This window comes from Lycorma delicatula, chromosome 4 (assembly GCF_047948215.1).
Source record: "Lycorma delicatula isolate Av1 chromosome 4, ASM4794821v1, whole genome shotgun sequence".
NCBI classification, from domain to species: Eukaryota; Metazoa; Arthropoda; class Insecta; order Hemiptera; family Fulgoridae; genus Lycorma; species Lycorma delicatula.
In genome coordinates, this window is record NC_134458.1 from 37,048,659 (window position 1) to 37,192,837 (window position 144,179).

The following is a 144,179-nucleotide window of genomic DNA, read 5'->3' on the forward strand; positions in this document are numbered from 1 at the left end:
AACTTTTCTGGTATCAGCATTTTCGGTCGACCACTTTTGGCTGCATCTGTCACATTCTCTGTCTCTTGGAACTTGTCGTACAGCCGCTTGTTGGATGACTTGTTTGGTGCATCCACACCATACTTTTCTGTGAAGGCATTCTGGGTCTGGGCATAACTGGTATATCCAATGTATTGGAAGACAAAACATATTCTCTGCTGCATTTTTAACCCATTTTTCCTCAATTTAACCTGCAAAAAAAGAAGGAAACTATTTTCCATAAGGTTGTTTCACTTTTTGAACACCCGTGAGATTCTTATGCCATTCGGGTGTCTCTTAATTGCAGAATATATTTAAGCTGTTCAACGAAAAGTCGTTAATCAGTATTGTGTTGCTCCCATATAGTAAAAAATACTCTTATATTTCGAGTGATTTTATGAGAGATGAATGCCCCATGCCAGATACGGTGGGCCGTTAGCTTTTCTCTTGGTGAATTAGTTTGTTTTATTTACGGTCCCTCTGATAAATAGATTCTTTCTCACTACCCTTCTCTTTCCAAAACCAAAAGAAAAAGATTCTTTTTTTGCCATTTTCAGTTTTGGGAATGTTAAATCTGTTAGGTCCAAGTTGAAGATGATGGAAAGTGTAGAAGCCTGCACAACTTTGGTGTACTCTGATAGACAAAGTGAGGGATTCTGTCTCCTTTAGATGGTTGCGTAATATCCTTAACTATCCGGTTAATAAAACAGGAACTCCTTCCTTATATTTCCTCAGTATCTAAATAAATATCACTATCTAGTCAAAATTAAGTCAGAAATTAAATATTTAGGGGGATAATTGAAACACCTTTTTCTTCATTGTGTTTGCGTAACTTTTTAAAAACCTTCAAATCAAACTGAAAAAAAGATACATTAAACATAATTGTATTTTTAAGTCTAAAAAGGACTTTTTAGTTAGGATTTGTGAAGTAATGCAATTTAGAAACGTGTTAATAAAACATGGTTAAAATGTTTAAATCTAATGAAAGTTAAAAGTTGAGCTGTATATTTAGTACCCCCTAAGGAAAAAGTGTTTACATTATGTAAAATGGGGGTCAGTATATCGCCACTTTATATCTTGCACGAGTACATACATTCTTAGTTTTATTTACTGGATATATTTATCAACAAATCTTGTATATTCTTGGGAAAAGTTATTAAACAATATAATATGAACTTATTTCCAAATAGAAAGGTCCTGAAAATGGCTCAAAATCGATGAGACGTGTGCACTGATGGGTCTTTTAAAATATTTAAAGCTTAAAATTTTAAATAGAAAACACATACTGAATGTTTTGCAAATACTCGGTGACTTTCATTATTTTTTGTATCATTTATCGTTGCTCTAAATACGAGTAACATAATCGGTCATGTTTTAGTTTTCAGTTTAAATTCATAAGGAATTTTTATATCTGGAATAAAAATTTGCAACATTCAGCGGATATATTGAGTTATCTTGCAGAAACAGGCAGTTTCATAAGTTTTACCCTTAAAAAGAGTTTGGTTCTTCATCCTCACATATATAGGTTAGTTTTTACGTAATTACCAGTGTTTATTCTATTTTCATGCTAGAACAGTTGCTCCAAAATACCTTAGAAATCTAAAGTTAGGGCGATATATTTCAGAACAAATATAATAGGAATATCCTCAGATTTTCTAATGATTGAAACTGAATTTTTTTGAGGTTTTAAAATTTAAAATTCGATATATATTTTTAAGTAATGAGTTTATCCAAGATGTAGCTCAATATTTTTCGTTTTAAAAAAAAAAATAATATTCCAAATGCAAGTTTTTAAATGTTGCATTGTTCTTACATACGATGAAAAAATTATTTACGAGTAATAAGAATCCTCCTATTCTTTAAGTGATTTATTTGAAATTGTTTTTTATTATTTTCTACTTTTTATAAAAATCCTTATTGAGTATGTTTCTATGTAGCAAGATTAAAAACATTTTTTTTTAATCCCTAAAGAAAGTATTACACGAGTCTTCAGCTAACAATTTTACTTAGGCTAAGTAGGAAAAATATAATGTAAACGAGATATGTACCAATATTAAATGAAAATTCCATATATTATATAAAAAACGCACACCAGCAGACTAAAACGGAATGTAAATAATTTACATAGTTACTAACATGTGGTGCTCAATCCTTACCGATACACTGATGTTGGAAAAATCGATAGAATTGTTGAAACTAAATAAAACTGAAACTAAAACTGACAGCAGATTCACCATAAAATAAAATATATAATAAAAGTAACGTAGCAGAAAATTTATTTAAAGAAATGGAAAATGGATTTACGTATTTTGTGTAAGTTCCGTCGCCCGAATAAATTATTGTAGCTGTAGGAAAAAAAGCGTTTACGTGGAATTTAATTTTTAATTCTATTTGATATTGAATATATTATTTAGCTTTGGGGCATAATTCTCTTCCAGAATTTAAATAATGGATCACAAGAGCAAGTATATAAATACATAGATTTTGCATTGCATAAACGAGTTATGGGTTTTGGTTGGTTTCTCAATTCGTATCATACAGCTAAATTGATTACCCCATCTACTACGTCTAAAAGTAGTATAGTTAAATAAATATATATGTATAGGGTATATCGTAATCTCCGACAAACTATATTTTACTAATATTGTTTCTTTTTTAATAGTCAGTGTAATTCTTTGTTCTTAAATAAGATCGACATATTTGTTAAAGTAACATATTATTTATAGATTTTCAGTAGGATTTAAACGAAGTTGGAGCTGATCGATTGAGTCCGTGTAGACTTTTTCCATATGCGAGTTTAAATTTTATTATTCACCAAACGGATCAATTTTGACGACTTTTTATTTTATATAAGACGTTCTTCGACTGATCCAGTTGGATGTTTAGTTATTTTTTTATTACGGCTCAAAATTTGTGTTGTCTATATTTTTATGATTGTTAATTTTGTGGTCATCGACATTGTTTAATGATGAATTTTGAGTAGTAATATATTGCCTGATTATTTTGGTATTGAAATTGAAAAGGGATATTTTTCCGGAAAAATGAAAAACTAACATATTTTAGTAAAATAAAAACATTATATTGTCACATTCAAAAAATCCTTAGTTCGTGTAACATAATAGTATTTACGTCTGAAATCAAAAATAAAAACATCCAGTAAAATAAAATAAAAAATTACCGATAATTTTTTCAAATAAATCATTAAATTTAGACTTTTTGAATCGAGCGGAAAATTAACAGTTCGTAATTTGCGGGAAATCTTTTTTGCATAGACTTCTAGAAGTAGAAATTTAAAGAACTTATGATGCTGTTATTGAAATATAGTAATGGAATGAAATGTAATAGAAATAATGAAGATGGACCACTGGATTTAAAAATAGGAAGAGAAAAGATTACGAGGTAGAAGAATTTTGTTATTTGTGAAGTAGAATTACTAAAGATGGACGAAGCAGAAGCAATATAAAATGCCGAATAGCATAGGCGAAACGAGCCTTCAGTAAGAAATATAATTTGTTTACATCAAAAATTAACTTAAACCTCAGGAAAACATTTTTGAAAGTATATGTTTGGGGCGTAGCTTTATATGGAAGTGAAACTTGGACGATCGGAGTACCTGAGAAGAAAAGATTAGAAGCTTTTGAAATGTGGTGCCTTAGGTGTTAAAAATCAGATGGATGGATAAAGAGACAAATGAAGAGGTGTTGCAGCAAATCCATGAAGAAAGAAGCATATGGAAAAATATAGTTAAAAGAAGAGACAGACTTTTAGGCCACATATTAAGGCATCCTGTAATAGTCGCTTTAATATTTGAGGGACAGGTAGAAGGGAAAGATTGTGCAGGCAGGCAACGTTTGAAATATGTAAAACAAATTGTTAGGGATCTAGGATGTAGGGGGTATACCGTAAAAAACGACTAGCCCTAGATAGGGAATCTTGGAGAGATGCATCAAACCAGTCAAATTACTGAAGACAAAAAAATGTTACTATTTTTTTTCTTTAATTAATTTTTTTGAAAGGAGAAGGTTATGTATTCGACCCATATATTTCTACTTTTTTAACGTTTGTTCGCGCATATATTTTTTCCTATTAATGCGATTGAAATAAATCTTGTTGCAATCAACGTAGCTACTTTTTTCGATGGTAGGATGATGTTGAAAAATCTATTATACACAAAAAATCGGACTGAAAATTGACAAAAAATGTTTTTTTTCGCCGTCCGGCGGATAGGTAGGGACAGTGGGAATCCTGATATTCTATATCAATGTTTCTCAACACACTTCCTTGTACGAAGTAAAAAAAGTATTGTAATCCCAAAACATTTCGGTTTTTAGATTTCAACGGAAATATCCGTTTTGACCATCCCTGAATCCATTTTGACTAGTTTCGGCGTGACGTCTGTACATACGTATGTATGTATCTCGCATAACTCAAAAACGATTAGCCGTAGAATGTTATATTTAGGATTACTGTAACATCTAGTTCTTCAACTCCCTTTTGATTGCAATCGACTGGACCAAAAATGTGTATACAGTCAGACCTCTAAATAAAGTGGGGTTTCAATTTTGAAACATCTGGATTTTGGACTTTTCTTAGGTGCAGTAATAAGCCCTCGTTGAGAGCTTTTCAACGATGTTTAAAGACGATTGGTTAAAGAGTAAGAGCCAACTAAAATTTTAATTAATTAAATATTTGGATCTTACAAGGGGAAGGCACATCGATCGGTTCGAATCCGACTTCATATACATATATTGTTTTTAAACTTTTTTTTTAGTTTTAATATATTGATTTATTAATAATTATTAACCTCTGATTGTAAAAAAAAATTAATAATAACTAATAATTCAATAATAATAACAATAAAAGAAATATGAAAAAAATCTGTAGTTATTAGTGAAATAAAATTTTATGTAATTGTCATTTTAATTCAAAATTTTTTACAATTAGCGGTTAATAACTATTAATAAATCAATATATTTAAATTAAAAAATTAAAAATAAATATGATATATATGAAGTCGGATTAGAACCGATATGTGCATGGTTACGGATCCGATACGTTCTCACACCACATATCTATTTAAGCGACGTGAAAAAAAAAAATTAATATATAAACTCGTATAAAATGCATATTATATAAATATAATATGACTGGTTTGATGCATCTCTCCAAGATTCCATATCGAGTGCTAGTCGTTTCATTTTGGTGTACCCCCTACATCCGACATCCATAATAATTTTTTTTACATATTTCAACCGTTGCCTGCCTGCACAATTTTTCCCTTCTACATATCCCTCCAATATTAAAGCGACTATTACCGGATGCCTTAATATGTGGCCTATAAGTCTGTCTCTTCTTTTTAATGCTACGTTAAAAAAAATAAAAACATACGGGTCGAATACATAACCTCCTTATTTAAAAAAAGTGCTTAATATAAATTGCTATGCGATTTTTGAGTATAATTGTATATTGCGTGTGATGAAGACACGTAAACAGTGTGCTATTCACACACGCAATACGGTTCAAATCGGTGTCCCGAAACCCGTGCCTTCCCCTTATTAGCTGCAGTAATATGGATCTACTGTAATATCGTATCTTACTTTCAAGTGAAGTAAGTTTAAATGAAGTGCAGAATAAAAGGTATATATGTAATTTAATAGGCGTATAAGGAAGTCATGTGTCCATATCAGTTATTTATTTATGGTAAAATTGTAAAAAAATATACAGGGACCGGCAGACCCTCAGCTTAGATTTTTTGACGAGCAAAAAAAATACTTATAATCATATTTTTGTTTTATGAGTAATTAAATTTACATATACATATTATTAATTAAAATCATTTCTATTATCTATAAATAGCAAAACAATGTATAAATGAAAATCAGAAAATAAATGTAGGTTGTTTTATTTAAAAATAGGAACTGCAAACAAATCATGTTACAAACTAGTTGTAAATAATGAAAGTTAGTGAGAAATTTGTTGTTCCTCATTTTGCACAATTGTTCCACTGTCTGGTTGTAAATTAGTTAAACCTAATCGATGAGATGAATTTATTGATAAACGATTTCTTGTTTTGGTTTTAATAAGTATCATTGCTGAGAATCCAGCTTCACACAAATGTGGTTGAAAAGGGAAGTAGCATTTTCATGGCTTTGTTATGTAAATTTGGATATGTATTTTATATCGCAATCCTAAATTTAATTAAATTAATAGTTGAAATTTGTTTTTTAATGTTATGTCTGAACTCGGTACCAAGAGACGTTCGTGGTCTTCGTTATTTAAACATATATCATTGCAATTATTCACAATAAAAGGATTAGTTAGCCATAAATTCATCTCCTGCAAGTTTATGTTTGCAGGGAAATATTTTTCAAATCCATCATATAATGTCTAAATGTTGACTTATTATTACATTCAGATTATCATCAACTATTATTTCTTTTTGTATAGTAATAAGAATAAGAATACTTTATTATTATTTTCTTCAATTTTTTTTTAAATGTAAATTTTGTTAAATTAAATGTGTCATACTTCCCTGCAAACTTAAATTTAAGTCGTTTATGTAAGAAAATATGTCAGTTAAAGTTTCCCAAATCAATACATTGGAAAACATTTTGATTATGGAGACTGTTTTCTACCAGAAATATCTCCATTTCCGTCCTTATCGTAAAGCTTGGTAAGCAGTTTTCCTCTCGAGTGCCATTTTACTTCTGCATGAAGTAAGAGACGTTGGTATTCTGATCTTATCTCTTAACAAAGAATGGCAAATAATCGAGAGTTAAGATCGCTTTTCTTTACGAAATTAGCAATTTTTGTCGATTCCAACAGAACATCGCTTAATTCAGGTTACATATTTCTGGCTGCTAACTGCTGGCGATGTATTATACAGTGTGTTAGTAATATGTCGGAGAAGCGATTTTTTGAATCCTTTTTGTTACTTAGTCTTATTTGCTGCTCCGTCGGTATACAGACCGATACAATTTATCCAGTTTAAGAAATGGTTATTAATATACGAATTCAATGAATCAAAAATTTTGGAACCTGTCGTGTGAAATCTTTGTAAAATAATAATTAATCTTTAATTTCTTCAGAAGAATAGTCAATGTACCATACATAGCAGAGCAAAATAACTTTTTTAGAAATGTCACATGATTTGTCGATCTAGATAGCAAATATTGTCGATCTAGATTCTTTAATACTTTTTATTAACTGATATTTAATATTTTCAGTTCGATGACTAATCGTATCATTTGAAAGAGGAATTGTTCTATACTGCAACTACAGCTGAGGGTCCTAATATTTCATTGCAAACATCAATTAACACCGGTTTAATTAAATTTTCTCCGGTTGTGAACGATTTTTTTGTTTTGGTTATACGTAGTGCAACTAAATATGAACATTTCAATTGCGATTTATTTTGAACAAAAGTCTCTTTAATTTTTTTAGGAGATTCAATTCTTGTTTTTGTCGTTCAAAATATTCCATTGGTTTCTGTTCTAGTTCGGGACGTCTTCATTTTAAATGTCGTAACATTTTGGACGGTTTCACGGTATCATTATTCTTAACTTCCATATTAAGCACATTGGACGTACATCGTCTTCCGTAAAATGCGGTCGAAGTATAAAACCAAATTTCAAGTACTCATTATTGTAGCTGTTGTGAAAGAAGATTTATTTTTCTTTTTTTTTTTGTGGACACTAATTTTTTGTTTCACTCAATTTATCTATATTTCCATTTCACGAAGTAGAACTTTCAGTGCGGAGTAAATTATGTAAAGTTCCTTGCTTTTTTTTTGTTAAGAGAAATAAAATTTGTGTTTTTGCAATAATTAAAAGTTAACCCCTTCACTATAACACTAGTAGTCGACTGGGTAAAGTAAAAGAATGTAATTGTAAATTTAGTGTTTTGAAAATGCGCACAGCTAAGTCATAAAACAAAGGTACCGCCAAAGCCGCACTCTTTAGTGCGGCGTTGTTTTGATATCTTTCGTTATTTCACTTCATGCGTCACGGGACAGTTTATTTTTGCCGATTGTGCAAAGAATACAATGTATTCCAAAAATTAAACATGTACCTGTGTTCGCTAAAGTATATGTATAAAACATTATTAAATGATTATAATATATATATATTTTATTTTATAACGGGCGGCTTATTGATGAGCACATTGGCTGACGGCTGGCATAACGCGCTATTAACTACCCTGAAAATATCTTATACTAACTTAACTGCTGTTTTTTAAATTTAAACAACACAACTGCTGTTTTTGCAATTTATAAATGTAATTATTATTACTAATCTATTACTAATAATTATTACTAATTATTACTAATGTAATTAATAATTACTAACATAAATAGCTTATTACCGTTACTTTAATCTAATTACCTTGAACGTATGAGACATCCGACAGATTTTTTCAAAAGCACTTAATGATTCGTCACTACCAAATATATAAATGTCACTATCACTGTCTCTAATTTTAAAGCATTGACTATTAAAGGCTGTCGCATCGATATTCATTTTCGTTGTCTATCACGTGACTGCATTTCAGTATGCAGTCTTCAGGTCCCATTAAATTTGTTTGCTCCTCAAACAGACTTTTCACTCTTTCAATATTAAATTCCGTATTTCCATTGCGAATGAATTGTTTTACTTCTGCCCATATTATTTCTATTGGGTTTAAATCTGGGTGATATGGAGGCAGACGTACATACATTATGGCCTTCTTTTTCTAACATGTCATCCAAAAGGTAGAGCGCGAATGTCTGTTTGTTTGACTTTATTATTTCATATAATTGTGGTTTAAGAAAGCTCTCACAAAATCTTATTTCTTTTTGTTTAAGCTTATTTTTTGTGTTATTAGATGTCGGTGCCTTTTCATTTAAAACGTTTTGGTAAGAAGCATTAACAGTTACGAGAACACTTTTTGGTTCTTTAGGAAGTTTAGATAATAATTTTTCACTGATCAATTTCATATAATTACTCATGTTCATTTGGTTGTGGTAATATCCGAAACTGTGACTAGCCTGCCACATGGTGAGAACATTAAGAACAAATCCTTTTTCTCCTCCGGCTTGGATAACGATCAAACGCTCTCTCTTAGAAATCGGTTGTCGAAGGACTTTTCCTGAGCAGTCTCTCCAGGACTTGCCAGAAACATCTTTGCTAAGGACTTAAGTTTCGTCCGTGTAAACTATGTTATGACCGGATTCTCTGTAATATTTTATGGCCTGCAAGTACTTTATCCTTTTGTCCCGTATATCATTCCTTTCCACCAATACAGAACGATTACCTTGGATCTTTCGCCACTTAAATCCGACATATTTCAATAACTCGTAGAATCGAAATTGGAAACGGTCATTTTTTCAGATTCATTTTTAATTTTCGTGATCAGTCTGATAGAAAAGCCGCCAGTGGCTTCAGCAGCCCGATCTCGAGCTTTAGTTAATGGGATCATTGGGTAATTGTTGACGCCTATTTTTCCATAAAGTTATATACTATCAAAACGATTTCACTACTCTGACTATGAAGTACTTTACCTCCAAGTTTTGATACAAAGTGAACGTCCTCCATGATTATTGGATGATAACAAACAAATACCGTAATTTAATTTTAAAGAATATTCAAGTTTAAATTAAACACTCGCAACAAATACCAAATATAACTTATTCACTACGCCTGTACATTCACTATATGATTTAAACAAATCAGGAACATGAAATTATTGCGGAAGTGTGATGAATGCACTCTCAAGACTGAACTGTATTTGCCATTATGAAAAGTATAATGCCATTACACTTCAAATACATGACATGATCATGTCATAAATATTCAGCAATTCGCATATAAAATTTGTCATGATTAATAGCTCTATAAATAAAATTAATAACCGATTCATTCTGTTATCAAATAATACTTAAAATTTGTCATGCGTAGAATAATCTTATTTTATTGCATTGAATGTATAACGTATTAGGATATATTTAGATTACGTGCAGTAATCGTTCATAAAAATAAAATTATTTATAATTCGTATTTTTAAATAAATAAAAGATATAAATTTATTAGTTATATAAGTTGTAACAACTGACAATGTACTTTTTCCTGTTAAGCCTCCACGAATTACCGTTCAGTTATTACTTCACAGGGTGATATGTAACTACCTGTGATATATAACTAGTGATATATAACTACCTGCACAAAATAGGCAAGAGAGAAGAGCCAATTTGCAACTACTGCAACGAGATAGATGATGCTGAGCACACCTTTTTTGAGTGCAATAGGTGGGACACACTTAGACATAGTAAGGCACTCACAGGGATAACTCCAGAGACAACAATAGACTACATGCTAAGAAGCGAGTCAAACTGGAATAATTTTGCTAGTTTTGTTAGACAAGTTGTTCTACAGAAATACTCCGATGAGAGAAGAAAAGGTGTTGGCTAGAATAGGACTGGGTGGACAGCCTTGCTGGTGAGGTCCAGCATGCTGCGGTGTGTTGGCACTGATGAGCCACCAAGGACTCCACGGGTAACAGTCAGGCAACAGCACACTGAATACTGAAGGGACCCGGTACCGCGTCGCGGCGAACTGGGTCTGGCGTGGTGTAATAATGTGGTGTATTAGTATTGTCCTTTCGGGTCCCCAGGGGGGCAATATTGATAAAGAACTCAAAAAGAGCTAACCGGTAGGCCGACCTGCCTTGCCGGTATATAGCCGGTAGGTGGGGAGGCCTATTTGAGTTTAAAGACACTCCCCTGGGCGGCGTAATACCAACAAGTCGGTCCGGCCCAGGGGAGCTGAGAGAAAAAAAAAAGGGTGATATGTATGAGTGTAAATGAAGTATAGTCTTGTACAGTCTCAGTTCGATCATTTCTGAGATGAGTGACTAATTGAAACCCACCAAAGAAAACCGGTTTTCACGATCTAGTATTGAAATCCGTATAAAGGAACAGCCTTTACTAGGACTTGAGAACGCTGTAACTCTCGACTTCTAAATCGGCTGATTTGGGAAGACGCGTTCATCACTAGACCAACCCGGTGGGTTTCTGACAATGTACTGCATACTATGTAACTATACGGAGCTATACGAGATGTTATCATAAAGGAATGACTATATAACTGTTACACCCGTCCTGTAAGACTATTTGTCACGCGATGTTCAAATCTATCCGCCTCCCGCTATACCGTTATATGAAATTTTTTGATGTTCATTTTTTTCTCATATTTTTAAAGTTTAGTTTTTTTGTGGGCCAATTTGCACTGGACGGGCCTAATTATCTCGTATACGTCACATTAGATGATATATGGTATTGTGTAGGACAGGTAATGTGAGTTGATTCACAAGATGGGTAGCACCATTAATAAAATCATTAAAAATCGAGATATCTCGTCTTAAACCTTTCAGACGCAATATACATTAAATATAATATACAGTATCGGTATGGACAGTGGAAACCTTATAATTCTATATACGTGCATCACATTACATGATCTTGATGTCGGTTCCATTTTTTTATTATTTTTTTTATAACTATTCTTATACATACATTCAACCAGTAAAATTGTCTGCTAGACTAAAAAGGACCCTTTTAAATGTTTTAGCAGCTATTGGCCTAAATAAGGACAGAAATTAGAAAAAATTAATAATTTTCTTCAGATCTAAATCTTGTAAGACTAGAATTACGTACCTTTTTCTAAATAAAAAAAATCATTTATCATCAATTTTATTTAGTGATACAAATCGTTTTAATTTATATTTACTTTTATTTCTAATTAATTTATTATACTAGAAAAAATAAATAAATAAATAGAAACCGAGTGTAGTATAAAATTTAAAAAATCAACAAAAATATTCGGAATAGTGTATTTTCAAAGCTTAATTATTTATCAAAATGAACGTTGCCACTAAATATTCATAATTTTCTACTCGATAAAATTATACGTTTAAGAAGACGTCTACACAAACATATTATTATTTAATTACTATGTAAACGATCTGACATGATTTACAATGGTCTATTTGTGAAAGATGACAACTTGGCCACGTTCAATGCTGATATTGTGACATCTTTATGTTTAAATACGTGTAATCATGCAGATAAACGCATGAAACTCGTGATATTATATATTAATAGGCCTTTATATCATTGCTTCTCGTGACGCTGATGTTCGTTTAAAATGAATCGGTTAGCTTTACAATAATCATCCTGGACTAAAATCAACATGTCCTAGTTCGAACCGTTTTATCGTGATTGAATTCCAACAGAAGGTCTGCTGTATCAGTAATGAAACGGAACCTGAAGTAATTTTATTTTATTTTCCGTATATTCTTGTTTTTATATTTTTGTTAGGGTTTTTTTATTTTATTTGTAATAAGGTAGTGCTCATAATATATGAGCTCGGTTCTTTAACTTTCTTTGTAATATATATAATGTATTTGGCTAAATAGAGTCAAAGAATAATTTAAAATATTTCATTCTTCAATAAAAAAAAACTTTACATTTAAATTCAGAACATATACAGATTAAATTTTTTTTGAAATGTAAAAGGTATCGCATTATAAATTCTTTCCAAGTTAAAGTTATTAGACATTTTACAAGCATTACTTCATACTTTCCAGTTATTTTATACCTGTTACGTTACGTTCCCACACAACTATGTTCAACAGAGAGAAAACATCTACATCTGATATAATTACATATAACTCCCATTTATTATTTGTACAATAGAACAGATATAATTAGTTTTAGTACGTACTTAACATAATTACCTTTAGTAAGGTGGGAAAACATCTGACAATGTCTGAAAATTTGTTCGAAATTTCACTCCGGTACCTGTACATAAATTTACTTAGTAAAGTCCCGGAAACCTCTATTTATTTCGCATTCTGTTTTTCTTCGTCTTTTAATAACACTTCAATACTTTGCACTAATATTACCATATAGTAGTCGAAAATAGTTCCGCTATAGTCATGATCGACAACGGTGTAGAAAAATATTTGTTTAGCTTCCTTGTAGATGCCTACAAAAAACTAATAATATTGTAGACATGGCTGACGTAGGCCTTTCTTACATTTTCCTGTTTAGCCTCCGGTAATTACATTACAGATAATACTTCAGAGGATGATATATATTAGTGTAAATAAAGTGTAGTCTTGTACAGTCTCGGTTCGATCACTTCTGAGATGTGTGGTTAATTGAATCCCGACCGCCAAAGAACACCGGTATCCACGATCTACTATTCAAATCCGTGTAAAAATAACTGACTTTACTAGGACCTGAACGCTGGAACTCTCGACTTCCAAAATCAGCTGATTTGGGAAGACGCGTTAACCACTAGACCAACCCGGTGGGTTGGCTGACGTAGGCCTACTTTTGCCAAAAGAAACAAGATTCATCGATTTTAATGGTTAGTCTTTTTGGATAGATTTTGATTGGTATCTTTACGTATCGTCTCTTAAATAAACGCTGATTAATTTACCGATTCAGTTCGGATGAATACAGACTATTCGCCCTGCGGCTTTTAAAACTTGATTTGGGTACTCCATTAAAAATTAGGGGGGACATATTTAGGGGAATTTCGAGTGAAAGAGAGGGAGGAGAGGATGAAACTGAGTTAGTGAGAGATACAAAAATACACCCTTCTGAACTGGTAGATTAACTTCATCACTTATTCACTTGATATAATCTACAAAATTCATATTCATGGGTGCCAGTTAATGATCTGATAGTCCCTTTTTGTATCTTAATATATTGTTCTGACTTTTTGATGAAGTCCCATGGAAATGTACGAGTACTTTCTTTTTAAGAGAAAAATGTGGGCGTATAATAGATATTTAATAATAACAACCTTAGCGTTTTATTAAGGCACTTAAGAAAAAAATCATTACGGCTTAATTTTGTTACAAACGAATTGAATGTGATCATTCTACGAGAAGTTATCATCTAATAAATCACAGAAAATTCGCTTTGTGAGCTACAGAAGTAATATTTTTATCATTAATAGGAATTTTATCCACGCTGTCAGAAATGTTAATTATATATAATTAAGAATACTTACTATTCTTAAATAATATAAGTAATTACTCTTGTAATTGTAAAATTACTTAAAAGCCTTTCTACTTAAATTTAGTATGACAAAAATTTTAAGCTTATTTAAAATAACTAATTTCATCGTGGTGAAAATTCTATACTAACTCGGTTATTTGTCTACAGATATCCAAAAAGAAAGTGTCATTTTGTTTATCATGAAAATCCTAAAATTTTAGTCAATAAAAACGTATTTTGATAAAAATAACAACTACCGATACATGTATATATATATATATATATATATATTAGAGATTAAAAAATTTGATGTGGCCGAGATTTTAGAATTTGTGAAACTGTTTACATTGTACTTTTTTTATTTATTGGAGAAAGTTGGTGTAAAAATGTACATAAAATATTATTATGATTTCATAATCTGATATATATATATATATATATATATATATATATATGGCGGCTAGAAGAAAAAAACAAACTAAAATTTCCTCTTTTACATAGAACATTTTTTTGTTCGTTATGACTCGAGAATTTTAAAATTAGTCAGAGTAACTTTCTGTTTTGCTCTTTTATATAATAATAATATAAAAAAAATAATAGTAATAACACACAGACATACACAAAGAACATTTTTTGAGTAATAAGAATTACATCAGTATTCGTATATGTTCGGAGCCCAGAAAGATATTTATTCTATTAAAACAAAGTAGCAGTTAAAATAAAAGACAAACGTAGTTACGAGTGTATGTAATAATTTTTCAAGGACAAACGACAGACGAATTGTAAAGGAACACCCTTGTACGTGACCAACGTTCATCAATGTACGGAAGAGAGTGACAGAGATTAAACAAAAAAATCAGTTGGCCATATTGGTTTTTTTTTTAACCAATAACGCTCTCTATGATGTTTCAGCACTCAGTTAGCAACCATCATTTACATTGTAATGTTATTTGTATTATTGTTTCATTTATTTATTGAGGAATTTTTTGGAAAGTTCAATTGTTGGAATAAGATTACTTATCAGATTGTTATTGAATTAAACGTTTTAATTATATTATTTTATTTTAATGAGGTGAATTATTTTATTTCTATCAGTGAAATTCATTTATTAACATAAGATTTATATGTTTATAACATTTAACCTCCAAACATTTATAAACGGATAAAGTGCATAAACGTTAAACAATACAGGTAAGTAAAACATAATATAAATTATGATTATTATGGTAATTATAACATGTTTATTGTTCTTACAATGACCATATAAATTGTTTGATTGATTGGTATGATTTTCTGAAAGATATCATATGCTGCTTTCTTGGCAATATGTCAAATCTGTAATTGTACCACGAAATATCTGTAATACCATTTTACAATCTGAAGTAATCTAACGAAGGAATAAATGAATACAATCATTTTATTAAGAGGAATTTGACTTATTATCTTTCTTGCTTCTACTTCTCTACGAGATGGTGCTTTATTACAACCCTCCACTTTGTACGTGGACATTAAATTCAACTTCATTACCTGTCCAGAATCACAAACTCTTTATGCAGCGCACTGGGTTGTTGTAAGTGTTGAATAGCTTTTTCTGGAATATCCACTTCACGTGTTAAAAGAAATATCGGTATTTTTATTTGAACAAGCCTACCGCTATAATAATCAATAAGAATAGATAATCTACTGTAATAATAACGATAACATACTACTGTAACTAAGACAAGAAACGGAACGTAAAAGTTAACGATAGTGGTAAATATAAATCAGAAAAAATATCAAATGATGACGAACATGTTTGGTAAAAATTAATGACTGTTACGTATTTCGTTTTCATTAATGAAACGAGTAATCTGAAAAAATAAAAAGCAACCAGTGTTCATGCTTAAAATTCAAACTTAACGAAATAGGGAAATGCGGGGTTATAATGCAGAAGAAATCGTTTTTTTTTTTAAGATAAAATTTGTTGCTTTAGAGAAAAAAACATGACAGAATCTTATGTCTTAATATTTTATTACGCTTAAAAAGTCATTTAGTTATAACAGTTCAGAATTTTTCGTACAAATGAAATATTTTATTATTTTAAATGCATGGTTATATAAATCTAAAATACATTAATAGATTTAAAAAAAAAAAAAAATTATTTGTTTACTATCTTTTTATTGTTTGCTTACAGACTTTCTTTTCTTATTACGTACAATACGTTTCATAAAACTATAAACTTTGCTAAATTCAGCTAATGCTGTGATAGGTGTTGAAGGTATATACAGATTTATATAGAAAATTTACTATTACAAACATACCAGTTAACAAATAATTTAATACATTTATACGATCACTTACATCATTAAATCTAATTATAAACTTACCATTATTTATAAAAATAATTTAAATTTAATATTTTATTTACTTTTTTGTTTGTGCATGTCTCACTACAATTCATTGCTCTTCCACTCTTTCCTGTCCATATTTAATGTTTTCCACTTTTCCATGTCACACTTCCACACATCTTCTTCATCACTTGATTCCACTTTGTTTTTCCCTATTCAATCTAATACACTAGTTCATTATAATATTTTGAACGTAAAACATTGCCGGTCGGTCAATCTTTACTTTCCCCGACCAGCACTCTTCCTAAATTTTCATTTCCTGTTTTTTCATCCGCTCGTTCTTCTTCCTTTCTGTTCCTTTATTCTTCAATATTCTTCACACCGTCATCTAAGCTTCATATGGTTAGGTGAAGTCAGATCTCACTACTGTTTCACCAGCTTTTCTTTTCACATATCCCTATCTTCAATCTGATTAATTTTCATTATGCTTATTAGCTCTTCGGTTTAAGCTCATCCTTCGACAGATTTCATTCGTTGTACTATCTTCCTTAGACAATATTTTACCCAAATTGACGAATTTTTTAATTTTTTATACGCTTTTCTCTATCTGGTGTTATTAGCCACTGTTCTTTACTAATTGTGATTATTTTGTCTTATTTAGTCCAAATTCTCAAATTTTTGTTAAATCTCTAATGGTTACTAATTTTTTTCTTGGTTGTTCCTTTCAAAACCATATCATCCGCAGATTTTAACCTTTACATGATCCCTATTTGTATGCATATCATATTTATGTCCGTAATAATTTGTAAAAGTTTCCTTGAGGATACCTCCGAATAATTTGATTAAACAGATATTTTCGTGCTTTAGACCTCTTTTAAATAAACAATTTTTGATTTATTATCCAATATTATCTTTATTCCCGGATTTTTATCATATACAAACAGGTCAATATATTCCTGCGGGATTATATAACCTACACAATTTTAAATTTAATAAAAATTGGAATAGTACCATTTACGTTTCAGTAAATTTTATGAAATCAGATTTTGTTCCATTTTAGATTGATTTTATTTAATTTTCTATAAAATGTGAATAAACCTAAAAACATTCCCTCCCGTATGTAAAATAGCCGTTCACTAGAAATGTAAAACAGTTGATAACTATGTTACACTAAACTGTGCGACGTAATAAGGGTATGAACTAAAGTGTATTTCTGCTTAAGTTTTTTCATTTATTTTCTTGTAGTTATATGCGAAAATATTTTGAATAGCAGCATATATTATCTTAAATATTATTACGGTAATCCGGTATAACGAAATATTAAAAAAAATCTACGAATCGTCTGTGTTACCATGTAATTGTTCAGTATAAATCTTACTGATGCTGTCGTGGAATCACTAGATCAAGTTCAAAAAAAAAGAAAACACATCTAAATCGATGCGTTTATTTGTGATTAATAACTGGACGTATATTATGTAAAAATATTCATAGGAGTCCAATTGCAAACCTCCACACTTTTTCAAGCGAGTAAGAATATAATAAAAAAGGTCAATTTTTTTTACCCTTTCTTTTATTACTTTACCAGTTTTTGTCTTATCAAACAATCTCACTATACACACATGTAAGTTTTGTGTGTTTGTCTAAATATATATGTAGATATAAATTTATAGAACATACCTAAAAGAATTAAATGTAACAGTAAAAGTTAAATAAATTTAGGAATGTGAACACGTATTTTATTGTAAGATATACTTTCCGAAATCTAGAAAGGTCAAGTCTACGTGACCACGCAATTATTAACTCGTTTATTTAAGCTTTCAGTGTAACTAGTACCCCGATCAACACAGAATCTGTCAGTGATTTTCCACTAATTCAGATGGTGGGTGGTCATTTCTTTAGTATAAGTTCTTTTTTTAGCCAGTAAATACGAGTGTCTATTTACACGCTTTCAATTCGTTTTTTTGTAAAATCGTTTAAAGCAAACCGATATAGAAAAATCTAGTTTCTCTCAGTAAATTTTATACTTTTCCGATAAGAATAAAAGTGAATCTACAAATTAAACAGTGTAATTTATAATTACAGTAACTTTTATCTAGTTTTCGTTTAAATTAAAATGTTTATTTTTTACTTGAAGTCTAATCAATTATGGTTTACAGAAAAACTAAAAATGCAGAAATTGGTTAATTTATTTTAATGAAAAAATAAAAAATACAGAATTTAGCAAAGAAAATGTTACCAATTAAAATTAGAGGTATATTTTATTTTAAATAACTTTTTTGAAAATAATCGTATGATTCCTTCCGTACTGATTTAAATTCTACTTTTGCCTTATATGTCCAACTATATCCACCAATATTAACTGAAAAATATATTTTATCTCTAGCATCTGAAATGGTCTTTTCCGTATCTGTGTATGGTGAGCGCTGGATCTTATTTTATTTTTCACTTGAACGTCATAAAAAACATAATTATCGAAAACTTACGACAAATGCTATCTGCTCGAAACGAAACGATTTCCTCCGGGTTACATTTATGGATAGTGGAATTTACACGTTGTAGTTTAAAATAAAATAACATCATACGGAAACCGTGCTTAATTGTATTTAATAAATTCTGGTTAGGTAACTGTTAAATTGATACAGAACAAAATTAATATAGGATAGTATATATATATATATATATATATCCGATTTCTCCGCTAATGATTGTTTTTTTCAAAAACTATTTGAGAATCTCGAGCCCTATAATATAAAAATTTTGTTCTCAGAAACTGTAAAATTTACAATCTAAACATTTTTTGGATAGCACCTTTATTATATTAAAACTTGGTCACATTTCACTTTTGATAAAATCAGATGATAGATGGAGAAATTTTGGGAAACTATTGCATTAAAAGGAGTTGTACATGAATATTTTACTTTTTCGCGTTACTTCATGAAAGTATTACTTTTTACGTACCTGTTAAAATTATCAAAAAGTAGTATCGGAAAAATATAAATTTTAACAATAATTGAAATATTGCTTAAAAAAAATTCATAAAAGCGCCTTTTTAGTATTATTTTTTAAATAAAATTTTAAAGTTTTTGATTATATTAATAACATCCATTGACTTGAAATCTCTTTAAATATATGTCTAGAAAAAAAAGTGTTAGTATTAAAAAAATGGGTTTCAGCACATATGGATACAGTTAAAAGTAATAAATCTTGTCCCTAAAAATAAGTTTTAAAAATTCTCAGTCGTTTTACTTAAATAAAATTTGTATCATTAATGTTTCGTTTTAAGTGAATATAAAACTGTATATATAGACATATATATGTATATTTATACACATTTATTTATGATGGAAATAGTAGCATAACTTTATCCCAAGTGTAAATTTTTTATTTAATAATTTGTTATCCAACCTGACAAATAATTGTCATTTGAGTAATACTTTTAAATACCATAATCATAATATTTAATTTTTATGAGCTTAACTTTTATGGGTTTAATTTTTATGGGTCACTAGAACATTCTTTTAATGTTTTTAATTATTAATATTTTTTTTTAAATTTTTATACTACTGCCCAAAAAGGAGTGTAATATATTTCGGCTGTATGTATGCATGTTTGTTTGTTCCGCTGTAGCAGGAGCTCAACGGCTAAGCTGATTTAGATGTATAACCCCGCGTTGGAATTCTTCCGTTACCAGAAGGGTTATAGGCTATATAAATAAGTTTAAATAAATTTAAAGAATTTTGAAAAAAAATTGTACTCTATACAAAGTTGTCTCCCGCACGCTCTTTAATTATCCTATATTAAAGAGCAATGTTTGTCCCTCGAACGCCTAACGTACTCAGAATGCACTCATTTGAGAATCAAATACGAATTTCAAAAACCGTGCCCAGAAGTTTCCGATTTTGACTGCTAGGCGGCGAACTCTATTTGCGTCTATGCTATTAAAATAAAAAAGGCCCTTGAATGGCTCTTGCATAACAATAACTTGTAAGTTATTGCACAAGTTGATTTCGGAATGAACAGTGACGGTTAAACGAAGCAATTTTGCAATCGGTCATCGCGTAGAAAAGCTAATTGGGCGAACGAAATGAACAATGTCTTTTCCAAAATATAGGCAACGCGAAGTTTATAATACATTTTAATCAAGGTAATCGTGTTTATCAATTTGGAGAGAATCACGAGGTCGCTAATATACGGCAAATTCTGCAACCGTCATTGCATATTCAGAATTAACGCCTATATCCGAATGGTCGTCATCAGAATTGAACAGAGGTTTGCTAGCTGGTGACGGTTACTTCTCGCAATACTTGGTGCACTTGGTAGATATGCACTTGGTAGATAGATATTCAGGTAGTCTGCTACCTGAATTCTGAAGAATTATTGCTCCGTATGACTATCGATGAACAAGCAATTGACATGCAAGTTCAACTGTATGTAGTCGATGTATTGATCAAACCTACTGCACCTGAAGAATTACCAGAGAGCTATTCTAACAATATGGAATCGGGTTTCAAGCATATCCAGAGCCATGAACGCGGGATCGTGATCTGTCAAAACCAGTACTCAGTCGCTATATTTAAGCATAATGTTCATTTTTAAATCTTTGAATGTTACTCGAGGAAGCCAAAGTGTAGTACAAAACTTTTTAAGAAATTATAAATCCTTCAACTACTATGTCATTGTGAACGAATTATTAGTCATACAAACATATGGGGGTGTTATTATACTATTTAGTAATTATCCTATAAGAGCAATGATTTCTTTAAAAAGAAATGATTGTTTTCTTTAAAGAGCAGTGATTTCTTTTGACCGTAGTGTTTTTTAATTTTTAATATGTAACTCTTGTTTATTAAATAAATAACAGTAAATTTTCAGGGACATCATTGCAAACTAATGTTTATTTTAATAACTCCATACTTACTTAAATTTATTTACTAGATAATAAAACTACTAGATATTATTTAATATGACTATATTGCAATCTCGTTGCTACAATGTTAGTGTCTCAGCCTTTATCTGATTAATACCGGGCTGACCTGCATTTTTCACACGCGAAAAAACGTCCACGTTCCTACGCACAGTCTCTAAGCTTATGGGATGAATTAATTAATTATCTTAAGAAATAAAAAGAAAAAAATCAATCCAGTTCGTAATTTTTTGGTTATTTATCGACCATTCTGTCATCAAAATTTAAAATTTTTAGAACTTAGCTTGAAAATTTTACAAATTATAAATTCAAGGAAGATTTTATCTAATGTTAAACGCTGAAGAATATTTCCTAAACTTGATAAGATCCTTTTTATCGTACTAGAAAGTCCTCTGTCCAGCTTGTCTTTTACGAACAGAAGAGTTTAAAATTTGATCATTATGTAATTTCATTCAAGCAGCTTTTATAAACGTGGAAAAGTTTTTGATTGAAATACCATGTGTACTATTACCGTGAAAAATCGTGCTCGAGTACGAAGCCTTGAAAGTTAAAAGATACGTTATCTATAAGATAGATTTTTTTAAAGAACAATTTACCAACTCATTCATTAACCTATTGGATCTAGTTAGATAGCATTGTACTAAAATAGAGAGAGTAATGAGATTGCGGTAAAAACCTTTGTGGCTGGGATACGTAGGGTTTATTCCGTTCTCAATTAGAATGTAATTAAATCTAATTTACTACAGTAGCTTGGATTATCCGTGGACGTTTTAAAGACTTTTCAAAACATAAAAATTATACTATATCCCGGAAGTTTCAGATTTGTATTTTATCTTTAAATATGTATTTTTAATCTAAAAACATTTATATATTAATTTTAAAATATTTTATTTCTATTCCATAAAAATATAAAAATTATAGTAAAAAAAAGGTTTGTTTTTTATAAATTCTGAAAGTAATATTTTCTTTCATACGTTTTATTAATCATCTTCTCACAGTTTATGTAAAATATATGATAGGAAACGAATTTTTTTCTGGCAAATTCCTGTAATAAATTTATTCATTTTTATGAACATTAATAGTATTGTTATTATTGATACCCATAGCGTATTCAACACAACGTACGTTTTAATGGTGTGCAGTTCTGAACCGTTATTTTTCTAGAACACATCTCATTTAGTATGAAAAACAGACCCAGCCGTTAATATAAACTCATTTTTATGTCAGATTGTGTGAAACATGTACGTTTTTGTGTGTTTGTGTGCATGCGTGAGTACGAATGTACGTTATTTCGGGCGAGCGTGCTTCTGTTATAAATTGAGATCGTTTTTATTTCTTATTTGAGATGTGTTTGTTCCATATTGAAGCCGTATTTTTATTGTTATGTACATCTATTTATATGTTATAAATAATTCTAATATTTATCGAGTGGCATAACACAAAACCGCAAAAAGAGTTCCTTCTTTGATTTATGTAATGATTATATATAATTTATATACACGTGGTATTTATTTAAAAATATTATTATTTTCAAGAGTTATGTGTTTCATATTATAGGAGATTATATGAATTTCACAAACAGTATGTTGTATTCATTCTTGATTTCTTATCAGAAGTCAAATTTTCTTAATAATTATAAAAAAATGTTAGAAATTTTCTCAATTACCTTTGAATTTTTACTCATAAAAAGAAATTAATAAAAAATGAAAAATAACGTTCTCATAAAGAAAATAAGCAACATGTACTAAATATTGTATTGTAGCATCGTGACCCCCGTAAGGAAAGAAACCCGCTCAGTGGCGATTCCGATCGCCACAACATCCCCTCCGTTTCTAGCCCTGAAGGGCTTTACCTATCAGGTCTAAAAAACAGTGTCTTTCGACCTTCAAAACTTGATAAACACAACACAGCCATCAGTTTGGCCTCTTGTCAGGATGCCACCTACGCAAATGCCTCGGCAGACATCCATCAGTGTATTTACACAACCGACTATCGCCTTCGTATGTCCTCTTCCAACCACGATCGCCTACCATAACTTACAACCCTCAACTATGAAATTAACTGATTCGCGGAAACCGATCTCCGCGCTTTCCTCTAACACCGAAGGTTTTACACAAAACTCTTTTCCTATATCTAACTTAAGTTGGATTACGCACTCAGATCATTACTTGATTGAGTCTTTAAACACTAAAAAATAAGATTTTCATACCAACAAAACAAGTGTTGAATGCAACAACGATTTTTTCCTACAATTCAATTTACTCAAAGTCCTCTTGATGTACTTAAAAATCGAGAAACAGATTTAGTTGTATTAGAGCAACTAATATTTCAAATTTAATCCAAAATTTTCTACATTCTATAGTGTGTACACCCGTTATATATATATATATATATATATATATATATATATATATATATATATATATATATATTACAGCGGGTGCTGTAAGATAATATGACGATTTTGGTCTATAATTGGAGTGGGAAAACTGAAGCACAGTCCCTATGTCTTTTCTATGCATGTATATCTATGTCTTTTACATTGCATTCATGCAGTGTGATTGTCAGTGGTCATAGTGCATCAGGCTACACTACGACATGCATTCAGCTGTTACAGCATTCTCTGAGGTGCTCATTAGCTGTAAATGTTTAGAAAAAAATATGTTAGAACTTTATTGTGACGCCACGTATATTTTTTAAAGTAAAAAAGTTAAAGTTTAAAAATGTCAAACTACTTGAAGTATATTTATGGACTTATGAAAAGGGTAACTTTAAGACAAACTATTTTACCGATCTTTTCCAGATACTTAGGGTCAATAAACGGCATTACATCATCATGATATTTCTTTTCATCCTTAGAAAATTAAAATTTTACAAATTATTCTGGACAAATATTTATAATCTAACGAATCACTTTGAATTTAGTAGCAATTGTTTCTTGTTACATATAAACTCCCTAGTCTCACGTAATTTATTTACGATGAAAAATCGCACTGTTTTATAAAAGATTAAGTAAAGAAAATACTTTATTACCAATAAAAAAAATTGATCTCATTTTCCCATCACGCGGCAAAAGCCGCGTTCCGGGAAAGTCCTACAACACGGGTTGTTTGTGATGCGCTACTTACATACACTCTTACGGGACTGCATCATAATACGTTGTAGACAGAATATTCTATGCTGGAAAAGTTCCAACGTACAATTTGGGCTAAAGTATAATTACCATGTCGAATAATTCTATTGCTACAATGCCTTCCCCTCTATGATATAGACTGTAATCCATGTTGCCGGCGACTCTTCTGATAGCCACATTTCCATTTCTATCAGGTACCCAATGAGCTCTGGCTGCTGAATATACATTTGGTTCAGTAGCTACCAGGAAGTTGAAGCTGCCCCTTGTGGCAATCTCTTCTGACAAGTCGTTTGATAGTAAACTTCTGTTATTATTAATTAGAAGTGTCTTAATCATGGCTCTTACTGCAAATCACACTATCTGTCCTATGTTCAGTAATTCTGCAGTCTAAACATTTTGAGGCTTCCCTACAGTCTTTGATCATATGACCTGGTCTCCCACAATTGAAACATAAATTAGACCTGTCTGGTCCTCTGCAATCTCTTCTACCATGCCTTACCCCCTAGCACCGGTAAATTTTTCACTTTCCGTTCTGATGTAGTCCTACAATTTATCCATCCAACCTTTAATCTTGAGGCTATCAATTTCATCGCTCCTCTATAGGTGGTGATCACTGTGGCATTTTTGGTGTCAGCGTATGCCTCTCTAAGTGATGTGACTTGATAACTCTCTCCTGTTCCGAGCACCCTCGCAACAGCCTCTTTCACCTCCTGTTCGGTGGTATCACATAGTAGGTCTTTCACGTGTACCACAGTTCAACGGTCTCCTCTAGTTCTGACATCGACCTGTAGTTCCGCTGCTCTGTCTTTTAATAACGAAGAGAATTCGCATGCCTTCTGTGCCCCCTGGATTCTTACTTCCAGTTCTTGATTTCTTCCTTTTCTGATCGAAAGTACATCGCCGGCCTCTTCCACGTTGACCTTGTCTTTCATAGTTTTAAGTAGGTCAGCATATGACCTACCTAGAGCTTTAACCACTATTGTCTTACTTTCTGTTACAGGCGGCGTGTCTCTTCTTGCCGATGCCGACCTAGACCTGGCACGCGTCTGTTCTCCCAAGTTAGGCAGGACCATTCTCGGAAGGGTTTTCCTTTCCTCATCAGATATATGTCTATTTTACTTGTCAGTGTACCAGCCGAACCGGAGGGTATTACAAAAACCGAAGACTCGGACTTACCGACGACCCTCCTAGGTGCTTTAACAACGTGAGACGCCAAGATCTTGTCTCCGCTGTCAGAATCGTATAGAACAGTGTATCTTGTGCCTCATGTAGTAATCTTATTATCCTCAAGAATTGTGGAGTCTTGTAGTACTATAGTTCCCGGACTCGCTCCTATGTATTGACTGCTAGGCCTCAAGGCGGCCAAATCCACAAAGTGACAGCTGTCATCTCCTTGTTTCACGGCACTCACCTGGGTCAGCCGGTTCATGACCCAGGTGGACCATCTAGCTGGTAGTCTATCTATGAGCTGTTCGTCTGTTAGAACCATGTCTAATATGTCTGACATCTCGTTTCTATAGTTTCCCTCAGTTTGTGTACTTTGATTTGCTGTGTCCGGTGTCTCTTCGTTGAGTCGCTGTAACTCCTTGTATATGTCCGTTAGCTCGCGTTCGTGGGCTTTTATTGCCATAACGCTTGCCTTACCCGTTATCTGTCTTAGCTGAGCCAACGCGTTCCCTAATTTGTGTGTTACTTCTTTCAAGGATAGAGGGGCCTCCTCCTCTTCTGACGAGCCGGCTCTAACCCTTTTGGCCGCTCTACCTTCAACTGGCTTCCAGTTCTTCTTATCCTGTTTAGATATAGTTCTACCAATACTGGTATCCATCCCCTCTGATTCCTCTGTTGTATTCTCCTTCTTTCCTCCGGTCCCTCTTGACGGTCCAACCACTTGCGAGGCTGAATATTCAATAGGCAAAGATCCTCGTCGTCGCATGTCTTGTTTTTGGACTCAGGAAGGAATTCCACATCCAATGATACCCCACACGGGCGGTTGCCTCCCCCAAAATTGTTTTTGGTAGGAGAGGTAAAATGTATCTATCCAAAAATGGGGTCGAAAAAAATGGCGGGGGGGGGCAAAGGGTAGGAAAATTTATGGATCGGATAGATCTTGAGGAAGTTTTGGGATATTGCAAATACTATTGAAAATATGAAGGAAAAGGATTTGCCCGTATAAAAGTATGTCTAACACTTAGAAAAAATTCCGTCGTATAAAATTGACGATAAATATTCCAAGTCCTTGTTTACAACTATTGAGTGTAACGTAATCGGCAAGCCTAGACTTGCCGATCAACTTAGAACATTTTCACTCAATACTATATTATAGGTATAACCTCAAAGTTATAAAAAACTAACTCAAAATTATTTTTAACTCACTCTGTTATTTTGAGAAGTCTTGTTCTATCACTTAATGTTGAATATAACACTTACAGCACCATCATAACTCTCAAAATGCCAAAGAAATCAACAAAATCACTTCACTTGTACTCAGAATTTATTAGTTTTAAAAAAAGACTAATAACTTTTTAAGTCCGTCACCAAAACTTACGAAATTTTGTACTTTAGTCCATTATCCGTACCTCGAAAATGTTCAATGTCCAGTTCCAATAAATTAGCAAAAAACCCACCAAAAAAAAACCTGCAAAAACGCAGAGCGAACAAAACCAGTGCGACCACTAGGAAATCTCCAACTCGACTCTGGTCGGCACTAACTAAAGTAATGTAATTTCACAACTTGAATAGAACAAATTTGGCTACTACGGTTGGCAGACTGGTGTTGCCGGAGACGTAATGCAACGTCAACCGGGCGATCGAGTTCGAGACCCAGCCAGACCAAGCTACTTTTTTACACTTTAAATATTATTCATTTATTTTATCTATACCGCTCACCTGTGAAGTCACAACGTAGCAGTAGTTAGTGCATTTTTTGGGTCGGCATGCGATTTTGTAAAAATATTTTTTTTTTTAAATATTGTTATTTTTTTATCTCTTAACAAATGCGGCTAAGAAAAATATGATCTTAATTAGGCGAAATGTCGAGATACTGAGGGTGACCTTGCCCTACAGCCTTACCTCCTTGACCTTTTAAGTTGAAACTCTAACGGCATCAATACCCCATATATAGAAATAATATGATCAACTTTGGTCAAAATCTGTTCAGTTGTTCTAGAGAATTAAGGTGATTACAGGCCAACACCGAACACACATATGAATATTAACATTCGGAAAATTTCCATCCGCTTATTTGGTTTTTTAGGTGTCAAAACATTAAGATCCGATGAAAGCCGCATATGCTCAAATTGGACCTATTGCAATACTTTCCCTTCTAAAGCTATAGCTCTGCTACAGCCCTAGACGGAAATCAAAAGTCTAAACACATTTCTTCCGAACAACATTGTATTGTGCATGAATATCCAATGGACTGCGTTAAGATGTTGAGTGAGGGGAGACAAGGTTTAGAAATATTTATACATATTTCTTGTAATCAACAAATTCTTATAGCTCAACGATGTACTATCATGCTTAAAAATGTTTTCACTCGCAATTCTACTTGGTGGTAAATCACGCACTGACAGATTGACAACTGATATTTTATGAACATCTTTTTCTGGTAGATTGATTTCTCGGAATGAAGGAAATTTTCTAATTGTTATCAAGATTACCAGATTTATGTATGTAAGACATTACTTTTTGTGGAGTCATTTAAAAGTAGAAGTTAATGGAATTAGATCAAGCTTATTTCAAGAATTGTAAAACTACATCGATGGGAAATTTAATATTAAAAACAATCTTGTATTGTATCCTATTATATATTTTTCCTGATTTATTTGAATTTCTTGTTCTTAATCCCTAAATATTCACTCGGTATAAAAATATGTTAAAAACAACAAAATTTTTGTATAGAAGCGAAATGAATTGAAAAAAAATATTTTTGAAATAAAAGGACAAAAACTTTTTCTCAAAATGTAATTAAGATGAGATTAATACCGAATTTATGTAAAAAAAGGTTGGCTATCATCCAAATAGTGGAGTACTATGGATTAACACGAATTAATTTTATCATTTCTTGATTTTCATAATAAGCGTCACAAGTTTTGAAAAGAAATCTTCACATTCAATTGATTATTATTTTATTAATGTATAACCACGGTACCGATATTAATTATATAGATATTTAAATAACGCAAAATAAGAGATAAATATTAAAAATTAAGAAACACGACTGCCAAAAAAAGTTTTGCTGACAAACATTACTCTTTAATATAAGATAATTAAAGTACGTGCGGATGACAATTTTGTATGTAAAATAATTTTGTTTTAACAATTTAAATTTTTTAACATTATTTTAAACATATATGTAGCCTATAGCCTACGGCACTTCCGGTAACGTAAGAGTTCCAACGCGGGGTCCATATATCTATATCGGTTCAGCCGTTCAGCTGGTATGGCGGAATAAAAATACATAACTACATACACCTTAAATACATTAAACTCCTTTCTGGGAGTCGTGTAATAAGGTCCACTTCTGAATATATCGGTTAATTTTTGTTCTCTTCTTGTTCCATCATCATTTTTTATTATATTAGCAAATATTCCGTTTGAATTTTGAAAATCGAAAGATCTGTTGCGAATATATAACAACATGTCTGAATTACAGTGATCTGTTAGATCGTTAGTGTACCTAGTAGTGCATAGTGATCTATGCAAACGTTAGCTAGTCTTCAACCTACTAACAAATACCCCGTTTGAATTTTGAAAATCGGACGATCGCTTGCAGACATATTATAAGTGCATCCAATTGCCCCTCCAAAACAGCGCCCCAGAGGTAAACTGATTGTTAGCAATTGTTGGTGTTGATTGGTTTATCCTCGCGGGAGGTGCTTGAATCGCCTCACCTCTCTAGTCTTTCACGCAGTCCCCTCGAAATACCCGTTACTATTAAATCGAATTTTTTTAATTTATTTATAATTTTTTTAAAATGTTATTTAACGTAAGTTTAATTCTATTATTATTATAATATTATTTATTCGATTAATTCGAATCATTCAGTTTAAACTCAGTTTACACAATGATAGAGGCTCACAGTTCAGTAATTCAATTTATTAAAATTTGTGCTTCAACCGGCACATATACATATTTACTATAGTCATATACATATGCATACCATATATACACTATACTATACTACTATGTGCGTGAAAATATATATATATATACATACATACATACTATATACATATTCATAGAGTCTATGACACTCCCGGTAACGTAATGATTCCAACGCGGGGTCATACATCTGAATCGGTTCAGCAGTTGAGAACAGATTTACCGAGGAAAAAACAAACATACATACAATTATACACTCTAAATACATTACATTCCTTTTTGTGCAGTTGTGTAATAAATATAATTTATAATATATAACATGTAATATAAAAAAAAATTTTTAAACGATTCCTAATATTTTTCTTTTAATTTTAATCGAGAAAAACATAAAATGGACTACTGCAGTAATTTGTATTGTGGCACAAATTATTGTAGGAAAGGATAATTGTCTTTAGACTACTGATCGATGCCGTTAATATATTCTTGAGAACTATTAAAATAGAAAGACAGAGACGACAAATTTGAACGGTTATAAAATAATCGAGGTTGTAACAGGGATTAAAATTGAAGGGTAGCTAGATCGTTGTCTCGATCAGTACCCACAACTACAAAAGAAATGAGTTCTGAGCAGTGTGTAAACAAAAATAAAGCCCGTTTTATTGTACTGTTTAGTTAAAGTACTCAGCAATTATTTCTACCGTATCTGCTGAAAATACTAACTATAAAACGTGTTTCATAATGGATTATTACGCTAATTTTACGGTATATAAGAATCTTATATGTTTATTAATTCTGAAAAAGAAGATAATCACCGAAACATTATTTACAGATCGTTCTAACGCACTTTTGCTGTAATAATATTAAGAGAACTAATAATAATAGTTTGCATTCGAGTAGATTTCACTCATTAAGAAGACGTGGTGTCACGGTTAAGACAAAGAAAGACGGGGTAAACTACAGTGGGGAAAGGATGAGTAGGCAATTTAAGTCCCAGTCACTCTTGCCCATTTCATGATAACATTGCCCCAACAGAATTAAATCGAGCGTTAACTAAAATGTTAGACAAAGCGCACAACTGTTTTCTCTTGGCACTATTTAACGCTTAACTACAGTATTGCGCACGAAACATAAAGTAGTCGGCTTTAGTAACAATTTCTTATACGTATATATATTTATATATAAAGAAAAAACACCTCTTTTTAATCTTTGAAATGGATTACTTGAAATTTCAAGCGACCCGAAATTAAATCAAATAGAAAGTTGATTTACGTGAAGTATATTGTAATATAACTACACACTCGATTAGTGTGACTTAATCGGTAAAGTGATATATTAAAAAACGCTACAAAATTATGGCACTTCAGTTTTGGACAGTATTACAAGCCACCACTTTCACCTGAAAATGCGGTCAAACTGTCAATTGACGTACTTTAAAGTGTTCATAAAACCCCAATTACGATACTCAACACCGTGCTTGACAACTGAAATTTCCGTAAAATTGGTTAATGTTTTATTAATTTATATTATTTATTTCATTTCTGATTTAACTGTCTGTCACTAAACAAGGTTATTTATTGCATGAATAAATAAAAATTTAATTTTTTATTTTTTTATTTTTATATTAAAAAATAATAATGTTGATATTTTTAGATTTATTATTTTATGTGTGTATTAGTAAAAAAATACGGATTTTTATTTAAATCTAAATTCTGACGACAAATATAACAAAAAATACAATTGAATTTAACGCGTAACTTAAAGGGACCTGCTCAAAATATTATTTCTGTTTGTTCAGCACCTATTTCTTGCCAAGTACACCGATCTTAATTTTTACTTTTTTACTTTGTACAGAGAATTCCTTTGGTATACTTCTAATAACTTTTTTTACATTTTGCAATGAAATCAAATCATCGATGCAAAATCAAAACAATGGATGCTTTAAAACTATATTTGAACCGTAAATTTATACAATTGATTTAAAACACGATTTGAAGGTATATTTTGCTTTTGTGTAATTCATAAATTTAATAAATCTTTGTTACATATCGTAAAAGTTACATCATTAACGAACACATTGATCAGAGATTTAGGACGCCAAATTTTGATTATAACAACTTGATGCCTAGTTTGCAATACAGTATTTTTTTCATCGACTGTTTAGTTTTGTAGTTTCGGCTGTTACTTACCGTACAGCAATCCATACATAATAAATACCCTACAATTGGAACGAATATTGCTCTACAGACTGTTAATAATCTCATACATCCCGCAAGGTACGGAAACTTCGTTAACGATTCTGTATTAAATTGAGCCGATGTTATTTGAGATGTATCTCTAGCTAACTTGAAATTTACATACTCTTGCAAATTTCAAAGTATATCGGCTTAAAACTTCTTGGTAGCGTTTTTATGTTTCCACCAAATTCTTTATTAATTTTTAATATAGAAATAAATTTCTGACCTTTTGGGTTTCTTGAAAACAATTCCTTTTAAAAAAGCATGTTTTATTGTATAATTTTATCTATGTTTTAGATGAAATTTAAAATATAATTAATTTTTCAAAATAATAAAATTAAATGCGAGAAGTATTAAAGAGTAACAGTTAATTTGTATTATTTAAAGTTGGCATTAATTTAAAAAAAATATTTTTTAAAAATTCATTCATAGTGTGCTTAAATTTGCCATTGAAATCCAGATATAAAAAAGTGAAAAAATATTGTATACGTTTTCTTTTTTTTCGGTTTTACATCATTTATCAAAAAAATTGAATAATAATCCTATTAAAAGAAACATAAATTAGAAGGTCTATTTTGTACTTTATCATTTTTATTTAACAACTGTGTAAATGATTTTAATACAATTTCTACTTACTCCAGAACGAAAAAACAGAAACCAAATTTTTTCAATGTTAAAAATATTTTTAGCTGAAAACGTACCATATCAGATGTATCTCAAATATTATCTTAATGATCCTTGGTTTTACACGATTGCCCAAAAAGGAGTGTTAATGTATTTAGGGTGCGTTTATGTATGTGTGTTTGTTCCACCGTAGCAACTCAACGGCCGAAACGATTTAGATGTATGACTCCGCGTTAGAATTCTTACGTTACCAGAAATGTCGTAGGCTATATATATACATACACACACACACATATATAGCAGTGGATATTTGCCGGTTGAAGCAAAAACTTGAATGAATTGTCAATAGTGAGAGTGTATTACTGTGTTAGCTGGGTTTGAACTGAATGAATCGATCGACTGAATAATATTACGAAAATAATAGAATGAAATTTACGTCCAATAAAATAAAGTAATATTAAACAATTTAAAAAAATGACTGTTTAATAAAAATTTTTGTGTAATGATAATGGGCTTCCCGTGGGGATACGTGTGAAGCTAGAGGTGGTGAGGTGATGCGAGCTCCTCGTGCGAGGCTAGGCCATCGTCACGATCAACTGGGTACAAACAAATTACCCCTTGGGCGCTGTTTTAGGAGGTACAATGGGATGGTTTTATAATATCACTGCCAACAATCGTCCGATTTTCAAAATTCAAACGAGGTATTTCTTAATAGGTTGAAGGCTAACATTTGCACGCATCAGGTACACTCTCGATGTAACAGTTCACGGTTATTCGGAAATGTTGTTATATCTTTGCAACCGATCTTCCGATTTTCAAAATTCGAACAGAGTATTTCCTAGTAAAATACAAAATCACGATGAAACCAAACCAGAACAAAAATTAACTGATTTATTCAGAAACATCGAATGGCCTGCGCTACGCCGAGACCAACTTGAGCTCCGCGACCTCCCATAAACGGTCTTCGTAGAGTTTGATGATCGTAAAATAACTATCATCGTAATGCTGTAATGCTGTCGGCATCGTAATGCTGTAATGCTGTCGGTAATGCTGTTGGCATCGGATTTAGGATCGGGCCAACTATTGTCAAATTTGATGCTTTAGGGGTGAGAGCATAGTGGAACGGCGTATGCTGTTTTCTGCTAAATTCTAAATTGGCTGCTTGGCTGTGAGTGCACAATTAAAAAAAATCAAATGATTTTTTGACGGACAGTATGTTCGATCATGTAAGTATGTTCTTTCTTCTTGCTCTTATTGTTTGTTCGCGTTGCTTCTCCTTATTACATAAAATCTCAACAACAGCTGTAGAAAAATATCAATAAAATATGGTTATGGCTGTCACTTATTTTTCAATTTTTTTCTTTCTTTCAGTAACAAAGATACTTTAGTGTTGTCTCATTTTTCATGGTAAGCTGTATAACTTCACTCTTCTTAATGGTTCACCTTTCTCTTATTCTGAATCTTTTCTATTTTCTTCAGGACCAAGAATATAATCATTATCTGCATCCATATCCTATAACTCATAATAGTATAAAGTAATAATTATCTTCGTTACGTAATCCACATCTACCTCCAGATATTTCACAATAAATTCATTATTTATTTTTTTAAATTTTATTTATAAAATGAGATTGGAGATTCAGTTTACAATGAATGCAATAAAGTGAAAGTAATAAAGAAGAATGAATCACTAATAGGGTACTTATAAAATAATTTAGTAAAATAGTAGTAGAGAGTAAATATTACTTACATACAGGATACAATTGATTCTGCCTGATGCAAGTTCAAGAAGAAATCCACTTTTGATCTTCACGGTATGCCATCGAATATCTGAGTTCTGAGAGCGGAATAAATAACTTTTATTCTGAACGGTACGTAATAATATATTGTATAAATCACGTCAGGAACAAGTAGATATCCAACCTATCGAATAAAATAAAAGGACCTACCCTAGCATTTGTCTGAATAGATCAAGGAAAACCTTAATCAGAGCGCAATAAAGATGGTGGAGTATCATGGCTTGGAGTATAAATGATGTCCTTTACCGGTCAGAAATCATTGCAGAACAAGAGGTTAGTGCGTAAAAATTATGTAGGTTAGAGATTCACCGGCAAACATAACGTATAAATCTCGGAATTTTTACGAAAAAACATCTCAAATTAATATACACGTGTGACTGTGGCGGATATAAAGTTTGATACTTGGGTAATATTTAAAACCGAAAAGGCGCATATTTATTTTTCTTCCTAAAAAATAATATGCCTTAGTTTTACAAAATAAACGAAAAAAAATATGTTAAATGTTTTAAAAATGTTAAAAACATACTTCATTCTTTGAAGGATTTTCGCTGAATAAAAAAAAAAGTAATCGAAAATACTTCAAGTCTCACTCTTACAAGGAATGGATAGTTTTGAAAATACATAGGATTTCCTCGGAATTACTAAAATAATATCCGTAATGACCAGTTTTTAAATAATATTAAATGAATAAAGTTGATTTTTATCCAAACTTATTTAACGTGTATGTAGATAATGTTTCTTTTTGTTTATTATGTATATTTTTTTTTTAAATGATGGCTGCAAAGTTTGTTGTTTTATTCTCTATGGAATGTAGATGTTTAAAATCTTCACTTATTTGTATCATTGTTATTACAAATATAATTATTTTTAATGTAGTAATATATGATGCAATTATATTTTATATTTATTGTATTTTTGTTTCAAGATTTTACATTTTATGATAGTTTACCTGTGGTTATTCTTGATACTTTTATTATGAATACAGACAACTTCCTTAGAAATAATCTGATGTGAAAAAACACTTTTATTTATAATATTGAAATTTATGCTCAATATATATTATAAAAACATATCTTTAATAGATATGTTATATTCCCCTTTTGAAGTTATAACTAGTGTGTAATTTGTCCTATATACATAAACAATTGTGCCATTTTTACACAATGTTTTTTTTGGGTTTACACACAATGTTGACCTACATAACAAGAAAAATAATATAACAAGATCATTTCAAACGTTACAGAATGTTTTGATGTGCTCCTACGGAATAAAACGATAGGAATACGAATTACCAAGTAAGACCTCTTTTTTGACAATAAACTCTTATTTTATAGACGCAAGTGTTTACAGGAACTTTAAGTAGAACATTGGAGTACAAGTGATGTCCCTTACCGGTGAGGAATCATTGGAAAAATAAGAGATTGGTGAAATAAAAGTTACGTAGGTTAGAGATTAACACGGTATATAAATCTCGAAATCTTCACGACTAGACATCTCAACTTGACGAAGAACCACGCGTGATAATGATTGTGGCAATTAAACCAAGAATTTTAAAGGAAAACGTGGGCAACTCTCTTCGAAAGTAGTATCTTTCTTCCAGTATTTCTTGTTAACTCTTTTTTTTATACACATAAAAAAACAAATTAGAATAGCTGACTGATTAAAAGTCAAAACCGCGGAAGAGCATATATTTAAGGTTCATGCGGCTGAGCTGTGTGAGAGGTAGTTGATTCGCGTTTGGTCACCGACAAAGGTTTCTGGTATTATGGGTGGCTGTTAGTCTTTTTAGTATGGAAACAATATTAAAGTAATGACTGAGATTCCATGTATTGGAATTACAGATGTAATTTGTAAGTACAGATGAAAATTCCGGTGAAGCCTCGCTAAATACAATGCTATGAAATTAACGCCTTTTTCAGACAATAAAGAAGGCTTTATCGGCCTTTGATCTCCATCAGGAATACCGGTAAATGGATATCACTGAATGTTGTTCTCTACCCCACGACGAAGTGTGAATCGCAGGTGGATAGTCTGTGGTCTGTTAAGGTGTGATAACTGATTCTTTATATCAGGTTTCATGCTCCCCTGGAACAAATTTATATCGGAACAGATAAATTGCTGTTGTGATTGACGATTTGGTTGAAACAGGAGTGAGGAGTTGAAGAGAAAAGGTAAAGAATAGAGATGAATGGGAGTTGATTGTTCTGGAGGTCAATGCTTATCACCGGTTGTAGAGTCGCAAAAGAAAAATTATTAATTGTTTGTATTTGATGAGCAGTAAAAATTTTAATTAATCACAATTGTAAAAACCATTTAAATTAAAAAAATAATTAATTACGAAATTTAAATTTAATTACATCATTAAAAGTTTCATTTGTCTAAAAGATTGATGAAAAACGTTAAAATCCCCAAGGGTGGTTAAAAACCATGATATCATTGTGGTTTTTCTGTTACGACCTTTTCGTGTTTATATATTTACACGTTCTTAAGATACTTTCTATGATTTTTATTTATTTTTGCAATTTTGTTTAGTTTGATTCAAACAATGTGATAATTAATTCATGGCCGATATGGAAAAATTGTTATTTTATTGTAATATTCAATATCAGTTCATATGTAGAAATATAACATAGTCAAAATGAATAATATATACAATAAATATTTTTTATATGTGATAAAAGAAAAGCAGATTCCATTTTTTATTATTTAATTCGAGAAATTTTATATTCTGAACAAAAAAATGAAGATGACAAAAAGAGGGAACTGTTGATTTAATACAATAAATAAGATGAGAGGGTATAAGATTAAATTCCGTAAAAATTTCGTAAAACGTTATTAATACCAGGGTTACTTCACTAAAAATTAACTCCAAGGCTTTTATGGAGCTTCTTAATTAACTTTAAAATTGAAGACAAAAGAGTCTACGAGAGAAAAACCTTATCAAATTAAAGAATAATAATTTTAGGTATATATACTCGTATTTTTTAACTCCACATTAATATCTTTTTATAAAGACCTCTTATTTCTTTTTATTGATTTTCAATGAAGTGAAAATTTTTTAATACAAGCAATTTATTTCTGAAGACCATATTAAGCATTAAGCTTTATTTTAGGAAGAAATATTCTGTTAAATTGAGCTAACGTGAATATATTATCGTAGTCTTGGAAATACTTAATGCACAAAGTCGATAACTATGTACACATATCCACATATATCGAATTATATAACAGAGATTTTGTTGTTTTTGAAATTACAACACCTTAAAAATGACCAAACGTTGGAAACCGTTGGAACCATATAATTATTGATATAAATATTTTGCAATAAATTGACAGTTGGCTTGGATAGTAGTTGACAGTAACCTTAGTGTCAACAGTACTTGCAGTTTCATGACATAATGAAGTAAGCAATTTGTTTTTGAGATGATGAGAACGTTGACTGCTTTATTCATTTTGCCCTGTGAGAATTTGTAGCGTAAAAAATATCACGCCTGACCGGGATTCGAATCCAGGACCTCCGAATGAAAGGTGAAATACTACCACTCCGTCACGGAGATCGGAAATATTTTTTTTGCTTTATATTGTCTGTTCTAATCATTTATCTTTTTGTAACGCATATAAATAAATTGTAATTTTATACGTGCAAATTAGAATCGTTTCCTTTGGGAACTATAATGCTCACTGTACAACTAATTCCTGTAATGAACTTATAAATGTTCCGCGAGGGATGAGTGAGAAAAAAAATTGGGTTTATTGATAAATGTCACCTAAATATCATTTGATTTATTAAGGTTACAGGATTTAGTCCTAGTGCTCAAAGCTTATACTGTTCAACTATTAGTGATAACCAAATTAATTAAGTGATTAAATTTTGGTTTTGATTTGCCTTAACCGACCGGGATGGTCTAGTGGTGAACGTGTCTTCCCAATTCAGCTGATTTGGAAGTCGAGAGTTCCAGCGTTAAAGTCCTAGTAAAGTCAGTTATTTTTACACGGATTTGAATATTATATCGTGGATACCGGTGTTCTTTGGTGGTTGAGTTCTAATTAACCACACATCTCAGGAATGGTCGAACTGAGACCGTAAAAGATTACACTTCATTTACACTCATACATATCATCCTCAATCATCCTTTGAAGTATTATCTGAAAGGTAATTACCGGAGGATAAATTGGATAAAGAAAGGTTTTGATTTGCCTTAAATTTAATACAAATTTATCACTCAAGGAATCGCTGGAATCATAATATGGAGCTGTTTTTATCGCCATACTTTGACCACTTTATCATATTTTCACCAACGATTTTCTCTTATTTTAGTGAAAATTTTATGCAGTTTATAGTTTAAATTTACGTGGTTCGTATGTGCAAATAAGTTCATTCCGTAACTATGACTGTATGTGTATACTAAAATTTGGAGTTATATTTATCATGGCCTTGAAAGCAGTTTTCATAAAAAGGAAATGCATGGTTGTTAGAAGCATAATTTGATCAATAAGTATGGAGAAAAGAATAAAGATAGGTATAAAACATCTTTTCCTATGTAATGAAAGGTTTAGTAGTATTATTCATACCTAAATAAAGAGAAAATGTTTTGAAAGAAAGTTTGTTGAAAAGAATAATTAATGCAAAATCCTGCGATAAAATCATACACCGGTAAGATTAGGAAGTGGATATCTTCAGAAAAGTGAATTGTTAAGAAATTTGTTCGAAAAACTTGAAAAAAGTACTTTCTTGTTTTGTTTCATAAGTTATTTTCACCCATTTTGAAAGTACTCTATAGGCAATAGCTACAATTCGAAGTCAAATTGTTGACTATTTATGCTAATCAGTGTATTCCAGAATAATGATATTACAATCTATAGTTCTTTAAATATAAGTTATTAAATTAATGGCGGATTCTAAATGTATTTGGCTATATGGAAAAAAATGTTCAAGGTTAAATAGTAGACTTCTATAAGCAAGGCCACGCAACATTTAGGCGTAGTATTAAACGGAGAGCGTGGAAATTAAAAAAATGATTTAAATCCTTAATTTTTGGAGTTAAAATGATCGAATAAATCAATACATCATAAATGAATATTTAATGTTATTCTAAAACCACCCTTCAATGAGAGTATTTTAAGGTTTCTTATTAGTTTCTAGGAAAAGCGATTTCGTGTAACGTGTATTTAAACTGGTGAACGCATAATTCCTGATCAGTAAAACTTTGATCCTATCCTGAATAAAAATAACTAAATCTTCTAAAGAGATGTGGACGAGATAATTGGCAGTAGGAGACCTTGACGCTATCCTTTGGGTGGGATTCTTTGTCCCAAAATGCGGTTTATTTATAGGTAAAAATCATGCTTTCTCACCGCTGAAACTTTTACATTATCCTTGAGATCTTCTTTATCAGTTTCCGAGCATACTGCTCTAGATTCACGCTAATCAGAATAAATAGTGGTACGAATGGTGTGATTTGGTTGGGAACGTGTACTTGTGGAACCGGCTGGATTTAACGGATATTTATATATATCTAATCTATTATGAAATTATGGCATTAACACATGCCACAAGTAAATAATTATGAATAATAAATATTGTGTAATATTAATATTGTGCAATAAATATTTCGTAATAAATATTTTAAATTAAGTTATATTTATTTACTATTTTCTAAAACTGAACTTATAATGTTTTATATTATCCTTGATATTTGTAATAGGATATGGGTTTGAATTATGCACGAATTTAATAAAGAATATGATATGAATAAAATTGTTAAATAAACGCCAAGTATATAGTGGTAACCGAAATGAAAAGTAGCTTTTTTAGAATTTGATGTCTGAACAGTAGACTTAATTGCCGGCTGGTTAATTATTTTCCATAAGCTAAATTTAAATTCGATTAAACTGAATAAATTCATTCTGCCTAATGAAACCGTATATCTTTTGCTTAAAATATACGATATACTTGTATTACTATGTGGATTAACCAAAATTGATGTAATACAATGAAAAACCGTAGTTTTACGATGTAGCGCTCAATTAACATGCTTTAAAAGTACGTAAATCAAGCTTAACGAGCGTTTTGTTTTTAAATTAACTGTAAGAATGATACAATATTTAAACATGAAGTGCTAAAATAAATATTTAGGCTAAATAATTTTCTTTTCTCATTAATCATTTGACAGTTTGATGCACTTCACTGTTATTTGAAAATACTCATTTGTTCTAAACATGCAAGGAAAGTATATTTAAGTATATTATGTAAAGTATAAGTAAAAAAAGAGAAATTAAGCATATGCAGAATAGGTGTACCTAAAAAGGATATAAAATATTATTTTATGCGTTTAAAATATTTAAAACAGAAATTGCAAAGAACTATTTAAAACAAGGAAAATATGCATTTTATACATATTGTATTCGTCGGTACATATTTTGGTAAAATTTAATAATTACTCTAGTTCAGTTGAAAAAATATAGTATTAATGTAATTATTATTATCAAACCTTTTTCTTTCAGCAAAGAAGTATTGTGTTACACCAGGACACAAATGTAGTTAATATCGCTGTCTGTTTAGATGTTTAAAAAAACTTTCGCAATTTAAACTAGAAATAAGAAACTTTCACCCTGCGTTATCCCATCAAAATACATTTCTATAAATAAAATATATGACTACGCAACCAGATAAAAAAATATGTCTTCATAATATTCTGTAGTTACAGTCCTCAAAGTGAAAGGTGAAGCTTGTCTTCATGTATCCTAACAGAGAGAAGTCAGAATAAGGAATTCATTGCTCATTTAAAAATGTTTTATTTTCTTATTTAATTAATAAGAAAACCTATTTATTTAATACCGGTGAAAACCTAATGGTTCACTTTTTGTTTTCTTTTTTTTCCCTTCTCTCCCCAACCGGATATCCAGTTAAGTATACTCAGTCGGGGAGAGTGTCCATATACTCTAAGGAGGCGTCCCCACCTGTTGTGCGCCCGGCACGGCAGGTTAGCCTTTTATTTTTTTTTTTTTTAGTGCCTGCCTCTAATTCCCCGTTTTGAAGGCGAGGTCCGGCTATGCCGTCCTCCCCCCTCCACGGGGAACCGGGACTCGGTCATGATGCCTGCCTCTAACCGACGATGCCGGCCCCAGAATCTCCGAAGAGCCCCGGTACCAACACCGCCGGCTGGGACTCTGTTTTTTCTTTTCCCTTCCCCGCTTACAGTATCCCCAGGAGTTCCATCCCCATCATTGGAACCCGCATACCTCAGCATACGGGCCCTCCAAGGATGGACTGTCCTCCGTACCCTACACAGTGCCTAAAGTCCTTGACGCCTCGCGTCTTCCTCTTTCGTTCGGAGAACCACTGCAGCAAAGTTTGCGAACCAATCCCAGTTATTATTGTTACTAGTTAGCCAACTCACTAGATTTTCCACATTTAAGTTGTTTATTATTATTTCTTGTCTTAAGTTCTCCCATCTCCGGCACGTGAAAACCGTGTGTTCTACGGTATCTACCTCTTGGCAATAGATACATTGAGGGCTTGCACGCTTACCAAATCTGTATAGATACTGGCCGAAGGACCCGTGACCAGTCATTATCTGCGTTATGTAAAAATTCATGTTTCCTTTTTCCTTGTTTAGCCAGTTATCTAAATTAGGTATCAATTGTCTAGTCCATGTCCCAGTCTGCAATCCAGCCCATTCACTCACAATGATGTTTTCCACCCCACTATTTAGCATTCCTGCTGTTCTCAATCTTCGCTTTTTTATTAATAATTCTATGGGTGACACCTCCGCCAGAACACACAACGCACCATATGAAATTGATCAATGTCCTGCTACTGTTCTTATTAGTGCTAGACGGTGTACGCTCCTCAGTTTTCGCATGTTCCCCTGTACATTTATTGCCTCTCCCCAAATTGGGGCAGCGTACAGCATCGATGACATTACCGCAGAGGTTATCAACCTCCTAACCGACGTTTTGGGTGCGTTATTGTTATTGTACAATCCCCTCAGTGCTCTGGTGGTGGGAGCGATCCTTTTGCATATCATTTCTACATGTGCACTAAACCTGAGGCTCTTGTTTAACACAACCCCCAAGTATTTCGTGTTATTAACTTCTTGTATGATCTCCCCTCTTATTTCCACATTTACATTCCTAATTCTTCTCCGGCCCGAGAACAGGACGCATTGGGATTTTGCCGTAGATATCTGCAGCTGATTGTCCCTTAGCCATTCATCAATCTGGATCAAGGCTCTATTGGCTTTATTCTCTAAATTGTTTATATCCCTGCCTTCTATCAGGATTGCTACGTCGTCTGCATACCCGACGATAGTCACATCCTCCGGATAGTGTAACCTGAATACTTGGTCGTAAAAAATGTTCAAAAGCAGGGGACCGAGCACGGACCCCTGCGGAACACCCCCAAACACCCGATAGGAAACCAAACCTTCTACTGTAATAATTTCCATATACCTCTCGTGTAGGTATTGTCTAATTTGATTAATTATATAGCTGGAAATGTCCATTCTCATCAATGCTTCAACTATAGCAGACCATGGCACTGTCCCGAAAGCATTTTGGATGTCTAACTGATCATTAGGGGTAATCGTCTTGTTCGTCACGTGCTTCTTCTGACTGATTTTGCCCAGTTAGTTACTCTGCTTACTGCATCAGTTGTAGAGAAACATTTTCTGAATCCATATTGGTCTGGATGTAAGCAGTTTTTTGTATCAAGTTCTTCCTGGAGTCTGGTGGCTATCATACGTTCGATTGCTTTGCCCATATTATTAATTAAACTGATGGGCCGGAAACTTTCCTGTTCGTTATTCACTCCTGACTTAGGTAAAGTACACTGACTTAGGTACACTGTCCTTGCAGTCTTCCAGCATTTTGGGAACGTTCGATGTTGTAGCCCATGACTAGCTACGTCCAGAACTTCCCATGATACGACCTCTGCCAGCCCCTTAATCACCGCCGCCTGTATTCCGTCTGGTCCCGGACTCTTTTTGTTTTTTAGTTTCTTTATTGCATTCATGACTTCTAATTGGGTGAATCTAGCCCTTTCGCAGATGATTGTCTGATGGTTATCCCTCTCTTGTCTCGGAAACAGGACTCTCATTTGTTGTGTAGCCTTTTCAGTATTAAGGACTGGTACATGTCTACCTAACCGTTTCGTTATGATCTGGAATGCCTTCCCCCAGGGTTCGGCATCCAACTCTGCGCACAACTCTAACCATTTGTTGCGTTTAGACATTTTGACCATGTAGTTGAGTTTTTTCCTGGCTACCCTATATCGTTCTAACGCGAGATTGCTTTCCTCTGTCATTCCTGTGCGCGCTCGTAATCTTTGGGCTCTTCTCTTACTATTTTGCATCAAATTACGTTGTTCAGCAATCTCGTTAGTCCACCAGTGTAGTGGGTGGTATCTAGTTGTATTCTGGGGGATTCTAGATATTTCATCGACAATTATTCCCTGAAATATATCAGGATCCATAAGTGTGCTTGTCATTATTTTGTTAGCTGATCTCCTTATTACCCGTTGTATTTGGTGATTTGTTAGTCTATGATTTATGCGTGGTTGTAATGATCTAGCATGTTGATCTCTGACGGTGATAGAGATTGATCTATGGTCGCTTCCGGCTTCATCGTTGATTACTGAGCATTCATCTATGTTTGGGATGAATTCTTCCATCGATTATAGCCAAGTCTAAAATGGATACGTGTCCTCTGGCACTATAAGTGGACATTCCGTCGTTTATACATACAAAACCCGTGGTCTCCAAGAATTCCTCAAGGATTCCACCTCTTGCGTTAGAGGATTCTGAGCCTGCTAACATGGTTTTGCTATTAAAATCCCCTAGGATTATCACTCGCTTACGTGACTGTGTGACGACCCGTTGTACACGGAACATTCTATCTTGGAAATCCTCTGTTGTGATGTTTGGGCTAATATATACCCCGACTATCATTAATTCGGCCAGCTCAACAGCTATAATGCCCTCATCTCGTAAATAAAGATTATAATCTTTGTTACCAGTTGTTCTCCTAAACGCCACGTCTCCATTTCTATCTACAACCCATTGATTCCCGGCTACTGAGATTCTGTTTGGCTCAGTAGCCACGATGAAGTCGTAGCTTCCCCTATTGGCTATTGTGATAATCTGCTCCTATTATTGTTTATTAGCAATACTTTAATCATGGGCCTTATCACAAACCGCACTGCCAGTCCTGTGCGTTTGACTTCTACAGTCCAGACATTTAGAGGCTTCACGGCAATCCTTTATCATATGTCCGGGTCCGCCGCAATTGAAGCAAAGATTAGACCTATCCGGCCCCCTGCAATCTCTTCTGCCGTGTCCTACCGCCCAGCACCTATAGCATTTTTAGTTTTCTGTTCTTATATAAACTCAACAATTGATCCACCCAACTTTCAGTCTTGAAGCTATCAGTTTGATCGCGCCTCTGTGAGAAGTCACCACCGTGGCATTTTTTGTCTCGCCATATGCCTCTCTAATTGAGGTGACCCTATAGCTCTCATCATTGCCAAGCACCCTCTCTGTCGCCTCATTCAGTTCTTGTCCAATTAATAAAGTAAATAATTACCCAATTTTTACAACATTATTCACATAAATCGACTTTGAGATCAGAAGCGCAACGATGAAATTTACAACGAAAATATTTTTCTTCTGAAAAACAAAATGTTTCTTAAAAATTCTTATATTTCCATTGAATAAAAGGGCTTATACACAAAAATAAAAAGTTTGTTTACAAAATTAACGTTCCTAAATAATCACGAAAACTTGTCACCAATAAGAAATTTATCATTCAGTTTTTCCATTACATATCTGGTGCTAAATTTTTAGTTTAGATTTTACGTGTTACAAATGTCCGCGAGAATCAGACTATCTGTAATTGCTCTGTTTCGCCCTTTTTGGCATGGTTAAAGGAAAGCTCGTTTTTTACCAGATATTTTTTCTGAATTCAATCGTAGGATCTGCAATTACTGGGTAGCAATTCATACGAGTATATATGTACTATCCGTAAACCGTAATCGCCGTAGGAATACGTTAACGGTTAAATGTTGAAAATTTTTGTAGAACATTACAGTTACCATATGTGTATTGAATTTTACATTTTTATTACAACAGGTTTAGAAGATTTACAGATATTAGGGACTGCAAGTTTAACACCGAAAGTACATTTTAGGGTGTTAGTTTTAAAGAAATTCTTATACTTGATGTGTATATTAATCGAAGTATTGTTGAAGTATGTATTCCTGATGTATTTTAATTCTGCCTTTGAACTGGTCAAGATACGTCAGTTTTTATTTTCTTTTATCCCTTTAAGGTGAATGAGGAAATATTCGCTTCATAGAAGCAGCTTACTAGGTAAGGGGAACATACTAAAGCTATATTTCAAGTTAAGACTACTTTCGATCTCAGAATCCGGTTTCAACTCCTATTTATTATAAATTATTAGCGGTTGTTAATAAAAAAACAAATTTTTTCTACATTACCTCCGTTTTGAATGATAGTGCAAAATGTTATCTTTCTGCGTAGCCAGGAAACGGGTGAGTTAGTGATGATTCGGTTAATGATGGCTTTCGTATTCATATATATGTACACGTACGTAAAGTTGCGTTTTGCAACATGAGATTCATTTTTAAAGTAAGAACCGTTTGCATATATTAACCGTGCAATCTGGTCGGGAACGTGTACTTATACAGAGTGTTTAATTTTAATCGCCCCAGGCGATTTTCTCGTAATCTACGCGCAATAAAAAAAATGACCTAAACAAAACTTACTCTCATTGGAAGGGGACACTTCATGTTGACCTTGAACTTGTCCTTAATCTTGTTTCAAGGTTACCACGAGTTTTTCAAATGGAATGACCTAGTTTAACCCTCACCAATGAAAAGAGCAGACAATTTTACATTGGAGTATGCAATCACACGTAAAATATATTGGTGACAACCACAAATGAATTATTTATTTTTGTATTCTACAAAAAAATTTGAGATTTGTTTACAAGAAATACAAATATTTACATGTCGGTGTAATTTTTTTATGTCAAAACTCTGTACTGCTTCATTTAATGTGTAAAGTAATTATTTTAAAATATTTAGTGAGCTAGGTTATCATTAGATTCATAACTTTTGAATAATTTATTATTTATAAAAAAAATTGTTAATTATTGTTTACCCGTTATTTTAATTTATAAATGACCTATATTGTCTTCTTTCCTTCTAATGCGCTTGGTTGTTAATTGACCGAAATCCTCTAACGTAATGTCTTTGTTAGCTACAATCGACTTGACTTAGCTGAACTTTTTAATCCTAAGTTTCCTTGTTTAGCTGCGGCTTTCCCTTCTCTGGCAAGTACCCCTTGTCTCTTCACACAGTTAGCTTACGTAGTTGTGGTCCTTCTAATTACTGCATTCTGTGCTTTGATGGTTTACGACTAAAGGCTATATATATATATATATATATATATATATATATTTGTGTGCGCGGGTGTATACATAAAGTCTATATAACATTTAACACAGTCTTGTGAATACGTAGGTTGTAATATATTCCACAAGAAAGGGTGTTATAGATTTTAAGTTAATGTTTGTTGCTTTCAGTTTACATTATTCAACTATAAAGACATATTTTCAATCGCAGATAAAATCGATATGGAAAAGTGTAAGGTTCCCTTTCCCTGAGAACGAACAGAATATACATTTATCTTTAATGTTAGGTGAACTAAAACATATAATTATTTTTAATAACTTAAATCTTAAATCCAAAAACGCCTAAAATAGCAAACGCTTAATTACAAAAAACAACTAAACCGAATGTAAAAGCTGATAATTTCACAATATGCACAACCATTTCAATTCATTGCATTAGTATTTTGTATTATAGTATGTAATGTGTATGACAGTAGTTAGTGCTTACCTCCCGTAAAAAAAGTTGTCAGTACGAGACCGATCAGAACATTCATACTCTAACGGCCTAGATAATAGTGGCTGTCTTTCAGCCAGTGCTCTATTGTTGAATTTTAATTGTTTTTTTTTTTTTTTAAATCCTCAACCGGCAATTTAGTTCTGGGTATGTTATGAAGTGTCCTATAAGGATTTATTAGAGCTGTGCTATTTAGTCCATAATGAAACAACCCATCAATAAAAAGAAAAAGAAAATATAAGAAGTATTTTGGAATAATTATCAGTTTTTATATATTTAAAAAAAATAATAAAAACTAACTGTAGATTATATCCAAATGAGGTTTCGAGTTTTAACTAATACTTTTTCTTGAAAATAGATAATTTTCGATTAAATTCCAAATTTAGTGAACTCAAGTTTCATATTCATAACCGATAAAATTAATGGTACTGAACAAAATTTATTTGATTAAATTCAATTGATAGTTTATTCATTTAATGAAAGACTTCCTAGTGACAATAAAACTGTCGATAGTATCAATTTACAGTCGTAGAAAGGTTTTTTGTCAAAACTTTTTATATTTTTTAGTTCCCCAACTATAATATTGAAAAATTTACTGCAGTAGTTGTAACTGACATTTATTAACATTATCAATGTTTTTGTTGTTAGTTATGCCTAAAAATTTGAATACTTTCAGTTATTTTGCGTACATCAACCCTCGTTTTATTTTTTCTGGGAAAAACATATCTAACGAATTACTCACCATATGCAGTTTGAAATTACATGTTTTGTTGGTTATGAACACACAAATTTCGAGATATTGACTGGTTTTTAATAACTTCGATTACTGTTACAGGTAAATAATTCTTTACCTTTATGTGTTGAATTAACAAAATAATTATAAGCCAGGTCAAAATAGCTGAAAAATTACAAATTTGTTCGAATTAGCTAAACAAATAAAATATTGGTGAAATTTTTTTTTGAGTCATTAGTAATCGAAGTTCTATTATCATTGCTTTCTGTTCTGTCCTCCTATTATAACCTGAAGTATTACTTCATCCTACATCCTCGGTTTTCTGTTTTATACAATCCAATTTTTGCCTTTCCCTAAATTTGTTTCACGTTCTACAGATTACCATATTAACTAAACCTTTTTTATAGATGAGTCTGAGAAATGCCATTTACGCACCCCCATAAATGGGGGAGTGTCGGACTCGTACGAGTTCGGCTAGATGTTATTAAGAGCCTATGTGTACCCGCACCCTACCGAGTAAAACTTTTATCTCACCGTTTCTCCTTCTCCGGGGTCGGTCCTGCAATTGCATTGCGCGGGCCCAGGAGTGCCTTTAGGGTTCAGGAGTCCAGAGTCTCCGTGCTTCATCACCGTCGCCCATCCGCACAAGTGCAGACGCACAACGGCTCCACAGGGGGCTGTCCTTCGCCCCTTCACCTTCAAGTCACTTTCTTCTCCTAAGTCTCAGGCCTTTTGTATAGAACTCTGATTCCTTGCTGGGTGATATTTAGTCCTCTTACTGACCTGGGTCCTAAATCAGGCTCTATCCCATTCTCTAGCTTCTCTCGCTTTAGTTTTTAGGATACTAGTTGCTAGGTGTATTACCTTGTCCCATTCTGCTCTTCCTGTCAACATGTATGGAACTGTTTCTTCCGGAGAAAGCCAACTTAACTCGACATCTTGTCTGACCGCATCCCACCGCTGGCATTGGTAGATGGTGTCCTCAACGGTATCTTCAAGATCGCAGTACCTGCATAGAGGAGACGCTCTCCGGCCAATCGATGCAGGTAGGCTTCAAACTCGCCTTGTCCAGAAAGGAGCTGCGTGATATAGAAACCTACCTCACCCAGTCATCTCTGCACCTATACATCTATTCTCGGAATTAATTTACGCGTCCATACACCTGTAGGTGAGGTGTTCCAGGCCTCCTGCCACTCGACCAGAAGTAATTCGTTAGCCTCGGTCTTAGTCATACCAAGATAAACCCGCCGGAGCATCAATGCACGCAGCCGCACCGAGGGAATCCCGGAGATGACCTCAATAACGTTTCGTGAAACCGTGCGGTATGCAGCCGCAATGTTCAACGTAGCACGTCTTTGAAGCGATGATATTTTATCTACATTCCTTTTCTTTTCAAGGGCCTCTACCCACGCAAGGACGGCATAAAATATGATAGAAGAAGCCATCGTCGGTATTATACGTCGTCTAGAAGCACAAGGACCTCTGTAGTTACGTATAAACTTACCGAGATTATCAGCAACTGTCTCAGCACGTGCCAAGGTCTGCTGAAGGTGGACGTTCTAGTTTCGGCTCCTCTCCATCCACACGCCGAGGCACTTAACGCATCCCGACGTAGGAATACTGATCCATCTTCTTCATTTCTATTTTATTGATCTACCAAATTTAAACATCTTCCTGCGAAACCAATTTTCAAAGGCTTCTATTACATTTAGATTGCTTTTCATATTCATTCATTGCAGAAAAGAATGGTACAAGTTGACTTTAATCTAAATGAAAGCGCTCCCTGCTTGTGCCTGTCTGCTTTTTATTCTATTTTGTCCAACATTTTTTTTAATTTTATTATTTAAATGACATAATTTTGTATTTTTAGTACAATCTTCTACAACCTTTTTTTTTTTTTTGAAGAGAGTATACCTTTTTCATCTTCTCTTAAATTACCACCTAAATTTCTTCTTTTCCTTAATTTCACTACAATCTCATTAAAATTATTAACGTTTCTGTTCCATCTTACTCCCTATTTTAGATATAAAAATGCCTTGTGAATACACTTATTCTTTTTAACCGCACCTTCTAAGATAAATCTAAAATACCACAATGGTTTTACTTGTACCATTCTGAAAAAGAACTACATCGACTACATCTTTCACCGCATATTCTATTTACACGGAAATCCGGGTAAATAGAATCCGGAATCCAAAGACAATTTTCGATGTTTGATATTTTAAACTGATTGTGTTACTTACCCAATTTGTTTAATCTTTACACTATACTGTGAACATATTTAATCTATTTCCAAAATAAAACAAGATAATAATTCTCCACGTATGACAAATATGCCTCGTTTTTTTTCTTTACCTCTATGATTTTTTAATCTCAAGATTTATTTTTTTGCTAAATTTGTATTACTGTGATTATTATTAAATCCTATATAATTGCTAAAGCAAAATATTCAGGAATGCACTAGTTATGAATGAACCAGTAGAAATGATTCAGATTTTTCGGTGGACGATGTACGTAATACGCGAAAATTTAACTCCATATATTTGGAAACCTTTCACGTAACGGGGTATATTTTATATCGAAAACAACAGCTAAGAACATTCTAAATTACCATAAAAACTGCATAAGACATTGCATAATTTCATTTCAGAGACTTTAATTCATTGGTAATTTAATTTTATAAAGTTATGAAAGTTTAAAATAAATGTTATGTTTAAAACAAGTAACATAAATAACTTAACTAGACAAAACCTCGTACTTGAACATAACGAAATAAATATTTTTATTTGTAAAAAGTCTACGAATTAGCTCTTAAATGTCAGTTATGATATTATACGGGGTACAGAGTAGGTCGAGATTAGTAAAGAGAAGTGAATTAAAACAACCAAAGCAAAGAGAGTTTCACTTTGTAAAATTGTACTTTAAAGCTGGTAGGAACGATTTAATATCGTTCTTATCTCATTTAATTAAATTAGCTCATTCACGGATGACATGGCAAGTTTTCTCTGTTCAGACTGGTCTGTCGGGTGGGTGCTCCTCTCACTTTAACACACATTACAGCATTACGAAGACGAACTGGTACGTCTGTCTACTGCTACTTTACTACTTCTTCGTTGAAACTTAGTCGTTGTGACACACGAACCAAACTTAAACCGTACAAAGTGAGTTGACAACCGTTTCATTTCTTCTTAATGTTTGCTATTGGCTACACAGCTATACTGTTTTACTATGCAAGGAAGCATCTTAACGTATATAATTATATTTCACTCGAGTTATTTCAAAACCGCCAATATTATTCGGCTAATATTCTCATAATTTTTTGCAATATTATACTTGCAATGCTTTACATCTTATTATCAATATAAGTCTATAAGTTAATATAAGTTTTTATTAGCCTTTCCTTTGTTATTATTACTGATATACCCGTTCAGTCCAAGGAGAAATATTAAATTTAGAATTAACTATGTTATATTTTAGCTAAGTGGAAAAACAAGAACTACATCACTCAGAGATTTATCAGTTATAATATAATATGTAAGTTAATATATATGTTTATAAAAGTTTAAGGTAGAAAAATTGAAATTTAGCAGATGCTCTTACCTCAAAATGATCTATTTTTTTTTAATCAAACCAATGTACCCTAGGTAGCAAGTGGATTCCGTGGGGTAGCAACTCCAAAACTTAAATGGAAAGGGTAGGGCTGTGATACATAATTTTAAAGCCTAAGTAAAACAGAATCTTTGAAGTAAAAAAAAACCTAACCAAAATAACGATCATTAAATTTTTTCACAGTTAGTTTAAAACTTATTAGCAGCACACCCTAAATAAAAAATATCTGTTTCACAAGTTTTAAAACTAGCTACCAAAAACATTCATTGGATGCTATGTTTTGTCTTTTAAAGTGATTAATCACAATCCTACCTTTTCCATTTAAAATGTATAAGTTGCCGTTTCCCTCATGGGTACCTCGAGGATACATGAGCTATGGTGGTCTAATATAAAAATAAAATAGATCTTTTAGTAACGTGTACTAAATTTCATTTTTTATTTTAATTTAAAAAAAAATTAAGACTTCCCCTGCTGTATAAACATTGTACATATATAAAATGGCAGGTTAGTAGTAAATCAACGGAAAATTAAACGCTTCTAGTCTCTTCTGAAAATAAACTGGAACTGTAAAACACCTCTTATGAATGGTTTAAAGGAAATCCTGTAATAAATTTTCATAGAATATTGGAATTAAATTTTTCAACTTCTATTTAACGTGTTAGAAATAACGAAGGGAATTACAGAATCCATGCTTGTCTTGCGTCAGGAGTAATTAAAAGGAAAATCTTAATTTATTTCTCTCATATATTTTTGGTGTTACTTTTAATCATATTATTGTTTGTTTTAGTTGCCTGTCAAAATACATGGAGATTGTAAAAATTACCTTTAATTCAGCTTCACATATTTAGATATGATTTAAAGGAAAAAACTAAAGTTTTACCCCAAGTAGTGCTGTCATACTGAAAAATAAATTTATTTTTTTGTAGTAGTAGCTAAATTTTTTCTTTTTTTTTCTAAATGATTCACTATTGAACGTGCGTTTAAGAAGCACTATAGACAATTTTTGTAACTAGCTTAGAAAACATTCAATGGATGCTATGTTTGGCTTCTAAAATTAGGTGGTTTATTTATTAATAGGATTGGTATGACAACATTTAGAAAATAAAATACTGGATTAGGCAGTAAAAAGGGGATAACGCACGTCTTAAAGTGACATAACCTTAACTGTTATAGATGACCTGACATGATTCACTCCCAAATTTAAAGCCATTCGTAAGCACAACAAGCACCTCTTGTCAAGTTTACTAGAAAAAGCGAAGAAGAGTAGAGTGTTTTTCTTTTTTCCTTCCCCTTCTTTATCGGGCAAAATTTTTGGTTGTACACCAACAGCAGCAAAGTCAGTCGAAATGTAGGTGGTATTTAACCTCATCCGTGATACTTTCATTCCGTCCATCTGAGGGGTTAGCAGTATAGTGAGCATCATTACTCTCAGAGAAAGAAAATATGACTATATACATATATATATATATATATATATATATATATATAAGAAAATTTGATGAAATTTTTGTATTTAAAAAAAGGGATGTAAAAGTAAGAATCAGTGTTTGGAAGAACAAAATAAAATTAAAAATTATGTCATTCAAATTGATCCAAATATGTTTTTAAATTTTTTAAAAACTCAATTATTAAAAAAAAAGCTATATTTTTAAATATTGGAAAATATTTATGTAGTTACTAGTATGAATCACTTAAATATCTTGAAAATAAAAGTTATGAGTTTTAAAAATAATATTAGTTAAGAAATTCTTAAATGCTTTTATATATATACCTTCGGTATAGGTCAGGTATATTAAATAAATTTTATTACAAGAATGGATGATCAACTGATATTTGAAATCGGATGTTACAAGAATTCAAAAGTGTAGACCATAAAAATTCACGTTATCGCTAAAGACTCGTAAATTATACGATCATAGATAAAACCTCCCATTCTTGCAAATCCCTGACGACTGCTTTTTTCTTTATCTAACGTAGCTATTAGAAGTAAACAAAGGAGGTGCTGAAGTATTTTCCCTTAGGTAACGACCGGAGTTTAAAGTAAGAAAAAAATCTTCGTTGCAAGTTTAGAGAACAGTTACTAGTTCACTGCAGTTCAATAAGAATTGTAAATTTTAATGATCATAAAAAAAATCTATAGTTTGTTAAGTTGTATAAAATGTCGTTCGTAATAATACTGCATGGAAATTCCATTTTAATTGTTATAGGAACACCTTGAACTTACTAATCGTAATTCTTGAATTATTCGCAAGATATAATTTTATATTATTATGGATATAAATTGTGCCCACGATATTATTACAGTTTGTTATAAAAATTGGTGAGCACTTCATTATGTATTGATGTTCATCTTCTTAGATCAACGAGAAGGAATTTCGATTACGTGTTAGTAGCGGACGTGATTCTCAGCGGAATCATGCACTTAGCAAACTGTTCATTTTGTTATCGTGCTTCAGTTTTTCAAATAACGGCAAAGTATATTTTTCATAATTTTAACCAGATCTGAGCTGGCCAATTTTTTAATTTATAAGTATTCAAAACTATGGCCGTTTATAAATATAAAATTCGTAAAAACTGGTTTGCTGTCCATAAGAACACTATATAGTACAGTATATCATTCTTTATATTATTGGTGCCAGATTAAAAAGTAGAATTATTTATCGATTAGTTTAGTGTAATTTTTTTCAAAATCAAAGTTGAACGTATTAAGATGAATGTATTTAGCTTCTATAAGCTAGCCAAACTATTTAAAATAGATCATAGATTTAAATTAGATTCATAAAAAGCAACACAAAATACAGCCAAAAAAATAATAATATTAACGGAAGTATCAGTAATAAAATTTATAAACGTAAAATACTCTTACTTAAAAAAAAAAAAATCATCAAAAATACATTAAAATAATTACTGAATAGAATATATCGTTCATAAAAGAAAGGATGCCAGTCAGAAAAACAAGAAAAAAAAATTAATAAAGTCTAAGAAGATCTGTAAAATAAGAATTTAAAAAACGATTCGCTATAAAAGAAAAGACTTAAAGACGGAGAAAAAGGAGGAAAAGAAAGTAATAGTAAAATAATAACAATCAAGTAAATAATGTAATGTAAAACTGAAGGTAAAATCTAATGAATCACTGCAGGTAAAACAAAGAAATTTAACGTATTAAAATTAGACTCGTATTAAAACTGGAGGCCTGGGAGTTTAGTTGGTTATTTAATCGAGATAATTGAACAATGATTTTCCAATACGAGTTAACCTTGTCTGTGTTATATTAAAGATTACTGGACACAAAGCTGAAACTTGATTATTGTCCGAAGAATAACTCGTTTCTTTATTCATGAGAGCTAATAACGAAAATTTTTTAAGTTGTTTAAATCTACGTAATTCTTAATAAATAGGTGATTTAATCAACCTCTCACTCTCTCTCAAACACAGACACACACACACACACACACACACACACACCCACACACCCACACACACACAGAGAGAGAGAGAGAGAGAGAGAGAGAGATTATTTATTTACATATATAGAAGGAATCGTAAGAATTTTGGTTGATTTACTATTAGATAATCTTTATATTTATAACTGTTTTTTGTATTTTATTATTTTATTTTAATACTTTTTTTAATAATTTTATTACTCTTATTTTATTAACCTTTTTATTTATATTTTTCATTAACCTTGAATTTTTGGCTTACTTCCTGTAGTAAAATAATACAGTTATTTTATCATTTTATATTATTATTTTGACTTAATTATAATACAGAATTTTTTCTTTTTGAATCATATATATCTAATTATAACGTTTTGTTTAAATCATTTATAAATCCTTTGTCCGTTTGTAATGCTGTGTATCATTTACAAATGTTCCAATGAACAGTATATATCCGTTCAGCCGTATCTGGACTGAACGTTTTGCAAGGTAGTAATATTTTACTATATTTAGTAAAAAAATCGCTAGAAAAACATCCCTTTGTAGTATTGAAAAAAATTTTAATTCCAGAATATACTGTGATTATAACAACCGATTGAGTTCGATAAAAATATTACATATATATTTTAGAATGGCGTCGCGTTTTATAATGCATCGTTATCTGTTCGTTCAAAAACTTTTCAGTACGTATCGGTATTACTATTATAATTTATTAAAAATCGATAAATAAAATTCACTATATTGTTCCATTTAATTTGATTACTTATGCATATAGATTTACGATATGCATTTTTTTTTAGGAAATTCAGTGACAGTTTGACTAAACCTGTATCGCCTGACGTTATTACAAAACTTACATTCTGCCAGTGTGACAAATTAATAATCTGTTTTTATTATTTCCCTTCTATATATACGAAATAAAAATTAATTGCTCGCAGTTGTTAATGCTATTGCATTTTATGACGTGGAGTTATAGCCAATAAATTCGGGTAATAATTATTTGTGTCTGAAGTACAATTCCAGTTAACTGAATTTTGCTCCAACGAAATTGAATTAATATTAATATTAATTAATATTAATTTATTATAAAAACTTGTTATAAAATATGCTACTTATATAAATTAGTTGTTGTAAATAATAATGAAGTAATATTTATGGTAAACAAAGTTAAATAATACTTTTTTAAGAATAAAAATGGTTTTGGGGTAAAGATAAAATCTGTAAGATATTTCTATTAGGTTTGAAATTTTATCTTACATCTGTTACTTGAGATTTATTTATTTTTTTTATTGTATCTGTTATATTATAAATTATTTTATTATATATACATTTTTTTTCCATGTATAAGAAGCTTGGTAACTAATCTACAAGGAATTAAGGAAGTCTACAATGTTTAATCTAGCCTTTTACTTCCAACTCGGATTGACCAAAGGGTTATTTTATCGTTTGCTACAATACGGAATATAGTAGCTTCGGTTTTGTGTAAGCCAAAATAGAAATACCTCTTTTAGTGTTTCTTAATTATTATATATATTCTATTTATATTTTTTTAAGTTTCGATTTTGTATTTTTATTTATAATGTACCTACTGATGACGTTTCACAATCGAAACCCGCATCTAATTTTTGTTTTTAAAAAGGAAGATTTTTAAATCGAAAGATTATATTGCCCACATAGATGATGTAAAGATTTTTTTTTTTTTGTTTGGACCATCTATGAAACGTATTAAAAAACAAATTTTACCCTTCATATTGTTTTCTTTTCTGCTAGTACTCTTGTTCTTTCACTACCTTCTCTTTATTTTCGGGAAAGTTTTCGTCCTTTTTTTCCTCTTTGATTATCTGAAGACTTGAATTATTTAATTTTATTTCTGAAATTATTCAGTCAAAAATTTCTTCTTTTTTAATATTTAATTTCTTTAAATTTTTCGATTTCTTAATAGTAAATATTTTTAGAGTTTAATTAAAAAAGATAATTAAAGATATTTTTTTGTTAATCTATTGTTCTTCGCTCTTTTTTTTTCTTTTTCCTGTTTAGCCTCCGGTAATTAACATTCAGATAATACTTCAGAGGATGAATGAGGATGATATGTATAAATGAAGTGTAGTAGTCTTGTACAGTCTCAATTTGACCACTCCTGAGATGTGTGGTTAATTGAAACCCAACCATCAAAGAACATCGGTATCTACAATCTAATATTCAAATCCATGTAAAAATAACTGACTTTACTAGGGCTTGAACGCTGGAACTCTCGACTACCAAATTAGCTGATTTGGGAAGACGCGTTCACTACTAGTCCAAGCCGGTGGGTTTCTTCGATCTTTTTAAGTTTCGGTAAAAGTTTAATCTTTTTTTTTCTTATATAGCCGTTATTTTTTGAAATTTATTTATTTGACCGTAAGAAATTTTGATTACTTATACATTTAGGTCCTAAAGTCTTTCTCAAAATTTTCCATTCTTTTTTTAATATTTTTTTGCAATCGCTATTCGTTGAATGTCATCATCGTTTATGCAGTAGATAAAAATCCTGGTGTAATGGTTTTATTTATTTATTTTTTTGTATTACTTAATATTGGGATTTTGTAGAGTATTATTATATATACAATGGTCGTTTTATAACATTTAAACTATTTTCACACCAAAATTAATAAAAACATTCACATTTATGTTTATTAAAGAGTGGAAAAAGTCACCAAAATTATTCTAGTATTCGAAAAGCCCTTACTTCATGTTGGGCAGCGTATTGTTTACGCCGGTTTTCCAGCTATTTTTTTATTTTTATTAAGATGCAAGCGACTTTCTTGTTAATTGTTTATTGTCACAGGCAGTATTTTTGTAACTCTGTCCAAACTTAACAGAAAATAAATAAATAAAAATGAAGGATAAAATACATTAATTAAAAATAATAAAACGTTTTTAAAAAAAAATGAAAATCTTAAAATCAATACAAAATTTTTCTTAAATCTTAAAATGACTTTTTTAAGTCAACAATAAATTAAGGTAAGTTATCTATGTTTTTTAAATAGGTATCGACTTAAAGACGACAAACTTGAAAAAGTGGAATTCAAAAAGTATAACTTTTTACTTCTTAGAGAGGTTTTTTTTTTAATTCTGTCTTACTTATTTTTTTAAAAAATTGTTTCATATTTTTTTAAAAGTAACAACTGTCTCGTTATTTAATTGTATCTTTTTGAAATAATAAATGAGCTCCTCGTTCTAATGTTTTTAGAAGTTTAGAAAACCTCTTTTTTCCTCAAATTGAAAAATTTCAACCATTTATGACGAAAAGAAGTGACCTTATTAAGGAGGAAAGAAATAACTATTACTACTATTATTGCTTGCGTATTCACTAATTGTCATCGAAAGAAAATACAAATCCACCGAGAACATTGATGTTTTTCCAAACCCGATTCCAATCACGAACAATCCGCTTACAATGAATTGACATAAACGAAGAATGAGCTGTAACATATTCAATGCGTTGTGAAAGATTATTATATATAAAGTCAACAAAAATCCAATTTCAGTAGAAAGTAATTATTATAATAAATACATATTCATTTATTTATTAAGTATTTGTTGATTAGAAATCTATATTTAAAGTATATTTTTTCTTAATTTTTAATTTTAGAGATTAAAATGCGTGTAAATTAATTATTGTTTTATGCAACTACGATCAAAATCACCGTTTGCTTTTTTACTTATTTCCGGTTTCTTAGTTAACTCTGATGGATTAAATTCATGGCATAAACTACGTGGACCCTAGTCATGTAACCAGATTAATTGCCTTTATCTCATAATGATTAATATGAGGTTTTGTAATCTCATAACCAAGAAATACACTTTTTCAATTTTCACCTTTACTCGTCTCTGAATTGACAAAGTGATTAAGTACCAGTTCATTTAAGAGCTCTATGTTAAAACATTACCTCAAAACTAGATTTTATGTAGGAAAATTTGCCTGCTAAACAATTTCATAACATATTTTAAGTTTATTTTTTGAATGTTAAAAAGAAGTAGTTTAAAAAATATTTTATGACAGAGAAACATTTAGTGTCTAAAAAATATTTTCTAGGAAAACGTAGATTCAGGAATTGGAAAGACTTTTTAGAGATAAATTTAGAATTAATTGTAGTGAAGCATTAACAATACAGCATTTAGAAACGGTAAGTCGAGTTTGGATACTCATACTGTGAGGACGTCTTATTATTGCTCCGCGTTTTGTCGCTTTTTTGATAGGTTTTTCGGTATTTTCATTGATTTTTTAATTGGATGTTAAAGTGTTATGGTTAATGGACTAGATCTGAAAATTTCAAGAGTTTTGGACACGGAATTACTTTTTTATTAGTGTTTTTTCGTTTTCAAACTATTCAGTGAATTTTTAGTGAATTAAAATAGCTATAATTTACTTTTTATAAGGTGTTGAAGTGATTTAAGTTATCAATAGTGAAGAAGTATAAACTGAGTTTACATACAATTCAGAAGAGTGAGTAGAAGATACTTTTTTGTGTTTCATTATATACTATTGAGGTTATAATAGTATAATATTATAATATTTCTTAGCGAAATTTTTCTAAGTTAATATACAGGCTCATACAGGCGTGTTTATTGTAGTAAACAAGGACTTGTAATTATTCTCTCGTATTACCGTCGTACTAGTAGAGATTTTTTCTAAGTCCTCAGAGCTGTTTTAATAGGGAATTACATTTCTACTAATATCTCGAGAACTACCCACTCGATTTCCTTCCTACCTGGACATAAATTCGTCCCAAAACCTTCCCTAACCCCCTACCACCACGACCCCCCCCCCAAATTTTTTGACCCCATTTTTGGTCACATACATTTTTCTTACCCCCTCAACCCCCCCAAATATTTTTTTGGGGGGCCCCTTCCCCGAGTGGGTACTCGTAGAACTTGGGACGGCCGCCTGAGTACAGTACTATATCATGCGAAGACGCGGTTCACTCCCTATGGATGGGACATCCGCCCAAAGTAGCAGCAGCATGACAAAATCGGCGACGGTCAAGAAAACCGATCTAAAAGGGAAGAAGAGGCTCCGTCAAGGATCTTCCGAGGAGGAAGAAGAGGCACCCGATACAGTGAGCAGCTTAGCATACCAATTGGGTCTGATACTGATATCGTTGAAACAGCATTTAGGCCCAGGTTTGAATAAGTACATTGCGACCCATGAACAGGATCTAAGGCGAGTATACGAGTGACTGAATGCGCTTTCCGAGCTGTCCTCTCCAGACACAAAGACTTCCCAAGCTACCCAAACGGACCCTATTGCGGGTGACGATTACATGGAGTATATTTTGACCAGCGATTTGAGTGATGAAGAACTCATTGAGCTCCTCCCTAAAAGGTGGCCTAACTCACTTAGGGGCAAGCTAAAGTTGGTTACTGACCTTCCACCTGAAGTCAAAGACACTTGTACTCTTAGAGATTTAAGGAGAGTAGGTGAGCAGGATATAGGTAACAAGCTCGCAGCTGGTGACATCATAAAAGACGAAATAACTCTAATAGGAGACCAAACCGTTGAAGAAAAGAAGAAGAAATTTAAGATACATTATGACTCGGGAGCCCCGGAAAAGGAAACCCTTTCTTGTTTATTGAAGGCGTTCAAAAAGATAGCTATACAGTCACCAAATTCAGCGTACATACTGCCTTCGGGCAGTATGGGAAATTTTGCCAAGAAGATCATATCCTATATCTTCAGAGCAAGGGAAACACCTGTATATGTGTTAACTCTCCAAGGGGATGGTGGGACCAGGCACATCGGTAATAATCAAATCCCGATAAAGAAGGCTACTCCACCGGCGGAGCAAAGCCGAACAGTGATTGTTAAGGCGGAAGGAAAAACGTACGCGGAGCTCCTCCGGTCCATGAAGGATGCTGTCACCAGCGAGGAGGCAAATAACGTCATCTCATTGCGAAAGGGCCGTAACGAGGAGCTCCACGTTAGGATACAGGGTGCAGAGAAAGCGGAACAATTTACATCTATCCTGAGGGACAAGGCTGCCGACCTTCACGTTGATATAAAAAGCAGAGCTGGAAGGAGAACTGTTGTGCACATCCGAGATGTCGAGCATGACACAACAGAGCAAGAGGTTATGGCTGCCATTATAAAACGCGTGGGTTCTAGCGAGGAAGTCAAGATAACATCCATGAGGAAAGGTTTTGGCGAGACACAAAATATTACGGTCATGACCTCTTATAGAGCGGCATGCAAACTGGTCGAGGAAAGAATAAGAATCGGATGGATTAGTTGCCGGGCGTACATCCGGGAAGATGAAGACAGGTGCTACCGTTGTTGGGGCACGGGCCATAGAAGGCACGAATGTAAAGGCCCAGATAGGCTCGATTTGTGCAACTGCGGTGGCAGAGGTCACAAGATAGTGGATTGTCTTGAACCTAAGCAATGCCTCGATTGTAAGAGCGGTGAACACAGGACTGGAGCATGGCAATGTAAGAAAAAATTGCATGATTAGGACTATGTTAGCGAATGCCAATAGGAGTATTCTCGCTCACGACTTAATTAGTCGTGTTGTTGCAGACAAGAACGTAGACCTCCTTGTGGTCACCGAACCCAATAAATATGAAGCTGCCAAACTTGGATGGACTGTTGATATGTCGGGAGATGTTGCCATTATGGATGTAAGTCATAGTATACAATGGAATTTCAAGTTTAGAGGTAGTGGCGTGGTGTCTGTTGAAACCGAAACAACTCTATTCGTGGGTGTGTACATTTCGCCCAACATTGCGATCGCGGACTTTACTAACTTCATCGACACTTTACAAGGTGTGATTACCAATTCAACCAAGAGGATCGTAATGTTGGGTGATTTTAACAGCAAAATGGTGGCGGCTGGCAGTCGACACACCAACAGGAGGGGACAGATCCTTGCCGATCTCCTGGAAACTGCCGGCTGCATCTGCATTAATGACGATACGCCCACGTACGTAGCGAGAGGTCATCGGTCGGTGCTGGACCTCACCATCCTGGACTGTAGGTGGAGGAGGAATCAGTACCAGTGGATGGTTCTCTCAGAAGATATAGCGAGCGATCACCGCGCCACTATCTTGGATCTGAAAGACGTAGATTTCAGGCGTGAAGTGCACTCCCCCCTACCGAGATTCTCATCAGTACAAATAGAGCAAATCGTCAACAGGACTGCAAGTAGACTGTCTGATAGACATCAACAATCACCTGAGGCTTTATCTAATATAATAAAGCAGGAAATGGACAGAATGGCAGCTAACAATACAAGGAGGCGCTCCGTATATTGGTGGACTGCTGAAATTGAAGCAATGAGACAAGAGCTCCAGTCCCTTAGGAGAAGGAAACAACGTATTCCTAGAAATAACAGAGAAGGGTACCAGGAAATAGCCAATAGATACCTCGAGGCAAGAAGAACGCTCAATAAGGCTATTAAGAGACGTAAAAAGGATTGCTGGATCAGGCTCTGCGAAGAGCTTGACAGCAATCCCTGGAGCCAGGCATATCGTATTGTGACCAAAAAGTTCGGGAGACGTATGCCTATCCTCAATAAGACCAGTGTTGCAAGGGAGGTAGCCAGGTTGTTCCCGCATACAGTGCCTGATATCGTGAGATCCACACCTTGCGACAATAGAAGATTCACCATGGAAGAGCTGCAACTTGCGGCGAGGAGTTTGGCAACCAAAAAGAGCCCTGGCCCGGACAAAATTCCCGCGGCAGTGATCAAGGGGCTGGTTCAGAAGGCTCCTTGGGAGATGCTCGAGATTGCCAGCCATGGCATGGAGAACGGAGACTTCCCCGACTGCTGGAAGGAGGCCAGAGTGGTATTCCTACCTAAAGGCACCTCTTCGGAGGAAGATATAACCTATAGACCCCTGAGCCTCCTTAACATGATGGGGAAGCTAGTAGAAAAGATGCTGGATCGCCGCATCATCAAAGAACTAGAAGAGGGAGCCGGAATCAGTCCTAACCAGTACGGGTTTATGCGGGGGCGATCCACCGTGCAGGCTATCTGCCGAATTTCGGGATGGGCCGACGAGGTGAAGAGAGGCACTTGGCGAACCAGGAGAATTCCACTGATGCTATCACTAGACATAAAAAACGCGTTCGGGGCTATTGGTTGGGGTCATATTAATGACGCAATTGCGGCTAGGGGCCTCAGCCCGTACCTGCGTAGGCAAATTGAATGTTACTTGTCCAACAGAGGATGTCTGGTGGAAGCACAGGAAGAAACAGTACATTTTCAAATGCACGGTGGAGTTCCGCAGGGCTCTGTTTTGGGGCCGTTGTTGTGGCTGGTGATTATAGATGAACTCCTTCAGAAGGAGTTTCCTGTCGGCGTTCAGGTGCTGGCTTATGCAGATGACCTTGCAGTCCTTGTAGAGGGAAGGACGGTCTTGGAGGTGCGGGAGAGGGTGTATGCGGCCATCGACACTATACAGGAGTGGTTGAGGTCCAGGGGTCTGCAACTGTCTACGGAAAAATGCCGGTGTATTGCCTTTACGGGTAGAAGAGTGCTAGAACCGTTCAATATTTCCATCAACGGTCATGCTATAGAAGAAGCGAATAACATCAAGTACTTAGGAGTTATCCTCCAGAAAAACGGTAGATACACCGAGCACATAGTCAATGTATGCAACAAGGCAGGAAGGATGATAAAAAGTCTAAACATCATTATGTCATCGCAGAATGCCCCTCGGGCCTCAAAGCGCCGTTTACTGGCGACCACCGTCGTGTCTTCGCTTATGTATGCCGTTCCGGCCTGGTGGCGCTCTATCGCCATCAGGCGCAACAAAGAGAGACTGGCGAGGACGCACAGGTGTGTGCTCCTAGGTGTTGTGTCCGCATACAGGACAGTGTCCTATGCCGCCCTGTGCGTGTTATCGGGTACACCTCCTATTGACCTAATCGCAAAAAAGAGGGTGGAGAGGGCACAAGGCAAGCCAGAACAAGAGGTCAGGGATGCCGTTTATAATATCTGGTAGGAAAGATGGTCGCAGGAAGCTGTGGGTCGATGGACGAGAACCCTCATCCCCAACATCAAGCCATGGTTGTCGAGAAGATTTGGTGAGGTTGATCATCACCTATCACAGTTTTTTACAGGACATGGTTCCTTCAATAACTACCTGCACAAAATAGGCAAGAGAGAAGAGCCAATTTGGAACTACTGCAACGAGATAGATGATGCTGAGCACACCTTTTTTGAGTGCAATAGGTGGGACACACTTAGACATAGTAAGGCACTCACAGGTATAACTCCAGAGACAACAATAGACTACATGCTAAGAAGCGAGTCAAACTGGAATAATTTTGCTAGTTTTGTTAGACAAGTTTTTCTACAGAAATACTCCGATGAGAGAAGACAAGGTGTTGGCTAGAATAGGACTGGGTGGACAGCCTTGCTGGTGAGGTCCAGCATGCTGCGGTGTGTTGGCACTGATGAGCCACCAAGGACTCCACGGGTAACAGTCAGGCAAGAGCACACTGAATACTGAAGGGACCCGGTACCGCGTCGCGGCGAACTGGGTCTGGCGTGGTGTATTAGTATTGCCCTTTTGGGTCCCCAAGGGGCCAATATTGATAAAGAACTCTCAAAAAGAGCTAACCGGTAGGCCGACCTGCCTTGCCGGTATATAGCCGGTAGGTGGGGAGGCCTATTTGAGTTTAAAGACACTCCCCTGGGCGGCGTAATACCAACAAGTCGGTCCGGCCCAGGGAGCTGAGAGGAAAAAAAAAAAAAAAAAGCATTTAGAAACGGTAGTTACCGGAGGCTAAACATGAAAAGAAAGAAGGATTTAGAAATGAAAAAAAAAATCGATTTTTAAATTGATTACATACAATATTATGAACGTGTTTCAATCGGTTGCAAAACCATGTAACCCGATTCAGAATAAATTCTTGGAAAAATACTCTCCGGACATTGCTTCTATAAAATAATTGGCTGAAGTTGTATAATTCAGCCAGTAATAAAAGCTGCTAGAAATCCTTTCATGTAGTTTTTGTATTTATTTTAATTTTATATTTACCATTACTTATTCGCCTATAGCTGCTGTGACTGTTTAATAATTGAAATGACGCTATATTTGTAGATTTTTATTATTTTCACACGGTGTTTTTTAGCATTCTTGATTTACAATACTATTTAAATAACCGTTTAAAGTATACATATATATATTTTTTTTATTTAAAAAAAAACAGTTTTTGAAATTACTTTAATACAATTTTTCATTTAATTTTTTAATTTTTACTCTTTGAATTTAAATAATACTTTTAAAACGATGGTAATTATTTAGTTGAGGTCTCTCATCCCGAAATCAAAAAAAAATATGTCAAATTCATTCAAAATGAATATTTATTCATTTAATGATGTATTTTGGGTGTCGGAAAATAGAAAATTAGTAAAAATTTACAGTGATACAAATAAAAAAAAACAACGAAAACTCAACAAAAACGCAACAAAATTACTAAAAACATCACTAAACAATGAAAAAGTAACAGAACTATTAACGAAAACTGCAATAATAACCACGAATACACTCGGAGCAAGAAAAACGCAACCGCAATCAAGAGCTGAACCTAACCTACTTAATTATTTATTACTTAAAACATTATTTTTGATTAGTCAAGGTTAACGAGCGAAGCGAGCGTAGGTTAAGTTTGGTTAGATTATATTATTTATTTCATGTTTATATCTTTATAATGTTTCACTATAAGTATTTTTTTCGATTTTCATTTTATTACGTGTTGTTTGTAACATGTAAATTTTCACTAATTTTTTTATTTTCCGACACCCAAAATACACCATTAAATGAGTAGATATTAATTTTGAATGAATTTGATATGTTTTTTTGTGATTTCGGGGTGAGACACCTCAATTAAATAATTACCAAAACGAAATTCTGGAAATTATTGAATTTTAATTATTCTAATTGTATTTTTGAAGTGAAAACAACTTTAGGCGCGCTGCGCACTTTTGGACTGGTATTGAAAAAGTCTTCAGTCAGGCTCTGAAGCGAAATGCTCATTCGTGTGAACTCGGGTGAGCTGAAGTTAGTCAAGCGAGGGAGGAACAGTTAGAAAGATAGAGAATAAGCATGATCCGTAAAGCTTTGTCGTGATACATTCATTCGAGTAAACTTGGGGGAGCCGAGTTTGTCCGAACGATAGAGAAACGGTCAGCTGTGCGTTTCGTTTCTGATCGGCTGCGTTTCGTTTTTCATTAAAGAAGTTTATAATTGTTTTTAAAAAAAGTAACTACTATACCTACATTTCAGGGTATAATTTTAGTGCATCATCGTTCTAATACTGAAAAATATTACTGAAGAGCAATTCAGTCATCGTTTATATAAATTTATGTATTAAATAAATTCATAAATTATGAATTTATGTATTTTTCATATATATATATATATAGTGCAATAGAATAATATTTCAATCATAACTTTCATTATTCACTTAGCTAATTTCGTGCACTTCGTAAAAATATATATATATATATTACTTCGTAACGATTACGAACGCCATAGACGTTTTCATTTCGGCCGTGCGGTCTTAAGAACACACAAATTTTTTTCTAGATATTTGTTTTGTACTTTAATTTTCATGTATATATTAAACTTCATAAGATATTTTAACTGAAAATAATTTTAGATGATGGAATTATTATTATTGTGTTCTTTTTTTACACGTAAATTGAATTCCAGTACGATACGAAGCAATTTCTTGAACGTGTTGCATTTTAGTTTTAACTCTATTGCGTTTAAGTGATTGTCAAATCGGTTATCAGATATCACTTTATCCATCTTTAAGGGTTAGCCGGATTATAAGATGATAGTGGCCGTGCAACGTATAGAATTACAGTGAATAAGAGGGCGAACGGAGCTGAAAGCGGGAGGTTGTCTGGATTCAATAGCTCTTTCTCACTCTCTCGCACTTTTTGAACGAATGGTAAAACGATCCACTTAAATTGATCTTTGATGTAGCGTATCGTAGTGTACAACTGTTACGTTTTCAACGTAATACCATTGTGGTTATGAAAGAGATTGCCGCCGGTTCCACTTTGGCCACTGGACTGAAATACTAAAACGGTCGACTTTATCTTCATCTGCTAGACCTTCTACGCTTACTAGGTTATTACATCGAACGTACCTTTCTATGAAAGCAATCTATAAAGTCTTTTCAAACTAAGTGTTAACCGATTGCTCAAACCTTAATTCTTAAGAATGCGATCTATAAAATTTAAACGTACTTTTTATCTAATTACATATCGGAACACCGAGAATTTCTCATTCGGAATTATATTTTTTCTTCTTTCAAATAAAACTTTTATTAAGATTTCAGCTATTTCTTTTTTATGTTCTAACTTCTTATTAAAATTTATTTTGTTTTCTAAAAAAAATAATTATAATTATTTATATTATATAAACCACTTAGACTTAGGTAGAACGTATTTACATGCTTTACAGATTCCTTACATGTGATTTAATTAATGTTTTTCTTTTTAAATAAACCTTTTTATTTTCACAACACATATTTCTTTGGTGGAATTAATTTTCCTTTATAGTATTTCACTTCAGTTTAAAAAGATTATATCGTTTTACATTCTTATCTAGGGTTCAAAATACATTTTATTAAATACTCGTTCTACAAAACGTTCATTATTTTATCATCATTATTTTTACATCCTCCTTCGGAAATAAATTGTTCAATAATATCTCAAATTATGTATAATCATACAAAATGTTCGAAATCATATTTCTATTAATTATTATAACTATGTCCAATTACTGTCACTTATACTTTATGTAATTTATCAATAGAGATTGACCAGTTTCGAAAGAAGATATCGATTTTAAATTAGTTTACAGGTTTCGAACGTAGTGTACTTATACCGTTCAGATGCTAATTGTCAGAAAGTGTTTATATTGTTTCAATTATATGCCATATGTCAATATCTTTTTTTTGGAAAAAAAGATATTGATTGAAAAAGATATCTTTTTTTTGGAAAATAGAAAGCCGATCACACAAAAAGAAAAAAATTGTTAAAATACCGTTCCCTTGAAATCAAATTTGTGATTCAATTCTATTTTAATGAAGTTCATAAACTGAATTGCGGTAAACTCATATATGTTACGATCTTACTTCTAATTCCTATTCCTAATTGTAGAAATTTCTTATTCTACTGTTATTTTTTATTTTAATTTTAATTATCTTGAAAATTGAAAAAATTTAGTCATTTTTTTACTAGTATTGTTTGTCTTTTAATAGCAAGAGTTAAAAAAAAAAAAACAATTATAAAACAGGACCAACCTAAGAAAAGTAAAGTAACAAAATGAGTATAACTATGCAACCGTGTCAGATTTTACAAAGTTAACCGATATTGTTTGCTAGTTAAAATCTATTCAAGTCGCAAAATTAAAGCGGATTGTTACTACGTGATAATAAATATCATGTATTTGTGTGTTTGTCAAGGTTTTGGTGTATACGCGCGCTTGTACGAACGCAAGTACGAAAGGGTATTTGATAGAATGTTATGTTGTGTGATAATGGGGGATCAAGGGGCTCAAAATGAACTAGAAATGTGTTAGGTTGTTTGTAAACCTCCACTAGTCCTTTTGTGGATGGTTAAAGCATTGAGTTAATCCTTCGTAATCCGCTGCTAGGTAAATGAGTGAATAGGCCTGCTGCAACGGTATGAGAAAATTTACTGTTAATTATTCGTAAGTATTAGCATAAACTACTGAGGGAAGAAATGTTTTCAAGTTTACTTTACATAGCGACGAAGATTTATTGCTTTTAGAGATTCTTGTAAAATTTATTATTTATTTATTTATTATTTTTTTTTTTAGCGAGATCTTTGTTGTTTGAAGCTTAATCATTGTGAAACGTTTATCTGTACTTTAAACAAACATCTGAAATGTTTGATTCGCTAAAGATAAAGTTATAAATAATTATTATAAAGCTTACGGTTTTACACGTACTAGAGAAAAAGTTAATTTTTATAATCAAAATAAAATTTTCTACAATGAACAATTAATTGTAATTTTAATAATAATGATAATAATAATTGTGTGTTTGTGTGTGTGTGTGTGTGTGTGTTTCTTTTAAACTTCATTGACTGGTTTAACGCTATTTCTCATTTCTTTCTGTTATTTGTTGATAACTTCAACACTACTTTGTTGTCTTTTATATTCCAATCCTTACAGATTTTTAATTTTTACGCAACTTTCTGTTACGAAATACCACCTATTTCCACAGTTTATATAATTTTACCACACATTTATTTTTTTCTAATCTAGGTAGACAATACCAGAAATTTCTCTTCTCACCTAATGGTCTTTAGAAATCTATATTTCGTAGTTTATCGACGCCACCTTTCCAGGAACCAACCGTAACAAAACATTTGAAAGGCCTCAATTTTTTTATTCTAATTTTCTTAGTCGATATTGTCTTTTCACCGTAAATAGACTCCGGACAAATTTTATTAAGAACAACTTTCTTATTATTAATTTTTTGTTTGTTTTTTTTTTACCAGTCTGTACTGTATATATATTTTTACTTCTAACTTTATTTTATCTATTTTTTTTTTTTGCAATAATTACTACCTACATAATTCTAGAGAATCAACTGACTTTTGATATATTAAATTTATTTGGTTGAAAATTAATTTCTCATTATCATGTTTTCAAATTGATTTTTTTTTAGCTGAAATGAACCTTATGCCGATCAGAATTTCCTCAAACTCGTGTTTGGTTTCCGTAAAAGACGTTTTTATTGGATCGATATCTGATCTAATACTTTCCTTTGAAACTGGTCAATCTCTATTGTTAAATTACATAAAGTATAAGTATTCGTGTTTGGTTTCCGTGAAGAGATTCAGCAGTGAATTTAAACTTTCCGTCCTTTATATTTAGATATTTACTTCATTATCAAATTTTCCTTCAATTTCATTAGTCCTCCATCTGTATGCAATTTGAAAAGCAACGGAGTACATCATGGTCTCAGTCCATTCTGAATCACATGTCAGCTTTCTTCATCTGTTTCTCTTATTAGTAGTACTTAATGTTTTCACAGATTTTGTGTAAATTTTTCTTCCCCCCTATATTTTAGTATAATTTTCTTTAAAATCTTACATTTTATATCATTGTACATAATTGAATAACGCTGTTTTTTTACTAGTGCCACGGCTTTATTTTTCTTAATCCTGCCTCCTAAGATGAATTTGTGGGCGATAAAGTTTATCATGCTCTCTTTGAAAAGTAACCAGTCGTCATCCAGTACATTTTGTATCAGAGTTATGTTTGCCTGTAAATTATCGTAGTATTTTAAAACATTCGGTTATTTGTATTATAGTGTAGTGAATATTTTTGATGTATGCTACGTTAGACTGATAATACAATAGTTGTCATACTTATCCGTTCCTGCTTTCTGTGAATGGTAACAATTACACGCTTTTAATAACCTGTTTGTATATTTTCAGTCTCATTAACTTAATATAAAGATTCCTATTGTAAATTCAATATCAGCATTCCTAAACAAAACGATAATTTTATTGATCTATCATCTATTCTTTCTACCTTCTTTTTTATAAATTCTTTTTGTCTCCGTGATCACCGTTAGGTATTCCTTCAGAGGATGAGATGAATGACAAGTAGCGAGTGAAAATGTCATGCCTGACCGGGATTCGAAACCGGGACCTCCGGATGAAAGGACGAAACGCTACCATTCGCGCCACGGAGACCGGCGTTCTTTCTACCTTATTTCTGTTTAAGTTGATCAAAATCTCTTCTCAAAGTAGTTTCCTCTTATATAACAATCAGTACTTGTTCTTCCTTCTCATCTGACAATTTTGCGCCCGCTATATATTCCTGCCATACGTTAGCTCTTTCTTTTCTCCTTAACAATGGTTTTCTATCCTCTCCTCTTTTGGTTAAATTTCTTCAAAGTTTGCTTTTGTTTCTGTATTTACGCCATCTATATTTACAGTAATCATATTTTTCTCTGCTTCATTAATCCGGATCAGCCAGTTTACGTTTTATATTTTATAATTTATTTTTAAAGTATGTATAAAGTCTTCAGCCTTCATCTTCATTAAAATATTTTTATTATCTATATTTATCCATCAATTTTAATAAATATTTTGTTATCCACGATTATCTGCTGATCTGTATACCCACATTTTTTCTTTTTAAAATTCATAATTTCTTTCCTATAAAAAGAAATTAAATTAATTCAAATTTAAAATTAATTTTGACGAAAATCTAATAAAATTAAGTTTGATCTTATAATCTATTAAAGAATTAATTTTATTTAAGTATGTAAATATTAAAATACCGTTAAATGGAATAGCCTAAACAAAAATAAATGTTATTAAATGACTGTTACTCTCTTCTGACTATTTACAAACCGATTTTACGGTTGAAAGACTAAATCTTCCCAAGTTTTGGTGGATCGATTTCCCACTACACTTCACAATACACCCACAAGTTGTCAACCCTCACTGTCTATCTCAGACCTTTTTGTACTCGGCATGTATCTTGTTAAAAAATAATTTTTTTTTGTATGTATAACTTGTACATTAATTAATATTTTTTGTATTACAAGGATTTAATATGCAATTTAATTTAATAGATATTTAAGCGATATTAATTTGATTAAGAGGGTTTGTAACGTAAAATAGCATAAAATAATAATATAGAAGTTACAAATAATAAATCTCCGTAAATTTTAAGGAGTTTTAATTTACGTTGATTTGTCCAGAATTGTTATACACTGTACAATGTTTGACGATGACCAAAACGGGTCTTTTAAAAGAAACAAGAGATTTGTAAGAAAAGAATTTCGTCCTATATTGAACAACACTTAATATTTTTATAAACTCGGGCCTACAAAATGTTATACCAGAAATAAGGGATGAGAGAAGACTGGATTTTATTAATCACATTTTAAGAATGAGTGATAATAAATCTCAAAAAAATCTTCTTCTGTTATCTAGAAGAAAAAAAACTGAAAGCGAATAATGTGATAAAGTTAATAATAATAAAGTTAGTAGTAAGCTGAGGCCTGGCGGCGGCTCGTAAGTAACCTGGATTGTGACCCCTGGGGGAAGGCGTACCAATTTGTACAAATTTGTCATGAAAAAATCCGGCAAACGCGTCCCCAGGTTGTCACGAGATCAGACGAATAGGGCTATATCGTCTTTATTCACGGCCACTGAAGAAGAATGGACAAGAATAGATGGAGGTCATGCACTACGCTTCTCGTTATAAGAGCTACAATGGGCTGCGTCAAGAATTAATGTGAAGAAGAGCCCGGAACCAGATGGGATACCAGAGGCTATCACAAAATGCCTAGTCGCACGACATCCACGGACGATGGGGAAACTGTATGAGACCATGATAGCCGAAAGAATTAAAGCTGAGTTGGCAGCGGCGGGGGGACTCTCCCCCAATCAATATGGATTCACAAAAGGCAGGTCCACGCTAGACGCTAGACGCAAATGGAGGAGGCGGTGTATTCCACTGGTGGTTCTCTTAGATATTAAAAATGCGTTTAACAGCGTTTTACAGAAGGTACTGGCAGACTTGGGGAAGATAATGGCAGCAAAGACGGGACCACGGGCGAGTAGGAGAAGAGTGATAATGTCCGTGGCCACCTCCATCATGTTGTACGCGGTCCCGGTATGCTACGATGCGCTGGGAGTCAAGCGTGATGTAACGAGGATGGCTTCCTTCCTCAAACAGCGCCGCGCAAACGTGCGAATTATCTCAGCCTATCGGACCATATCGGGTGTAGCGGCGGAGGTGATCGCTGGAGTTCCACCTATCCACCTCCAAGCGCTGGAACTCAAACGAATAATGTCCGTGGCCACCTCCATCATGTTGTACGCGGTCCCGGTATGCTACGATGCGCTGGGAGTCAAGCGTGATGTAACGAGGATGGCTTCCTTCCTCAAACAGCGCCGCGCAAACGTGCGAATTATCTCAGCCTATCGGACCATATCGGGTGTAGCGGCGGAGGTGATCGCTGGAGTTCCACCTATCCACCTCCAAGCGCTGGAACTCAAACGAATTTATGACGGTATGTCGAAAGCGGAAGCTAGGAAGAAGAGAACAGACGAGTGGCAGGCGTAATGGATGAGAACGGAAAAGGGAGCCTGGACGAGGAGGCTAATCCCATGTCTGAGGCCGTGTCTCGGGAGCGGGTTCGGAGAAGTGAATTACTTCATCACCCAACTCCTCTCGGGGCACGGGGACTTTGGTTCCTATCTGCTCCGCTTCAGAAGACGAGCCACACCAACATGTATCTACTGTCAAGAGGAGGATACCCCGGAACACGTAATTGTGTACTGTAGAAGATGGGAAGGAGTCAGGAGACTCCTGGGGCTATCATGGGTTACCCCTGATAACTTAGTAAATTACACGTTCCGGGGAAGACGGCAATGGGCAGCGGTTGCATCACTGGCGTCCCGCATCTTAACTACGAAAGCGTCCACGGCTCCATCTCAACGATTAAAATGTAAATGCTATGAACAAAGGAAACGTCAGACACCAGCCACGTGTCCCTCCCACCGCGAACGCCCGAGTACAACCCACTTCAAAAACATCCGGTTCCCGTGAATGACCCTGTATATGCGTTTTTAGATTTGTTGTAGTTTAAGGATCCTATCCATTTTGTTAATATGACTTACTAGTAGAACTGTGTTATTGTAAATTGTATAATAAATTCAATGTATTTCATAATTGTATTTCATCCCTTTTTAATGTTAAGTGACTTGGTTGTATGTATACTGAATTGTGTTGGTAAATAAATCTTGCTACACATATAAGTGAGGTGCTATACCTCATTTCACTGAAGGGCAATGACATATATGTTCGACTGACTGGAGCTAATTAAAGTATACTGTGTGGATGTAAAACTCCACTAATGTGAATTAAAAAAAAAAAAAAAAATTCGGGGAGAACTGGCGAAAAAGATTCTGTCGCCAGGGGGTCGAATCGTGGACACGTGCAGGGCCAGGGAGGCAGCCTCTTTGCTGAGGGCGTTCGGGTCCAGCAGATGGCTGGATCAGGACGTTCTGATGATGAATTGAGGACCCTCGAGGTTTTTAAGGTTGGCGCGCGATTCAGAGGGGTATGCGTGGGGTGCATACCCGGACCCAGACTAAGTCATAGGAAAGGGAAGGGTAGCCCTCTTGGGGAGAGTCACCATGGCAACTGGAAGGGATGTCGTGATGTCTTAATGTTCCAAGAGGGACCCCGTCGGGAGATCAGCTTCAAGCTGCACTAAGAGGGAGCTAGTCTTCAGCCACGTCTCTTGGGACCGACTGAAGTAACGTCTTCTAGGCGTTACCGGTTGCTCTCAAGTGGTAAAAAAAAAAAGAGAAAAAAGTTAATATTAAGACTTATAAAAAGTAAAAATAGATATTTTGGACTTACAAAATCGGGAATTAGTAAAGAAAAAAATTAAAAGAAATTTCAGAAAGATGGATTTTTTCGAAGAAGAAGCTCCCCCAAAAAAAAATAGTTGTAACAGAAGAATTTAGGAAAAATGGCTGTTGTGAGAGTTAAAATATGCTGGGAAAAAAGGATGAAGAGGGACGCTAAGAGAAATTTTAAAATATTTGTCTTAGCTGGTCGATCCGTCGTTGGCCTACCAGCTAGGATTTCCAGAACTGGAAATCCTCAATTGCCGAATAATCTTGATACCAACGGGTGACGGAAGAAAAAATTTAATTTACACAGAAGTTTTATAGTACTCTTATTTTAGCATGATTTATGAAATTTTATTTTGGTGAAGAATTGTTATTAATACAAATTAACTTTTTTTTATCTGTAAGTTGAGAGTAGCGATAACTCTGTGAGCCACAGCGCGCACATAATTACTAAAAACTATTTCAAATTATTGGAGATCTATACGCACGTAGTACGAACGAAGCCGCGATGAGAGATGCTCGTCTTTTATATTTCTTATATTAGAAAAGGAGACTTCTGAGATTATTAAAACCGTGTAGGGTACAGTGAAACCTCCCTTACCCGGACGCTCGTCTTGAATAGAATATTGTTTGCTTTAGAAGCGTGACCGAATATGGGGACTGGTCATGAAATCAGAGTTTCCACTTAAAGAAGTAAGCACTAATAAAATTAATGTTGAGCTAACATGAGTAATGCTTATGGTCCTATGTGAACTTTTATTAATAATGTATCGTTATATTTATTATGTGCTTAAATATATAGTAATTTCAGATTATCCAACTGTAGATTGTTATAGTTAGTGTAAATTTTTTAAATACATCACCTTTTTAAATTAATCAAATAAAAATACAAACTTTAGTGAAACTGTGTAAGTGAAACACTAAAAATACAAGTAAAATCGGTTAATTACTCTTAAATTAAATTAATATAATTAATTAGGGATATAATTTGGAAAATGAAATACACATTATCACCATAAATAAACTATACAATACTTTACAATTTATGATCTGTAAAATTATTGCCATATGAAAAAAACAGACAATAACGTTTTCTTAGAGTATTTTAATTTTAAAATTGGTGCTTTTGCCCAGATTATTTTTTTTTAATTCTTGTAACATATATGCAGCAAATTTTAGGAATTAATTAAAAATGTATTTGTCCTGTTCAGTTTCGTTTTATTCCTCTTACCTTTAATAATCTATAACAGATGATTTTGTAACAGAATTAATGATGACGGAAATGTACGCACAAAAAATAAAATAAACTGAAATTTACTGTCTAATCTGATAAATAGTGGGCGAATTTTAGATGTACAGTAAGTATATTTCTGTTGTCTTTTTTTCTTCTTCACCCATAACCGCTCAGGTTGGTTCTGCTTTTCTAAAGCATTGCACAACCTGGTTGCACCGCCCAGGTTGTGCAATGCATTAGAAAAGCAGGACCAACCTGAGCGGGTGCCATGGTCTCCAACCCTCGAGACCCCACGAAATCCGACTATGTTGTTCTCCGAGAGGGCCGGGACTCGGTTCTTTATTGCCATGCCTCTAACTGAGGCCCCCTGGCGAGCCTCGGTCTTTTATACCCAAGCAAAGGGGTCCCCGATCACTCATCAAATACAGCCCATCCAGGCAAGCCAGAACGAGCCACAGTCTCCTGAGCAGGGCTACCCTCAAACTCTCTACCCGTGTCTATGTTCCATCTCATTCACGTGCATCCTGTTCTTTTAGTTTACGTATCCTGGTCGCAAGAGTTACGACCAGGTTCCACTCTTGTCTTCCTATTTGCATGAACGGTACCGTCCCTTCCGGTATGAATTCCATCAGACAAAGACTCTGACGAATTCCATCCCACCTATGGCAAACGTACACAGTATGTTCTACAGTGTCTTGCTCGCCACACTACTTGTACGATGGCGAGTCCCTTCTTATATATATATATATAACAACTTATGACACTTCCGAAAATGTAAGGATTCCAATGCGTGGTCATTGATTTAAATCGGTTCGGTCGTTGAGCCGCTACAGTGGAACAAATATACGTACGTACATACATATACACACCGAAATTGCACTCCTTTTTGGGCAGTCGTTTAAATAATAAAAACAATTATAAAAATTAAATAAAAAGAAATGAATTATTAATTAATATTTAGCAATAAAATTGTGGCGCAAAGCGGACCAATGGTGGTGCGCCGGACGGCTACACACGGCTTCCTCCACGACTCAATCCCGGTAGAAGCAGCCCGTTATCAATTAATTTACAGATTATTTAATCTATTAATTTCTAAGCGTAGATTATTTTTATTTATATTTTATGTTTGTATTTTTATTTATTTATTAATAAAAGAAAGGGATTAGTAGTTAATATTTAGTAGTAATAAGAAGAAGAAACACCAACAAAGAAGAGCAGGCATAGTGAACATGCTTACATGATCGAATATACTGCCCGTCAAAAAATCACAAGATTTCTTTATTAAATGTTTATAAACAATAAATAATAGCAATTTATAAAATAAATTAATAAATTTACTACCGTAATTAATTCATTGGCTATCGTAGCAGATCTAAAAACACAACTATTTTTGATATAAATAAATCGATACTGAAAATAATCTATTATCCGTTTAGAATCGTATGTATGGTTTTTTGTTGCTTTGTAGTTGCAATTAAACATATATATATATACATACATATTTATATAACCTACGATATTTCCCTAACATGAGGTTTTCAACGCGGGGTCATACATCTCAATCGGTTTGGCAGTTAAGCTGCTATGGTTGAACAAAAATACGTACATACATACTCGCTGAAAGCATTACACTCCTTTTTGGGTAGTCGTATAAAAAGTATAAATTTATTTACACTACAATACTTCGTGGGACCAATAATTAGTCTACACACGTCTATTCTTTTAAATTAGATTCAATTAATAGTTTAAACTATAAATAGTAATTTGCCTTGTGCCGTACAAATACGTAAATTCAATTATGGAATATATTTTAAAATTCCAAGATGCGCATATCAAATAGTGCAATACAATCACGTTATAAACTTAGAAGCCTAATTCCTAAGAGCCTATTTAATGTTTAGGCCCAGAAATAGGAATTTTGGTACTCAAAATCACTGAAACCTATCAAAAACAAGGTCAAATGCTGCACCAAGAAAAATTCCAATTAAATGACGTCTTATATTTACATTTTTAGACCAACTTTTCTCTCGAAGCCAATTGAGTTATTTCATATTAAAAAAAAAGAAGAAAACAATGTTTAAATTATATTTAAAGCGCAAGCACTACTGGGAGACGCTTATACAAACAGTAGTTATGTTAAAAATTACAACAAAAATTAAAGAAAACTTAATTTAAATATCTACTAGGTACTTTTAATGTCGGTTAACTTTTAGTAAATACGAGACAAATCACACACATATTGTAATGAAATGGATGATTTGTTTGTGCAAATAAAAGCCCTACTACATTATAAAGCTAGTTTTGTTTTGTTATTTCCGGTCCGATCCGTACGAATTGTTTGTCATTCAAAATAGGTAATTTCCTGAAAATATAGTTACGTATAAATACAATACTATCGTACATTAGAACGTAATTTTATTGTACGATATAATATCTGTATCTTGGAATTTTCAAAATATATTCTATAATTGCATTTTTGTATTTGTACCGCACAAAGTACATTGCTATATTTAAAGTTTAACTAGTAATTGAATCTAATTTAAAACCATAGATATGTCTAATTATTTCTCCCAAAAGTATTATACTGTAAATAAATGTATACTTGCTTTTAATAATTTTCAGACTTTTAACGATATTAGTAATTCAACGATTAGCATTTTGCTACAGATAGGAGGAGGTAAAATCTCAGTTTGGTTTTGCCAATATCAAGACGAGAGTGTTCCCTCCTCCAATAGAGGAGGGAAAAAATTCAGGTAATTGTGGAAAATTCTTTGGTCCCATAAAAACTGTCGGTGTAGGGGTATTGTCCGTATATTGAAGTTGTACGAGAGGAGAGGATTTGTTTAAAAGAAACTGTAATTTATAATATAACCGTAAAAGAACGTATTCCGGTCACAATATTCTTATAAATAGGTTCTATTAATTTTAATGATCTGTTGTCAGGAATAACATATTTAGCACCATATTTTTAAATGAATGATTATCACCCAAATGAATGGTCAATAATTATTGTACTCTGCTTCATTATTAGTACGTAATTTTATTATCGTGGTACAGGATATGAAATACATTTTTGATATGAATGTCAGGGAAAAGTTTTCAATATCTTATTTGAAGAGTTTTATTTTTTTCATTTTTTATCACGAATGGGTTGTAGTATTTGCATGTTATACGAGAATTTCTCCCTGTCTCGTGAAGTTTTATTGCCGTTCTAGCACATTTGAGATAGTCTTATTGTTTAAAAGGAACTCGTACATGATAAAAATATAAACAAACGTTTTATTTAAAATCTTTTTGAACGTTTATTGTAATTCTTTTTTTATTACGTAACATTTATTTACTCGTAACGTTTTACACATTTTCATTCTAATATCAAACTATTTATTGTAATGTAGAGAGAATTTCAAAATGCCTCGACCCAAAATTTGCTAAGTTACATTTTGAATCACCATGTTCTGATAGTCAAGTATAAAAAAAATTCTGTAATACTTGTCGGAAACTAGATGGTAGAAAAAATATATTATTATTGAAAAATAAATACATATTGACAGAATACATTTATTTATATATTTATAATGTTACACTTAAATATTTAGTTGACACTCTGGTATTAAATAATACTATAAGAAATAGATATATGTTTTATAATATTACTTTGTAAACCTTAGGTAACCACTCTGTTAATATGATCGATTTTACAAGTAAAATAAATTTTTAATTTAAAAATTTTAATTTTACTCCGGTGGTACTCCGTTCCATCGGAGTACCAGAACGGACCTCCAGGGTTGGTAGCCCTGGAGTGGGGGTGTACCCCGGCGGCTAGCCTTACTACAGCAGGGAACAACTGTTCATGCAAACTGAACAACCAAACGTGGCAGAGGGTTCACGGAAACACCCTCGTCTAGAACCAGCCGTTTCGCCTGAGGCAAAACGGAGAAAGAGCGCGGAATCTCGTAAAATTGAAGTTGAGGCTAGGAAAAGCTTGCAAAAAGCTATCTTCAAAAGCAACGTTCCAAAGCCAAAATACTTAGTTGTTACAAAAGAAGACGGTAATTTCTCGAGGGTGAGTTCATTCCTCATCGCTCGAGAAATAACAAAATGTGCTGGAGGCCCTGTTAAGGAAATTAGGAAAACTTTCACAGGACTTCATGTAGAGACTTTAAATGATATACAGTCACAGAAGATCCTAGGTCTTAAAAAAATTGGAGAACTAGCTGTACGTGTTGATCCCCACGGCACGCTCAACACCTCAAGGGGTGTTGTGGTCTGTCGGGATCTTCTTAAGTGTACGGAGCAGAAAATCGTAGAAGAATTAGCGCCGCAAGGAGTATTAGAATGTCGGAGGTTGAACATGAGAAGGAATGGCGAAGTCCTACCTTCAGCATCCCATGTTCTTACATTTAACCGGCCTACTTTGCCGGAGAAGATAAGAGCGGGCATACATCGGTTGGATGTGCGGGCATTTGTCCCGCAACCAATGCGATGCTTTAAATGCCAACGCTTTGGACACACCGCTGTTAGGTGTGAGAGGCCGCAAATATGCGTGTGCGGTGATGAAGTTCATGAAGGAGAGCCGTGTAAGGAGCCTCCTACCTGTATAAACTGCAGAGGACAGCATTCCTGTAGATCCAGGAACTGTCCTGTTTACAAAGACGAAGTAGCTGTTCAGGAAGTAAAACCCCTGCAAAAAGTCAGCTACTTTGAAGCAAAAAAGATCGTAAACGCCCGCAGACCTAGAGCAACAACAACCTATGCTCAGGCTGCGGCTGCTGTTCCTGCTCCTGCTCCAGTTGCTGTTGATGAGAGTGCAATCATCAACAAACTCGCACCTACCTTGGCTGGCTTAATTGAGAGGATAATTGAAAACAAAATGAAGCCTCTCAGCACTAAAGAACCTGTTAAGCCAAGAATAATTGTACAGCCTCCTGATGACATATCTCCAAAACAGAAAGTCGCTCCAGTACAGAAGAAAACGGACACTAAACCTGAAATCCAAGTCCGTCTTAGTGAGATTTTAGTTGAAGATAAGAAAGTTACAGCTACAGAGTCTGTTATGGAGGCTCCCAAGCCTCCTGTAACTGAAGTGGCCTCTAAGCCTCAGAGGCCACAAAAAATTTCACAGGGGGACGAGTGTCCCCCCTTCCACAGGCGGTGACCGGTGCGACCCCCATGTCGGGGAGCGGCCAGTGGACTTCTTAAAAGTCTATAAAATGAATGTTTAAAGCTGTGACAAAAGAATCTCTAAGCGGTAGTTTTATATATACATATAAGGGAGTCTCGAAGCGTGGCACGTATAGTGACGGGAGGTAGCCCTCTTGCCTAGGCCATTTTGGCTCACCTGCATTCAAGAGCAGTGAGTCGGGGTGTGTCCGATGATGGCATGGGGGACCCTCAAGGGTGGATTGAGGGCGTGAGGCTGTGGGTGTACGCCGTGCATGCCTATAGCCTGTTTATAAGGAGGATTCAACTGCCACGGCACCGTGGCGCGACTGATATACTGCTCAACGGCGGTTCTGGTCGCCCCGAGGGTGCTTAAACAAACTATAAATGAGACTCGTAGAAGAAAGAAAGATATGGCATTGATAAGCTGAAATTTTAATTTTATGGTCTTTTGAGAACCTATCTCAAATTTTAATATTGGGGCCCTTTACACCCCGTAAGTGTTTGTGATTGTCCTTGTCTTTTATGTCTTAATGTTTATTGTGAAGTTTGTGTTTTTAAATAAAATGTAAGGGCCCTTTACACCCTTACATATGACGATCCTGATGGAGATAATTTCTTTTAAAGAATGTGACGAGGGCTAATGACCTTAGCAGTCGATGCCCGTAAAAATTCAGTTAAAAAAAAAAGAAAAAAAAGTTTAATTTAAATCTCATCATTACCTTACCACTTGAAGATGGTAGATAATGTCGGAGTCGAATAATTCGCTGACTAAGCGTTTGCCGAACTCTTAAATATGATTAATGACGTAAGATCGGTAACAGTTATACTAGGTCGGTCAAATAAAAACCGGACGTTTGTTTTCAGGTTCCCATACGAATATGAACGGGCTGGTACGGAAAGATATTGACGGTGGAGATTTTGGGAAAAGATAGACACTCCCAACCGTCTCGGAATTTGCGTCTCTGTGGTCAGTAGCGTCACGTCAGAGTTAGAGATTCCATCACCGGTTCCGTTAGGTGTTATCATGAACTTTTTTTTTCACGAATGAGGGCGTTAAACCATTCGAATTATTGACTAAACTGCATTCGGAATTTTGGGGGTGTGACATTGTCACGTCAATAATACGAGCCTACGACTGGGCAAGCAAATTTAAAGGAGAGTGTAAAGCCGTAAAAAATGAAAGCTCCATTAGGACACGTGCGATCAATAACAACATTGTGGATGTCCGGCCCAGGGATGTAGGGGGAAAAAAATAAATAAAAAAAATAACAACATTCGATCAATCTTTGGCATCTTTGAAAACGATTGATAAAATCGATTCTGAAGTGGGTATCAGTTATGGAAATGCCCATTCCATTATCACAAAGAACCTCGGGTTCCACAAAATCTGTGTGGTGGGTTCCCAAAGTTTTGATCCAAAATCAGAAACAGGCTCGACAGGAAGTTTGCTAAAGCGTCCTGAATCAATTTCGACGAGAGGGAAATTATTTATTCTCGCACGTGATGAGACATGAATTCACTGCTACACTCCCGAGTCGAAATCAGCGACTACGGAGTTGCGTAGGAGTGGTGTTTGTTATGCATAACTTAATAATAAGCAATAATACTGGTCATATAAGACACCATAGTCCAGAATAAAAACGATATTATTAAAAATACTATTGATAAAACAAAAGCCAATACATTTTTGTTATTTTACAAGGGGCATCGTCAAATTTCATAAAAGGATTGTTATTTAATATATTATGTAAAAAAACGACTCGCTTTAAAAATAATGGAAATTCTCTTCCACAGTCGATTTAAGTGGAATATTCGGCCGTTTTTTAAAGGCAGAAAACCTCTTAGGTAGGTAGTACTCGAACTAATATTGACGACGTTGTCTTAGTTCGTTCACTATGGCTGGTTTTCTAGTGTGTTTTAGGTTGTATTCAATATTTTTTTATGTTGGTCCAGATTTTATTAAGTAACTTGCAAAATATTTTGATTCTATTCTTATATTAAATGCCTGTATGTGTTTCTATTATTTGTGATTGAACATGCATCCAGTCTGTCCATTGTAATATTTGTTAGAATTCATGTAGATGAGAGTTAAGTGAAAATCTTGTTTGCTGGTGTAACAAAAATAATAAATTATACATTTTATTTATTATGCTATTCGAGATGTATTTTACATATATATATATATATATATATATATAAACTGAATTTAACATTATTTTTTGTGCGGTATAATTCTTTGAGATGTAATGGTAATTTTTGAAGTGAAACTTTACTTTTAAGCAAGAGATATGTGAAATTGTCTTGTGTGCAGTTGTTTTAAATATTAAAACACAAGGGCTGGTACAGGCGAGAGGCCATCATAAAAGAAATGTAAATAACTGTTTACTCCACAGTGCCTTTCGTAACATTTTATTTTTTCATGTCATTTCGATGCCAGTGGAACACATAAGGCTGAATATTTTCATTGTTACAACAGTTATTCCCTCGACCCGTTCGTATTTTATCCAGTGCAGAAACTGTATGCCCCAGCGATCATAAAGCTGTCACTCGGGTACACTTTTAAATAAATACTGGCTTTAAACATTTATATCTCATTCAGTAAAAAATTTTTCCAAACGTTGAATTGATAGTAAGAATTTATATTTGTCAATCATGTTTAAAGATGTGATATGTTTGTTGGTGTAGGATGGAACGGTTTACTTACAGGTCTAAGCGATTAGCTTAAAGTGCGTTTATCGATAAAATGGAATTTAGTGTCTCAGTTTATTTTAATAATAACTTGATATTTTGTTAGCGCGACCTATGCTAATTTTTATTTCACAGAGATGTGTAAATTTATAGTTTTTATTAAACTAGACTTCACTAAAAAAAATATACATATTTTTAACATTGTTTTAAAGCCTAATTTTACTCACAGGGACAGTGGATTAAACTTAGTTCGTATTATATAAAAGCAAGATAATATGACAAAAGGTAAAAGATTTTAAACTGTCGTTTATTTACGAATTTATATAGAAACCACATGATTTTATAAAATCGTTTTATTCATAAAATTGTTATGAATAATCTTTTTTTATTGATTTGTGCTTTCAAATCTGTATTCAGTAACTTAATGGTAAAAGTTACTGTTGTAAAACAACTCAAATAAAATTTAAATCATTCCAGATTGACTTTTTTACTACAACGTACACAAACACTTAAAAAAGATTAAACAATTTAATGACATATAGTTATACATCTGGTGACATTATTTATTTGAACCAGAGCAAGAAAAAGTTAATTTCATGATTTAAATGATAAATTACAAAGATGTTAGCCTATTTAAATTGGCTAAATGGATTTGCAAGCTCATCATTCAAAAATAAACGTAGGGATTTCGTTCCACAGCGCGCCAGTTTCAAGTGATATCCGTTTAGAATTTGTAACATATTCGTTAGTATACAAGCAAATTTACAGATTATACGTCTTTTCAGGTCATTAATGGTTGGATATTTGGTTTTGTAAAGAAAATTTTTCAGGTGCTGCTAAAAAATTAATCTAGTTGAGACAGACCTAGAGACCTGATAGATAATTTCTATTTCCCTTGCTGAAACCATAAGATATTTAATCGCTTTCTAAGATTTTCCTAGACGGTTGGTAGAATAACATTGACTGACAAGTCAAGGTGAGTAACGCCTGTAAAATTGGCATATAAATTAAAAGCCCTACAACATGATCTTCAATTATAGCTGTCCTAATTTCTAGTTTTTGAGAAAGCTACTTATGAGATTATATAAAACATCGGGGTCCATTATCTCTCTTGTTACGCTAGTGATTATATATTTAATATAAAATTATCTTCATCTTATGATATGTGATAAAACAAATTTATGTTTTTATCGCATCTGTACGTCGGGAGTCAGTACCTCTAATCAAAATAATCCTCTAAAAGTAATGCACAAGTTGTAACTTAAAAGGGTGTATTTTATGACTTTGTAAAATGAATAAAAACTATATTTATGTTCAAGAGCGGCTTTTTAAATCGTTTACTGTAGATCTTGACAAATTTTCACTAATATAAGTATTGCTCATTTCCTCATCAGTAACAGATTTTTTGTCTCCCCGAACAAATGCTGTTATCGGATTTTGTAAACTGTTTTACTGTCTTTTATATTCGACATAAGCGAAATCTGATGAAAATTCTCTCCGTAAATAAGTCACATGGCCCTTGTAAAAACTGTACTCAATCAACCATACCCCGTATATCATTAAAAAATTTTTCTTTAAGAAAGCATTATTTGTAAAATAAAGACTTGATTAAATAAAAATAAAAATAAAATTTGACTGAAATAAAGGACAAAGATTTGATATACTACTACATAATTGTATTTCAACTCGTTATTAAATTACGGAATTTATCGTTTTCATCATTCACTATTGAATGAAGCCTATATAAAAACTGTACGTGTTTTTTTTTTTTTTTTTTTTTAGTTACAGGAGAGTTAAAATCTTCTAGCGGATTAACTGTTTGTTGAATAGGTAAAACTACTTCAAATAAATATCAACAGCAGTTAGTTATTTAATTTAATAATAATAATTTAAAACCTTGGGGGTTTTCTGACCCCTTAACAGGCGCGTCCTCAGGTGTCGGATAGGGGAAAGCTCTGCATATATGCAGTGTAGGTGGGAAGTAAAATACCATCCGCGGATCACAACAGAACCTAAAACCCAGTTGCATCTGTTTCCGGTTCGGGCGGTAGTTGGTCAGCGTCTGTAATCCATGTTAGGGGAGTTGTATTTCATGCTCTAGGTCTAACTACCTTAGTTTTATTTATGAAAAGAATTTATATCTTTTCAACAATTTAATTTAATATCTTGAGTATGATGGAAACTTCTTTGAATAGAACTACTCCAGAGGGTAACTCTTTAGAGGCATCCTTCACCACAAGAAGTGGTGTAATTTTGCCTAAGGATTCTGGGGAACCCAAACCAATATGTAACACAAAGAAGTTGTCTTGGAAACCCTTCTAAGATCAGATCAAAAACGTAAATTACTTTGAAATCGTAAACATAAACGCACTTTTGAAAGTTGGTAAATTCAAACATGTTTTCGATACGTTAAATAAAGTGAATATAAAACTTTAACATTACAAGAAATTAGATCTACAAATGAAAACACCTTCGAATCCGGTAATTGTAGAATTTTTAATGGAAAAGTATTAGGTAACAGAGTTATGTAAAACTCCACAATTTTGACAACAGCTTTTGTTGTAAATAAGAATATTTTAAACTCAATAATTGATTTTCACTCACCATCTGAAAGGTTGCCTCTTTTTTAACATTAAAATGTGTTTAAATACGAGTATTATATCTTAATTAACTCCCAATCTACAATTAACAGTGATAATAAAAAAGGTCCGAATGTGATAATAAAAAAAAACCCTAATATGTAAAAATTAATAAAGCGAATAAATTTACATATCTAGGTGAAATAATTAAACCCAATGCTCTAGATAAAGGATCAAATGAAGTTAGAGCTAGTAAAATTGATCTTGCGTACGACTTAACAAATTTTTTACACAATAAAAAATCAATTTCCAGAAAAACAAAAGTTAGGCATTGTAAAACATTTATTAGACCTGAATGTTTGTATTCCTCAAAGTGTTTATATAAGAAACAGAAATTGAAGAGCATAAGTGAAAGATTAGAAAAAATTAAGAAATTTAATGACAGACTTTCAGATGTTTTAAAGAAAATAAAACTGATGTTTTAGGGACATATATTCAGATACAAGAAAAAAGGCTAACTAAAAGAATTATTAATTTTGCCTATAATAAAAAAACTATAAACACCTGGTTTAATAAAGCTTTAGAGGATATGAGATAACTGAATATCACACAAGAAATATTCTTAAATAGAAACAAATTTAGAAATATTATTTTACAAAACTAGGATTTCCAGGAAAACCAAAAGAAATATGACTGTAGATAGAGTGAAGAAAGTGAAAGCATGGAGAAAGAATGAAGAAATATTGGGAAGAAAGAAGTCAAAAAAGAAATTAAGATATTTATTGTGGTCCTAAGGTGGTCAATTCAAGAAGAAGAATAATAATAATTTAAACTATGATAATTACGAGTATTTTCCAATCAACAATTTGGTTAATAAATTTATTTATTAAATAAACTGCTGACAGATAACAATTTATTTAACAGATTTTTTTTTTTAGTGGTAATAACAATGATAGAGTTATTTTACATCCCATTACTTTATTGAATGTAATTTGCAGGTAAAGCCCAATAAAAATTGTATTTTATATTTTAATATTCCATTGAATTTGACAGTTGGTTTTATTGTTTTCCCGTTTATTACGGTTTTCTGTGACTTTATAGGTGGATTTATATTTGTTATTCGTAATTGTTACCTGTATTTCAGACATATTTTGGGTCTGTAATGGCTTTATGTACAAAATTATATTGTTATTTTATCAAATAAAAGTTACCACGACACGTTGTCTTTTGTTTCATTTTTTGATAGATTTTTTTCATTTTGGCCAATACTGGTTGTTATCTCAAAAATTGTAGTTTTCGAAAATAAAATTTCACTATTGTCTTTCTGTAAATAAATTTTAGATGAAAAACATAAATGATGTGAACATTTTTGTCCTGAAAAAAAAATTAAATATTTATTCAAAATTATGGATAGAAATTTCGAGCTCTAAAATTTTATTTTTGTTGTTCGACATATATGTATCGGTTTTTATCGGCTATAATCACACTCAGTTCTGTAACATCAAGCCGTTTCTGGTGTGTTGTTACAGTTTGTTTTAATTGTTTTAATTACAGTGAATTAAATGTAGTTTAATTTAAAGAAAAATAATGTTCTTTAGGATTTCCAAAGTTTTTATTTGTTATTATCCCTTCACAATTCGTTTTTTTTTAATGGATTTACTTCTGTTGGAAAAGCAATTTAGTACATGCATTTCCTCTTTTCTTTCAATATTGTGGGAGGTTAAATTCCTTCGTTTCTACCAAATAATTTATATACATTTCCTAAAAAATTCCAGTAATATAAACTTTACCCGATCACCTCCTGGATATAGTTATAAAAGCCTATCTATATGGAATTTTAGGATCGTCAATACATATTTTCTAAACAATTTATTAATAAACCTTTAGTATAATAATGTTACGTTATAGATATACCAGTTAATATTGGATGCCATATAATAATTTACATTTTTGTGCTAACAAAACACGTTGATTTATATCGGCTATCCATTAGCTAAGTCTTTCATTCATTTACGGATAATAATTCAGCTATTTTAGTAGAGCGGTTAAAATTGTATTCAGTTTAATCAACGGAATATCATAACTTTTTAAACTATTTATATTGAAACCAAATAAAGTAGTGATGCAAATCTGTAAAAATTCCTCGTAACGCTAAGCTAGTGAAATTCTATAATTTAAAATCGTTATTTTAAAAGATGATGACAGTTAAATCCGACCATCATATAAATGATTCCATACTAATAATGATATAAAAAAACAGATGTCACTTTTTTGGCATGAAAAGTGCGATTGATGTACGCGCTGTATTACTCTTTGTTGCAAAATATTACTTATTGTTTTTTGTTTGCTTATTCTGTTATTTAATTTTTAAAACGAGCATGATTGATTTTTTTTCAATATATACCTAGTACATATATAGTAGCTACACTGTGAACAAATTTGATATCGATTCGTTAAAACGGTTGCCATTAATTGTTTCAGTTTCACTTTTTAGGCAGTTTTATTGTAAAAAATATGTGTCCTATTAAGGAATTAAAACAGAAAAAAAAGGAAATTGCATATTTCTTCACCACTGTTATGAAGCACTTATAATTTTATGGTCGCTAAAAAATAAATAAAACTTTCTTCAGAATTGACAATTTTTTAACTTAATACAGGAATTCTCAAAGGTGTTCTGAAAAGAACTAAATGTGCACACTGGCATTCGTCTAATTATTTTTTCATACTGTTTTGATCATTTATTTTTTGAATCCATTTTTTGATGAAAGAAGACAATTTTTCATCGCTTTAAAGTTCTTCAAGATTTGATTTGAAGACCTCTAAATAGCATAATATTTTTAAAACGGTAGCTGTAAGTGCACAGTGATTAAAATTAAAAATATTCCCATTGGAGACATTTTATTTTGGAATTTTATGTTTTTTGAAAAAAATAATTTTCAATAATTTTGTAAAAATCTCTTTTACGAACCAGTAGTAACTAAAAAATAGTCTATTATTGCAAACAAAAAATAAACTATTTCCTTTTTATGAAATGGTAAGAATTTCCCTTTTTGGATAATTGATCTTTGAGAATTATTAGGTAAATACGAGTATTACTTTATTCTAAATAAATACCTTTTTAATTCGGTAATGTAAAATGGTAATAAACGCATATTTTATAATTTTGCGATTACAAAATATTTCTGGAAATTCTTAATTAACAAAAACGAAAAAAAGTTGTTTCCCTTCAGGTGAATCTTTATTTTGCTAGAAAAGTAAAATTGTATCATATTACGGTTATTTAAAAATAAATTTACGGTGCCGACTGCTTTTTTGAATCGGCTTAAGCTGGTTTTTAAGAAGTATTGTTGATATTTATTTATTAAATTCACTAGAGAATGATTTATTTACATTTGTGAGTGTTTTAAACCTGTTTAACCATTTTTCATTATCAGAGATCATACACATATAATCAGTAGTAAAAAATTATTGTTTTTTTTTTTTTACTTTAGATTATCATTTTTTTTATCGTACTAAAGTACTACATAATTCTAACATACTATTATTGGATAAAGAAAATGAGATCTTTTAAACAAACAGTTTGAAAATAATTTTTGAAAAAAAAAATGTAATACTGTACAATGGAATAATGTAGTTTTATCCAAATCAATCTATCTTCTCATTTCTGTAGCAGGATATTCTGAGATCTTTTCTAAGAGAAATATGAGGTCAAATAAATTAAGTAGTAAATTCTATCGATTTATGTAAATTCACATAAAGTAAACCATGCTATCTATATATGTATATATATATATATATATATATATATATATATATATATATATATATATATATATATATATATATATACATATATATTTTAAACAGGCATAGTACCTTTCAGATCGTATGATATCATTCTATGTTTTAATGAGCAAGTCAAATGATAATAAAAAAATAATGATAATCAACATTTTTGAGATAATTTAGAATTTATATTGAAAACACTGATTTTAAATTTTCTATGTTGTTTTATACAATTAGTGAAGTGGGATTGTCGACATGCTATTTTCATATTACAATTAAAGGTTTTTATAGATTACAGCATTACTGGCTAAATTCAATATCATTTGTACATAGTTTTTGCAATATTTTAGCCATTCTTACAATTATGTGTACGTATACATTAGTTGTGTATATTTTATATTATCAATAAAATTATATTTAATGGACATGCTGAACGTAAAAGGAGTTGTTATTACTCAAAAGAAGACAATTTTTAAAATATTTATTTCTTTTTAACAATATAGTTTAGCTTCAAAGAAGAATATCTTTGTTAAACTTACACCGCCTTTATGAATTTTTCTACATCGTAGAAAAATTCCTTTTTTATTAAATATATTTTCTTTAATAAACTACGGTACTACTATACATAAATATTTCTTGTTTGGCGTGTTCTAAAGAAAAATTAAAATCTATTAAAAACGAAATAAAATTGTTTCGCTAAGATTGTTTTGTTATATTTGTATATATTACCCGACATTCTTTTCAAACCGTTTTATAATATTTTTTCTTACACATCCTCAAATTAATTGATAATTTTTTCCATAATAAGCCGTATAGTTTCGAAGATGATATAACTCGTCAAAGTTGTAGAAAGTTCAGTCGATCTACAGAGCGAGTATAGATTGCTGGACCACAGGAAAGGCACAAGGAATTAAACACAAATGTATGAGACACGTACCCACCTGTGCGATGAATGTGTTTATTACCTTTTATTATTCCCTTTTATGATATTTTTATTCATTTATGTATTTTTTAAACCCGATTTTTTTATTCGCCTAATTTTATTTACATTTTTGCGTTTTGTATATTATTTTTAGGTTTTAATCCTTTCATTTCTTTATTTAAAAAAAAAGAAAAAGTAGGAAAGGTAAAAGGTTTGTTTAATTTTGAGATTCTAACCAGTAGTCCTGTCTTGTGAACTGTTATCATCTCTGACTGACATTAATCCGCGTTGTTACGATCACTTTATGATTATTAGCAAATGTAAACCTTTCAGTTTTGTTGTTTCATTAAAGTTCTTTTATATTTTTAGGTATGTTATCGGCATTGCTTTCAATTTTTTTTTAATTTTCGGAAAAAAAAAAAAAAAAATCTTATTTTATTATTATTTTATCTTGTCATCATGGTTCATTTTACTCCCGACTTGACTGTTTTTGCTCAAATCATCTCATAGGTGATTTGTATTATAGGTATAAATATTATTTTTGTTTATATGCATTAAGCGGGTATCTTAATACTTTTGGACATTATACTTTAATATTTTGTTTAAAGTAGTACTGTTTTTAGCGGGAAGGGTTGTTTAATTATTAAAATTTCAATATTTAACGTATCTGCTGACGACAGAATACGAGTATTCTGCTTTATAACCATTATAACAGTTCTCCGGTTTTTGTTCTCCGCAATTTAAATTAATTTGTAATTTTACATTGTGATGGGGAAAATTCCAATTACCAAAATTTATCGAGGTGGAAAGTTTAGTATTAATTCTGTTTCCATCCATTTTTCTTATTTCTAATCATTCATGGTTCTCCCAATATTCCCCTTGCTTTATCCCGGATAACAAACCAAAAGTACATTTAGAATTTCAATTTCTTCTGTACCTTTCTATCAGTCGACCGTAAATATTTAGATCGTTTTGAGGTTGGAAAATTTACTAAATTTTACTTTTTAGTGTTCCACTGTTGAGTAGTTATTTAAGAGGTACTGTAGACCAATTTTAAAATTAGATTTGCAAAATGATTTAATGGCTGCCACTTGTTAGATTTATTGTAAACGAGATTTTTATTTAATTTTTTTCGGTGCGGTTTAAAATGTGTTACCCTTTCTATTTAAAAGTTTTGCATTGACCCTCCATAAGAGCTAGTGGTTATGGTGATCTAATACCAGAAAAATAGATCGTTTCAAGATAAAATAATTTGCTAAATTTAATTTTTCTATATTTAACAATGGAAAAAATTATTTCAAGGTTTACGTATTTTATTAAAATCTTAACGTTATATGTATATATAATCTTAAATAATATAATATATAATATTATATATATATATATAATCTTAACGTTATATATATTTCATCAAATAAAAGTAAGATCTTAAACATAAGTTTTTTATTTACAATCGAATGATAGTTTTAAAGTTAAGATTCTTGTAAGTTACGGTAGTTTATTACACGTAGAAAATTTTAATTTTTTGTTTTCAGAAAGCCCTGATTTTCAGCTCAACGATTGATAGAATTATAAAGCGGACAAAGTCCTTTTCGCATTTTTGTCAGTTAGTACTATGACGCATTGTTTTACAGTATAAATTTAGCTTCCATATTGTCTCTTCTCTCTTTGCGTATAGAAAACATACGCTGTACATTCTGATTCTCTAAGAAGCAAATTATTTTATCGATTATTTTTTGATTCCGATCGTATTGCTGTTAACCGTATTGCTTTTTCTGGTTTCGTACTATCAGTTTATCCCTGGTTATTATATTTCAGTATGACAAATAAAAAATATATAAAATAATTTTTTTTAAATATCAAATTAAGTAGAATAATTCGATACCGCTTAATTTATTTTTGGTAATTTCTTCTTTTATTTTGTTACTTAAATAAAATAATGTTACCCACGATTTATTTGGTACCAGTCGTTTTGTTGACAGCGTATTAACAGAAGAGGTAGTCTTTTACTAAATGATGCAGTAAATTTAAATTTAATTACAGAAAGGAATGCTCGTTCACGATCTAACGCCATATACCCTTAACTGCTACTACTCGTACTTCGAGGTTTATAAAATATCCTCAATTGCTGTAGGTTAGTTACTAAACTCGGTACATATTTTATCTTTTTGCGAGGTGTTTTTATTAATCACTATACCGATAATAAAAATTATTTGATCATGAATAAAAGCACACGTAAAATAATTAATACATTTTAATTTATTGTTTCCTGGATTTAAAAGCAAAGCGATAATCGCTTGTCTGAATTGAATATAATGAAATTCTGTGTACAAACTATTGTTTTTAAGTAATCTTACACAGATTGCAATAGAGTGTAAATGAAACCCAATCAAGCGTTCTAATCCGTACATAAAAGATCGGTGAATAAATTCAGGGATGAAAATTCATTAAAACTTGTCGATTGGTAAATTGTAGCCTGTATTAGTAACCATTTTTTTTTTCGAAAAAATCAGACTGAAAATTATATTTTTCAAAAATAATAATATTCGATTTAAGCATTTAATATATCAATTTCCGTCATTTTATTAAAAAACTTTCAAAAATTACTTATTTCTTTCTTGGTGTTTGCTTATACTTCAATAAAAAAAGTACTTACATTTTATATAATATACAAAACAGACACCGAGAGACAACCATAAGATTTTAAGTTTTAATTAACGGATACAAAAAGGAACCGGTTCCAGCTTTTTTTCTGGAAGAATTGAAAGAACTCACGGATGATCTAGATCAGAATTTATATAAATTTCTTTTCTTATTTGGATGTTGGAAAATCTCAGCAAAAAAAAAAAATAATACAAAATATTTTTTGTATAACTAGTATATATTGAAATAGCTCATAAACTAAAATTTTATGTAATTTTTTTATATTGTTTTAAGTTTATCAGAGTAAAAATTACATTTTATATTTTTTCATGTTTTTTGCAGGTGAGTTAAAAGTCTAGAATTGAAATTGATCTTCTGAATATGTAAGTCAATATATTAATTTTCTTATGTTTTTTTCCCTTTTACTTTTTTTACAAAAAGAAAGAAAAAAAAGAATTAGCTGCTCTCTCCCACCATCTCTCTCACTCTCTCTCTCTCTCTCTCTATATATATATATATATATATATATATATATATATATATATATATATATATATATATATATATACAAATGTGTACATTTTGAGAAAAATGTGGGAATGGCTTGATGTAAAAAATCTGATGTGGACACTACATGACTTCCTTGTACACCTATTAAATTACATATACACACATATTTGCTGCACTTCATTTAAACTTATTTCATTTGAAAGTGAGTTGCGATCCTCCATTTCTTTAATGAAGTGGATAGTTACGCAATCGCTAAAATATTAATTTTTATTAACATCAAATATTTATACAATTATTAATTCAGCAATCTTACCTGAAATATTAGGATAGAATAGAAGTCCCTTTATTAATCTTTTACATTAGTTTCCCTTAGCATTTTATACTAATTTAAATATTAATTTTCTTTCACGTTGCTCAAGTAGATATGGGATGTAGGTGAGAACGTGTCGGATCCGTAACCATGCACACATCAGTTCGAATCCGACTTCATTGCATATATTCTTTTAACCTTTTTTTTTAATTTAAATATATTGATTTATTAATAATTATTAACCTCTGACTGCACCAATTTTTTTAATTAAAATGAAAAGTGCATAAAATATTATTTCACAAACAACTTCTGATTCTTTTTTCATATTTTTTTTTGTATTGTTATTATTGAATTATTATTTATTGTTAAATTTTTTTTTACAATTAGAGGTTAATAATTATTAATTAATCAATGTATTTAAATTTAAAAAAAATGAAAAACATATATACCTATATGAAGTCGGATTCAAACGGATGTGCCATCCCATTGTAAAATCCAAATATTTCATTAATTAAAATTTTATTTGGCTATAACTCTGGAACCAATGAAAATAAGTACCACTTATGACATATCGTTGTAAAGATCTCAATGAGAGCTTATTACTGCAGTTAAGAAAAAGTCTAGAATCCAAATTTTTCAAAATTGAAACCCCGCTTTATTTAGAGGTCCGACTGTATACACATACAATATTTTGGCCCAGCCGATTGCAATCAAAAAGGGAGATGCACAACAGGTAGAGATGTGCTCAGGTATAAATTTTCTGCCCGTCTTCTTAAGTCTGCCGTCTCAAATCCAGCAGTTCCTTTTTTAAATAGGAACATGTTATGATTCAATATTTTTAATAATGTAAATATATATATATATTTTTTTTTTTTGAATAGTTTGAGAAAATTGCCTGCAGATGCCAAAATATTTGTTCAAAATTTATTATGCCGTAGAAAAAACTACAATTTTTTTTTAAATAACACAAATCCGTTATTATGAATTTAATTTTGAAATTATTAATTTTCAAATAATTAAACGAATTAATTAACCTTGTATCGTTTTAAAATTGCTGAGAGGTGCAAAAATTACAACTAAATATTTTGCACTTAGGCGACAAGAAATATTACCTATGAAATACAATAAAATTTTATTAAATGGTTTAAAATCGTCCTTGAAGTAATGCTTTAAAATTTTTGAAGGAAGTTGCCATGCTTTCTACGAAAACAATTTAGTCTGAGGTCAAAATTTAGCTTGAGATTTAAATACAATTTACTTTGAGGTCACATGTTGTAAAAAAGAATGTGAGTGTGTGTTTATGTGTCAGGGGCTCTGTTTTACTTTATACCTCAGATATACATAGGTATATATTTTTCTTAATATCTCAGGTATACATTTCAGGTACCTCCGAGCACCAAATGAAATTTAAATGAAAAAAAAAATGTAAATTGGAATTTATAATTGAAATCATAAAATCTGTTTCGGTTACTTACACTAGTATATTTAAGAGAATTGATTACACAGTTTTCAATCCTTCAAAATGTATTCACATGTATTTACAAAATACCAATAGTTCATAAAATTTTAATAAAATCTTACTTTATTATTATTGAGTGGATTACTAAACCTTTGCTCATGTTTTAGCACCGGGTTTTAATTTTCACTTTATTATGAAAACTTATCCTTATCATTTTTTGGTTTTTGAACACTGTATTGCGAAAATATGTTGTTTTACATTGTTGCATACCACCACTTTAAAAATAAAAACCTTCGGTTTGGGGTTTGATTACAAGTATCAGCTAATAATCCATTAAAGTCAATCTCAAAGAACTGATACGTTACTTACACTCATATGCTCAGATTCTCCGTAGTGTAGTTAAAGGTATTACGAATCGTAATAACGGAATTTTTTATGACCCCACAAATGTAGCGTGCTTTTAAAATCTATAAGTGTGACTAAAAATGTGGTTTGAACTTTTTTTTTGATAACAATGCTTATTTTATTACGTTTTAACAGCTGCAAATTTATAAAAAAATAATAAATTTTATTAATTTAGAACCAAAGAAATTATGAAAATAAAACACTATTAAAGATAAATCCTAAATGGTTATTGAATTAAATTCAAAAAAAAAGTATACAAAAACATTTACTTAAAATTTAAATGCAGATGGGCATTTTGATTATTAAGAAATCATCATCAGTAATCATTATTGGAAAAGTATATATATACTCAGTCTTTTTCAATTAATAATAACTTTGATCTAATTAACAATTTAAATGTGAAATTTCGCTAACTGATCAAATGTTTAATATATTTTACTGTAACTGCACTAATTCTAGCATTTCCATCCAGGAATCAATGGAGATTTTCAAAGATTTTTTGATGACCCTTTTCAATTGAGAATGATTTGTTTCATCATTAAAACAAACCACTTTTCAATATAATAATTTTAACGTTTTAAAAAAACAGTTTATTGTTATTATTACTCGTATTATATATTTTATAAAACATGTATGTAACAGCAATGGATGACACTGTCTGAATTCCTAGCTAATATTTTTATGGATAACTTAGAAATAAAACTAAAAGAGAATTTCAAAATTTTCCGTGAGTTTGATGGAAATACTTTGATGATATTTTTGCTCTTTGTAAAAATTCTCATATTGAATTATTTTAAAAGTTAAACCAAATCACTTACAAAAACATTAATTTTTTTTTTTGCTTGATGAAATTCACTACAGAAACTCGAAGTTTGTGCGCAGGAATATGAAACGCAATTTTTGTAGCGTATGAAAAATGCTGTGCCTGACCACGATTCGAACCCGGGACCTCCGGATGAAAGCCGAGACACTACCACTCGCGCCATGGAGGCACCAAATCGAATTATGAAACTGAAAGTAATCATAAGTGAAACTTTATTTTGATTTAAAATTAATTCCTAAAAAGAATCAAATCGCTTTTGTTATAAAAAAAAAATTCTTTTCATTTTATGGAAAATAAGTTAGCAGCTTTTAATACTGTCGGTTTACAGAGAAAACAGGTTGCCGGAGGATCTTGAGCCTTATAACAGAGAAATAAATTTCATTAATGTTATTTGTCAGTTGAAAATCTTTTATTACAAAGAAGGTTAACAACAAAGAAAGAAAGAAAGAAAAAATAGAGAACAAGGATCTGAGAAAGCACAAATAATAATTGTATATCTATATAGCAAAACGAAAAAAGTAAAATCCTATTTTTAATTTCCTGGGCTACGTCTAGGAAATTGGCATCTCTCCTCTAAATAATTAAAGATAAAAATAACCTGTCGAATGTGTGAGCATTTATAAATTGATTTTTAAAGATAATGATGGAGTTAACATAAGTAGGGAAAAGTAAAAATGACATTGAAAATAGAATAAAGGTGAATTTTGCTCATTATTAATGTAGACGTTCTAAATAAATCAGTTGTTACCCAGTATGGACTGGAAGTTGGTCATAAAATTAGTTTATTAGGAACAATGATAAGAAATTTACGTGAAAAACAAGAATCAAATGGGAAATAGTTTTTTTATCAACAATGAAGCAAAAATCTGAACTTCAAGAAAAAAACAAATTGGACGTTACCCACCTATCGTTTTTCAACTATGAAATTTCTGAGGAGTGTTATTTTGTTTACCAACGTATTAATTTGGATTTTATTTGTTCAGTAGGATTAAGCAAGATTGTACATTAAATCTTACGTCATGCCTACTAATCGTGGAGTTATCAGTAGACTGTATTGAAGATTGGTTAGCGTTATAAATGTATAATTTCATCTTTAGAGTTTAACTGGTAGAGGTCTAGTTCCTTACCCTTTAAAAAATACTCGAGCAAAAAAAAACCTGATATGTAGCATGGATGAACGTATATACAAAAAAAATGAATGATTTTTATTTATATATTAACTATGAACTTGCTAAGACAACAGTGCCTGAGTTATATTATATTGCAATGATTCACTATATTAAAGTATGTTGTATCCTGAAGTAAAACTGTATGAGGAACACATTATTAAGAAATTCAAATCAAATTTCTTAATTTAATTTACTGAATTTTCTTTTTACTTTCAAGATATTAATTTTTCACGCAGATTTGACATTGAAATAAACAATTTTAATGATAATTTAATAAATCAAGATATCTTGTCTCCTGATTTCTCATAATATCATGATTCTTAAACGCCTACTGGTTTTAAGCGTAATCATTCTTTTTTTCTACGAAGTCTCATTTATAGTTTGTTTAAGCACCCTCGGGGCGACCAGAACCGCCGTTGGGCAGTATATCAGTCGAGCCATGGTGCCGTGGCAGTTGAATCCTTCTTATATCAGGCTATAGGCATGCACGGCGTACACCCATAGCCTCGCGCCCTCAATCCACCCTGGAGGGTCCCCCATGCCATCATCGGACACACCCCGACTCACTGCTCTTGAATGCAGGTGAGCCAAAATGGCCTAGGCAAGAGGGCTACCTCCCGTCACTATACGTGCCACGCTTCGAGACTCCCTTATATGTATATATAAAACTACCGCTTAGAGTATCTTTTACCACAGCTTTAAACTTCCATTTTATAGACTTTTAAGAAGTCCACTGGCGTGTAAAAATGCAACTATATTTTCTTCATTTCCATTATCCAGATCAGCACTAATATTATTTGTAAGACGGAACCTCTTTCTGAGGTCCTCATATATGGTACACTCTTCTATTAGATGCTTGATTGTCAGTGTTTTATTACAAAAACCGCACATTGGTCTCACTTCGCCGGTTAACAAATATAAATTTGTTAATTGCGTGTGACCGATTCTAAGTCTGGTCACCGCTACTTGTTCACGGCGAGTCAACTTAAAGTCGCTTTTCCGTTTATAAGAAGTTTTAACTGAGTTTAATTTTGTATTTAAACTCCTCCATTGAGCGTTCCACTTGTTTCTTACTATGTTTGTTAGACGGTTTTTAACATCTGCCACTCTTACAGGAAATGCATCCAAATCATCGCAGACTGTTGCCTTTCTGGCAGCTTCGTCTGCGATTTCATTACCTGTAATACCAGCATGCCCCGGAGTCCATACAAATACGCATCGCTGTCCTCGTTGTTTTAGTACGTATAAAATGGACAGGATGTTTGCAATTAGGACATCCTTAATGTTCTTGTTCCGAATTGCGACGAGTGCACTTAATGAATCGGAAGATATTAGCACTCTCTCTTCGCAATAGTGTTCAGTGTAGCGAAGAGCTTGCTGAATTGCAGTGAGTTCTGCCGTGTAGACACTGGCCACATCTGGCAGTCTCCAAAAGTGGGCTTCTTCATTTACATATATCGAGCATCCAACACCATGTTCGGTTTTAGAACAGTCAGTATAAATTCTAATATGTTCTTCGTAATTACTGACGGTTGCCAAAAATTCCTGCTGGATGATCACTGCTGGTTTCTTTTTTATTTCTCCTTGAGAGAGATCCAAACTTATATTTACCGCTGGCAAGAGCCATGGCGGTATTTCTCTAGTAGAAATTGCTAGAGTCTCTGGTATAGCAATTTCATATTTTCTTCCTAATTCGTGGTACCTAATTCCGGCTGGTCTGGAATAGGTAGCACGACGTTCGTATAATGCAGCCATGGGATGATTCGTAAACAATTTATTATTTATATGAGCAGGGAAAGCCCATATATTTGCTGCATATCTTAACAAGAGGATCTCTCTTCTATAATGTAGTGGCATTATTCCGGCTTCAGACATCAGACTAGCCGCCGGACTTGTGCGGAAAGCACCTGTTGCGTATCTTATTCCGTTATTATGAACTACGTCTAACTTTCTTAAGTGCGACTTTCTAGCGGATGAATATACGATACATCCGTAGTCTAGTTTAGATTGAACCAATGCTTTATACAATCTCAATAATGTCTCTTTTTCTGAGCCCCAATTTAAGTTCGATAAACATTTTATAATGTTTAGGGCTCTTTTGCATCTATCACTCAAGTCCTGTATATATAATCCCCATGTAAGGGATTTATCCAATACTAGTCCTAAATACCTTACGCTGTCTTTATATTGTATTGGATTATCGTCAATTGTCAAAGCAGGACTTTGATGAGGAATTCTCTTCCTACAAAAGTGTTCACAGCACGTTTTTTCTGGTGAGAATTGGAATCCTGTATTCCTTGCAACTTCATTTAGAGCATTGATCGCTCGTTGCAATTTGTACCTCACCATAGCAGTCTTGTTGCTGGCATATACGATTGCCAGATCATCAACATAGACGCTTTTGCTGATTTCTACTGGAATGGCTAATATCAATTTATTAATGGCAATGGTAAACAAGGTACCGCTCAACGGCGAACCTTGCGGTATGCCATTTTCCAAGATTCTTTCACATGAATATTCATTGTTGACGCGTACTTGGAAGGTACGGTCATTCATGTAGTTGCTGAGCAGTATAGGCAGATTGCCACGAATGCCCCATTCATGTAACTGGAGCTTTATACCATGACGCCAGGTCATATCGAAAGCCTTCTGAAGGTCAAAGAAGACTCCGACACAATGTTTCCTTGTAATAAAGCTGTTATATATAATGTCCTCTAAGCTGATCATTTGATCAGTGGTAGAATGGTATTGTCGAAAACCTGCTTGATACGGTGATATCAGGTTTTCTTTCTCCAAAACCCAGACGAGTCGATTATTAATAATTTTTTCCAATATTTTCCCCATAGCACACGTCAAAGAAATAGGACGGTAGCTATTGGGGTCTGTTAAATTTTTATTTTTCTTTGGTACTGGAACAACATAAGCTTTTTTCCACTGCTGCGGGTACGTTCCATCCCGCCATATTTTATTATAAAGTTCTAATAATCTACACTTTGCAGTGGTATTTCTACACTTTGCAGTGCCTGATCATATTATAGTGGATTTCATCCGGACCAGCAGCTGTGTTACCTGCTTTTTCCAACGCTTTCGCGAATTCTTCCATTTTAAATGGTACATTATATGAGTAATTATACTCAGTTCCAAAATTTAGTAGACTTTCGTGTTCTTCTTTTTTGGTTCGAAAACCTTCCTCGTAGTTGGCCGTTTTGCTGGCCTTTTCGAAATGATTGGATAACAGCTCTGCAATTTCATATGGAGTGTCTTTTATTTCATCTTCATCTTGAAGGCTAGTTATGGGAGCAAAATCATTACGCCCACAAATCGCCTTCACTTTCCTCCAAACATCTGATGCAGTAGTAGTTTTGTCGATGGATAACACATATTGCTGCCAGGATCGTTTTTTGGAATCTATCATAAGACGTTTTGCATACGCCCTGTATTTCTTAAAGGCAACAAGATTTTCTATACTAGGACGCTTCTTAAAGGCGTTATACGCCCTTTTCTTTCTTTTTATAGCTTCACTTATTTCATCGTTCCACCATGGAACGGGTTTCTTTGTAAGTTTCCCAGATGTTTTGGGAATATATCTCGATGCCGACTCAATTATTGCATTTGTTATGGCGTCGACATCGTCTCCGATAACTCCAGTTGTTTCCGGGAGTATCGTTCTAGCTGTGAAGCTCGTCCAGTCTGCCTTTTCAAATAACCATCTTTTAGGGATGGGATATATTGTTCTTGTAACATCAGTTACAATTTGCACCGGGAAATGATCGCTTCCATGCAGATCGTCTATAACATGGAAGCTGTACCTCGGTGCTATCGATCCGCTTATAAGTGCAAGATCTATACAGGACGTCGATCCATCTCTGGCATTGAAAAAGGTTCCTGATCCGTCGTTTAAAATAATAAGTTCTGAATTTATCAGGAACCCTTCCAGTTCTCTTCCACGGGGATCTACTCGATCCGATCCCCAAAGAGAATTATGAGCGTTAAAGTCACCCACCAGTAAAACAGGTGGGGGAAGCTCGGAAATTAGTCTTTCTATGTCATCCTTATTCCAATCGTAATTCGGTAAGTATATGCTGCAGACAGTGACCTGGAGCGGACGCTTCATTCTAACGGCGACCGCTTGTAGGTTTGTGTTTAGAACAACCGCTTCGGTGGTAGCTCTAGTCGATGTTAATATAGCTACTCCACCTCTAACTCTTATATTTGGCGGTTGATCTCGCCGAAATATATTGAATCCTTTTAATTTAAAATTTTCATTTCGGCGGAAATGTGTCTCTTGCAGACATATACAGATCGGGGCTACATCATGTACCAAGCGTTGGAGCTCATGGATGTTTGAAAAACATCCATTGATGTTCCACTGTACTATCGACTCACTAATTTTTAATTAAATTATTGTCTGGGTTTTCCTTTCGGCCATCCTTTTTTTCGCTTCTTCTCCATGTTGCGAACAGCAGCATGCTCGCGGAGAAGGTCGTCGCCTGTAAGGCTTCCGGTCTCCGTGTCGGAGACCACCGAAGCCGCCGACGACGACGGACATGGATCGGCGCCGGTTTCAGGCGCCGATTGAGAGGCGGCAACCTGGCCACTCCCCGACACGGGGATAGCACCGGTCACCCCCCTGTGGGAGGGGGGACACTCGCCCCCTGTGTGATTTTTTGTGGCCTCTGAGGCTTAGAGGCCATTTCAGTTGCAGGAGGCTTGGGAGCCTCCATAACAGTCTCTGTAGGTATTATCGTTTTCTTGTCATCAAGAATCTCACTAAGACGGACTTGGCATTCTGCTTTGGCGTCCGTTTTCTTCAGAGCGAGAGCAGCTTTCGCTGTTTTATCTTCGGGAGGAGGCTGTACTAATATCTTTGGCTTTATTGGATCTTTAATATTGAAAGATTTCATTTTATTGTCAATAATTCTTTCAATCATGTTAGCCAAGTTCGGAGCAAGTTTACTGATGAGCTGACTTTCATCTACAGCAATTGGAGCAGGAGCAGGAACAGTAGCCGCAGCTTGAGCATAAGATGTTGTTGCTCTGGGTTTGCGGGCGTTAACAATCTTTTTGGCTTCGATGTAGCTGACTTTCTGCAGAGTTTTGACTTCCTGCACAGTTACTTCTTCTTTGTAGACAGGACAATTCCTGGATCTACATGAATGCTGTCCCTTGCAATTGATGCATGTAGGGGGCTCTTTACACGGCTCTCCCTCATGCACCTCTTCGCCGCACACGCATATCTGCGTTCTCTCACATTTGATGGCGGTGTGGCCAAAACGTTGGCACTTGAAGCATCGCATTGGTTGCGGGATAAATGCCCGCACATCCAATCGATGTATCCCCGCTCTAATCTTCTCCAGCAAGGTAGGCCGGTTAAATGTGAGAACATGAGAAGCTGAAGGTAGGACCTCGCCATTCCTCCTCATGTTCAATCGGCGACACTCTATGACTCCCTGCGTTGACAACTCCTCAACAATTTCTTGTTCCGTACAATTTAGAAGATCCCGACAGACGACCACCCCTCTTGAGGTGTTGAGCGTACCGTGGGGATCAACATGCACAGCCAGTTCTCCAATCTTTTTAAGCCCTAAAATCTTTTGAGACTGCACATCATTTACAGTCTCAACATGAAGTCCCATGAAGGTCTTCCTTATTTCTTTTACAGGGCCACCAGCGCATTTGGTTATCTCCCGAGCGATGAGAAAAGGACTCACCTTCGAAAAATTTCCATCCTCCTTGGTAATAACCAAATATTTAGGTTTCGGTGCATTATTGCTCTTGAAAAAAGCTTTTTGTAAGCTTTTTCTACCCTCAATCTCTATCCTTTTAGTTTCCGCACTTTTTCTCCGTTTTGCCTCAGGCGAAACGGCTGGTTCTAAACGAGGGTGTTTGCGTGAACCCTCTGCCACGTTTAATTGTTCAATTTGCATGAACAACAAATCCCTTCTGTAGTAAGGCTAGCCGCCGGGGTACACCCCCACTCCAGGGCTACCAACCCTGGAGGTCCGTTCCGGTACTCCGGTGGAACCGGCATATGTCCTGGCAGAGAGCGGATGCGCAGTCTCTGCACTGACTCCAGGCCCTTACACACCGAGGCTTTCAGGGCTCCCGTGCTCCGAACAACATGGGCACCTTAACTACATGCTTGCCATCGCGGGGGGCATGTGGACAACAAAAGGTCTCCGTTACACCTGCAAATAACTTCGACCGTGGCCGCCACATCGCCAGCTCTAAGTTTGGTATATGTCCTCTTCCTAATCCATAAATTGTTCATATCCTGCAGGTAGCCAAAAAATCCAATCCATGAGGGGACCTGAAGGTGGAAACAGGTCAAAAGAAAAGCATATCCGAGGAAATTACTCGGAGCCCCGTTAGCCAGCTATATGTATTGTACATAAGTACGGCTGTTACCGCCCTGGACGTGGAACGTAGATGTTGTGTTCCGGACGTGGGGATTACCTACCTCAGGGCGAAGTAAATACTATTTATACCTGTATTTTTCTTTTGGATTAAGATTTCACATTAGATATATCCGTAGTTTATTTTTTGTGTCGTAGAATCATTTATTTAATTTTCCATTACTATAGAAAAAAATTAAAAGAAAGATATCTGATTAATTTTATTAGAATCTTTTTCTTTGTTCTTTGACACAGAAATAAAAAATTATTTAAGAAAATCTAAATCGAGATATCAAATCTCTTTATTCCAAACCTCGGTTGGTCGGTTAAAGTAATTTTCCATATTACATCAAGATTACGTATATTATAAAATCATTATTGGTAGTTTGAATTACATCATAGCTCAATAAATTAATGTGATATTTCAATTAGGTTAAGACACAAATGTTAGGCATACGTTAGCAATTTTGTACAACAGTCTAAATCTTTTATTTTTTCACCAAAATTTCTAAGAAATTTAAAAATTTGATTTAATTCGTTACAATTTATTCATGTCTGATAAAAAAAAAATTGTTTTTATTTAGATATTTTACGAGAATTATAAAATCTACGTGAAATCTAAATAGAGATATCTAATCTCTTGATTTTGAATGGTGGTTAGCTGTTATTTTTCACCCAAATTAATGAAAAATTAAAAATAGGACTGTTTCTAGTTTGTTGCATTGTATCACTTACGATACTAAAAAATATTTTTAGGAAGATTATATTAAAATGAAAAATATCTGAGGAAAATTTAAATTAAGATACCAACTCCTGATTTTGAACGTCGGTTTGCCGGAAGCTTAATCTCACACTACATCAAGAGCAAGAAATATAATCTTTTAATCAATCTGTAATTTGAATTTCGTTACTTCCTATTACTCTCTGTAAATTTTGTGGAACAAAAATTTCCATTTTGAATCGGGTTAAGATATAAGATCTTGTGAGATCATGCTGTCACAATTATGTTTATCAAAGGATAATTTATTTTATTTTTCACCTTAATTTATGGAAAAACAATTCCGTGATACTCTATCACTTTTTTTTACAAAATACTTTATTTGCGGAGATGATATAGAAATAAAAAGTGAATGATGAGTAACTATATTTATCTAGCCTCTCAACTCCAAACGTCTGGTTTTATTGTTTTAATTTCGGTGTCCAGTAATTTCTTAAATTCGACTGGTAACATTAATTTTATCGTAGGTTATCTTTTTCTACAAATTTTACTACAAATAAATCTCATTTTTATCGGGGGTTAGAATAATACAGGGTTCTTCTAAGTTAGTTGCGCTGTTGTCATTACGTACGTTGTTAGATAATTTATTTAAATTTTTACATAAATTAATGAAAAATTTTCAAATTTTTAAAAATTTACTTCCGGTTTAAAATTATAAAATCATGAGACTTGACAGGGAAATAAATATTAATAAAGTAAATCTAAATCGAAATATTTATTTATTTCTCTCGTTCTGAGAACAAGTTTGCTGGTTAACGTAACCTAATACTACATAAAAATTATGAATAATAATTTATTAAAATTTAATTGGTTGGTTGAATTTTATCATTATTTTCTATAAATTCTGTGAAATAGTTTTTTAGTTCTAATACTATGTTAAACATGAAACGCACTAAATTTATTTAATTTCTTTTTATTAAATATAAGAAATTATGTTCTTTTGTTTAATCTTTTAATAAAAATAATAATAATAATGGATTTATATTTTAAAACATAATTATCTTTCTTAATACTTATAAAATTTCAAATAGTTTTGTCTCTTATTCCGACTAGGGAAAGCCCTTTAAAAAATGAACATTCTCACGTCCAGTTTTGAATTATTTTAATCTTATTTACATTAGTGAACAGTTTAATCAAAAATTAAAAAAAAAAAAAACATAGTCAACTATAAAATTAGTCATATTCGTAAAGAAAATTGAAAAAGATTTTACCTATATACTACTGACTTATCGATGAGCAGTAAAGAATCAAGTAGATACCATGAAAAAGTAAACATGAAGATAAAATCCTCTTAACCTGTAAGAGGTACCGTGTAGTGGAAAATACACAAAACTCTTCATATGAATCGAAGTTCTATTTGTTATTTCAAGGTTAAAATGAGTATATTCCTCATCTTCTTCGATATACCTTTTCTAACGACTCAGGAATACAATAGGAGATGAATTGATCAGCTGTTTATTTGTTGTACAGTTGTTTAATTTAATATTATATCTATATTTCTAATTTATGGACTTTTGTAATGGTCACTACCGACCGTATGTTTTCGAGTCGCATATTTGCGAATGACGTTTCTATAAACTTATCACTATACATTGATCTTGAAAATGAATTGCAATAAAGAAATAATTCCAATAATAGATGGCAGTGAAGAAAAGGAAAAAAAAGTAGATACAACATAAAATACAGGAAGATTCGTAGTCCCAATATGGATTCATGCGGTTAGTTCATTCATATGAATTAAAACATTACCGCTCGTTTACCTATTCTAAAGGACCCGTTGTATAAAAAGCCTTTGAGCACTTGTTAAAAATCCAGTTGATGCTGGAAAATATTTTTGTTTTTTAATCGGAGTGTTAAAATATTTTTACGGTTTACATGCATATTGATTTAAAAAAATAACCTTAATAAATATAATTGCAAAAAAAAGGAAAGTTACAAAAATTTCAGGAATAAAATCATTATTAATTTTTGTTGTTGTAGGAATCAAATTAAAATGCCGGTTAAATTTATAAAGATTTTTTATTAAATAGAACACCCATGACACATCGTTTTTTCTTACATTGATTTTATTTTTGGATCAAAATATTTTAACATAATAATAATATATCTTATTATTATAATAATAAAAATAATAATAACGTGAAATAAAAGTAGCTATAAAGTATAAATTAAAAAAAGGAAGCAGAAACCTTAGTGAAGATATATATTCGGTATTTTTTTATTTTTTTTATTTTTACGCTTAAAAAAGACAGTCAGTACATGTTTAAAAAATCCTCAATCGTCTTACCAGGGACAGTGTGTATACGAAATATTTCGTTTAGAGTCCAGCGTCTTCTACTACTGTCAGTGATCGGCTGCTATAGATCTGTCTCTCGCGAGGGATTCATCGTTAATTTAGGTGTTAAACCGATTGATATCCTTACTAATGAGCGCCAATTGGGATATAATGCCTAAAATAGGTCAACTTCTAGGCGCATACGAGAGATCGAGGCCAAGATCAAGGTTCCATTCATGGCAGGTTAGATGATCTGAATCTTTTGATGGTCATTTCACCATGGTATTTTCCCATACGTTAAAGATTTACGTGTTATTAGATGGGGTTCCCCGACCGGAATATTACTCACTTTCTTTCTGGACATGGTACTCTTAGAGATAAGTTGGCTAGGTTTGGCTTGGCTGGTCAGGTTTATTCGTGGAATGTACAGTTGATGATAATGCATTCCGTGTTCTGTTTGTTTGCGCAATGATTATATTAGATAGAGAACTTGGGAGAATTAATTGTTTCATAGATTTCCAAGTTAATTGGAAAACCCAAAGAGAAAGGAAGCTGGCTTCCTTTGGTTTCTCGCCCTGCAGAGAGTCAGATGATGCTCAGATGAACAGGTTTGATGATCTAGAGTAGCTAGAATAGCAACCGGGGTGGCTACAGGCCTCCTAGGGCACTTACTTTGCCAAATAATGGTGGGAGTTGATTTGCTGTTGGATTAAACATAGTAGTAGAACGAATCCTTTAAATGAAATCATTTTTTTCATTCCTTTTCCGACCTCGTTTTAAAATTGATATATGTGATTAAATTTTTAATTTATGTTTTTTTAGATAATTATGTCTATGGATATAGCTTTCTATAAGTTAACAAGTAACGAAAATATAAATTATTTTAAAAGACCTCTCTTCACCGAAATTATAACCAAAAATTTAAAATAAATTCGTATTTTAAATAATTTCATTTTTAAAATATTTTATTAACAGTATAGAGCTTGGAAAAAGATACAAAAATAACATTTTTTATAAAAAAAAGAAAAAGTAATAATAAACGCCAGCTTTCAGATTTTCTGTTGTTCTTAATAAAATATAATTTTTATCAAGTAATTTATGCGTGATTAAAAGAAAAAAAGTAAAAATGTGATTTTTTAAAATTATAGCAGTTCAAATTCAGTTGTTTTCTTTTGTTAGCCAAACTAAAGTTAACCAATGAGTTGGTGAAATGACCAAAGAATTTACACGTTTAAAACAACAATACATTTAAAGTAATACAGAATAAATAAATTAAAACTGGATTATTTATGAAAATAAATATCATAGACGTATTAATTTAATTGAAAACTTGTAACAGTTATTTATGTGTTTTTATATTTTGTGAAATTTTAAATCGTCCTAAATATTAATTTTAAAACAACATTCAAATAAAGCCCCTCAGTGATCGAGGTAAAATTGTTGGAAGTTACAGGTCATGGAAAAGGGGCAGTATTTGTAGTCAAACAGATTTTCTGAGACCGAACGGGAATAAGTTAAGGGTTTCCCACATTCTTAGCACGTATTGGCGTTCCCAGTTAAGCCATGTTACTCTAAATGAGTTAAAGGGCGTATGAGATATCACGTTTTCTACTGTTTGGCTCGATTCTACGCCGGAGTACATGGTTCGTCTCCGGACATTGGCCCATAATTCAATTTTGTTAAATCATTCCTGAATTTGCTATTATTCAAACAATACCCCGAATCAAAAGTTTGTTATTTGAACTTTACAGATAGATAAAATCTTTCTGAAAAGAAAGTTTATTGGAAGTAATTCTGTATTTATATGATAGATTCTTTAAATACAATTTTTATCATTTAAACAACCTGTTATATAAATAAAGAATATTTTTTTTTAAATTAATATTTTAAAATTTTAAAGTTAAAGAAAATGAACGAAGTGGATATTCAATGGTTAAGGGTGAAATACCCTTTTCTGTTTTATTAATTTCATTTTACCGCATACTTTACTATTAGATTGTACTAGCTCCTACCAATTAATTAGTTCTGGGTTAATATCTTTTAATTTTATTTTATAATATTTATAATTCACGTTTACAATATTGTAAGTAACTGAGAATGTGTACTTAAACTATAATTGGTTCTTAATGTAGTATAAAACTGATAAATAAATAACATCCATCTTGACTGTAAAGATGGGAAGGAGGTGTTTAAAATAAAAAAATAAAGCCATTTAATTTTTAAAAATAGAACCATGATGAACGATTATTGAAATAAATTAGAAAAAAAAAGATTACGCTTCTAGATAACTGATTACGAAATTATTTAAAATTAAAACCTAACCTAGATTTCCTCCAATCTCCGTGGTGGGATGGTAACATCTCAGCCTTTCATGTGGAAGGTCCTGAGTTCGAGTCCTGATCAGGTATGGAATTTTTCAAACGCTACGAAATTCTAATTCCTTATTCCCACCTACAATCGTTGAGCTTATGTGTGAATTAATCCTCAAAAAAGAAACGAAAGATTGCTATTTCGTTCAATAAACAATCAGCAGTAGAGATTATGGAAAATCTATACCTAAGAAAAAAACCGATAACAATAATAATAAATTAAAAAAATAACAAAGAAATAATGTAATAAATAACATTAATTAGCAGGTAAAGAGAAACTTAGGAAACACTATAAAACAAGAATTTTTATTTGGTTGGACTAGCCAGTCAAAGCTCGCTTCGCTCGCCCTTTCCGTCTAGTCAGGGCTGTATTCCCTGAACCCCCGATGTGTTCGTTATGCTCATAGTTTTGAGAGTAATACTGATATATAACAATTAAAGCCTGTAAAACTCTCTCCTCCAACGTTTCCCACGTTCTTCATATAGAAGCTGTGATACTCCTTCATATTCCCGAGGGGAGTAGGATCTTGATCTATGACTTAAAAAATCTTTCCGTGGATAAGATGAATATATCCTGAAAATCTGAAAGCAATCGGTCGGTTGGCTCTTCCGTGAGGTTCTGATACCTCCCTGGATTATTTCCCCAAAATATCAAGTTTGGTGCAATAAGTGCTAATTAGTGTCATCAGGTCATTTTTAGTCCTCTGTTAGAATACAACACTTGTTTTGCCCGATTTCGTATTAGTGTTATGCGCGCGCGCGCGCGCACACACACACACACACACACACACACACACACACACACAAAATTTCTTTAATAACATATAGGCAATTTCAAAAAAATAATCTAATCATTTATAAATTATTCTTTAAATTTAATAAATTTAGTCTAAAAATATATATAACAATTTGAACAATTTACCTATCACGACTTGGCTGGTTTCATGCCTCTTTTGTAGGTTAGACAGGTAAAACTTATCTCAAGAAAAATAGACAGAATTAATCTTAAACTAATCAAAGGGATATTCTTATGACGGAAGACTGATAGATATGACGTTATTTTGGATAAAGTTGATTACAAAAACAAGGTTCACAAGTTTTTTAGTTGTCTTTCTTAGTATTTAACCGTTGTAGAATTTTATCTTTTTTGGTTATTTTGATTTTTTATTAAAAGAAATCAATAAATAAATAAGATCATGAATAATGAACATCGAGACAAAGATGAAAATTAATTTTCGGATTTACCGCTGAGAATGATTAAATTTGTAATTACAGATATATAACTATATATAACTAGTGATTTAAGAAATCTGTTAAAAATTTTTTTGAAGTTATTTTCCTATCGTTAAAATATTAAGAACGATTAGGATTATTAACAATATTAATGGTCAAAATTATCGTAAAGGAAAGATTAAACTTTAAATTTATACTATTCCGTTAAATTTTAGCATTTATTTTGGCAACTGTTGTAAACGGATGAAAAGATTTTTTTTAAAAATAAGTATTTTTGTTTCCATATTTTGTAAATAAAAGTTAATCAGCAGAGAAATAAATGAAACTTTTAAAATATACATAAGGTAAATCTGAAAACATAACCCGTAACAAGTAAAAAAAAAAAAATGTATAAAAATAAAACTCAATACTAAATTAAATTCGTTAATAGCTCAGCAGTTAATACAGCTGAGCTATTAACAAATTATACTAAAATTATTTAGTATAATTAATCGGTCCGCTTGGTTCTTCTTATTTAATTAAAGAAGATAGATTAATTGATCTTTATTATATTGCAGTTAATAAATGTAAAATAAATTGTACATCGCAATATATATTTAACCGTTAAAACTGGAGGTTGCCAGTGGAATTTCTGATGTTATCTTTCATTAAGGTACTTAATTCTTACGTCATAATTTTAAGTTTAATGTTGATTTTTCAAATTATTAAAATTATTACTTATTTAGAGGCCTATTTAGTGCCTTAACTTTTCCATGTAAGACACGTGAATGATCTAAAGATGTCGTAGCTGTTATCAAGCGCAATGTAATCTTGAGCTTACCAGGAAAAGTGATTTATCATAAGCCTAATGTTTATTTTTCATGGAGTCACAAAAATACCGCAACTTAGTGGAGAGACTATAATACGTATCGTATAATCTCCTGCATAATGAAGTACGTTAGTTTGATGCTTTACCCAATATATCCTAAATATTTTTTTGCGGTTATGATGCACATAAAGCACTTAGGTACAGTAATCAAGGTCCCTTTCTCTGAAAGTATTGATATTCTTTATACAGCCAATCCATATACTGAGGACAGTAAAGGTGTTTCACGTAAGGCTGAAAAGTTTCTGTAGTGAAGAAAACAACAGGAAACCACTTCACTCATTTCATTCCTTAATAACCCTGTAATCGGGAATATCCATGATTTTTGGTGATTTGTTATGATAGCTATTTTTAGTGGGTAAATAATAATTAGGTTACTGCAAAAGATATGATTAATTCACTAAGTAAGCTGTTAAATCTGGGGCTTGGGAATATGGAATGGCAATCTTGAACCGAGTTAAATATCCATTGCCTGACTGGGATTCGAATCTGTGATTTTTCGAATAAAAAACTGAAATGCTACAGTTCCGGCATGAAAAATGTATTACTGAGTAAACACATTTGATCAATGTGTACTCCTTTGTATATTTGTATATTTTATATGTATATTTATATGTATATTTTCTTTAAATTAAAAATATAAACAGAGAACTAATAAAATAAAAATTAAATAGCCGTCTAATGATATTTTAAAACTACGAAAGTAATTACATCGCTGTGAAGAACAAGATAGTAAAGTAATATAAAATCTGTATGTAAAATATTGTGTTAACAAAGGTAGCTTATTTTTCAATTTACAATAATCTCTTAAATTGAATAAAAACATTTTATAAATTAAACAGAATACAGTTTATTCTCATTTCCGTGAATCCCGTTTTTCCCTAAGGGTAGAATATTTTACTTCAGAAGAAGATTTACTTTTTTGAAACATCACCTGAGGGTAGTATAGTTATTTTCGTTTCATCCAACGTACAGTATAAAATAAGTATTCATAAATAAATGAATTTTGGTTGTTGTTGTTTAATTCTAAGTTTTTGGTCATAACACTCGGTTTCTTCTGAAAGTTTATTCATAAATTCATTTATAGAAACATTTAATAAATATTTCTTCTGGCTTACACATAAGTTTTATCGTAGTTCTTTCATTAAAAGGTTAAGATTTTTTTTTAAATTTATTGTGTAACACATATCTGTATAAACTTTTTTAACATATAATTTGCTAATAGCTGTTTGCAGTTTTCGTCGCGTAATACGTAAATGTAATTCGTTTCTTATTGTGTATAGTTGGTCGTGAATCATAGATAGTTCGAATTAAAAAGAATACTTTATTTTATTTATTTAGTTTTTTACGATACTGTATTTATTGATGTGTTGCACTGTACGTAGATGAGCCGAGGATATTGTGCATTTATCATTGCTTTTATAGTTTGTGACGTTCGGATCGTAATATTATATTTATTTCATCTTAGTGTTTTGTATTTTTTTTCCGGTAGTATATATTAGCGAGTTGCTATTATACACAAAACGTGCGATGTATTATGAACACTGAGTGAAATTGATCGGGAACTTGGAAATGTTTAGTCTGATGGTGACCTGTGTACTGATAGTTCTAAAAAAACTTATTTTTACAAAGTTAACTAAATTTTATCAATTTCTTGCCAAAAATCATGAAATTTTCAGGTTTTAACACAAAACAGGACAAGTTTAAAAATCCTGATGCCCATAATAAAACTATTTCTTGATTTTGAGTTAAGTGACTTTCAAACTCATTTTTTGTTTTTTTTTTTTACTTTTTTTTGGTTCTTTAATCTTTAGAAGATTTTTTAATAAGCTATGACTGTAAATATATTTCTAGTTGATAGTACATTGGCTTTCCTACAGTCTAAAAATAAACAACTAAAAACTATTGGTAATAAAAAGTTTTGTAAGTTTTTAGCACAAGCTTACATATAGTCATCATAAGACAGTGTACAGTTTTTTTACCAACAATAATGTAAGCATGCGATTTTCTTTTAACCATCTCCAAAAAAGGTCTGGTCTGAAAGGAAGAATTAAAATTTGATTCAAGTTCTAAACAGCAGTTCAGTAAAAAAAAAGAAGATAAATAAATAAATTGGACATCTAATTTATGATGCAATAAGATTTTTCAAAATATAACTTCACTGCCAGACCGTAAAACTACGTAGGTGTAATGTTCTTTATTTAAAAAATAATAGCTTTTTGACAATATCTATATCGATATTTTGTTTACTGATCTTTTAACGTTTTTCTAATTTTTTCTAATAATATTTATTTCTTAACACTAATTTGAAATGGCATAGATAAGAGAGATAATTTATTCGTTTATTAGACGTTATTGTTATTTTAAAATGGTTTCTGACTCCCTTCACTGTAATTGAAACTACTTATAAAATTCTTTCTTTTCAAGGAAGTAAGGTCAGGTAATAAACAACTATACAACGTCATTATGATATTTTAAGTACTAATCAATTAAAGAGACATCGAGGGAAAGTGTAGCCATAATTAGCTGATAATATTTGCGGAATTTCTATTCTGTGAGACCCTTATAAATCGTACATAATTTGTGTATAGATCCTACTCCAGTCGTGTAAGAGTTTTTGTAACTTTCTCTCGCTCCTTAGACGTAGTTTAATTATCGTCGGCTAGTTAAATATCTGAAAATTAAACGTAGTAATATCTTTTCACATCAACTGAAAATTTTATTATTTGTAATTTTATAAATCGGAAATTGTTTCGTTTCATTCACATTTACATTTATTTTATTTAATATTCTATTTTAATATTATTTTAAGTAACTTTAAAGATCGCACTATAATTTTAGGCTTTGATTATTTAATTCATAATTTGTAAAATAGATTTAGATTCATTTTAATTTGATTATAATATAGAATCCTAATTAATGCCAATTCTTTAAATATGTGAGAAAAACTAAAAAATAACAATACAGCTTTAAATAATAATCGGTTAAAAGTATAATAAGGAAAGGATACGGGTTTACAAAACTTCTTACATTATGAAAAAGAAATCCGCATGATTTTATATTTGAACAATAGCTATCCAAACGTGTGTAAATAATAATTAAATAAAATCACTATAATAATTAACAATTTAAAAACCGGTAAATGAAATTATTTTTTAACGCAAATTATTTTACTGAAGATGCAGAACTTTTTATCACTGGAAAGTTTTTTTTTTAACTTTTCCGACAGTATGATACTGGTTTTGTAAAAGAACATAAGTAAGTTAAGGAAACATATTTTAATGGACTGATAGTTTATTAATAATGGTAACAGAAGATTAATAAGGCCCTTATACTGCTTTGCTCAGTGAATATAGTTCTGTAAAACTATTTGATAAGTGATTTTTTTGATTTTTTTAAATGAACAGCTATTTATTTTTAGCAAACACATTCATAAATATAAACCCAGTATAATTTCATGATTCATCTTATTGTGTTTAAGGAATAGTTAGGAAAATATCATCAGAATTGATGATTTATTATATCTAATATATGGATAAATCATTGCAATAATTTGTACCATACCTTCACTACGTTATATTCGTAGTGTCCAACGAAGAAAGGGAAAACTTCCTGTTTTTAAAAAGAATGTTTATTAGGTACACAAAGAATAATAAAATTTTCTGTCTCTTTTTTGTCTGATTTGCTTCAGTAAAAAACCGATTATTAAAAGTTTTTATAAACTTTTTATCGGCTGTATTTACATTAGTTTTCTAAGAATTAAATTATCAACAAATTTTGTCACGTAATCTTCCGAATTTATTAGCCATTTAACAAAATTATTGTACTACAAACTTAAAAAAAACTTGGTTTTGGACACCGAATTTTGTGTTTTACATCAGATACCTCAAAAACTATTGAAGATACACTTCTGGGACCCATTTTATCCTATTTCCCAGCTCAAATTACATAAGAAACTGCCAACTTTAATCCTTAATTTGGGTTAAGGATTAACCCAAATCGCTAGTCTAACTCGAAAACGAAGCGTTCCAAACCGTTGTTCACATGAATTTTTTTCATCATTTTAACCGTTAGAACATGTCCTGAAAATTTCTCCGTTTCTTCTGGAACACTTTGTATAATTAATACATTCTGCTGACATTTTAGTTTTTTAAAATTAAAAAAAATAAAATATCTCAATTTAATCCTTTAACCAGAAAATGGAATGTTCCTAAGGTAAAATTCATGGTCGTATATAATCCTGGATCAGATCTAACATTTTATTTTTTACTGTATTGCAAATTCCTTTATAACACCGACGAGGCTAAGCGAATTATTTTGAGTATGCAGCACTGTTGCGATTTGCAAACTTCAATTCCACAAATACTGATTACTTTTCATTTCGGTATGTACGAGATATAAAAAAATTAAAAATAGGTAACATTTTCGGTTAGATTCAATTTATTTAATTAATAGATTTTATTAATTATTTCAATAATATATATATATTTGTAGTTTAATCGACCAAAGTATAAAAAGCAATAACACGTTCATTGATAGATTAGTAAAAAATAATTAATAGACTATGGTTAAGAACATTACGTTTCATATTAAAAAAAAACAAAAAAACATCTTAATATTATGAAATTGTTACGATTAAGGTGACAACAAAAAATATATACTAAATAAAGTATTTTACCCACCTTTTAGGTAGCATTTTAGATCCGAAAGTTTCCGGGTTTAATTCCAAATTAGCTTACTCATTTCTTATAAACTAAAAATAATGTTATTCATACAATTTTACGCCTATTTAATCTTACTAATGCTTAATTATTGTCTAAAAAATGTTCCTGTAATCTTGGTAAAGATGCTTTTAAAAAATAAAATTTTTAAACAAATATTTTTACTACAGTTTATTGAAAACCAATACCTTTTTAATTTTAAGTTTTGTCCGTTATCCAACTTATTTTTTTTTAAATTCTCACAAAATACCTTTTAAAAGTAAAAAAAATAATCATATTTAGGAAACAAACGGTGTTAACAATATTGCTACACTTCGCTGTCATTTTTCATTAGGCTTAAAGTTTAACCATTTCTCACAAAGAAAAAGTTGAACATTTCTATTCCCCATTGCCATCTTACTTATTATTTACCTACGTATTTTCTTAACAAAAGAAAGATTATTGAAAGGAAAAGTTGTATTACGATTCGCAAAAAGAGTTGTAAAATTATAATAAACTCAATCCTGTACTGCGGTACTTATCATGAAGTGCTGTTAAAACAACAGGATGATAAATTCCAGAGAAATTTTTTTCATCAAAAGCTGGAATTTATTTTAACATTTAAAATTTACTCTGCATCTCAGGAGTTATCTACATAGAGTCATCCAGAAAATTCCTCTTTTAGAAAAGTCTGAAGTCGATAGGTTGAATCGCTAAAACGTTTGTATTATTTATAAGACAATTTGAAAAAATTTAGAAGGCTTTAATTTTAGAAAATGTTCTAGTTTTGTTTTCTCCAATGGTTTTTTTTTTAAGAGAGGGATCTGAAAACTGTAATAAAAAAATGTGGGAAGGCCATGCTTTTGACCTAAGACAGTACTCTCTCTCGCACTCACACACATACACACACTCACTGTCTCTTTCTGTTACGTAACTGTACAATAACATCTGCTTACTACAAAAGATAATCCTGTACACAAATTTCCTGAAACACTTAAAGCCAATAAAAGGTAGAATTATTACGTTAAAGATAAGGTAGTCACGTGTGACCGTAACGTATATAATTTAAGTAATGACCTGGTAACTTAACTAAGTTATATTATTAATCTCGAATAAGTTAATCAAACGTATTGAAGCAAATATAACCTTAAAATAAGTAATGGTTTAATTTTTTTTTAAATTATCTTATTTGATAAAATATGAAAATACCTTTTAAAGAAAAAAATAATTTGTTTAATATAATAATAATAACAACAACAACGACGACAACGACAACGATAATTATATTGATAATGATAATGATAATAATGTATTCATATTAAAATTTTTCCATATTTCTGTTTATTTAAAAAAAAAATGGATAAAATTAATTTTCCAAGAGAAGATTAAAAATTAGTTTAAAATTATTTCTTTTAAAATAACCATTTCTGACTGGAATGACAATTTTTTTTTATAAACGGCTAATAAATAAAAAAAACCTTAAGCCCCAAAACCCCTGGATTGAACGAGGATTCTGAGAAAATATTACTTATTATACAGTTCAGTTGGATATATTTAAACAGCTTTTTGCGCGTTTGTACACCGTCTTAAATTTAAAGTCGATTTTATTGTACTATTAAACGGAATTTTTTTAGTGTAAATTTTATTGAATCTAAATATTTTAATATTGAAATGGTTGCGTAAGTTAACGGAAAATTGATTGGAGATTAAATAAAATCTCCTTTCCCATGATTTTATTGTTATTATGAAGCAAGTTATCAAGTCTCAACGACAATAATAAGCACGAAATGTGTAGTTGGCAATAAACTTTATCTAATGAATCGATAAGGGGCTGACTAATTTTCCATCATTTACGGTTAAAACGATTTTTTTTCTTTTATAATATGGTGAACTCTTAAAACAAAAAAATAGTCACGAATGTTTTCAGTTGCAAACCAATATTAGATACAGAAAAAGTTGTGGTCTTGCATCAGTAAAGAGATGTGTGTCCGATATAAAAATACTTCTTTTAACAGTCAAAATATATGAAGCCGGATTTTGGTGGCAGCCGTGTTACTTCTTGCTCAAATCCAATGTACTTGACACATCAGTAACGTGTTTTTTTATAAGCTAGTTTTACAACTACATTACATTTTATCAACAAGTATTGTCAGAATGTTCTTACTATTCAACCTAATTTTTTGTTTAATAAATTCAAGGAATGATAAAAATGAGGTATGATTTATTGGAATTCTTCATAAACCAAATTATATGAAATTTTACAAAATACTTAAAATTGATATTTAATTAATTCTGTCTGATAGAATCTGTGACTAAAACTAAAAATAATTTTTGCCTTGTATGCTGTGTAAAGTTCATACATTTTACCAAATTCTTCTCTTCAGAAGATTCTTATACAATAAAACAGTTTTTTTATTATTTGAAAGTAAAATGTGTAAGTAGTAACTGACGTGTTCAAAATTACTTAACTTGTTGAGCAGAAAAGATACGTAATATTTTGTTAGAAGCTTAGGAACACACCAGGAAAGACAATTAAAAATATTCAAACGTTTTTGGGGATCGAGCTAATGTTGTTGCTCAAATTAAGGTGTGGTATTAATGTTTCCACAATAGCCAAACGTCTGTCAAAAATGACTAGGATTTGGTACATCTTCCACCAGCAAAATTTCCCAAAAAACTCGAGCGATTCGACATTGGTAATGAGTGATCATCGAATAAAAAATAAAGAGTTTGAAGATGAAGTAGGGATCTCATGTGGTTCAGGCAATCGATTTTTATGGAAGATCTCGGGATGCGGCAATTAGGAGCAAAATTCGTCCCAAAACTTCTCACTTATTAACCAAACGAAAACCAACTGCAAGTTGCTGAAGACATGAATCCACAGTGCTGACAATGAACGTGCTGAGGACAGAAATATGCAGCTATGGCTATGAAAGCCAGTCAATCATGAAACAATGAAAAGTCATGCTTATAGTATTTTAATTATCTAGGCATGGTTCATCACGAGATGCTCCTGAACAAACTGTCAATAAAGATTACTATATAACTGTTCTTCATCGTCGAAGAAACTTTGTTTGACGCAAGAGACCTCAGCTTTGGGTAAATAGCGGTAAGAAAATTCATCACGACACCGCTTCAGCACATTCATCACAACTTATCCATGGTTTCTTTGGATCAAACGACTTCAGAAGGCATCTTACTCACCAAACATGGCTTTCTGCGATTATTAATCCTTTCTTATGCTTGAAATTCTGCTTAAAGAAAATTTGAAGACGGAGATGAGATAAAAAAAATGCGACAAGAGGATTTATGGAATGAAATTACTATAAGTGACTGAAAAGTGCTTCCAATAGTGGAAATATCACTGGGATAAATGTGTTACATCACAAGCGGGCTCTTTTGAAGGGGGCAAGTTATTGAATTAAATAGGGTTAAGAATTTGAATTTTTATGAGCCAAGGTCGGATACTTTTTGATCAAATTTTATATATATATATATAATATACATACCATTTGTTCCACGAAGAGGTGTACGCTTTTGATTTAGTATCACTTGCCCTTTCCCCTACCGAGTATATTGAAACTTTACAGACCTTTTAACGAAGGGTTTAGAAATGTTCTTTGAAAATTTCAACCTTCTAGGTCATACAGAAACTAAATGGCGGCTTTCAAATAAAAACATCAATTTCAGGTAAACCACATTTTTTATCCATTACAAAATAGCTGGTAAAACTTATTAAAAACCAAATGATGTTAAAAAGCTGTTCAAATTGAATAAAACAAGTTAATAATTAGTCATAACCTTGCTTCAGTTTTCTGTGTAAACATGTAATTGTTAAAATGGGATTTGCAACTGAACAAAAACTTATATGTTGTACATGGGTCTTGTCTCATTTGACAATCTAGCAGAGGTCGGTACGATATTTCAGAGCTGAATTTCCTGATGTTGATCCACCAACCAAAATGTAAATCTCTAAATGGAAGTATTTGTTATTGAAAAATGGCAGTCTAGTTAAAAACCTACACCCGATCTAGTAATGAAGGTAAAGAGGAAATGGTGTATGCTTCATTACTGAGATCTCCAGATAAATCTAATTCAGTGAGAAAACTTTCTTTAGATACTGGTGAGCCAAAATAGGCTGTCCAAAAAATATCAAAAAGGAATAAGTTAATTTTTTTAAAAGTCACTTGGTTCGTAATCGTTTGGAAGTTGATCCAGACGGGAGAAATGAGTTTTGTTAGCGTACAATTGAGCAACATTATGACGATCCAGACTGGGATGAACTTGCAGTATTCTCAGATGAATCTACTTTCCACCATAACGGTATGGTAAGCAGGCATAACTGTAATTACTCCAATACCGGAAAACGTTATATTCTTGAGCAGAAGCAACTTATAGCAAACGGAATTACTGTCTAGGCATCTGTTACTGTCGATGGTGCATTATCGTACAACATATCAGACAATACAATGGCTGCTAACAGATACCTAGAAGTGTTAATTCAACCCTTATTTTACTTTCTCCGAAATGAGGTATGCTGTTTTTCATCAAGATGGAGCCGCACCTCATATTGCAACCATTTAAACTGTTACTAAAATCTCACCTTCAGGGTCGTTGGATTGGTCGTGGAAGAAGTTTTGGACTGGCCACAGAGGTCGCCAGACCTTACTGACTGTAACTTTTTCTTGTAGGGTTATTTAAAGGAACGTGTGTACTCCCATAGCCTTAACACTAATGAAGAGTTGAAGAAGAAATTATACGGATTCCAAGACATTTCTTACGAATGCATACGCAATATTTATTAAATGATGTTACCAGTGCACTGTGTCGCAGTTGATGGAATTCAGTTTGAGTATTTTTTTTTATTAATTCATAAAAAAATTTCTCATAATTTTCGGAGATGTTTTCATTTTGTAATTCATCTGTTTTTAATCATTTTTACCAGCTATTTTTTTTACTGAATAAAAAAATTAGTTTATCTGAAATTGGTATTTTTATATGAAAGTCGCCATTTCGTTTGTATAAATTTTCACCGAACATTTTTAGAACCTTCGTTGATATGTCTGTAAATTTTCAATAGAATCGGTGGGGAATGGGCGAGTGATACTAAATCAAAAGCGTTCGTGTGACATTTTATATGTATGTATATGCTACATAAATGTTCTTCATCGGCTAAGAGAAACAGCTTTGGGAATGTGGAGGTAGGAGAATATATATATTCTCCTACCACATATACATACAGTCATACATTATATCACAGATTTTTTCATTTTTATATGCGTCTGTTATATTTAATTTGTTATCTAAACTCTTTCATTAGTTTAAAAATATGTATTCTCTGGTTCCCAATTATGTGTACGGAAACTTTTATTTTGAATTTTAACCTCATTTCCTACTTTTTATTTCGTAAAGTACTCTCTTTTCTGCTAATAGTGGGTGAAAATCTGGTAATTATATAAAATGTAAGTAACATGTATATTATTTATTACAAGTAGAAAATTCAATTTCTTTACCTCCCCCCCCAACAAGTTAGAGCATTATAAATTAAAAGAAAATATATTTCATTAAAAATCTGAATTCATGTCTGGTAAATCGATGATATTTTTATATATGGTGACTGATACCCGGTATATTTAAAAATATACTAACTGTAAAAAAAAAATATCGTGGTTTTAAATCGTGCTAGAATATCGTGCTTATAATCTTTTCTGAGATGAATTATACATTGTTGTGTAGATTTATAGCTAGAATCGAAGAGCAAAAAGAACAGTTTTTTTTTGCTCATGGCCGTAGATTGATTTCCTACGTTTCCGCTTGACAGTGCCACTAGCTAAGATGGTGAATCCTAAACAGAAACCCTTCTGTGTTTATGTCTGTTCAAAATGCACGGGTACGAGACGACTGAAGGTGTCTGAAGTAAATGTTGAACTTGTCAGGGAGTTTTTTATGCGAAGTTCTAGAAACTCTGCAAGGAAGGCCGGCCGTGGCCCAGTGCCAGTGACTACGGTGGATAATATTTTAAGAACACACATATATGCGTCCATATCGTTTACAGCTGTTACAGGCTTTGAAACCTACCGAGTAGGCTCTGCGTACCGATTTTGCTATCAAAATGTTGCAGCATAAATATTATAATTTTATCGTTTAGTCATGCGTAAACATTTCATCTTATTGGAAAGGTTAACACATATAATATTCGTATCTGAGGAGGACAGAAAATCCCCATGAACTATTACAATACCAAAGGGATTCCCTGAAATTAAATGTTTTCTGGCATTGCTTCTTCTCTAACAGCAAGATAGACCAGGAAATCTTATTTGTCAACAATTTTGCGCGCCTCCTCATTGGCATAACTCTACACGGGAAAGTTTAAATGACGTTTTTTCTAACGTGCCGGTATTGGCTGGCATGACCCCCGATGGCAGAGCTCGTTTGGCCTTCAAGATCTTTTGATCCAACCCCATGAGACTTTTCTTATGGGATTTTTTCAAAGGATATTATGTATGTGCCTCCGCTACCTGTTGCTGATCTACCCGGTTTGAGGCCCACGACTGAAGAAGCTGTCGCTTCCATTACTCCAAACTTGCTGGTTAAAGTATGGGAAAAAAATCTGCTATTGGCTGGATGTGTACCGCGTGACGAAAGATCCGTGCATTGAACTTTCTACAAGAAAAAATTGTAAAAGTAACTCTTTCATTTTATTTTTGATTCATTACTGTTAGTCAAAGTTGAAAAATATTTAATAGCTTTAAAACCCTAGATATTCTTTTTTGTACACTCTGTATCATATTTTACTTTTCTATACTTTTAATAGATATTTCTTTAACCATTCTTGGGCCGTAGAAATGTTTATTTAACTGTTTTTTTTTTTTTTTTAAATTTAATTTTGTATATTTTACGAATGCCTTCAATCGGATATATTATTTTATGTTTATGTACTTCCGTTTTTTATATTTAAAATTTCAATGAAGTATAAACCTTAGATTTAGGAGCGGTAGAGTATTTAACGTTTTTATCATGTTTTTTTTTTTTGTTAATAATCGGTTAAAATTTATTTTTCTATTATATAATAATGTAAGCGTTTCTATTAGATTGACAGAATGGAGTCGAGACAAAACACGAAAAGCTTATACAAGTTCATCAATTATAAAAAGTTAACTGCTGATTGGTGGATAATCTGGGTAGAAGAAAGGGTAGGCTAATAAAGGATTATTTTCTTTCTTTGAATGTCAGTATTGTTAGACTGACAAAGAGTTAGTGATAATTTTCCATGGGTAAAATATATTATGACAATCGAAAGTAAGATTGTCAATTTGTCAATTTGTTTTCCTCTGCATTTACGATTATATTATGTTTTTTCAACCGGTTTCTTGTTTTTATTGTTTCAATTTTTAACGGGAGAATAAATTTTGAGCTTTTTTCTTTAAGAAATGATATTTCCAATACTTTTTTGCATTCTTTGCTGTCGTCAGTTTTCAGGCCGCTGGGTTTAGCTGTCCGGCATTAGGAGTAAATGAAAATTAATTTAATTGTAGTCATTACTTATTTTCGGATAACTGGTAATTCAGATAATTTTCAGCTCTTTTTAATATATATGTATATGTAATATATATTGTTTTATATATATATATATATATATATATATGTATGTATGTATGTGGGTGTGTATGTGTGTGTTCATAATTTTTGTCTGTAACAATAAATGATGTCTATGTTCTTATATGAAAATTGCATATGTTTTCACGAAGTGCAAGCATACTATACCAGGCATCTTCAGATCCTAATAAAAGCAAAATTGACCATTTCTTGTTTAATTTTCTGAATATTCTAATGTATATTATTATTCCGTGCTTTACTAAATAATATTGAGCTTTACAAGTTAAATAATTTTTTTCACCACGGACTTGGTGTGTCCTGATTATCATCACTATCAAAGAAAATAATTTTTAATTCGTGTCTATGTTAGCCAAACTTTTTAAGTACGAACGTCATCAAGCCATTTTCGAAAATGAAAACTAAGTACATGAGATCAAAAGGAAATTGACAAATACTGCGACCCAGGGGTATACCAATTAAACTACAGAGAATATTATATCGAACAGACTTGTTCAGTTTCAAACTTGAACGTTACGAAATTTACATTTACAAAATCATAAATATAAAAATGAACCCACATATTAAATAAAAAAACATAACATGAATATAATATTCGTTTACGAACTTACGAGGTCTTCTTTAAGATGAGTGACATTAATAAAAGTTCTACCGGATACTCACAGACGAAGATGTTGGTAATTATTTCTGAAAAGCTTTTCGAAGTACATATTTCGTTAATTTGAGATCGAGTCGTTTTCAGTTGTAATAATTTTAAAGTTGAAAGTTTTAAATAATTTTAACCGTTCTTCTGTCGGTATATTAAAATATTGATATTGTATTACGTAGTAATTATTGCTATATAATTTCTGTTCCATAAAATGTTATAATAATAATATTACAGTGTATTTCTTCAATTATAAAGCGTTTATGCAGTCGAGTTATTTAAACTGTAACAGTTACGGTATCTAATGTGAACTTTTAATTGGAATACAATTATAATTTCTTTATAGAAAACTTTTAATTGGCTCGCACTAATGTCCTACTACTTGACACAAACGAAGTTCAGTACTTTATTTCCGTACACGTTCTAAATCATATTACATAACATCGTAGAATATATCTTCCAGTTTTATACATGTTATGCCATATTTTGATGTTTAAATAATTACTGTTTTTAACAAGTACTTAAATGTTCTTACCTCATTATTTCTACTTGATTTGTTTTAAAACTGCTTGAAGTTTTTTCATAACTCAGTGAAGTAATGTATTCAGTTTTTTAAAACCGCATCAACACTTCTCTGAAGAGTAATAGATTTTTATAAAGTAATTTTTCTAAAAATTTGATAAATTCATGCTGTATTATTATAATTTTTTTTTGTGACTAACAGCAACGGTATATCACTTTTCTAATTACATTAGAAATTTGATTAACTTATGGAGACTTGGTTTCATTTTCTACGATACATATAAATTATTTTAGCACGTTGCGGTATACTATTTAATTTGTTCTGAAGCATTGTAATAATACACACTTTCTAGATTGAATATATAATCTGTTCTACAATATTATTTTATAAATATATGAATGTTATATATACTTCATCAATTTTTCCTAATTATCTGGAAAACAATAAAAATAAAATTGCATTCAAGGTCACGCAAGATATTGTTGCATCCATGCAATCGTTATAACTCACATTTCATCGTGTATAAGTACACGATGATACTGTATTAAAATTTGAATGCGTGTCATATTTGAGTACGAATCACCGTTCCGTGTCATAAAGGCTAAATTAAATGACTCTTCCCATCAGTGTATTATATTAATGATTTGTATCCATGTAACTATTTAATAAATACAGCTCTATATGATTCATGTTTGCGAGCACCTATCAATGAGCTGTTTTTTTTTTTTAACCTGAAAAATAATTGTGATATTTGGAAGAATCCCAAAATATAATGTTATATCTCAAACGGGAATAAACACTCGTGAATAAATATGTATAAATAATTAAAAGTTTTGCGTTTTATTAATACGTTTCAAAGGAAAGTATCGTTTGATTATGTTTCAGAAGATATCGATTATTATAAATTAAAAAAAAAAATTACCGCTCTATAAGATATCACAAAATCTCACACTACAAAAAGAGCAAAATATTCGCGCAGTTAGTTGTTTGACGACTACCTGAGAAAAGCGATTCAGTAGTTTTACTTACATTTAAAGTTGTATAGTTGTCCATCCAATAATACATTTTTGAATTTCCAAAGAATAATTTTCTAACGTAATTATTCAAATTTACAAAAATATACTGGTAATATCTAAAAAAAAGAAAGAAAAGATAACAGGAAACGATCTGAAATCTTTAGAAAAGTCATTAAGAAATGATAGAAGAATAAAAAGCTAATGATTTTCTTTGGGTACCTCTTCTATTCATTCATTTTAGCAAAAAATTATATGGCGGTATTTCTCGAAAAAATTATTCTTTAACCGCCTTGATTCTAAATGTAAGTTATGCCGAAAATGTAAATTAAATATTTAAAACTTTCTTTTGATAATATTTAGTAACAGTTACAAAATAGAACCTTACCGTACGATAGAAACCGAATACTTAGCCACACTTGAGATCTTTTCATTGTCTTTGAAAGCTGTGAAGTATCTATTATAATTATAGTTATGTTTCTGGAAATAATGGATACTTAAATTCTGGTTTTCTTATTCAGGTACCTGATTTCAACAATGATATCTATAATTTTGTATAAGGATATAATTTTACGTAATAGTATTTAACTCTTTGTTGTTTATATTCGTATTTTAATTTAAATTATTACGTGTAATAAGATAATGAAATATTGTCTTATTAGTAATATTCTCTTACTCAGATTGTTGTAAAAAAGTAAGGAGTTGTCTTTAAATTTTTTTAATGAAACTAATAAAATCCACAAACGATAGCAATAAGTAACTGTTATTTACAATAAAACTACGATCAGCTTTTGGCTTATAAATAATTATCACTGTATTTGACCGTGAATGAAATAGTTACATTTTTAATTCTCTTCAGGAAATGAGTAAGAATTACCAGATTTTTTATACAATTATTATTATCGTAATACATATTTATAACTAGTAACAACTTAAGGAAATATCTGATTTTTATAAACAATTATATTAATTTACCTTAAAAATTATCTTAAATTATAAAATTCTTTTTTCTAGTTAAAAAAAAAGAAAAATAGCTGGTATCCCTGTAATACTATGAATATATTTGATACGATAAACAATGCATGATAATTTTTATTCTAAAAAGAGGGAGTATGAAAGTTAGTGAAACATAGAACAAATTTTACAGAAGAGAAATGAGTTCGGATTTGTAGTCGGGAGAAAATAAGAAGGAAAACTTCGAGTAAAAACTGAAGACAAGATGTAGCAGGAATGAAAGATGGCGTAAGGAGACATGTCAAGATGTTTCATGGGAAATGTAGGGTCTCCCTGAACCGAGCTAGCACATTCATGGCAGTTACGTACAGTTACATATACCGAGGAACATATCTCTTATCATACCTTCATATTTCCCGCTATAAAGTGACTTATGGGTAATGATACGGTTAAGAAAAAATAATATATGCCATAGAATGTTGCTATCTTACGAGTTTTTCCCCCTTTTTTTTAGTAAGGGTTAGTGAGTTTGTATGAATTATCTAACCATTATTTACAATATACAAAGCATAATTTTATATTTGAGAATTTAAAATTGGAAAGTCCGAAATAAAATGAAATGGCCAACAATAAATGTTGTTTTTAGAATAGCAGTGATTGATTATTATTGCACGTTAACGCGTAACTTTTGTATTATATTTTATCCTATATTGCATAAAATACTATAATATTTATTTTTCGTACGTTTCATTCTCTTCATCAAAATAGTTTAATTACGTGCTTGAATCTTATTCGGTGTTCATTTTAAGTTTAGTTTTATGGCTTTGTTTTTATTTTATTTAATCCGGTTCTTAAATAAAAAAAACAACTCGGTTTTCTTTTTCTATAAAGTTTAAATTACCTAAATTTCTTTATCTCGTAAATTAATCTTCTCATCAATTATTTCATTATTATTTTTAAAAAGAATATGATAATATTATACTATGTATACATTATTGTTATTATTATTATATAATATTTATTTTATTGCTATTTTTACCCCGCTCACAGCAGCATAAAATGTAACTTTTTATTAATAGTGTACTGTTTTTCGCTTCATAATAGGTAATACAGCATGAACTAGATAAAAAATACAGTCCAGTTTATTTTTCTAGGATACGCATATCTGCGTAGTGGATTTATTGAGTTTTCAAAAAATATTTTCATAGTTATAAACAAATTTTTACCGACTCATATTTTAAATTAATGACGCTTATTCTGTTCCGAATGCGTTTTAGAGCTTATTGTCAGAAATTTCTTCAATGGAAGTTTTCGATACCGTTATTATTTATTGGACCCATCTTACGAAGTTTAGAAAACCCCACTTAGTATATAATCGAATGCATATATTAAATTTGTGCTGAGTTTGTCCTTTTAATTTTACAGAACACAAAACTGTCTAGAGTATCTGTCAACTGACTGATATCTCTAAAAACAAAATCTTTTTTTCCAGTTGTATCAAGCGTAAAATTTGATTTTGTGAGTTTGTGCGTGCGCGTGTGTAGATCTAGTTTTGTAGTGCTTGTATATTTGCATACATGTACGTAAAATGTTTGTTCATTCTTTCTAACGTCGTATTTAATGGATATATTTATATCCACTACACTTGTAAATTTATATTCGTCTATACTCTGTGGTAATGTATTTTTTAGTTTTCTGCATGATCTTGTGTGCTTTATTCGTTGTTTGGAAAGCGGCACAGAAATGTTCTTCTCTGAAAATGTTGGTATCTTATTATGACTTGGTTGATTGTTAATTTTATGTAGCATGTTGTCTATTTGTGTAGGTGGGAAGACATTAACTAGTGCCAGATGTTTCGTAGTTAGTTCTTGATTGTGGTATTAGTACTACCACAATTAATTGTGTATTGTATTTAGCAATAGTAGAAGTATATTTATATACATATATACTAAAGCACTTTAGGCAATGCAGCACAAACACAAGGAAGCTACATGAGTTTGCGGTATAGGTGTTTAGATTTTTTTGTGGAAATGAGTGTCAGTTTTAGTGATGTTTTTTTAATGTATTTAAAACTCTGTCTATTGTATTCGTATATTTCGGAAATCGTTTTTGAATACTTTTATTATTAATTAACATCAACTGCAGTCATTAGTTACTGGTGTAAATAATTTTTATATTGTAATAGTAAGCCACATTAGGGGTAGGTTGGTATTTATGACCATTAATTTCATCGTGAGGGTTAACTGAAATTTAACCCGTTTTTGGGTTCTCTTCTCTGGATGAACTTCAGTGATTTCATTAACCTGTTCAGTGTCTAGATTTGAGTAAATAGATCGTTTGTGTTAAAAAGAAAACATTTTTCTTAAACAGATATGAAAATCACAATGATTTTGCTTTAAGGAACTCTTCTGCCAAGAAAGTTTTCGTTATAAAGTGATCATCTTTATTCATCAGCATTTTCCCATTCCGATTCAAAAATTTTAGTTTATCAAATTGTGAAGAAAAAACAAACATTCGTGAAATATTCGTTTCACTGCATTCGTATAATATAGGCATACCGTATTACTTAAAAAAAAAATAATAAATTATTCCTTCCCGTAATTTTTTTTTAAAGATATTTGTGACCTAATATTTAGCGATAAATATTTTATTGTCTGCAAAACGATATTTTATACTCAATCCTGTTATAAAATAACATCTTATGCCAAATAACAACAGCAAATTTATGCAGTCCAGTTAAGAATAAATTTGATTTTTTTTCTTTTTCTTAATGAAAACCAGCAGAAAAGTAAGTTTTATAAAACTTTGAACTAAACATTTATACAATATAACCGTGCCCACCGTAGTTCTGTTATTTAAAATCGTTTTTCATTCTTTTTTTCAAAATGAAGCGTTCTAGATTCAAAGTTTACCACTATTTAATATTTCCGCTAGGATTATTATGACCTATATGAATGTTATTTTTTGCCCTTTCTAGCATTGTCACTCACACTCGTAATTGACACGTTTCGTAGTACCTTCATTCTCAAAACTAAGTTTAACATTGATTCTTCCTGAATTGGGATCGTCAAATAAATAGCGATGTTAAGCTACGCCCACTCCCATCCCTAATTTCATGGCCTCTTCTGCTTTGTCCCTTCAGCTCTAACGGCTACACAATTTCTAGAAACTAATTCTTCTGATTCTTCATTTTAACAATTAAACATTTTAAAATATTTCATCGGACAGAGATTTTATTTGTTCATTGATTATATCCTATTATTTTAACTTTAGCTTGAATATTTCTACGTTTTCTAATATGTTTAAACGGTTTACTTTTTCTGCGTAATGTAATATTTTCATGAGTTTTATCATTTCATTAGGAATATGTCCTTTTTCTATAAAATGTGTTTAATAATTTGAATCCTTTTTTCATATTTATACGATCTTGTATATTAATTAAATTTTGTTATAAATTTTTGCCCAGTTTGTCGTATATACGTCGCGTTACAATCACATTTTATTTTGTGTATCCCACTTTTGTTGTAATTGTCTCTTTTTTGTATATTACTTTTAAATTTTTTTCTTGATTGTACGAGTATTATTTATGGTAAATGCTATATATATATATATATATATAGCATTTATTTAATATTCAAGAAAACATGGAAATATTCTAGCGAAAATTAAAAGTATAGAAGTTAATTAATGAACAAATAAACATTCATCCGCCGTAATATTTCAAATTGTTAAAATGAAAAATCAGAAGTATTAGTGGGTCTCATAGGTTATACGACAACCACCATAACTATCCAATAAATATCTGTCCATGTTCAGTTATGAGATAACCAGATAAATATATATACATAAGGTTATATATATATATATATATATATATAACCCATGAGACCCGGATTAGTTTCAATTGTATAACCGTTAGAGCGGGAGTGACAAAGCAGAAGAGGCCGATATTAGGGATTGGCGAGTGGGAGGAGCTTAACAGCGCTATTTATTCAACGACCACAACTCAAGACGGGGCTAAAAGTAGTTTTAAAAATGAAGGTACTCCGAAATGCATCGACTACGAATATTAGTGACAATGTAATGAAGGGAAGAAAAAACACTGAAATCAATCGCATTATATTCTATGTAACAAAACAATAATAATTTCATTGTACTGATAATTACGGAGATTTTAATTATATAAAAAGTTGAGATGTTGGTAATTTTAAACGTTTAATGACACACTTAAATTTTTGTTTTTTAAATTTATACATTTTAAATGCGGAATTTTGTTTATTTTATAAGAAATGTTTGGATAAACATGTGTAACAAATTTCAATCACTTCAGTCTGTTCTATGTAGGCATGTAAATTTCTGTTTAGTCATAAAAATTCAGCATCTAGAAATCGAAGCGCTTTCAGAGATGTAAATTACTCTTTATCTTAATTCCCCGAATTTATACCTTTTCTTTTCTTATATTATAAATAGATTAATTTGCGTATTTGTATGTCTAGGATTTATTAATTTCAAATTGCATTTAAATAACAGAAAATAAGTGTGATTTATTTGAATTCAATGCGTTACTATACAAAAATTAAAAAAAAATTAATTAATTATTTTATATCTATGTTAAAATCCATTTTGAGGAAAATCAGATAGCGTCTTGGTTTACTCTGGTAATTAGTTGCAGTCTACTGTTTTAACTCAATTGTTTAGTTTATAATATACTAAAATGTATATATCGTATATCTTGTCTATCTAAAATAATATATTTCGTATCATCTCTCTCACTCACGCACTCTCTCTCACTCTCTGTGAGTGTGTATGTGTGTATGATTTATTATTAATATTACTTATTCATATGATAGGAATGGCTTTTCCTAAGTAATTTATGGCGTACTTGTTACGATTTTGCAATTATACAGAGTTAGAAATATCACCTCACGTAAAAGATATTTGATCGCACTTTAAATTCGGTAAGTTTCAATATTAACCTAATTACAAAAATTAGTAGTTTAAACCAAATTATTGCTAATTTGTTGTATTTTATTATTTTCTATTTTTGATTTTAATCTGTTTACTGGTTTGATGTAATTCCCTTTTAGGTAGATATCATAAGAAAGCTACCTATTGTAATGAGTATCATGATTCGACTTCCGGAAAATTTTAATATATCTTCGCGTTTCACATCCCCCAGACCCCAAAACCGTCGTCAATTCAAAAGTTTATACATATATATTTCACTTTCTTGTAGACACGATAACTGTCGTAATTTTTCTCCAATCACTTTCAAACTGATACATAAAATATAACGACCAAATATCTCGGTCGAGTTCGTTATTGGGCAAAATCGGACCATGGGGGTTTAAATGGGAGCCTTTTTCGAAAAATACAAAATATCGATATAACTTTCTTATTAAGTAAATTATCGAATTAGTTTACAGTTCCTTCTGTTGTTTTGGTAAGGGCTTGAAACCTATCTAAGTAAAGTTTTTATATATCACAAACATTGGTCCAGGAGTGGAAAAAATGGGGTCTCGAAAACAAAAAATACCTCCCTTAATAGGCACAGTACTGAATCGCTTTAATATGGTTGTTAGTCCTCTAAACATTACCTAAAACTTCTGTCTGTAACAATTTTTGATATGACCAACCCTTACGGCAAGGGATGCCCAAAATTTTGCTGCAATTGTAAGAAGATGGCTTGTCGTATGCTAAACATGTGAAACTTTTTTCACATGCAACCATTGTCGTATTGAGTAAATTCAAAGTTTTTCTTAACTTTAAGGTGGAAATCATTTTTATCCTCGAGTTAGAACCGGTGAAATCTACCTCCGCCTTCCTGTGTGCCAAAACGGATTTTTTCTATTCTGAATCACTCTCTAAGCGTCAACACATTTTTTACTTCTTCCAACATTAATTATCTATATCGCACGTTTTGGTATTTGTCTTATTTAATATTTTTATTCTGTGAACTTTCTTCTAGAATCAAATTTTCTAATCCTGGTTGATAACGTAACCCCGAAACGTATTCTTTTTTCAAGAGTCTGCCACAAACTTGTCTCTTCTGCAGTTCATGTTAAGATCTCTTTTATTTCGTACTCTGTCAATACTCATGCTTCACAAAATCGTCTTTTTGGGGTTTTCTGGTTTCACTATCCCTTGTCCTGTAGTCCAAAAGTATTATATCCACACAAGTATTTGTAACAAATTTTAATTTTTAGTTTGATGTTGATAAGCAGTTTTCTGCATAAGGTTTTCTTGTGGTATTCTGAATTTAATGTCTTCCTAATATAATTCATCCTTTGTTTTTTTACAGTCATTAAAAAAAAAAAAATATTATGACCTAGAATATTGTTCTCTGCTACCTTCCTATTTAACATTTCATTTTTCTCCTTTCTACCAAATTTTACTTAATTTTGCTTTTATCTACTTTTGTCTTCAAATTTCATATTCCCTCAACAATGAATCTACACTATTAATTTCTATAACTCGTTTTTTATTTACGCCAATATAATAATAATATCGGGAAATCTTTATATTTTATGTCATTTAACATTTCCAACAATAAAGTTTTTCATGTAAACATGTATTAACTAGACTCTTGTAATGAGAACAATGAAAAATATCGAAATGCTGAAAAATATTATTAAAAACTATTACAATAGTTACCTCGATACCACGAATCCTAGGTTTTTGAAGACTCCTTAACCTGCTTTGGGAAAATGATCGTAAGGTAAAATAATACATTACCATACACTGGCAAGTTAAACGGAGTTAGTCTGTTAAGAAAATTATAAGATATAGCGTAATATTTCAGCATATTTACAACAAATATAACTTATAGGATACAATACAGCATTACTTCGGCCGTTTGTATATACGTAGAGTGAATGTACAAACACACACACGCGCGCGCTCACACGTTCTTTTTCATCTTTATTGGAACAGTTAGATATATAAATGTTTCAAATATATTTTAAATTTGTTTAATATTTCAGGTAATAAATATATTTTTGATAAAATAGGAAAAAACACTTAAAAAAGAGTTACGGCTCAGACAGAAAAGTTCAATTTTATTATCCGGTATTAGTATAAATTATAGTTAGTGTTTTAAGATTAAATGTGATTTAGTGTTACAGCTTTAAAACTTTTTATACATGTATTTCTCTAAATGTAACATTAATTGACAAGCCTAGGGCAGTTTTTCATCTAAAACAAAAACAGCAAAATTTGTATACCGATAAAAAAAAGAATAAATAAAAAAATCTTTTGTTTCGTCCAGTTTTAATTGCAATTATTTATATTCTCCGTTGCTTTTTTTTTAATATCGAGCAGAATATACATTAATATAAAAGTTCCCTGGTGTTCACTTAACATTAGCCTGTATAAACATATAAATTTAGTAACGGATATTTGTTTTAGCTACACAATTATGTAAAACATTTCCAGTAGCCATGACCTTGATAACTAGTCTGGTTAGTTCATTACTTCCCGTAATTGTCATTATATAATAGATCATCATTTTAAAAAATTGTTTTATAAATAGATTATTTATTTATTTTTTTAAATTAATTTCATGAAAATATATTACGGTATTGTATTGAATATTGATATACTTAGTTTTTTATTAGTTTTATTGAATACCGCATTAAAAATTACTTATCTCCGAATAGTATAAAATATTGATCCCTCTATTCGGAGGTGTACGCATTAGAGGCTTGAAGAAAACATTACACTTCTTATAATTGGTAAAACTTTAATATACAAGTATAACATATATATATTTTTTTACTGTTCTATAATTAGCAAATAAATGTCTATTACCAAATCAAACGGGCAGGACAATAGATCTATACATATGCATCATGTGGAAATACGTTTCAAAAATACATCAGAATTATTCAGTTACCACTGTTTTATATGAATATTAGCTCTGACCATGTAACTGTGGAATGAAACGGAATACAGTGTACCTGTGTACACCGTATTATTCAGCCAATCGATTGGTTCGCTTGATGTAAATTGACACAGCACAAGTATAAAATTTGTATTAAGCACGTACCATATGTCATTAAATGAAATTAAAAATTGAAAAAAAAAATTAATGTATAAATTAAATACATAATAGAATAAAGGTTATTTTATTAATTATTTTAAGTGAAAAGTTTTTTTATGCAAGATATCTTTTTTTAAGTGAAAAATTACAGACTACGGCATCTCATGGAAACTAGGTTATCGACTTAATTACTAGTGTAAAAGTACTTTTATATCGCATAAAAATTAAGCATATAGATTATTTTTAGTTAGGCCTAAAAGACTTTCGCTGTTCTTAATAGAGAATTTTTCTAAAAATACCCTTTTTCAAGGGGCTGGAAATTATAAGTTGTCCGTTTGTTAGAGTTGTCCCTAGTGTAGTAATAGATGTTTTACGGTATACTGAATTTATCTACTTAATAATATCGAAACAGTTAGAGCCTGGTAGTCGAATTTCTTTCAATCAATTATCTTTGAAGTTGGACACTAATGACCCGTGTACAATTTTAAATTTCAAAAATATATATATTTTTTGGGGAATTTTTTTCATAATAACATTAAACAGTTATCCCTTCCCATAAATTATCTTCGTATGAAAGGAAATTTCTTTGATTTGTTACCGTTCATATTATTTGTATCTTTCTTGAGACAAACCTTTTCAACCCTATGCATTAATACGTGATAGGCAATCTCATTTTGAAGTTTCAGTTGTTGTTTACTTTATGCTTTTGAATGTTTTTGCCTAAAGCGATATGTCTTGTATTTTTTCCAGCAGTTGTTTCGATTAAAATTCTTATTCAACAAATACTAGTAGAAATTCTTATTTTATTATTTTTCTTAACCGTTGTTCGTTAACTCGCATTATTTCTTTATCTTTTTTAATAAGTTTTCTTCTGAAAATCCTTATTATATATTGATTAATGTTTAAAACTCGAAATGGTAATTCATCTACTTTAAAATTTAATTAATTATTTTATAAATGGTTTTGATCGTTTTCTTATTTTCAATTTATTTCACCGTGCTGGTAAATTTAGAAAATCTATCCCAAGATAAATAAATGTGTAGACTGTAACCTGTAGAAATTTACAGATAAAATTCTTATTTAATATAATTTTATCGGTTTAAATGTTTAATTTGCGTTCAAAATTCCAATAAAAGTTATTTCTTTTTATATTTGTTACCAATCAGTTTTACATAAATATTCCCGGTCGAGTGAATCTTTGCTAGTTTTTAATGAGTGAACGTACACTTTTACCTGAATAGAAGATTGACGTATTATCTAAATAAATGATAGTGTTAGGTTCTATTAAATTACTATTTCCCAATTAATTGATTTATATCAGAAACAAAACGGGAGCTAAAATTAAATCGTGTTCTATTTAAAGAATTGTTGAAATCTGTTCTAATTTCAACCTAAAATTGATAACTTTATCACAATATATTCTCTAATCAAATTAAGACAAAAGCCAATACTCTCCTACAACAGTTAGTTTATTATCTTAATATAAAAATTTACATTTATTTTTATACTGCACTACTATTGTTACATTTACTGATTCGAAATTACCTGTTAAAAATAAACCCGATTGTATTTTCAGTAACTAACTCGTGCTACTAACAATATACAAATGAACTAAATAAAACTACGTGTAATAATAAATTACATTTTATATTACAACTACAGTTACATTAAAAATTGTATTGGATATTATAATATTAATGAAGTATGCAATAAAGTACATTACGGTAAACAAGTTACATTCACCAATTCAAAATATTGCTAAATAATCAGTTTTAAAGTGAATTATAACATTTACAGTTGAAACAAAACTACTAAAATTGAATAATAATATAACAATATCTAGAAGAGTGGTGTATTGAAATAGTTGTATTTTAGATTATATTTATTATAAACTACGTATAAGTTACGTAAGTTTTTTAGTTTAATTCTATTGACAGTATGTTTACTGCCAAAAATAACCGCTAAGGATTTTTTTTAAATTTCTACTGGTGTCAATGTAATATCCGTCAGTATCGTTTCCATATCCATCACTAGCTGTATTTATGCTGTAAAGTATTATTTTTTATTTTTCTAATGGTTTTCATTTCCTTTTGTTTGGTGTTTGTTGAAATAATTTTATTCTGCAAGATGGCTACCTGAAATTCATTTTCTATCTGGTGTTATAGATGTGTAAATCTAATTTTGAAAGTTTCTCGCTAAAAAGATTATTAATTCTGATATATTTTACAGCGAGGAAATTGTTAATATTCTCAATACAGTTGCCAGTTTAGACTAGATTGCCAGATTATATTGAAAACACAGTTTAAGCGTTCAGGAATGTTCTGGAAGAGAGGAATAAAGGTTTTTGAATTTTAATTGCTTTTTAATTTTAATTAGAAAATATGTATAATTTAAAATTTCATTTGTAACAAAAATAATATTCATATATAAAAAAATAAAAGAGACATTTAAAAATAAAAAAGTATACCTAAGCGTGAAACCAAAGTCTGAAGAAAGAAGATATACAAGTATATGCTGGGTCTAAAATTAAATATTGGAAATTCAAATAAAAATAAATTAATTTTAAATAAATAAAAAATAAACTCTTAGATATTCATTTTACCATAAATATTAAATTAGATAAGATGTATAACATAAAGTAAATAAATTTTTAGTTATGGCTAAGACTGAATTTACAGATAGTCAAGCACATAAACATATATAAAAATTTAGTATACAAAATTTATATTTAAAGAAATTATAAATATGCATATGTATGAATAATCATTAAAAGTACAGGCGACCAGCTTTTGAAATACTTATGAGACCTTCATCATTCTGACACTTAAGTATATTTTCGTTTTCCTATTATGTGTCTACTCAAATACTCAAACCATTTTAAAAGGTTTATGGTGTTAACATTAATTTTATATTTAATTTTTGAATGGTTTAATTTTTTTTTATTCGAATTTCCAATAATTAATTTTAGACCAGGCCATATAAGCGTTTATATCTTCTTTTCAGATTTTGGTCTCATGCTTCGGTATAAATTTTTATTTTGTATTTATAAATGATGCTTTTATTTTTCTGTATATGATATTATTTTTCTGTATTATTTATATTACTAATGAAATTTTCATTAATGCATACTTTCTGAAGGCTATATATATATAAAAAAATACTTATATTCACACACGCGCGGGCGCCTGCGCGTGTGTTTGTCTAATAATTTCAACAAATTTCAACCAGTTGTAGTTTATTATAAAATAACCTTAAAAAATAATTAGGTAGAAAAAATACAGATATTTTCACGTTGGCTAATATCATATGAAGAAAATTAAAAGATTTATGTGGTGGAACGTAACGGAGATAATATCCAGTAATTAGTGAGAGATGGAAGGGGACGGACAGTAAGGTTCAACGTTCGCAGTACTTCACAAAAGATTGCAACAAAGAATATCCGTAAAAAATATTTTAGTATTTTAGAGTATTAATATTAAATTGTGTTGAAAGCAATAATGAATCAGCACCGTCTATTGATCTGTATTTAAAAAATATAATTTTTCTTGTTTTAAACATAAACAGATGGATAAATCTAATACCGGAAGAAATCCGTAAGAAAATGGTTGACGTGTATGGTTATTAATGCAGCGAGTGAATGAAATATGCGAAATAGAGTGACACGTTTCCAGATGCTGAAAAAGAAAAGATTTGTTCGTGGTGGCCCTGGAAAAAAAATATATTTATCATCTTATTTTTACGTTTACCAATTTAGATGAAGAAAGTATAAACAAGTTTTACGCTAAGTTAGTAAATAAAGCGCAAATCTCATAATTTCTACCACTTGCCAAGGAGATTAATTAACGTTAACGTGTTTAATCTGTACTCGTTTTTTCTGTATATAAAAGCTTTATGTATATAAACTTTTTCTTACTAAATTATCTCCTCTTTTGTGAACGTTGATTTAGGTCAAGTTATCCGAATTCTGGCGAAAAATTACTTCGGTTAACGGAGATTGTAATTTATTTTAAAATAACCAAGAAACAGCAACATTTAAGGTTGTTTTGTTTAAGTATGTAGAGACCAAGTAAAAACAACTATGTATGTGGTATCAATTATTAAATCTAGAAGTGATTGTGTGTAGAAAGTTAAATGGGAAAGTTTGCAGACAGAGAAAAGTAGTAAACCTTTACAAGTTGTAACAAGAGTCGTAAAGTCTATACGTCTAAATGATTGCATGATCAGCGAGTGCTACATGTGCTTTTCTTCGTTTTAGTGTTTTTGTTTTTTTCCTTGTAAAATAAAAAGCGTGTCAATTTACAATATTATTATTTTACTTTTATAAATAAAATCTGATTTTATTTGTTACGCTGCTTTTATTTAGTATAAACCATAAAGAAATTGTTAGCAAAAAATTACATTTTCGGTTATCGTTAAAATGTTTTTCTTTTAAATAATTATTTTAATTGATAATTATTTAATTAATGTAAACAAAATATAACTAAAATAAATGTCTTGTGTAACGATTTTTTCTCGTTAAAAATATTTATTTTTAACTAGTTAAAATAACATATTTAAAATTAATGGAATATGGTAAACCTATTATTTTGAAGTAGTAAGAACAACTCCATAACTCCATTAGTTATTCGGCTAATTATTATTAAAGAAAATAATACTTGTGTCGGTCTTGACAAATTTGTTTTTAAGTTACATGATTTAAATAAACTCGTTATTTTATTGAAACAGAATTATAGAAAACAGATTGAAATAAATTGTTTTATCTTTCCTTTTTTTTGCTTGATGATATCGCCACATAAGCTTGAAGCTCGTGCGTGGAATATGGAAATGGAATTTTGTAACGTATGAAAAATGCCATACGTGACCAAGATTTGAACCCGGGACCTCCGGGTTATTATTCAGTTATCCGTTTGAATAATTGTTACTGCTGGTTTACTATTTACGAGAGGGGAAATTTTGCTAACAGTATAAAACTACCTCGTCTGCCTTTCTGTGTTTCTTAATAGTTTCAAATTATCCGAATATAAAAATCCTAAAAACTTTGTTGCAAAATTCTGTACGTACCTTGTAAGGATCTGCTTTTTTTTATATCAGCCATGTTTAAGTTTAGAATCATGATGTCTGGTGGGTTTGTGTATTAGGAAATTTATTAATGAATATTCTATTAATTTATTTTTTAATACCAATTAGGGGTTGGAAAAATATTGAAAGGAGTACTGAAATTCTTTCTATCGAAGGGTGTTAGAAATTGATTCTCGTTATTCTCCAACCAGCTTGGCAATTTGTAGAAAACCGTAAAGCTATTTATGATTTTCTTAATACCATTTATTAACATGTACATTGCATATTTTTATACATTGCACTGTTTCTATAAGTACTTTTCTGTATAATATGGAAATAATAAAAAGAAACCGATAATTGTAAGTGTTTAGGAGAAGAAAAATAAGGCGGATATTTAAAAAAAACACACACACACATATATATATATAGATACTGAATGTATTTTTATGTTGCAGTACGTTCGGTGATTACGGTGTGTTTGAATGTTCTTAAATAAAAATTTCCTCTTGAAGTGTTTTTCGATTTAAAAACATCAGAAATCAAAGAACTGAAATCGAAAAGTTAGATTAGACACATAGTAGATTCTTTTTCCATGAATTCAGCTTTAAAAAATTAGTAAATTATAGTGTAATAATATCCTGTTAGATTTAGCAGATTAAAAAGAGCTAATGGTTGGCTACAAAAGTTTGCAGGTATTTCTAAGATTTCATTCGTGTAAATTAACAAGTCCAATTTAAATAAAACTATGTTTGATGAATTCTTGTAAATTGTTTTGTGTTTTATCGAACTAATATTTTACCCAAACACCGAGGTGCGTCGCTAGCGCACCCTCTGCCAAGTATGACAGAGAGGCGGCGTCGCTACCTCAATAATTTTTAAAATAGGGGTTTTCGACACTTTCCGTACTTCAGATTCATTTTATTAAATAAATAAGAATGATTTTTTATATATGAATTGTGTTTAAGAATCCTGAATAGAAATGTAATCTTATGGTAAAAGAGTTTTTCGATTAGCCAACTTGTTTTTTATTGAAACGCATCAAAATCCTACAGTAACTACTCTAAAAATATTCAGACTTCAGACACGTGTGTTTGGACCGATGAGCTGATCAGATGATCTATGTATTACACATGTCAGAGAAATAGAGGGGTATATATGTCGTAGGTGAATTGAAAAATCAAGCTTAATGCAATGCACCAGGCTAATTGGAAATTATAAATATAATCTAACCCAACTTAACCTACCCTCGCTTCGCTTGCCAACTCTCTCTCCCTAGTTAAGTTAACGAGCATAGATTTAAATTGGTTAGATTATATTCCTAATTATAAGCAATATTGCAAATATATTTTGTTTTCAAATTAGCCGGTGGCATTGCAGTAAGCCTGATTTTTCAATTGCCTACGACATATCTGTATACGAGTGTACGATACAGTAGAGCTCGCATATAATAACCAGTGGCGGTTCAAAGCTAAAATTAGTCGGGGTGCTGCTCCAGAAAATTTTTTTCTGGACCTTTTCAAGGCCATGGTTAAAGTTTTCTGTAAAATAAAAGAACCAAAAAAAAAAAAATGAATCAAATAGAATAGCTGGAAGTAGGATAATAATCTAATTCTACGCTTTATCACATTCAAGAATATGGTACACGGTTTAACCGAATAATTAACATAATGTCAACACAGAAAATATTCTTTAGTATTATTAGATAATAACTTAATAAAATGTTCGCTTAAAAACACTGTAGTCCAACGGTGCTTAATTTAAAATTCTATGTACAAAGAAACAAATACATCAGTAGTTTTTACTGATTTCCATCTCTTTCGCCCTTCCAGCGTGTTTTTGGACAGATTTGGCAAAGAGCCCTTGCTTTCCGCCATCTTCTGATCACTACTGAAAAAACAACTAAACCGCTTTCATATTCTTTCCACTAACTAAACTAGAAAATTTTAGTTAGTGGACGCCAGGGTCGGCACTGCGGGAGCGACAGTGTTCGCTCTCCCTCGCAACCTCATGTGCAGCTTTCTATGTGCACATGCGCACAAAATTAAAACACCTCGCCGCCGGAACTGTGAAGTGCACAGTTTCATACAAAGATTTTTTTATCTTTTTCATAAACTGGGAGATGGCTACTGACATTAAGCTTAAGGATTATATGTTGTACAAGTATAAAAAAGGAATTAAAGAAAAAAGGACTCATTATATTAAATGTTATCGATAATATCAAGTGGAAACAAGGGGTGTAGCAGTTCCACGTGCCTATACATGAACCGCCACTGATAATAACCTCGATAATGTATAGGTATATATGATATACAATAACATGTATATATACAACATATATATATATATATATATATATATATATATATATATATATATATATATATAACACACCTCTACACAGTCAACATAACTTCAAATTGAGGTTATGTTGTAGGATAAAAATAGAATCGACCAAGTAACCCACATCGTTACTCGACTTATTTTCAATTGAAAACACATGGGACTTTGACCATACTTGACCGATTCGCCGAACAAGATTGAACATCTAAAACATATAGCTTTATCCTACTACACTAAGAATTTTAAATGAGTTACTAATTTTTCATACTTGACGGGTTACGAATTCTACAGGATGAATTCAGTAGGATACGAAATACTATTAAGAATACTATTTAAAAATAAGTTGTGATACATTTTGTTCATCACATCTCTTTCTTTGAGATGTAATATATAAATTGTTTGCAAAAACCATAAGCTCAACATAAATATGTTTAGACATAGTTGAATGTAGAAAATAATATCTTATACTGAAAAAAAACAAACTTCATGTAGTAGGAAAATGATCGGAGGAAAATTTAAGCTTGACAAAATGCGTTTTGATTTAATGTTTTGTGTAGAGTTGTAGGTGGAATTGTCCATAGAGTTTCATGTAGATAAAGTTATACTTGCTCCTAAATAATATTTTTTGTAAAAAAAAAAAATATATCACTAATTTTTTAAAATAAATTGGGAGACAAATTTCGGTTTTGGAGAAGTATAGTTGTATGCGTGAACAGTGTTCAATATAAATGTCAAATAAATCATGAAAAATACTTCGAGATTACTGACAAATTTAAATAGACGAAAATTTTCAACTTTAATTCATATTATCTATTAATTTCTATATTTAGTTTTATAAATAGTTTAATGTATTTAAATGTTTGATAATTATTATTTATTAATTTGTAAATAATTAATTTTTTTGCAATTTATAATTTCGATTTAACAGTCATCAATAAAAAATTAAAACTAGCATACAGAGGCACCTATAGATAGTTCAGCAATGAACTAAACCAGATCATATTGGTGGAGGAGATAACGAATAAAAACTTAAAATTGCGAAAATTTTAATGTTAAATGATTTTAGCGTACTCCAAAATCGGAAGTAATATTGAAGATAATACCCTTGAAAAATATTTGTGAAAAATAATTTCATTTAATCGCCTTTTAATTAAAAAAATATTATATTACCCCATAAATTTAAATGTAGTAATTCCAATGTTATACAGTTTGACACGTTGTTACAGTTTTTACACGTTCTACAGAAAAAATTTTTCATAGAGACAACAATTAAACAGTAGATTATAGGATAATTTAATTTCAAGCGTTAATAATAGAATTATTATACATTTATAC